Here is a 129,092-nt window from a genome sequence, read left to right as displayed (position 1 = left end):
ATCTGAAAAAAAAGTTTGAATATTGCACAAGGCATGGTATGGGAAGACGAAGAAGAAATCACATGCATTATGTTAAGAAAAAGTTTTTCAAGAGCGCATTTCAAAGACATTAAAAATAAGGGGGGGGTAGGACTTAATTCTTATTAAATTTGCTTTGTTTTATGTATTTATTTTATTTTTACTGTGCTTGCTGTAAAGCTCTTTGAAATGTCGTAGTTCACCAGCCAATCAGAATCAAGCATTCATATATGCTGTGGTATCATATAAACAACTGGAAACTATTAACTATAGTGGGCTGGGAGGTTTTTCCTATTCATATACATAAAAGAAGGAAAATATATAAACTTATGCTGACACATCTAAATCACAGCTTTTTAGACCAAACATCTATTCTTAGAAAAGAAAAAATGAATGGAAGTGTAACATTTTTAGTAGACAAAACAGTGAATGGGTTAAGGGTCATGGAACAATAACAATGGTGCTCACGCTAAAGGAAAAGTTTTGTGATGATGTCACAGATGATCAGAGCCTGGTTCAGACTCACTGATGATGACAGATGCTTGGATCATGCTCGAAAAATGTGCGTGTGAGAGCAAGTCCTTTTTGCAAGGCCGTAGTGAGACATGCAGTCATAGTAGACTGCTATGACTAAAACCAGCACGTCCGGGCATGTTGGCCTACATCATTCAAAATATTACAATAAGTAGCTGGACATTTCGGTCATTCACTTTTTTCGCAATTTCACTTTGCTCAACGGGAAATAATGTAGTTTAGCCAAACATAACAGTGGTAGGCCACAAAAGAGATTAGGTCAGTAAAGACTGTGAGTTATGAAATCCACCGCCTTGTGATTTGTTTTGGGATTCCCCTTTAATTACAGATCTAGGACTTTTTGGACTGTAATTTTAACCCTTCCTCCTGGCCCAGTGCCTGAGAAACACATCCTGGTGGGAATTATATGCTTTTACCTCCGTATAATATTTCCTTGTTCAAAAGAATAGAACCAAACATACACAAAAGAAAAAAAAAACATTTAACACAGTATCCTGGTCTAGTGACCAAAAATATAATACCTTGACCACATGATTTTTAATTAAAATATCATAACTTTATCTTCCAGTGAAACAACAGATTTCTCATGATGATGTAATCAACACATTAAAATCTGCTTCAATCCAGTAAACAAATGATGGACTCTTTTTTTGGCTCTTTTCACACACACACACACACACACACACACACGCACACGCACACACAGACACAGACACACACACACACACACACAGACACACACACACACACATTGGTATATATATATATATATATATATATATATATATATATATATATATATATATATATATATATATATATATATATATATTGCATAAGTTGGAAAAACTGAAAGAGGCAAAAAGAGTGGGGAGTTCATCAGTTGGTATCAGATTCAATGATCAGTTCATTAATAGAGGAAAGGATGTTGCTTCTGCTTGAGCATGCATTACTTCTAGGAATTTAAACACCTCGAAGAATCCACCCACTTGGTCTAAATGTGGCATGTCTTCTGGTGTAAATGCATCCCAAAATGAAACAATGAACTTCTGCCTACTGAGCATTAACAATCCACCTCCCCGCCCCAGCTCTATGACAAGGCTGCTGTGTCAAAAAATATGATGCATCTTCCGATGCTACAGAAGAATGGAAAAATGGTTCGCCTGGACAAAGAATTTCCTGTGGTGAGTAACATTTTTCCACACTTTTTTGGGGGGGAAGGGCACTAAGGTGTGTTCTCCATCCATTGACTTTCCACCTGTTGCATCGGAGAAGATGAGATCATCATCATGAGATCAACCAAATCCATTACTATTTTATCACAATTATCCATTATTGGACATGAACACATACTCATCAAATTAATCAATTCCAACTTTTCATCACTCCTACAATTACAACAAACAACATTACCAAAAAGAATCATATGATGCTATTTCAATTTTTCCTTTATCTTTGGAGTGTTACAAGCTCTTGGTGCATGAAGAAGATCTGTAAAGTTGCAAAGACTAAAGTCTCAAATCCAAAGAGATATCCTTTATAAAAGTCAAGCGTCAACCACATCCTCCTAAAACGCCTCATTCTAACACGCCCCCACATCTCTACGTCACGGTGTGGGAAGATTTGCATAACACCACCAAAATGTTCACGCAAAGAAAGAAGGCGTAACTTTTATTCTCACTATTGCCGCCACCACCAAGTTGTGGAGAAGCTGTGTGTTTCCTTGTGAAAGCAAAACTATTTTGTTTGGCCTTCCAAAAGAGGTCGATATCCACCTGGTCATGTCTAGAGCTGAGGAAATGTATCAACTTGGCGCTGTGGATCACCAGATTGGCTTTCACCGTGGACAAAGCGGAGTCCAGCTCGCTGCAACTAACTCTAGTCGGCATCCACTCACTCAAGCCCGCCGTGTGTGACTCTGTTTCGTTGTGAAAGTAAAACTACTTTGTTTGGCCTTCCAAAAGAGGACACAACTAGAAATCAGTGGTTAAGTTGTATTTACAACACTGTTCCAGAACATTTCGACCCAAATATTCAGATGTGTGCAACACATTGTATGGAGGGCTGTTTCCTGATCCTGGGAGAGAAGACTACAATGTCGGCTGTTATTGTTTATTGTCTGGTCGTGCTGGGAGACGGCATCACAGTATGGTGAGGGGCGTAACATTTCCGCCACACACTTGAGGCATTCGGTCAATCACAACGCACTGGATAGCTGGCCAATCACAGCACACCTTGCTTTTCTGACTGATGAGCTTTGTAAAAATTGACGCGTTTCAAAAAGGCAGGGCATAGAGGAGCAACAATAATGTACATTATGTGGAAAATAATGTGGTTTTTTTTACCTTAAACCAAATAAACACAAAATACACACCAAATACACAAAATAATGTTCTTTTTAACAACGTCATTTGACCCCTTTAACCCCGGGTTGAAGAGCGTTTCACACTATTAGTAAACAATATTAATATTTCCACTGCCTTCCAGATTATTATTATTTTTTTTATGTTGTGTGACGTTGACCGTGAGGATGCATCACAGCAAAGGAGCAAATGTTTTTAGTAACTGACGGTATTGTAGAACTGATCTATTCACAGTCAGCCATGATTCATTTATAGTGTATGGGAAAATGTAGAATAATCTGTAAAAATGTTAGAATGTTATGACTAGCTATATGTTTAGCATCAGTCACTTGAGCGGAAGCCTTGTACATGGACGTAGTGTCCGTGACGTCACCCGTAGTTTTCTGATGAGTGTTTTTGAAGTTCAAAGTGGGCGGAGCAGGCCATCACCATCTTCGCAGCGCATCACTCCCAGGTAATAGAAAATGGGCAAAAAGGCAGGAGCTGGTTGCTGAAGCCACGCCCACCTAGCTCAACGGCATAAGTTAAATGGATGAGTTATAAAAAAATTCACACCCCTCAGTTGTCATGAAGGGCAAAATTAGCTATATAGACCAAAATCATTTTTTAAATCAGGCTGTAAACGTTTTTTTCTCTGTAAAGTTGGGCATTTTAACATGGGGAGTCTATGGGATTGACTCCCTTTTGCAGCCAGCCTCTAGCAGCTAGCTGACAATTCCAGTTTAAGTCACTTCTGTGTTGGCTTCACGAGAGAGAGCGGGAGGTTGCCGCTTAGTTCGGACGGACGCGTTGTATAAACGGTTGTTTCGGCGTTTCAGGGGAAAATGTCAAATGGTGGCGGAAAACACATCATTTGGAGTAAAGAGACAGCTGAAATGTTACCTTTTTTAGCTTGAAAAGCCCATTCAAAAAAAAAAAAAACTTGTGTGCAGGTAGCTATTTGACACAAGATGAGCAATACTAGAGCCGTTATGTAAACAGGCGTGCTGCGTTCATCCGATCCGTGACACTGACATCACAAATAAAACTCTAAACCTCAGTTTATGAATATTCAAGATTAATTGTTAACTATGACAAGTATGAAACATGAAGCAAAATAATTCTGTTTACCTGGGGTTTAGAATGACCCAGCAGGGATAACTATTTCAAGTGTGAAAAGCCCTTGTGTACGCATAATCTATCACTGCATACTAAGAAGGATATACTAGACCACAAGATTCTAGGCTACTCTCACCACTTCCTGAAGAGGTACAGGATATGACCCCACACAGTGTTAACAGTCATTTCTCTTATCAAACAAGTCTCTCTTTTCCTTGCAGCCAAACAAAAAAAGAAGACATAAGAATAAGTGGGTGATGGAAAAAATGAAAGATGAATGAGGAAGGAATGCACATATACATTCAGGCATGAGGACACCGGTGCATGCTGGATGTCTGAGTGGAAATAACAGCGTGATGTGTCAGAGGAGGCCAAGTGAATGAATGTGGAGAAAATGCTCAGTGGGTAGACGTGGGTAGGGGGGCTTCAGATCTTCTAGATTAGTGTGTGAGTATATTATGTCTGTGTTCTGTCATGAATTGCAACTAATTTGTCAACAACAAAAAAAAAAAGTGTCTTATCTCAGCCCATCATCTCTGTGGCATTTCCCTTGGGCAAACTGTAATCTGATATGACTGTAGTCTTGTATGTATATATTGCATGTGTATGAAAGATAACCTGTCTAATAATGGAAACAAAGTAGTAAGTATCAGATTCGGAGATAAATAATAATAATAATAAAAAAAAACATCATCTCTTGGATATAGTGTCTTTTACATACGTTACCAGAGATGCTTAACATAAGGTTGTTTACGTGGCACAAAGACTATACCCTAAAATAGAAATCCAAAATTAGGAACATAAGGGTCTGGTGGCATCAAGTTGACAGAATTAACAAAAACTATTGAGTTCTTCAGAAAAAAACAGATATGTTAAGTGAGAGGGGGTGTGTAGGTCTACTTTTTTTTTTTTTCTGAATGTGAGTGACTCAGAGTTGTGTGTCATGGCCCATACTATAAAGGAGAACCCTTTCACTAGTCCAAATGTTAGTAGAGTGATAACACAAGACTGTACACTGTTTACTACTTGTGTTTTTGGGATTACCATGAAATGTAAGTACTTTTATCATTCTTTACATCAACTTTACAGCATAGGGATGGGTATGTGTTTTAGTGAGGGTCTATAGTGTGGGTGTTTTTGCTATCAGTGCATTTTGTTTGAAAAGTCTTTTCAGAGTAGGTACCAAAATAACCACTCAGTTTAGTAAAGAAGTTTGGTTTGTCAACCTCAATCTAATTCAATTGATGTTAGTGATGGGTACTGTGACATTTATATGACAAATGAAAAAAAATAAAGCATATTGGGTTTAACTCTTTTAAGGAAATGCTTTAAGTTATTTGAATTTATCATAACTATGATAGTCAGGATTGTAACCACCATGATACTTAACATTCAGATTAGTTCTCCACCGTTCCTTTGGTTCTCCAAGTCGTGATTATGTGGTGCATTCTTGAGAACAGGTCACATTAAGGTCAAGGGTCAAGGGTGTTTTCTCCTAATCAAGTCTTTGAAGATGTTTAACCTACTAAGACTCATGTCTGTAATTGTATTAAATATAATGTAATATAATTCAAGACAGTTTTATTATTGTTGACTAAAACTATTAAAAATTGTTTTGGGTAATTGAAATACAGATGAGATAAAATAAAATTAGATGAAAAATTTAATTAAAATTAGAAATGTTGCCTCAGAAACTAAAAAAAAAAAAAAAAACTTAAATTTAACTTAAAATTACTAAAGCTGAAATGGATATCAAAACTAAAATTAAAGTGAAAACCTGAAAAAAGGTAATTCAGATATTCAAATATATAGTAAAATATTATATACTGTAGATAATATTAAAATAATACTGATTCAAGGTCAAGATTTCAGGGTTTTGTAAAGCTGCTGCAGGATCAGATTTGTAACCTCAGTCTTTAAACATTCTTCCATTGCTTTTGCTTGATAACTTCCAATTTTAAAATATGCACACATATTGACTTAGGGCATCAGCAATGAGCTCATTTACTGAACACTTCAAAAGAATAAAGCTAATGCTTTTTTAAAAAATTGTGTTGACCGCAAAAAGATGCTATCAGTCTAAAAATCATTTTCCACAAGTTTAGACAGAGGATGTCTGCAAGTGAGTCAACAGCTGGTCGCAAGGCTAACTGAGTCAATGTTATCTTTGCATGCCTACAATGGTTTTGATGGTGATCACCAGCATGCCATTAAATCTGTAGGGGTTGCTCAAAATGGTTATCGTTGACATGAACAATTTCTCCTTATAAAAAGAATTTAAAGGATGCTAATTGCGTAAATAGCCATTAATTTCCTTTTAATGCTTATCAAACTGTTTAATCACACAGTTATCACATATCTGCTGCATGTATTTGAAGACCTTTAGTCATGACTCATTTGAGTTTGCTGTGGCTAAAGACTGGTGCAAACATCAAACGGGACAATTATTAATGGGTAAAAGAAAGAACTCCATTAGGCCTAATATATTAATTTTCACTGTAATTGTCATGAAATGTATTAAATGCTCCTAAAAAAAACAGGTTGACACTGAACATTTTAGAATATTTAATTAAAAATAAAAAAAACTTAGTTAGGTCTTAGTCTTAAGAAGATGATGCATGTCTCATTAAGTAAGTGTTCAGGGATACAGATTTCCTGAACAAAATCAGAACTGAAAATTCCTGAATTTTGCAATTCATTTCCACCAGTTTGACCAGTTTGGTGAGATTTTATGATCTTGTCTCATGAGTTCTGGCTTAAAAAGGGTGCATCAAACTTTAGGCATGTCACCATGCACAACAAACATTATATCCGGAAAAAATGCTGACTCACATCCGTTCATCCAAACAGCACCTCTCTTAATTTTGTGTATTCAATGTGAAATTGATCATAAACCCAGCAACTGTTACAAATGCATGTCATACATGCCTTGGAAACTCCTGTGGGATGAAATCCTTCTCTTCTCTAAATCATCCCATCCGGTGTAACCATTACAAACCAAGAGAAAGAACTCTCTGTTTAAATCCCTCTGCTTAGATACTGTTTAAATCCCTCTGCTTAGATACACGTTTTTATGGAGTAAAACAGCTGTCCGGGACACACACTAAAACACTTGTGACTCAGAGCAGCTGTTCCAATGACATTAATAAGAAATCCTGTTTTTTTTTTATGCTGACAGTGTCACCTGACTCCACCTTTCCCCTCATCGTCTTGATGACTTGCGTTGAGCTCATCACCTTGATCACAGCACGTCCCACTAATATACCACAAGGAAAAAAAGGTCTGCAGATGCTGTATCAAGACATGCGTACGCTGCTGAAATTAGTATCTCAAGAAAGGCATGGGGTAAATACCATTTCTTTACATAAATGCTTTTCTAATTCATTTTAGGAGTAAATGTCAGAATAACACATATTTACATTTTGCTCAATAAGCTTATTGTTTGTTCTATACAGAATGAGATGAAAGACTTTGAACAATCACTCACATCCCTGCCCTCCCTGAACTACAAAACAGAAGACCTGAAATCACTCGAGGTAGAACATCCACATTTTTTTTTCCTCATGAGATGATAGATAGATAGATAGATAGATAGATAGATAGATAGATAGATAGATAGATAGATAGATAGATAGATAGATAGATAGATAGATAGATAGATAGATAGATAGATAGATAGATAGATAGATTTTAAGAAGTGAATGTGCATTGTGTGTAACATCTGGCTTCGTCTGACCCACAGGTGAGCAGTACATTAGGACAGCTGTACTCTGGCCTTAAATCCTTCAAGTTCCATCTTGACTGGATCCAGCAAAAACAAGAAGAAATGGGGAGTGATTTTGTTAAGACAAAGAAACTTGCTCATCGCATCCAAGTCATCAGCCACATGGTGCTCATACAGGTAAGAACCATTCAACACACCTACAGGAGAAAATCAAACAATATTTAAATATCTTAAAAGCTGTCAGAATGGATGTAATAGATTTGTCAAAATCACGGGACACTGAAGACTGGAGTAATGGCTGCCATCACAGGAATAAATTAAGCATAAAGGAAACAATTTTGTACATTATATATATATATATATATATATATATATATATATATATATATATATATATATATACATATATATATATATATATATATATATATATATATATATATATATATATATATATATATATATATATATATATATATATATATATATATATATATATATATATATATATATATATATATATATATATATATATATATGAACAGGATTTTTAAAAGAAACACTCTACACAGATCTATGTATATATATATAATTTCGATATTTATATTAGCAATATATTAAAAAATTTTATCGGCTTAATAAATATGAACAAAAAAAAATTGCCAAATGGGTTGGAAGGGTCAGGGCAACAACAGATGGAAACGCATGGAATAAATAGATTATTTTAAAAACATGATGGTTGACAGATATCAAAAATTAAATTGAAGTGAAAACAGGTAAGAATTTGTTAAACTGAAATTTTCTAAACCTTCTTACAGATTGGGACGACACCATCTGAACTGGTCTACCCTTCCCTTTCACCTTTGAACACAGCTTGGAACTTGTACCAGGCCAATGTGGAGATCCTCGACAAACTGTATTACTTTTGCAACTGGTACATTAGAGCACTGGGAGTCCTGAAACACAGTCAACAGTGATCAACAACATCATACTACACCAGTAGCCCTCAGTTTATCTCCATGATGCCTGACTTGCCTTAATGTTGGACAGGATGGAATGAATGTTCCAGCCTTTGTAAGTCATTCTCCATTTTGACAGTGTTCTCCAGTTAATATTTCCTATGTATGTTGTTGTTGTTTTTATTTTATTAATAATTTATGTATTTAATATTTATTGAACAGTTCTTTGTTTACAATGAAGGATTTTTATACATAGAGTGAATGAGAAAAATAGCACTTTATGAAAATATTAAGTGTGCCATTTCAATAATGGAATTTGTATGCAAAAATCAGCTGCAGGCAGTTGCTAATAATGACCATTAGGTGTCGCTTAGAAACCTTTTACTGGGGTTATTAATGCGCTATATACTGTATAATTAAATGCAGTTTAGGACGGGCACTCTTTAATTTATTTATCTTTTTTTTTTTTAAGTTAGTAATTTCACCAGTATGTCCTGAATCAACAGTCTTGTTGAACAACATAACCATCTTCCATTCAAATTTTAAGGTTAAGGTTAGACTTTAGATACACTTGCCACTTAAACAGCATGGAAGTTAAAGCAACTGTATTAATGCAGGTTTTTTTTTTACCTTGAAATATCAGTTTCAGAATAATTCTGACAGTACACTTACACCACAAACCTCTGTTCTGCATGTATGTAATGGTGAGTGGGTACGAAATACCAGAGATTGTTTTAATATTGGGAGATGTGAGGGTCTGTAGTACTTACCATTTGAAAAAGCGTAACAGCTCTCGTGAGGCACCTCAGCCAGTCATACAATGGCCTCTGGTCTCCTTCACTACATACAGCCAATGCAGCAGCATTAGCATTAGCCGTTGTGCTTTTTTGGCTAAAGGTTGCAGACTTGCCTTCCAGTGAATGATGTGGATCCACGTCCTATTTGGCAAAATTACAATAAATGGAAGATAAATTTGGGCATTCAACACAAAACAAAGTCCAGAGTTTCATTAGGGCTACTGGATGCTATTGCTGCTGCACCATGGTTTTTTGTGAACATTGCAAAATGCAGTAGCTAGAAATGCACTCACTGCCTTCAGATTGTATTAATTCCCTGTGATTATGTGCTTATTCTAAATTAAAGGTGCCATCATATTTCAGAAATGCACTGAAAACAAGAAAAAGACACCTTACATTACTTGAAAAAAACTTTGACATTGTTCATGATGGATTCATCAGACTACATGTAGACAGAAAAAATAGATTTGCAAATGTATACAGTGCTTACAGTGGTGTTAATATCAGAGAATTATTTTGTAAAACCATTCAGGTGAAGGGAACATACACCTTAATTCCCTCTGATTTAGCTTTGCAAGCCCATTGAGAAGGATGTAGATGCTTCAGTTGTGTCCTGGATGTTGTTTATTTTTCATACTTTTTTATACATATCTATATATTTATTTTTTTTATTTATATTGTTCGACTATTTAATTGTTTTTGTCATTTTTCTTTCAATAAAATTATTTTACATCAAATGTTCACAGCTTTTTTTTTTTAACTTGTTGAACTGCGTCAGCAACAAGTGGACCTTTAATAAAACAATAATCCAACCATCATCACATCATTTCAAATGTTCTGTAAATAAACCGTTATATTTGGATTTTAATATTTGTTCCTTAAATAAACTTGTGTGTCTTATTTGTAGGTTTGTAAATCATTTTCCTGCCCCGACTGGCTGAGCATTTTCACAGACAGTTGCGCTTAACTAGATCCAGACAGTTAAAAATTGCCAGTAATAGTGTAATCAACCATGAATGTCAAAATCTTTGTCATGATGACTAATACAGAACGCTGCAGAATAGTGAATGGGATATGGATAAAAGATATGTCATATGACTGTGTGTGAGAGAGTTTAAAAAGTTGAAAAGTCAGGACTTGGCACGTCCTGCAGAAAGAGAGATCTGCAATATAAGCGTTTTGTGTACCACTCTCTCACAGCTGTTGGGTTTGTCATGCTCCCGGAGAAAGAATTCAAACATGCTGGCCAGCATCATAACACATTCGTCAGATCCATGATATAGAAAAACAGATAAAGGGCTATTGATTTCCATGATATGCTCATCAGTCAAAAAAACTGCAATTAAATCAGATATTCCAGTATTTGCTGTAAACGAGGGGGTTTTGGTTAATCACACTAAATTTAAATATTACATTGACAGCCCAAATAATACATACAAAAAGATAGAAGGTACAAAATGTGAGAGCATTAAATACATCAGAGAGAAGAACCGGAAAGAATGTGATGGGGGGGTTTTAGTGACAGTATAGTATAGTGACAAATTGTCTGTTATACAAGCTCTACAGAACATACTGTCAGCAATGACCGCCGTAACATTAAAAAGGAGGGGTAATTGCAGCGAGAGCGCATGTGAGTGAGCATACTGGAGAATTTGGTTAGACAGAGAGAGAGAGAGAGAGATAGTACAGAGAGACTATTGAACTGTATAAAGCAGAGGACAGATGCAGTAGCAATCAGGATATGTACTCAGAAGCAAAAGAAACTGTAACCTGTAAGTTGATTTATGACTGGTTGACCTGCTGTTGCCTGTTTGACCTGCAGCTTTCAGTGACTAGAGTTTATGGACAGACTGATCAATAGGGAACTGCACCTCTAAATTCCCTTTCAGCCTTCAAACAGCAATTATGACAGTAAGTATTTTAATTTCTTTAAAAATGTCTCTTCTATATGGATTGCACACAGATTTTAAAAGATTTTCATATAGCATGTAATGTGATTTAAAATAATACATTTGATCATGGAATATGGGCTGTGCTCCATTCCATGGAGCCTTAGGCTTATATGTACACTGCCGTTCAAAAGTTTGGTAAGATTATTCAATGTTTCAGAAAGAAGTCTCTTACTCTCACCAAATGATGTATATAGATGTATATAGAAGTGCTTAAAAGTTATAGAAGAGTTACATAGCACATACCTAAAAGTGTTTTTAGAGCATGCTATGTAATTCAGCGATTTACAACATTCACAACTAATCCTGAAGAACTTAGATGTGCTGCCCATTCCGCTGTTCTTGACAAGGGGTTAACCACACACAACTTCTGGTGAGCTGTCTGTCCTCACACAGCTGATGCCCAACAGGTGCACCTTATCCCTCTTATGCAACACTGTCCCCCATCATCCTGAACTGCTGCTTTACTAAAGAGTGTAACCTTTCTGCTTCTGGGACATTAAAACATACAGACTAAAAACCTAGAAACACTGAAACCGCATCCAGTTCAAATACAAATGATTACATTCGATCATGCTACATGAATAAATGTTGATCAGTTACCAATACTATTACTGAACAGAACACCTAATCCTATGAAGCTCAGCTGAATGGCACAGCTGTCTGGGGACAGTTAAGATGTGTTGACAGAATAGACAATCCTCAGAAGTGAGCCCCAAATCACCCTTTCGCTGTAGCAACCTTATAATAGTATGCAGTGACAGATCTCTGATCCAGCCAGATCCCGTTTACTTTCAACATGGCATTTTGTGGTATTTGACAGTTAGTGAAACCTTGTTGACATGCCGCAAAAAGGTAGAAAACAACAACAAAACTGTATGGGAACTATGCCATGGGTATCAAACAAGACCTTTTGCATGCTAATTAGTAAATAGCGATGCTCTAATTTAGCGTTTTTGAAACAAAGTGGAAAACAAGGCATGCAAATTCTCCCTCAAATTACATTAGGTGTTGAATGTTTGGCACATTCATCTGCAACCCTGACTAGTTTTGCTTCTTACAGACTGCCGCAAGACTTCTGGATGAGCTTTGTCACTTAACGGCTCAGTCTCTAGAATCACTGGAGCCTTTAGATCACTTCCAAGTTATTAAACTTCTTGGGGAGGGCTCATATGGAAAAGTCAAGTTAGCAGTGCACAAGAAGAGAGGTAAGTTTGTTGCTTTGTCTTTCTCTCATCTTATCCATGCTATCTCACATTTCTGGGACCTCTGCTAGATTACTGTATACTGGTTCTTCCTATCCCTTTGACAATATCTCCATTATTCCTCCAAATTTGCATGGAATCTAGGAACCCCAATGGCCCTTAAATTCTTTCTGCGAGACGACACATCTCTACTGTCATTTCTGAGGGAATATAACCTGTCTTTGGCTTTCTGCACCCACCCCTCACTTACCTCTGCTTTAGGCATCGCATTCTCCACTCCTACTCACTATGTCTTCGCCCAGCAACCTTGCCTCTATGGCGACCTCTATGATGTCATCGTTCCTGAGGTTGGTAAAAGTTTAACATCTGTTTCATGCCTCTTAATGATGACTGCTCTTGGAGGACCAATGTCCTCCAGAGTTTAGCTCCAGCCTGCCCCAATACACTTGCCTGGATGTTTCTACTAATGCTGAAGTTGGATCAGGTATGTTTAATTGGGACTGAAGCCAAACTCTGCAGTATTTGTGGCCCTCCAGGAGAATACCTGTTGGGGCAGGTTGGAGCTAAACTCCAGACACTCCAGGAGCAGGACTGGACACCCCTGGCCAAAGTGGTAAACTGGTGTTCTTCATTGCAGGTTGGTCTGGAAGAGAGTCGTGCCCAGGGAGTGGCTTCCCAGATCAGTGGTGCCCTCTCTCACCTCCATTCTCTTGGCTTTGTCCATCGTGATGTCAAACCAGAGAACATCTTCCTATGTGACCGTGAGTGTCGTTGGGTCAAGCTTGGTGATTTTGGTATGGTGAAGGCTGCAGGCACCAGGGTACCATGTGTGTGGTACTGCTCCCCTTACTGCACGCCTGAGGCTGAGATTGCAAGAAAAAATGAGGAGAGCCATTCGGGCCACTTGGGGGTGGACAACAATGGGAACAAGCAAAAAGGGGACTCTGGAAAGACTCAAAGGATTTTGGTGTCTGTGGATCCCAGTACAGATAGCTGGGCGTTAGGCATTCTAATCTACGCCATGCTCATGGGGAGCCTTCCATGGTCTGAGACCATTTCAGACAACCCAGCATATAAAAGATATCTACAATGGACCAATTGGGAAGGTTCAGCATCACAAGAGAAAGGGTCAGATCAGCCTGAAAACATCCACCAGGTGGCACCGCAGTTTGCTGCGTTCACCCCTATTGCAGCTCATCTTCTTAGGTCCTTGCTCCACCCACAGTCCAGGCTTCGTGGCAGGCCAGATGAGGTGGAAAAGTATCTGGGAGGAGCCTGGCTATTGGACAAGGATGTCAGTGGGTGATGCATCAAAGGAAGGACAGGACCGAGATTAGTAGGATGTCGTCATCTGGTCATTCACTCCATGGTGGGAACAATGGTTGTCACTTTTTAGAAGTAGTTCAAGATTAACAGGCAGTTTTTATCAAAAGCCTGCCGTTTAATATGCTACATAGAAGCATTATTAGTTGAGAGTTTGTTTTTCCAAATGACCACTATAGATCTCAGCTGTAAACACTAAGAGCCAGATTTACCAAACAGGGTAAGTTAGCATGAGAGTGTAATCCCATAAAAGTGCCGACATGAGTGGAAAGTTCTGCTGTTAATCTACTGACAATGTACACATTAAAGAACACAGACCCTGATAGATTTTTTCGAAAATTACCAATGCAATCTAGCGCAAATTAGCATCAGGTTTTTGGGCATTACATTATGGCACAAATACCAGTAAATTGACTAGCACCAACCTTAGTAAATCGTGTTGCGTGATTCATTTAAATACTCTCCTCATAAATTTTGCACCTAAATGGGAAACTACTACAAATGCAATAAGGTGTCCACACCTTTTCAGTGCTAATTTTTCACTGTGTGCTTTTAGTAAATCCTGACGGTAGTTTTTTAACACCAAAAGAGGGTTTGCCCTGGTCCAAGCTGTTAGTAAATCTGGCCCTAAAGCTTTTAGAATGCATCCGAAGATTTGTTAAGGGTTATATAACTGAAAAGGGGTACAAATTGTTTCTAAAAACTTTCTATCCTCCAAAAACTTCCATCCACAGTCCAGCAACTGCTAACTGCAAAACAATGTGCGTCCTACAAATATCAATGCTATACCATGGAATCCTTTCCAAAAGGTGCACGCGTCAGAGAAAGTTGTTGTTGTGAGAGGCAGTTAATGTTTTTAATAAAAGATTACGAGGGCACATTTATAATAAATGTTACAGTATTTTATTCTGGACCTCCCACATGCATAATGAAGCAGGATCCCATAGGGGTTTATGGTGGAACTGTAGGGAACTTGTGGTAGAAATTATAGAAATGTTAATGTCAAATTAATGAAAATAAAGGTTTAAAAATTTAAACCATACATGAATTATTAAACATCTATTTTCAGCAACATTTTGAACTGTATCTGTTTATATATATCTTTTATATTTGCTTAACGTCATAAAGATTGGAATGTTCACTCCTGTCTTAAAATCATATTTATGCTTTTAACAACCTACAGTATGCACATGAAATGTGATCTTCACGTGGAGAACTTGTGAGCGTAAAAGTAAGAAGCAGCACACCTCTCAAGTTTCAGCAGAAGACACATACAAACACTCAGACACTATGTGTCCCAGATTTAAAAATAACCCCCACACCATTAATAAAACTCTTTCAGCCATCATCACCTCTGTCAGATCCACACTTGAAATCGCATACACATGCATGGGCAAACACACACAGTCTTCACCGATCTTTAAGTGTCTCACACTTCTGCATTCAAACCTATCCCTTCATTCATCAACACTGTACACACACACAAAGTGTGAAGTTACATGTAACAGATAGGACATTGGCTTATGTTCAGACACCTTCAACTGATCCATGAAAACATAACATTGTAAATTCTGGAGTAAATATGACAACCATATTTGCAAAATACATAGAATTAAAATAATTTTGCATGAATTCAAGAAAATAACTTTTTTTTTTTTTTACAACTAGACTATCAAATAAGAAAAAAAATACACCGTAAATAGATGAAGATCTCCTGACTTTCCAAAATAAAAAATTGAAGACATTTAAAACTCCAAACAATTGCACCAGAAACTGAATGAATACACTCTAAACTGCTAAATTAAGACATCAAAAGACACTATAGTGCCAGATTTTGCCCTTTCAGTCTGAAGTTATTTAGTCACCTTGTTAAGAGATTAACAGCTGAAATAGCTCATTACATGAAGGGAGAAGATCCACGAAGATCATTTGACAGCCCTACTAACTATTCCAGCTGCTGTCCGTATGACCTTTCATTTGATATACTACATTAAAACACATTTATGTGCAATTATGCTAGTGTTAAAGTATGCTGCCATCTGGCATATGTTAATTTGTAAGTAAATGTGCATGTGAGAAATATCTGTCTAGGAATTGGATGAATTTATAGCACTGGAATGCCAGAAATACCAACTTTTTATTTCTTAAGTTTCTTCCTTAAATAAAATAAGCCTCCTGAAGGTGCTGCAACCCTCATGTTGTGGAAGGCGCTATGAAATTGCATGAGACAACTTTAACTTTAGAGGAAATATTTAAGCCAAATATTTAAGATTAGCCTAATTGCATATAAAAAATTTCCATTCGTTGGAATGGAACAATTTTCGTTCCATTTTAACAAATTACTAAATTTAAGGTGATGCATATTTTCATAAAAGAATCTCATACATTAATTAAATCATGAATGTTTCACAGCTAGCAATATTTAAACCATGTTCATACTTGTTAATTGATTAGATTTAATAGATTTATGGCAATTATATATAAACTGGAAGAAATACTCTTTGAAAACATGATTACATGATTATTGCAAGCACTTTATAATAAACCATGCCCCGATTAATTTTCAGTGCCTTATTAGAAATTATTTGAAAATCAATTTGCTTTCATGAAATTAACATTAGGTTTTGTTTTGTTTTTTTAAATACAAACCAGATGCCCAACACCCATACATGCTTACTTTCCTGCAGCATGCGAAAAGCAGTATGTGAAATGAGAAAAGGGATGAATTTAGAATAGCATACTTCTCTCACTAATTCTGCCATAAAAAAATACTGTATGGAAAAATAGTATGCTATTCTGAATTTAGCCAAACTCTTAATTATTGTAGCTAAAACAAGATCATTTACAGTGTGTCCGATTGGCTAGTTTAATGATTGGACCTTTAATTCTAAAGCACATTTTATTCACATTAGCAGAACTGGCAGATCAAATGTTTGTGTGAGAGAGAAAGATCAAGTCCACAATCTATCACTGAGACACATTGACAGGGTGGTGCCGAATAACACACGTGTGCACAAATTCACTCACACATTCAGACTTTTGAATGAGGACCGATTTAAACTCTCATCAACGAGTGAACAGCTGGTCCCCGAATTTGCTCCCGATATATTAGCCAAGAACATTTCCTCGCAACGTTTCCAAACAAATCTTAACACTGTATCCTAACCTGCTACTACCACAACTAGAGAAAGGACATTTTGTTCATTGCTTGGCTTCTATTTCAGCAGCATTGCACTGAAGCCCTGACCATTTAAAAAATCCCATTTATTCAAAATCTCACTTCACATGCAGTAAATAAACATCAAAAGAAATAGCTTCCCTAATGAAAATTATATGTTGTTCCAAAGTGAAATGATGAATAATGTACAGGCCACTCTTTTCCATAATCATGCAATGTATTTCAAGTGTTCTAAAGCCATATAATAGTTTTATATGAAAAAAACAGACAAATTTTTAGTCACTTACCTCAGTTTGGCTCAGTACATTAAATATTGTTATTTCCAACAAATAAAATTAATTGGACAAAAATTTCATCCAACCAACTAATCATCAGACTGGTGTATTATAATATAATGTATTTTTTTTTTACTTTATTTATTTTTAATTAATTACACCAATTTATGATAATCCATACTCACTCATTTCAAAAAGTCATTGGGTACAGCCATCTTTATCTGGTGAAGTTGAGAAAAACAAGGTATCTACTAACAAAGTGTCTTAGGTCTTGGTGCACTCATAAATTGTATATTTATGACAGTCAAGCACTGAAGCAGGATCCAACTGCATGGTTAAAATCTCAAAACTCATTAATAGATGTTCAAAGTTCAAAAGCAATCCAATTAATTATGTTAAATCCATATAACCCAGTGAAAGAGTCAAAGGTGCAGGCAAACATTTTTAAGAATGAATATCTAAGCCAAACAGAATGATGTGAACAAACTAGCTAGATCACAAAAATTTAGGGAACTACAAAGGGTATTAACAGGTTATTACTCACAACCGACAAGGAGCAGGTGTGCATGTATTATGAAAACTCTCAGCACTGGGGTAACAGAGACGTTTGGTGGCCGAACTGAGAAGTACAGGCTGTTACAGTGATGGTAGTTCTTGCGCAACCAATCAAAGCAGTTGAGCTCAGAAAAGTCAGCTAACAGGAAGATGTTATCTAGTTAAATTGTACATCATGATAACCATGTTGTCTGCCTACAATAAAATTAGCATTCAGTTATTACTGTAGGATATATAATAAAGAGTAAAATATTTAATCCATGACAGTGTAGTACTGTAATAACTCTAGTATTTTGGCAAAAAACGTTTAACATGACTTTTTATATTTTGTAAGGTGACAAAACAGCAGAAATACTTGCTGTACTTTGGAGTCCAGGGGCTTGATATCCTGTAATAGACAAATACTAATGCAAAACCTCCATAACAGTAATATAACAGTATTATTTAAAAATGATCACATTTGAGGCGATGCATGTTGTAGTTCTTTCGTATATTTTATTTTTGTTTAACACATAAATGACTGTCAAGTAAATGACAAAATGGATATGTAATGAATATCTAGATATAATCCCTTTATTTGAGGGACATAATTTTTCTAAATTATGGCCTTCAAGCAGTATTCTGTATATTTATACTGTACAGGTTTTATATATTCTTATGATATACAAGATGTTAAGCTCTTAACATATCTAAGCCTCATTCAAATTGTACACTTTCAATCCAAATCTCTGCCCTTTTTTTAAACACTCAAAACACACACATATGTTCATTCCTCCAAAACCTAGGACAAACATATACAGGTCATGACAACAAAATGGACACAACCAACACCTTGTGGACAAATGTAAAGATACTGAAACAATCTTCAAAACATTACCATAAAGTTTTACATATAACTCCCATGGGATGTTACTCTCTATTATACAATCTTTTTCATAATTTAAATTGGTTGATTTGTTTTATAAGACTAACAGAATTCCTAATAGCCTATTTCTCGCCTCCTTACTCTGCTAAGATTAGCAGCTTTACATACAGCTTGCCTCTAATTTTCCATACAATTATGCAGTATCTTTTAATTGCAGTAGTTTTGATGGAGGAATGGGAACAATAATGGAATTAAGGAGGATAAAACTTTTTCAGAACTGGACCCAGTTCCCAGAAGAGGGTTCTTGGCGTGATGCTGGAGGAGGAACAGTGCTGAAAGAAAGAAAGTAGTAGTAATATCTGAGTACAGAAACATATGCAATGGTCAAGAATCAAGGTCACTAATCATATTACCTTGCAGAGCTAGAGAAGTCACCCCACAGGTCAGAGCTTGGGTTTGTTTGAACCACTGTATTAGAGTTACTGCTGTCCAGTTCTAATAAACATTCTAAAAGTAGAAAAAGAAAGTGATGTCCATAAAAAAAAATATAGAAAAACAAAAGTACTAGGTTATTAAAAAATTTCTATAAATCATATCTGTAAAATTTAGTTGTGTCTGTCTTTATGTGCATTAGTGCAACCCACTTCATTTAGAGTGGGTTAACATATTAAAGGAATAGTTTAATATACCCACCCAAAAATGATTGTCGGAATGTCACGCACAGGCCATCCAAGATGTAGATGAGTTTGTTTCTTCATTGGAACAGATTTGAAATGAAGCATTGCATCACTTGCTTACAAATGGATCCTCTGCGGTGAATGGGTGCCATCAGAATAACTGACAAGCATGTTGGTAAGAAACAAAGCTATCATTAATGTGTCTCCAGTAAAAAAAAAAAAAAAAAAAAAAAAAATACTCCATTCCCTTGTTGTCCTCTCACATCAAAACTAGGACAGACTGGTTTGGACTTTTTTTTTTTTTAAAGGTGCTTGATCTATGTATATTTCTCTCTCCTGATTCAGACAAGACTGGTTTATCAGTAGGGAAAGCAATATTATGGATAGAGGAGTCATATTTTAACCTAGATAAAGTTTAATGGTTGGTTTTTTTCACTTTACAAGACATTAATTGGTGGACTGGAGTTGCGTTGATTACTTTTGGATTAATGTTATGTTTAAATCAAAATTTCTCAAAAACATACACATTTCACATGTAAAACTAAAAACCATCCATTTTTGAAAAACTATGTAATGCTGAACTTCTCCAAATCTGTTCCAATGAAAAAACTTAACTCCTCAACAAAATTATTAAGTAGCGTAAATGGGTAAACAATTCCTTTAATAAAAATACATGGTCAGAATTCATATTTTACATTTACAGAATTTATATATGTATATATATATATACCTAATCCACGGCATCAGAGGATGTTTTAGTTTATATTTAAGCAGTAATTAGGTCAAAAGATGTACCTGTTTGTGCTCCCCCTGATGGCTGTACTGTGTTGTGATTGGATGGAGGAGGAGGGGCTATCTTTCCTCCTGGAGGTGGAGGGAGGAACCCCAAGCCTCCTGAGCTCTGGGGGCGGGGCTTGTCCCTCTTTTTACCTTGCTAAATACAAAAAAAAAAACATTTCTCTAATCTAACACAAACTCATGTTTACTTATGATATGAGAGCATAAAAAAAATCACAGTATATTCTTCTGAAAATGTAGTGGTGCTAATCTATAAGGCCATAATCTGATTTTATTTTATTTTTTTTAATCTAATTCCAAAAGCAGTTATTAGCTGTTTTGCATTTTAGTTTAGTTTTACCCCGATATTCAGTGTGATGGTCTGTCCCTCTTTGAAGCCTAGATCCAGTTTGGGTCCTGAGTCTGCAGCCTGAGAACTTTTGATCTCATTCTCCTGTTTCACCCACTATTGAAAGATAGAAGGAAAGATTAAGAAAGAAAAATCCAAAACTGTACACAAAAAATAAAGGTTCTGTATTGGCACTGGTAGTTCCATGAAGAACCTTTAACATTCACAGAAACTTTCCATTCCACAAATTTCTTTATCCACCTTTTCCCTGAATTCCTTAAGTTTATTACTGTTCTTGTGACAGCCAACAACAGCACAGCTTAACCCTGTGCACATTTTTATATTTGGTTAAACTGAAAAAGTTTCAATTTAATTAATTCAGTCCATCTTTTCCCCCCATTTTAACATGGATTTCTATGGAGACCGGAACAAGACGGCATCCAAATAGAAGTTAGAATCCATCATGGCGGCGCTCTTCGGTTACTCAGTGGATGAAGAGGTATCATATCGATCACAAGTGCAGTATGGAGTACCTCAAGGCTCAGTACTAGGGCAATTACTCTTAAGCTTTACATGTTACCCTTGGGAGATATCATCAGGAAACACGGTGTTAGCTTTCACTGTTATGCTGATGATACTGAGCTCTATATTTCTTCGCGGCCCGGCGAAACATACCAAACTGAAAAACTAACAGAATGCATAGTTGATATAAAAAACTGGATAACGAGTAATTTCTTACTGCTAAATTCTGAAAAAACAGAGGTATTAATTATAGGACCTAAAAGCTCTGCATGTAATAACCTAAAACGCTGTCTAAGACTTGATGGCTGCTCTGTCAATTCTTCGTCATCAGTTAGGAACCTAGGTGTGCTATTTGATAGCAATCTTTCCTTAAAGCCACGTTTCTAGCATTTGTAAAACTGCATTTTTCCATCTCAAAAATTTATCTAAATTACTGCCTATGCTCTTAATGTCAAATGCAGAAATGTTAATCCATGCATTTTTGACCATGAGGTTAGATTATTGTAATGCTTTATTGGGTGGTTGTTCTGCACGCTTAGTAAACAAGCTCCAGTTAGTCCAAAATGCAGCAGCTAGAGTTCTTACTTGAACCAGGAAGTATGACCATATTAGCCTGGTTCTGTCAACAATGCACTGGCTCCCTATTAAACATTATATAGATTTTAAAATCTTGCTTATTACTTATAAAGCCCTGAATGGTTTAGCACCTCAGTATTTGAACGAGCTTGTTACATTATAATCCTCCACATCCGCTGCGTTCTCAAAACTCAGGCAATTTGATAATACCTAGAATATCAAAATCAACTGCGGGCGGCAGATCCTTTTCCTATTTAGCGCCTAAACTCTGGAATAACTTACCTAACATTGTTTGGGGGGAAGACACTCTTGCAGTTTAAATCTAGATTAAAGACCCATCTCTTTAACCTGGCTTACACATAACACACTAATACACTTCTAATATCCAAATCCGTTAAAGGATTTTTAGGCTGCATTAATTAGGTAAACTGGAACCGGGAACACTTCCCATAACACCTGATGTACTTGCTACATCATTAGAAGAATCGCATCTACGCTAATATTAGTCTATTTCTCTCTTATTCCAAGGTCACCGTAGCCACCAGATCCAGTCTGTATCCAGGTCAGATGGTCACTGCAGTCACACGGATCCAGTGCGTATCCTGCCCAGATGGTGGATCAGCACCTGGAAAAGACCTCTACAGCCCTGAAAGACAGCGGAGACCAGGACAACTAGAGCCCCAGAGACAGATTCCCTGTAAAGACCTTGTCTCGGACGACCACCGGAAACAATCTGCACAATCTGACTTTGATGCAGCCTGGAATTGACCTGCTGGTTTCATCTGGTCAGAGGAGAACTCGCCCCCCGACTGAGCCTGGTTTCTCCCAAGGTTTTTTTTCTCCATTCAGTCACCGATGGAGTTTTGGTTCCTTGCCGCTGTCGCCTCTGGCTTGCTTAGTTGGGGACACTTCATTTACAGTGATATTGTTGGCTTGATTGCAAATTATTGCACAGATACTATTTAAACTAAACTGAGATGATGACATCACTGAATTCAATGATGAACTGCCTTTAACTGTCATTTTGCATTATTGACACACTGTTTTCCTAATTAATGTTGTACAGTTGCTTTGACACAATCTTTTTTGTTTAAAGAGCTATATAAATAAAGGTGACTTGACTCAGAAAAAAGGTGGATAGTGGAAAAATGTTTTTGAGATTTTTCAAATGTTCTTCAGAATAAAAAAAAAATTCTTTTAAGAACTGTTCACTGAAAGGTTCTTTGGGGAACCAAAAATGGTTCTTCTATGGCATCACTGCAAAAAAACAACAACTTTTGGAACCTTTTTTTAAAGAGTGTACATACTAACACTGTGTATTATGCCCCAAAGAAACTAAAGACATCCATCTGCATCCAAGATGTCACTACAAATACAAAAGCATTTCCAGTCATAAACATTCACATGATTTTTGATGGAAACTTACTTGAAATGATCCTGCAGTGCTACATTGAAGTCAAAAGAATCACCTCTGTCTCCAAACCCAACGCCAATGAATGCACTCCGACCTAAAATACAGGCAGCAAGGATAATGCACGTGTAAACCGTAATATAGAAGTGAAGTATAACTTATTTGCCAGACATTCCATTATGACAGGGCATGCAAAATAAGTCCAGTTTAAAGATGATACACTAACCACTGTCATCCTGTATTCGGAGAACAAAATAGCGGCTGGAATCGCCGACTGTCTCCACTGCAATGCCAGGAAATTCCGTTACCGGCGCTTGAGCAAACAGCTCACCTGAGGACAATGATTTTAAAAAAAGGACAACTAAGAGCTTCTTTTGCTGCTCAAATGTCTTTGAGAGTCATCCAATCAAACATTTGGATCATTTTGGTTTTGTTTGTTTGGATCAATATGCAGATTTCTAACCTGAGATTTTGTCCTCCAATTTGATATAAGCCACCTTCCCCTTTGCTGTTATGCGCATACGGCCTGTCCAGTCAGGAGTGTCTAACTTCCAGTCAGCCGCCCTGCCATTATCACAGCAGAAATGTAATTTCAAGTCCATCAAATTAAGTGTTATTGTTTTTTTGTTTTTTCTATGGAAAGATTTTTTGTATGAGCTTAACAACAAAAATAAGACATTATTTTCTGGTGTAGTCAAACATTCGGATACATCACAGCAATGAGTAAAAAAAAGTAATTGTCACAAAAATAATACTGAATATGAATATTCACCCTACTGGTTTTCTAAACGCATGTTATTGATTTCTGGTCAATGACTGGTCAAAATGACCAGAAGACAGAGGCATTTAAAACATTTCCACAATTTATGGCAAATCCAGCAGTTTCATTGCAATTTTCATAACTATTACAAGCCTTTAAGCTCCTCATGAAGGAATACAACTGGGATTTCTCCTCTAAAATGTGTGCCAGTGAATTATCACATTCTCTGTGGGCAAGAGTTTTTAGGACTAATTATACACTATATAAACTGGACCACATATACGACCCTGAAAACACACATCTCACATCAACACAATAACATATTATATATAAACAGAATAATGCAAATGAGAGATGCTCTATGCACTTCAATTGCATGAAAATGGCATGAAATAATTCCTAAATGTAATAAAAACTTTAATTTGCTTATTCTAGACCACTTCCTAGTAAAGGTTGAGTCGTAAGCTCGTAGTCAAACACGCCAAGCATCTGACATCACAAGATGTTTTTCTTTCTGTCAGCAGAACTGTATGATAAACCAATGACAATACGCTGTCTCTGCGCCACAACAATGCGCATAATAATAAAAATGCTATAATTGCATTATTTATCATCAAATATCGTTCGTAATAGCAGTATAGTGCTGATACAACCTATATAAATTGGTATTCCAATATTATTTACAGAACAGACACCTGCCAAGGGCTCAGGCCCGCACAATCTTTAATTCACCTGTATCCGCGGTTCGACGCACGCGGCGGGATGCGGTAAACATTGACATCTGGTTTCACGCACAGAATAGACTCGTATTCCACTTCGGACGCCATCTTGAACTGATTTCAGTGGATGTGAGTAATATTTCTGTCTTCATCCAATTTGTTATTGTGGGCCAGCCGCTTCCACGGGCACTGGAGCGTCAGTGACGTCAGCGATGCCTCAGGCGCGAGCTTGAGAATCACGCATCACGCGTCATCAGATCTGTGGGTGTATGGATCGACTCATTGTTATGGAAACCGGGCTCAGTGCATTCGCAACCATGATTGTGGGATTAGCGGATTTGTCCAGAGAAGGTCTTTTTTATAGGGGAGATGAGAGGCTCTATGACTTATTATTGGAGAAAGCTTAACGGCTGACTTGGATCACTTGCGCCGTAATAACCAATCACATTACAGCCTTGCCGTCATTGAATTTCATTCAGAGTTGTGCGACGCTCAATCGCAGTTTACAGATACCATAGGACTGAATGGGAAGTGCCGTAAAATGTATCCCACCTGTCGCAAAAAAGTCAGCGACTTCTCTAATAAAAAAAACATTTTTTCGTGGTAAACTCAAAAAATAGTTCAATCCATAAGTATTGTTTAGTGTAAAACATGTTGTAGATTAGCAGATAGCTGTCGATTCATTAAATGATAAGCCGTTTTATCTAAAAAGCTGTTTATTCTACGCAGTGAAGCCACTCCTCTATTGACATCCATTAAAAAAAACGGCCTCTGGTCTCCTTTCCCACGTACTGGCAGACCGGAAGCGTTAACTTTAGAGCCGTTACTCTTTTTCGGCTAATGGTTGCAGGCTTGCCTTGTAGTGGCTTTGATTTGTCATCGCCTGTTCGTGTCCGGTCCACTTGGATTTTCAATAGACCCAGTAGATAAAAGATTTGACGAACGCTTTAAATTTATAATTTATATATATTTGATTATTGTATATTATTTCTTTGCTAAGGGCTTTAATGCAAATAATAATAATAATAATAATAAATCAGGCAGGTTTTTCAACGTAAACCACAAAGCCACGCCCACTCATAAATATTCACTAACCAGCGAACCATTGCAAACCGTCACTCCCATCTCATGAATATTCAGGCCTGCGTTCGTTTTTTGACAGGTAGCCGTAAACGGAAGCGGAAATTTCCGCTAGACTCTGGAAAAGCCTTTCTTCTTCTCTCCCGTTCATTCTCCCGAAAAGGTTGGTATATTAAAATATATAAATATATATATATATTTGTATCCATCTGTCAGAAAATTTGTCCTCGAACTGACGTAAGAAGCGATGCTCTGTGTAAACCTTTAGGCGCAATGTATAAGCATGCATTATTATTCTCCTGTTTTTAAGGCGATGGCTCTTCGTTCACCAAACCAAAATCAGCTTTTGCAGGTGTCAGATTACAGTCAGGGCACGATCAGACTTGTATGATGCGACATTATCGCAGTTTATTGTATATGACAGCGCACTAGTGCTGTATTTTCGTGTCTGTTTTAGTGATTGTCATCATATGATGCTTTCAAGCACACATTACCTGATAGGTGTTTGGTTTCTGCAGCATTGGTAAGATGTCTATCTGCCCTACTGCTAAATCAATCATTCAGCATTTGGATCACAGAGCATTTGGCAAATATTAACAGCGCAGGCTGGATTTTCTTCTAAAAATAGCATAAAGTCAAGCATTATTTTGATGGCAGGATGATGCTGTTTGAAAAGTTGTTGGCTGTTGATGTTGCTGTTTCAAAAGTATGCCAGAGAGTAGCATATAAATAATATATATAGAATCAGAATCAAAAAGAGCTTTATTGCTTGTATTTGTTTGCACATACAAGGAATTTGTTTGGTGACAGAAGCTTCCAGTACACAGAGACAATAATAACAACACTCAGAAAAAAAAAAAATGTAATAAAATAATAAAAATATACAAAATTGTATGCACAGGTGTGCTATCTAGATTAGAATAGAGTAGGATGTAGGGTAGTATCAAATAAATATAAGTGGTATTGCACATATATATTTCTACAAATGGTCATTTTTGGGTGAACTTTTTCTTTAAAACAGCAGCTAGTTACAGAGTTTGTCCTTGTGTTTATGATTTATAGGCCATAAAGTCCACATAGGGAAAAGCTCATGGACTGAAGTCACTGTTAGCAATTTGAGCAATTCAGTCAACAACCATTCCTGCATCCTTTATTTATCAGGTAAGTGGAGCAAAAAAATAAAAGAAATAAATGACATTGCATATCCTTTTAAAAAATTTTCTTGTGGGTTTCATTAATAACATATCCATAATAGCAGATGTATATCATAAGTTCTGATCAGGGTTATTATAGTTAACTAAAAGTAAAAATAAAAAAAAAAAAAAAAAAGTAAATAAATATTTGCAGGAAAAAAAAAATTATATATTTATATATATATATATATATATATATATATATATATATATATATATATATATATATCATTTAAATATAAATAAAAATAAAAAATATTCAATTCAATCAACTTGCAAATAAAACACAAAACATTTTCATTTAGCTTAACTTGATAGACTAAAATAACTAAAACTGAAATAAAATATTATATTAAAGATACAAATGACAAAATCATACCACAAAATTGCTAAAAATGTAACTAAAATTCAAATAAAAACGGATAATCTTAAAAAAAAAACTAATTCAAAATATTAAAATATATAAATATAGCATAATTATCCTGAAATAAGACTGCTCTGACATACCTTCTATTATAAACTGATTAATACCAGAAACAATAATGCTGGATCCCATATTATAAAGGCTCTGTTTCCTAATTATCAAAGATATCAAACAATGATTCTGATATGTGATATCAAAGAAGCAGTTTTTAGGATCATGTTTGTCATAGAATATAATGTGCAAGTTTTAAAAAATTTCTTTCTTGAAAAGGTCTAGGACAAAACGGCTATCATGACTCACTCAATGCTGCGACGACAACTGAAAAATCTTGTTCAGAACTTCTCTGAGGCAGAGGTCAAGGTGAGTTTCACTTGCCTTTTATTCTCAGTCTTTTACCATCTCTCTTAAGTCGACCCTGTTCAAGTTTCAAGGTGAGACTACTGCATTACTTTTGTCCCTTATCTTTATGAGATTGAATGAGTCATATACTGCCTATTGTGCTTTTAAAACTAGTATAAAACAGTATTGCCGTGTTTGTTGTGTAGGTTCGAGAAGCGACTTCTAATGACCCCTGGGGGCCATCGAGCTCCCAGATGGCTGACATCTCAGATCTAACCTACAATGTGGTGGCCTGTAACGAGATTTTGGGCATGCTCTGGAAGCGTCTCAATGATGACAAGAACTGGAGGCACGTGTACAAGGTGAGTGAAGGAGAGAACTGAAGAGAACAGTCATCAGGTTTAAGGAACTAGATTCTTTGCTTGCTTGCCTGCTCAGACTGATTGAATATTTATAGCAAGTGATCGTTTATGTGACTCTGTTGCGCAGCTGATCATGTTACGTGATCAGTGGCTGGCTTTTTCCTGTCAGCAGGACCAGTGTTGCTGCCATTGCAGTGTTTGATTATGTGCAGGCAGGATTTTTTATTCAGCTTCACTGCCAATATGTTTATTCCTCTGTTGTGTACTTATGGCTTTTGTTGTATTATTGAGAGAGAAAGATGTCGAAAGAGAGATTGAGTTGCACTTTATATTTAGCCTTGTTTGCTAGTGAAACATCCCATAGAATTACTTGGTCCAAAACAGAGCTGAAACAACTAATCGATTTAATCGATTAAAATCGATTATTAAAATAGTTGTCAACTAATTTAGTAATCGATTCGTTGCTAAATAATTTTTATATGCTGTAAGCGGCTCATTTCGTGCATATTTTAAATCTGCGGTGACCAAAGTGTGGCAGTAATGAGCCACCGGAGGTTTTACTCAGCCAGTACAGCAGGAGAAGTAGCGAATAGCCAATAGCTGGGCTCGTTTTATGTCACGTGCTTCCCGCACAGCGTCTCTCTGTCTGCAGCATTCAGCGTGATGGGTGAGGCAGGCGGCAGTGAAGTAAGCTCGAGTAAGAAAAAGAAAAAAGCGGAAGATAAAACTAATCGAACGAAGTCATCCAAAGTGTGGGAGCACTTTACTTTGAGCCTTCAAAAAAAGAAGAGTAACCTGTTTTCTGCGGCAGGAAACATATCCTCTAAAAAGAGAGCAAGCCTAAGCCCTGAACATTTGGACATGTTGACCTTTTTGCACTGCAATGCAAAGTTTTTCTCAAATAATGAGTGAATAGTGTTCTGCCTCATTTCCCACAGGTAGTCGAATTCCTGTCAGTTCAGGCATAAGCTGTTTATCGCTTTATTACATTTTTGAATTTTGCACTGTTATAGGGACCACTACATATTTAAATCCGATGAAAATCACAGTGTGCAAAGACTTTTATTTGTGCAGATTCTGCAGTACAATGTTGTTTGCACATGTTTAGTCGTAAAAGCTGATAACATTGCTTTTTAACAATTAACATTTAAAGCTTTGTCGTTTACCAGTTCATAATTCTGTCTTGCAGCCTAATTATGACTGAATGAGAGAGGTTAATGTTTAAATGTATTTGAAATTAACTTTTTTCTAAGTATTCACTGCTCTTTTTCACACAGCAGGTTTTTTTGTGTGTCCAATTTTTTTTTCCTGACAACCTTCTGATGGATTTTACTTTAAATTTTATTTTAAAATGTGAGTTCCATTCAGGTTTCATGCCATTGGCACTTTATTGGAAGGATTGTTTACAATTTCACAGCAGAAGCTATAAAGCTGTTTCCCAGGTATAAGCTGTGTGTTTACAGGAAAAAAATAATAAAATGCAATTTACTGCAATTTTAATTCTGTTTTATTCTTATTCTTTGTGATAATATGTTCTGAAAGATTCCTTAATAAGCTTTGTTCGGGATGTTAAACTACTTTAGGAGCCCTAAGGAATGCCATGGTGAAAACATTATTTGAAATCTCCTTGTGAAATTTGCTAGAGTATGTATGGGTCAGTGTTTTGATTGCAGAAGAGTTCGACAAAGGATAACTAACACATAATAAAACACAACTCCAGGTATGTTTTTGATGAGGATATGACAATGCAAAATGGTTAAAATCTCTAAAAAAGTCTATGTTGAATGATAAAGACCCTTTGTTAATAATTTACTTGGGGAAAAAATGGGCAAAACTAAAATATAAGTACATAAACCGATTCATCGATTAATCGTAAAAATAATCGACCGATTAATCGATTATCAAAATAATCGTTAGTTGCAGCCCTAGTCCAAAACACCCTAGTAACACCTTTTAATATGTATTATTGTCATTATTAGTAGTAGTAGTAGTAGTATTTAAAACAACAATAATAATAAAACACAATTTAAACTATATAAGTGGTAAAATAGTATTACCATGCCAGTAAGATTTACATTAAATTGTTCAAAAGTCACAGTGAAGACTTAAAAATGTATAATGAAATAAATTCTGTTCTCTAAAACTTTCTATTTAAATGTATCTTGAGCAGCAAATCGTCATATTACAATGATTTCTGAAGAATAATCTGACACTGAAGAATGGCTGCTGAATGTTCAGCTTTGCCATCACAGGAATACATGACATTTTAAAATATATATATAAAAAAAAAAGTGTAGTAATTTTTCACACTATTAGTTTTTGATCAGCCTTGTTCAGCATAAGAGGTTTCCCTCAAAAACATTTAAAAAAATCTTACTGACCCCAAACTTGTAAGTATTAAGGATTGTTAAAACACCTGACAGATCATGTTTTCTCTTTTCTTCTTCTACAGGCTTTAACCCTTCTTGAATATCTGTTGAAAACGGGGTCTGAGCGCATCCCTCAGCAGAGTGCGGAGAACATTCACATTTTCAAAGCACTTACAGAATACCGCTTCACAGACAAGGATGGAAAGGACCAGGTACTGCAAAATATTTTTTTTTACACCCTTTACATTAATAATAGAGGAGAAAGGTCTGAAAGCTTGTCTCTAATGGATTTACCCTTTGTAGGGGGTGAATGTGAGAGAAAAGGCTAAGATAGTGTTGGTGCTGATTGAGGATGAGGAAAAGCGGAAAGAGGAGAGAGATTTTGCTATGAAGACAAAAGACAAGCTGACAAAGGCTCCTAGTGGTAAGACTAACCACGAACCAAGAGCAATACAGAAAACAGGCATGGAGCATTTGTTCACAACTGAATTCTTGTTGCACATCTGATGTCTTGCATAAAAAAGCTTCAGAAAGTTCGCATCAGATTAAAATTAATTTCAGTATATGTTGTACATATTTTGCATGTTAAATATAATTAAAGAGACAGTGCACCCTAAAATTAAAATTCTTTCATGATTTCCTCAAGTTTGTCAAGGTTGTCAAGACTGTTCCATATAATGTGAGTGGGTAGAAAGTTGGAAACCTCCAAAAAGGACATAAGAAGCACCAAGAAAGTGGCACACACAAATTGTTGCCAGAACACATAAACAAGTTAAATGTACTATATTAAAGGGTTACTCCATCCCAAAATGAAAATTTTTGTCATTATTCACTTTCCCCCATGTCGTTCCTAACCCGTAAAAGCTTAGTTCGTCTTCGGAACACAGTTTAAGATATTTTGGATGAAAATCGTGAGGCTTGAGACTGTCCCATAAGACTGCCAAATAAATAACAGTGTCAAGGCTCAGGAAAGTATTGCCAAAATGATGCTACGCTGATTCGGAGAGACACAGAGGAGAGGAATTGTTGAATAAAGTCATTATTTTTGTTTTTCTTCATGTACAAAAAGTATTCCCATCGCTTCATAACGTTACGGTTGAATCACTGATGGCAGATGGACTATTCTGACGATGCTTTTCATACTTTCCTGGACCTTGACACTGTTATTTATTTGGCAGTCTATGGGACAGTCTCAAGCCTCACGATTTTCATCCAAAATATCTTAAATTGTGTTCCGAAGACGAACTAAGCTTTTACGGGTTAGGAATGACATGGGGGCAAGTGAATAATGACAAAATTTTCATTTTGGGATGGAGTATCCCTTTAACCACTCACTTCTGTTGTATTTCTTTTTGAACCTTCTAATTTAAAAAGTCTGTAGCCTTGTTGTAGTGTTTTGGTCTCCTTATTTGTTTTACACGCATTCACATTTGTAACATAGAAATTTTAAATATATACACTGCCATTCAAAAAAATTTGGTCAAAGTTTTTTTTGACAAAGTCTCTTATGCTCTTATTATTTGATTAAAACTAATATTATTAAATCATAGCAAAATTTAAAATGTGTTTTCTATTTGAATATATTTTAAAATGTAATTTATTAAACAAAACAAAAAAGTGACGTGGCCAAGTATGATGTTTGGAATACTCAGAATACCCCACAAATATATATATATTATTTTTTTTTTTTTTTTTTTTTTTAATTATTTTGTAACATCAAAAATGTCTTTTATTGTTTTAAAAATATATATTTTTTTCATCATATTTAATTTCACACCACAAACTTTTGAATGGTAGTGTTTTTTTTGTTTGTTTTTTTTTTGCTCTTTTTTTTTATTTATGATTTAATTTTTTTCTCTCATATTTTATCTCAGCGTCATCCGCTACAGGACCAGATAAAGAAAAAGCAGAGATCCCGCCATATACAGGGCTTCCCTCCCTGGACAACATCCCATCGGTGGCTGACCTGACCGCCGCTATGGCCAAGAAGAAGGAGGAGCAGAAACGTCTGGAGGCCGAGAGGAAAGAGGCAGAGAGACGGGTGAGAGAGATGGAAACTTTATTAGAGAAATGCTGAGTATGAACACATTATCTCACTATTAACTATTATCAGACTGTCCAAGCTGATATAATGGAAATTTGTGGATTCAGGCTAAAGAGTGTGACACAGAGCCAGATCTTTGGGAAAAAGCAGCGACAGCAGCACCTTCATCCAACTCGGACCCCTGGGGAGCCCCATCTGATGCATCCAACGAATCCGCCCCTGCTACCAACGACCCTTGGGGGCCACCGTCTGATGATTCAAAGGAATCCAGTCTAGCTACCAATGATCCTTGGGGTGAATCTGCTGATGGGACGAACGGATCTGCACCTGCATCCAGTGATCCATGGGGAGGAGCTGCCAGTGCCAATAATGATTCTTCACCTGCTTCCAGTGATCCCTGGGGAGGATCTACGAATGTAGAGAAAAGTTCTCCACCTGCTGCGAATGACCCATGGGGCGACTCTGCTGGATTTTCAGAGGATAAAGCCCTGTCAGCAAACGATCCCTGGGGGGTTTCAGCTGAAATGGCGAAAGACTCTGATGCAGCAGTGTCAGATCCTTGGGGGGCACCTGCGGATAGTATACAGAATTCAGCACCTGCATCCTCTGACCCCTGGGGGGCGCCGTTAGAAGCACCATCAGCTACATCTGATCCATTTGGTGATGGTTCAAAAGCAGATGATGACCCTTGGGGCACAACAGGTAAGAGAGTGACTGCACTGAAGAACCAGAGAGGTACAACACACCTCAGTGTCCACTAATAATGAGTTTTTTATTGTCTGACTGAGAATTACTTCAAAATTTACTGAACTTTAACAACCGTGCTAAAGTTTGGGGTCAGTAAGATTTTTTTATATATATAAATTTATACTTTTATTCAGCAAGAATACATTAAATTGGACAAAATTGTTACAAAATATTTATTTCAAATTAATGCTGTTCTTTTGATCTTTTTTATTTATCAAAGAATCTACAAAAATATTAAGAAGTACAGCTGTTTTTAACATTTGATAATGTAATTCTTGAGAACTAAATCAGCATATTAGAATGATTTCTGAAGGATCATGTGAGACTGAAGATTGGAGTAATGGCTACTGAAAATTCAGCTTTGCCATCACAGGAATAAATTATTTTTTTAAATACACTAAAATCAATTACAGATATTTTGAATTGTAGTAATATTTCACAATATTACATTTTTTACACTATTTTTAATTTAAAAAAATAATAATAATAATGCAGCCTCGGTGAGCATAAGAGACTTCTTTTAAAAACATTATAAAATCTTACAGACCACAAACTTTTGAATGGCAGTGTAAATGTAGATTACAACATGAATTAAACAGTATTTTGAGAAGGCATTGTTGTATGTCAAAAAAAATAATTCTAAAAAAATATATATTCATTGTATTACTTACTGCCAGCATCTTCACCCCCAACTGCGACTGACCCCTGGGGTACCCCATCAGCCCCAACTGATGACCTTTTCGGTGATGGAGGCAGACCAGATCCTTGGGGTAGTTCCTCTGAGAATGGTACTTTTGGAACAGGTTTGTTTTTCTTAAATCTTACTTTTCATGTTTTCATGTCAGTTTTGAAGTAAAATCTCAAGCTCCCATCTAATCTACTTGCTGAGATTTCACAAAGTCTGCCATGTTCAAGTAGTTGAATCTATTGAAGAGGTTGTTTGAGACACATATAAACAAGATATCTTGCTGTTTAAAATTCCTCTTTGAGTTCTATCCCATTTCAGATTTTACATCACTAAATATCTAGCACTAAAAATAAAGAACAAACTGTTGTTGTGATTAACTTTCATCGCATTTTATTCTTAACATTTTGTTCTTTACAGCAGTTATTTTAAAATAAAAATCTTTTGTAACATTATAAATGTCTTTACTGTCACTTTTAATGAATTTATTGCATCCTTGCTGAATAAAAGTGTTCTGTTATTAGAAATTTTTTTACTGACTCCAAAACTAACAAGGTAATGTATAATATAAAATAAAGCAAGGCTCATTTAAATGCCTTTCTCTTGTTTCAGTAGCACAAGGTCATTAAGATTTTTGCCTTACATTTTTTTTATTTTTTTTTTATCAATAGGTGACACTGCTGATGAGACTAAAAAGCCAGCGTCCTTCCTCGGAGAAGGTGCTTCATTGGTGGACTTGGACTCTCTTATGTCAGTCAAGCCCAAACCTAAACAGCCCCCTCTCAACGCCATCCCCACCCAAAAAGCCCCGGGTAAGGAGGGCTGAGAGAGAAAGAGAGAGACATTGACAATAAGAGCAATTGAGAAAGAGAGAGAAAGAGAGAGAGAGACATTGTATAGTAGCTGTATATTTTTTGAGTGTTTGTGACGCAGTATTTTTCAAGCCCAGAGTTCATATAGTCATGTGGAACATAACCTGTACGTAGTTGATGTAGATCCCATTTCAACCTTCTTTATCCCTGCTTCTATATGCTATCCGCTTCCTTTCTCTCTCCCTCCCTCCCTCCCTCCCCGTCACCCATCATCTCTTTTTGTTTGCACTTTCAACTCTTAACTTTCCCAGGTTTTTTGTCAGCTGCAGGCATGACCAGGCCATTGGGCGGCAGCATATCCAATGCAGCCGGTTCTACAGCACAGCCTTCAAACCCAAATTATTTTAGTTTTAACTCCATGACCCCCGGTTCAAATGGCCTGTCCCTAAACCCAGCCTTCGGGGTTCCTGTCACCCATATGGCATCTCCAACCCAGAATACAAGCCATTCAGCTTTGACTATGTCCAACATGGGCTTTTCCATGGCTAGCCCTAGAATGGTACAACCCAGCACTGCAGGTACTCTCACTGGTGAGTTGTGTCCTTTGTCCCTCACAGGAACAGTTACCTCACAATCTCCAGTTCTTCAGCAACCTCCATTGGTTTGGGGCACTGGGGCTGCTGGAAATGGAAATACAATTTTTTGAGTTCTCCGACCAGCATCCATTCATCCCTAGCCTTCTCCTTTCCCCTCCCCCTTCATCAATCTTAGGTGATTATGCGTGTATAAATGTGTGCAAATATTTAAATACTAATGAGCAACTGTATACCGTAAGTATATAAAACAATATACTTTCTGTTTTGGGGAAAAAAGACATGCATACTCCATTCTTTCAAACATTATGGACTGAGAGATTGAAGCAGGAATTTTGTATGTTTTCTCATTGATGTTTTAGAATCCATAAAGAGTGTTATAAAGTTTTAGGACTCTGTCATATCTACTGGAATAGTCTCTCAGTGAGCAGATTTTTGATATACAGCGCCATTCAAAAGATTGGGGTCAGTCATTTTTTAATGCATTTAATTGATCAAGTGACAGTAAAGACTTACACTGACACAAAAGATTCTGTTTTAAATAAATATTAATGTATTAATAATAAGTAATAATATTAAGTATTCCATTCCATTTAAAATAACGCTGTTCTTTTGAACTTCCTATTCATCAAAGAATCCGGGGGAAAACTGTTTTCAACATTGATTATGATAAATGTTAATATTTCTTATTCCCTTAATGTCATATAAGAAATATTTATCAATAAATGCAGCCTTGGTGAGCATAAGAGACTTCTTTCAAAATGTCATTAAAAAAATCTTACTGACCCCAAACAAATCTTTGAATAGTATATTCCCAAACCTACCCAAAAATTCCCAAAATAACCAAGGAAGGTACCAAGTAAGAGACTTAGACATAGACCCATTGAGTTATTTTTTTGTTTGTTTGTTTGTTTGTTTGTTTTTTTCATCACTGTCAAAGGTTTTCTTAAGCATCATTCTGTATAACACATAGAATTATGCATATGCATATGGCTTGTAGTCACTTATGATGAGAGACATTCCAGTCATAAACATTTTAATGCATTAGTTGGTTATGTCATATGAAGAGGTATGGGTTGTACCAAAAATTTGAGGGTTCTAATACTTGACCACATCACTTTTTAAAACATTTATTGATTTATTGTTGTTTGTTGGAGTATGTTGTTTAGCTTGGAATGGATCTGTTCTCTGGTCAATATCAAAACAAATCTGCTGAAGGCAGCAAGTGACGATCATGCACAATGTTTGTTGGGAATTGTTTATTGCAGTAAATTAACAATATGAGAGGACTAATGAAGAGAAGGATAAAACTTGTTCTTTCTGTATAAAATGGTTTATTAAGATGTATATTCATCAGACATTTATTTTTATTAGTGGAGTATTTATTTATTTACTTATTTATTTATTTATTTCAGACTGTTGTTTTGATCCTGATTCTGTCAGAATTATACTGTTATTCTGTCAATGAAGAAGGTATTGGAAGATAAGCAAAAGCATCATAATTTATTGAAATTTAAAAATGTGAAAAATGTGTGAAGAAAGCATACTTTACCATATTGACTTCAATTATAGGTACAGTTTTATTTTTTATTATGGATATATTTATTTATTTATTTAACCAGCTATGGTAAACCTGTGGTGTTACCCGTGAAAGTGCACAATTTAAGAATAAAGTGACAAAATCATTAAAAAGTATATCCTTCAATCTAGTGACTTTATTATTTATGTTATAGCAGGTTCCAGTTTCAATATAATATTTATATTTAATTATCAGACATTTTTATTCAAAGTGGCTTAAAAAAATAGGAAAAGCTTTACAGTGTTTGTTCAAGAGCATGTCGATTATCCACAGAAAATATTTCGGAAAATAATTTAGCAATTGCTAAATTATTCCGAGCAAATTCTCGCAGGCACACTGCATTAGTGTGATGTCATTTATTATTGGCACTGAACCTGCAACAACTGGGTTAACAGCACATATTAATTTAACCATTAGGCTACTATATACCTTAACTCATGAAAAAGAAAGCATTTCTAGATTGTATTTAATTTTCTTAGTATTGGATGCTGACCAGGACATTACTATGTACTCTGTAAAGCTCCAAAGATTATAGAATGGACCAAATGTATGTGCTTAGGAGAACTTGACACTGTGTAAGTCTAAAGAGAACCATTTTATTCAACAGCCTCACATGGAGGAGATGAATGTAACCTGGTTGTAGGCGAAGGGAGAGAGAGATTTAAATGGAAGAATGGAAAGAGGCAGAATCGAAGGAACAGATGGACTTGGGCGGATTAAGTGAAATCTGGGTGGGGTTGTCATAAACATTCACTCGAGGTTGAGAATGAATAAAAGAAAATACACAGTAAGAGAGAGTGGGGTTATAAAAGTGAAACAGAGGTGAAGTGTCTTTACGGCTGGAGGTGGGTTGCATTTCTTTTTTCTGTCTATGTAATATTTTTTGATAATGCATAAAATACTTTTTTAGAAAATGTAATACCAATTTGACAGTTTTTGGCCGTGTGTATTTTGCCTTTACTTTTTAAAAATTAAAAAAAAAAAAACATAGAAGTGCCATATATGCACCACATATATCTCTGCAAATACAGTGAAGCAACGCTATTTTTTCCTCATGTGATCATACTTATTTAAACATAGAGCTGTGTGGAGTGTTTCTTTTAAAAATTTTGTTCATATATATATATATATATACACATATACAATGTTGACATGTATAATGTTGTAATAATGTGAATGATAAATTGATATTTAATTGATATTTAAATTATTATTGCATATTTAGATCTGACACAAAGATCAAAATTTAAACCTACTTCATAATACTTGATCTGTCTTGATAATATGGTTTTTTGCTTAGGTGTCTGGGGGGCTCTGGACAGACCAGGAGAGACAGATGTACCTTTCTGCCAAAGATTAACAGAGATCATGAAGGATTACAAAAAAATAGATGTTGGTGATTAAGACATGGAATAAGTACAAACCTCCCCGAAAATTTTAATCTCTCCAAGAAAGAGACCAGGTGAGAGATGGGCAAAATAAAAAAAAAGAACAAGGTTGTTCTTGATAGACTGCATGTCTTAAGACCAATTTCATCTCTGTGCTGAACATGCATACAAAGAACATACATCTGAGAGACACCTCTGAATATTCAGCATGAACATTTGTGATGGTCAGCCTCATCTCCATTGACTTTGAGGATGTATTTGCCACATTTGTTGGTCGTAGACCAAGGAAACATGTTTAACACCTTCTGAGCCATTTCTGCATTTCACCAACTAAATTTTTATATGGAAACCTAAGGTATCGGCAAGTGTGTTTTCACATGCTCACATCTGTCTAATTCCTTTAAATCCTCTGCTCATCGTCTCACTTCCACTGGCCTTTAATTCTGCCTTTGCATCTTCAATTTCCATTTGTTTCTGCTCATTTAAACTCCTCCCATCTGACTTTTGCCATTTTGACATTGGCCTGTTGCTTCAATCAATGCTTAGTAATCTTACTTTCCCCTACACAACTGCCCACATATCACTGTTCCATTTCCCTTGCCCCATCTTTACTTAAATTCTAACTTTACTTCCATCTGTAAGTGGATATGCACATAAAGCTTCTTTCTTTGTACCTGAATGTTGTCTTTTCTTTGTTACTTTCAGTATCAGGTCCTGTCTGTATCATTCCACCATGTTGGAGCATTTGTCCCGCAGGAATCGGTCGTTGCTGTCTCTCTCGCTGACCTCTCTGGCCCTAGCGCTCTCTGTTTTGGCCTTCTGTACCTCATACTGGTGTGAAGGCACACACAAAGTGGTCAAACCTCTCTGTCTGTCACCTGTCAAAATGAAGAACTGCGGAAAGAACAACAGCCAGCCTTATACAACTGGTAAGGAGTCTTAAAAATAAAGATTACATAAGGAGAGATTCACAGCAAAACCATAGAACCATCATTTTTGGGTCCCCAAAGAACCTTTCTGTGAACAGTTTTTAAATTAAACATTTTTTCTTAGTGTTATTAATATGTTAATTATCTACAGAATTGTTTCCACTATAAAGAATCTTTTGTACAATGGAAAGTGTCCATGGAAGCATAGACCCCAATAAAAAACATTTCTTTTTAAGAATGTACAATAAAACAATTTCAACCCAACTTCAAATGTAACTGTTGCATTACATTTTTAAGGAAAATAAAAATTGGGGATTCAATGCTCTTTTCTTTACAGAAATGATTGTGAAAAGTTCAAATGCATGTGCTTAGCCAACAATTGGAAAATATTCCAAAAATTGGAATATTTAATTTGTTCATAAAATACTACAGGCAACACCCATAATGTGCCTTTTGAACAAACAGTCATCTACACTAATTTAGTTGTAAACAGCATGTGTTTGGTTCACAAAAAAGAACTGACTTATCAGAGCCTTTTGTTTGGGAATGGCACTTAACCTGTTCGATTCACTAAAAAGAATCGGCTCATTCATTCATGAATCAAACTACTCTGGCTGCATGTTTTTGATTCACTAAAAGAACTGGTTCACAAGATTCATTCGCTTTAGAATCCAAATGGACAGTGTTCGTTCATTATTAAGATTGTTGAATCAATAAAGTTTTTCAGGGTATTTAAGTACGACATTGCACTTGCAAGAACCTGTAACCAAACCGAACGTCATTCTATTCTGATATTTCTTTCAATGAAATTGGCTGTAAATAAGCTCCCAAGCCAATTAATTGCATAACATGCTTGACCAACATCTGGTAAGATGTGTGAAGAGTGCAGTCTGTTTACAGATACAGATGTGTTCTTTCGTGAAACTACTCATAACCACAGTAAAAGCCGCCATAATCTCCTGAAAATAAGCTACTGCACTTCCAAACTGTAAAGATCTGAGATTTACAGGTCAGTACTTGCTGTGCTGTAATTTCCAGGTCAAATCTCTACAAGATCATTTTAACCCCTCTTACACTGAGGGAGATTATCACTAAATCGGAAAGTTATGAAGGATTCAAAATGAAAGGTTTTGATTCAGATTAGGTTAACACATTCAGTCAGTCTCTTTTTATTTGTCATTTTTTTTTCATCCAGTTCTCCACTCAATACTTTCCACAGAAGTCCCAACAGCAGACCCCAAGAAACCGGACTCCAATGTGACAATGTCCCCAAAGCAGAAGGAGGAACTGGCCCGTATGAGAGCCGAAAATCTGGCAAATGCAGTTCACTACATCTGGGAGACGGGTGAAGACAAATACATGCTGCGCTACTTTCACACTGGCTTCTGGTTGTCCTGTGAGAAACACAATGACGGTGCTGGTGAGGGCAAATGCTTCAGTATAATTCTTTCTGAAATCTGTAAGCTTTTAATGATGATGTTAAGTGATATATTAAGCTACAAATCATCAAAATTCACTTTTATTGGCAGAGTTATTTTGCAGCTGTTTGGCTGGAGACTTCCAGTGTTCTTTATATAATTTTCTAATTCAATTCGGTTCCAAAGAAAATGAGTAAAACACAGTTAACACAACTACTGTCATATGGCCAACTGTCAAAGCTGTTCTTGATACTAATGTCCTGATTCAGTCTCTGTGAACATCTGTTGTGGCCTTTCTTAACTCTTATTTAACTGCCATGGGGTCACCCCAGTTCTCAGCATCTGCTACAACAAGATAGTCTTACACAACTCAGAGGACATGACTGCAAGTTTCTTAAGTTACATAATGCACATCCCTATTTTTAAAGATAGATAGATAGATAGATAGATAGATAGATAGATAGATAGATAGATAGATAGATAGATAGATAGATAGATAGATTCACTAAGAAACAGTTGGCAGACTGTGCTTATTCTTCACAGGTGAGAAATGTCGGAGCTTCATCGAACTGACCCCTGGAGAAACACAAGGTGAGATGTTTGTGACCTATACATAGAGAAACTGGCATGAAATAGCTAATTTCTGATTCTGTTTCATATAATGTAGGAGTTCTGTGGCTCTCAGTGATATCAGAGTTTGCATACATCAGCCTCCTGGCGATGGGTTTTCTTCTGATGTGGGTGGAATTGCTGCTCTTGTGTCTGAATAAGGACATGTATGCGCTCAAGATCAATGCTTTTGCTGCCATCTGCACTGTGCTGTCTGGTGAGTTTCTGAGAGCTTTGGGAAAATATATATATAATATTCTTAATCAGTATGTAACACAGACAAACAGGGAGAACAATATTTTGTCTGCATTTCAGGTATGATGGGAATGGTGGCACATATGATGTATACAACAGTATTCCAGATGACTGTCAGCATTGGGCCCAAAGACTGGAGACCTCAGACGTGGGACTACGGCTGGTCATTTGCGTGAGTCTCCGTCTTTCTCTAATTCATCTTTTTATTCTACCTTTCTTCTTCTCTACCCAACTCTGATTTAGTGGCTTTATTTTCTTTTTTCTAATACATAACTGCAAAATACTATAGGGTCCAAAAGTCTAGGACGACATTGAAATTCATTGGGATTCATTATATTATTACATAAATAGAAAATTTAGGATAAATTTTAAAATAAAGAACCTTTCATAACTTTCATAATGTAGCTGAAAATTCAGCTTTCCCATCATAGAAATAAATTACATTTTAAAATACAATTGAAATCAGTTATTGTAAATTGTAGTAGTATTTTTACAATATTACAGTTTTTACTGTATTTTTGATCAAATTAATGCAGCTTAGGTGAGAACAAGAGACTTTTTTCAAAAACATTATCAAATCTTACCAACCCCAGATTTATGAATGGTAGTGTCAGGTGATGCAAGCTGAAACTTGTTGAAATTTGTGTTCCTTTCACAGCATGGCATGGATCTCCTTCAGTTGTTGCATGGCAGCAGCTGTATTCACCCTGAACTCTTACACCAAAACTCTGATTGAGATGAAGCACCGTGCCCGGATCCGTCTGGAGGAGGCCCGTGCTGCCAGCCACGCGCCTCCCTATGATGAGGTCATCACAACCGGCGGTGGGAGCCTCTACTCCGTCAGCCGACTGGTTCAGCAATGCCAGAAGGGTGCGTTAATCGACACCACATGGAGCTGCAGGGAGGAAGTGTCTAGTGGGGGTATGGTGGGGGCAAAAAGTCCTCATGGACTGGTACTGGTGGGGGGGTGCGGGAGAGAGGGATGCGAGGACTGTGAAAGAGAAATAAATGAGGTGGAAGATGCATTAGAGAGGGAAGAGAATGATGAAATGTGTTGAGAAGAATGCCTGCATGAAGTCCTTCATCATTAGCCGCATCAGTGACCATGTTTACATGCATATCATTTTCTCATTTTGATCCATATTTTAGTTAGGCCTCCAAAAAAGACATTTACATGCTCCGCAGCTGTTGAAATGTTCCTGTATTCATGAAATCAGCATACTAGATATGATCTTGGCCTTTATTCTGAGTAATTTTGGATTTTAGTTTTATCATTAAAGGGGTTATCGGATTCTACATGCACTTTTACAAGTTGTTTGAATTGAAATGTGTGTTGGCAGTGTGTGTACACAACCACCCTACAATGATAAAAATCCAACCAGTGTTTTTTTTTTTTTTTTTTAATCTACTAAAATCTTTACCCCTTTTTCAAATCGAGCCGACAGACATCACACAGACAGGCCCCTCCCATGATAGTTTGATTGACAGTAGTCTTTAACACAGACTGGACTGGTGTCTTACCTTAGACCCGCCCTGAGTGAGCTGTCATCAGTCCGCCATTGTTTCACCGCCGGAGCAGATGTAGACAAGAATGTCTCCTAAGCGATTGAGGTGTTTTATTGTTGGATGTAATAATGAACATAGCAGTTGTCATTTACTCCTGACATCTGAGCCACTGAAGACGCAGTGGATTACATTTGTTTCTGGAGGGAATGCGCCCCGATCTACCTAAATGTGTCTATGTTCGCGTGAATCTTTTGTGATCCAGCTTCACCTACAGAAAAATTTAGTATAAGGTTCTTTTAATGAATCTTTACAAATCTCCTTTCCTGATAATATGCTAATTAGCAAGTTTCACGATGAATGCGGCTAAAGTAAACAGTCTCTCTGAAAGCAACTCGGAAGAGAGGGGCGGGGTCAGCAGAGCTCATTAACATTTAAAGGAAAATGCTACAAAACGGCTTGCTCTGAAAAGAGCTGTTTTTGACAGGGTAAAAAAAAACTACCATTGAGAAATTTTAACCAAAATATGTTACAGACTTTTCATTAAGACCCTAAAGAATCATATAAACTTGTGGAAAATGGGCATCCGATGACCCCTTTAAATGTCAATCATGTCCTACACGCACCTGTGTGTCAATTTCGAAATGTAGGTCCTGATGTTTCTTTTACTGTTTGTACAATAATAGTAAAAAAAAAGAATGTCCTCTTTGCTTCAAAAATGTTTGTGTTCAAATATCAATTTAGATTTAGAGTTTTAGCTCCAGGAATTCTCAGAGTAGTTGCACTTTCAATTTAGTTGGGATCACGTCTGGCTCTCTAGTTTGTGTCAATCTATACAATCATTTTTGGTTTTTCAGTAATATCACCAAGCACAATATATCATATAATCTGAATATACAACAAGAAGGAGTGATGGACAGATTACAAAAAAAAAACAGGAATTCTAGCAGCCTTAGACAGATGCTTTCAAAAGCTGGACAGAAGATTATGTGAATAATCTCCACAATAAGAGACCGAGATCAAGTGAGAGATAGAGAGAATGAGAAACGGTAAATCAAAATCACAAACAAAGGACAAGAGAGAAGAGAATATTTTTTGCATGTTTTTAAGACAATGTCAGGTTATGGCATACATATTCAAGTTATGTTAAAAGTACACACAAAATTGCATTTGTTATTTTTAAAATATTCCAATCAATCAATAACCAACCAATAATAGTCTGTCTGGAGGAAAAAGTAAAAAATGTCATCTTTACATGACTATACTGTAATATAGTGCAAAAGTAAACCATGAAAAGCTTGTTTGGATTAGCATACAATGAAATGACACCATCTTAATGTGAGAGAATAATAAAACAGTTTCAAATCGACACTAAACAATGGCAAACATCAACTGAACATAAACCTACAAACTGCCGTCCAAAAAAAGACTATTAGAAGGTATGTGATTAAACAAAGTGCCATGCATACAAACCTCTAATTTAACAAATGCATGACAGAAATCAAACATACACATAACCTAGAAATTACAGTCAAATGGAACAGAATACAATATTGCAACTATTTTTAAAAAATGGCATCTATTGCTTAAAGCAACTGTATGTAGTTTTGTATATATTTTTTTGACTTTGGAGCCACATTGGACAGCTGTTCACGTGCATTCGTTGCTGCCGTAAAGCAATCCGCCCTATTGGCGGAATTTTGTACCCACTCACTGAACTTACACACACCCAAACCAGGCATTTGGAGTGAATTTGGGAAACAAACAGAAGACTTTTTTTCTTATTAGAAGTGAGTGTGGTGCCATATTAGTCTTTGATACTAATATTTCAGGGAAAATAAAACCTTACATACAGTTGCTTTAATAAAAAGATAGGCCCATGTGAAACTAGCAGAATACAATGGCGAAACACAAATCAAGGATGGCAAATCTTTAATTAACACATTTAATATACAACAAATGCACATGAAGTCAAGCATGACAAAACTGCTGTTTGCATGAACATGATCACGGTGTGTCATTTGTGGTCGTACTGAATGAGCCTTAGCGCAGCATCGTTTGACTGAATGGCTTCAATGAACTCTCCCTCTGCGACTCGTTCTGCGTGTGTGAGAGATAATTTACTTTGTAAATGTTTTCTTTGTATGCTAATATCGATTAACAATGGACCACCTTAAAGGGAAAGTTCACCTTCGGTGCTGGTCCCCATTGACTTGCATAGTGTCTTTTTTTTGGGGGGGGGGGGGGGGGGGGGGTTCATACTATGGAAGTCAATGGGGGCCAGCAACTTAAGGTGAACTATCCTTTTTAACTTGGTTTTCTTACCATTGTCCTTTTTTTCAAAGATGGCCCAGAGTTTCTGTGCTCTCTTCTCTGGCGTGCTCTCATCACTGGGAAGATTTGCCTGCTTCTCTTTTGGTATGAGATTGAAAATTGCCTGATGGGAAATGAGAGAGAACTGGATCAAATAACAAATTTATTGGCTTGAATGAACTCACCAAATTTCAGTGAATAATGAAATAAAATTTAAATCACTGCAGATTTAATGGCAATTTATCATATTTGAATTACTGTGGCCAAAATACATAATCTCTATGTATCACACTTGTGTCTTTGTTCATGGGTCAAGTAATAAATTTTACCCTAGTAGACTGATATTTATGTTTTTTTTTTTTGTTTGTTTTTTGTTTTTTTATGGGTCTCAACATGTTGCATGTTAAGGTGTAGGTTAAGGTGTTTTATTATTATTATTATTATTATTATTTTGAATGTTTCAGTTAAGTCAGAGTTCAGCTGACGCCATATTTGTTGTACTGTATTACATGCTTGTGCTTTATTTTTTATTTTATTTTTATTTTTTTGATGTTGTTGACCATTCCATGGACCCTCCTTTGGATAACATCTCATGACGCACAAACCTATTTTCAAATCTGTTATTTTGTCCTGTAATCCATGCTTACCTCAGTTTTAATGGATTGTGTTCAAGCTATGTGCTAAATTTATTTCTCCTTTCTTTCCTTCAGCTCCCTATCTGTTTGGCCTCAGTGCTATATATGTCTTACTCATTCTTTAGAGCTTAGCTTGCTTTGGTAATTTGTTTTTATGCTGATTCAGCTCAAACTAATATAACTGAAGTTTCCTAACAATAGACCAATTAGAATTAAATGAAATGGTGCCAGCCATGCCAAATCTACCTTAAGAGCTTTAGAACGATAAAGAGTACAGCCATGTCTGGAGTGCTCTTCTAACCCAAAACATACATAACAAGGTGAAAAGTATAATAAATTAATGAATAAAACTTAAAGACATTCAATTAAATAAAAAATAGCAATTTAATGAGTTTCTGTTTTTATAACATAGCTATGCCTATGATATAGGACTTATCACACAAACAAGATTCCTTTTTTTCCCGAATATCTGCACGGTCGCAAATGTACAATGAACAACAATTTACAGAGTATATTTCAGACACAAAATTCCATTTTGCTCCATCAGAAAGAAAACAGAACAAACAGCAGAACCGCTGCGTCTCTGAATAACAGTGTTTTGTTCCTCAGCGAACAAGCAAATGATTCAGTCAGGCAATTAGTACAATCGAATTGGTTGAGTCAACTCACTCATTAAGACAGTCGCTTGCTGCCACCTACTGGCGGTTGTAATTTCATATTTAAAAAGTAGCTTATTTAATTTTTGGAATCATTTCTACATTAAAATGTTATATTTAAACTTAACATTTATGCACAATCCATCTATGAATTTTGTTGATAGTGATTTCATTTGATTGTTAATAGCCAGCATGTCTATTTATTCCACTGAATTTATTGATTAAATAAGAACCTGACATAAGAGGACACATAAGATATGCCAATAACATTTATAATAATAATAATAAGCCAACATCTGTTTTTTTTCTCACAAAGTTATTTCAACTCTCAACTGAGAGAACACATCCTTATTATATTATAATGAATATTTAATATTACATTTAAACTTTGACTATAGCCACGTTGCATATTAATTGTACTATTTATGAACCTCAAAGCATATGTTTGTGTATTTTGTGTTACTCCATAATGATGTTCTATTTGAGAGCAATTGTAGTGTAGGTATAGGGCCCAAACATAACCTCAAGCCCAAGGGCCCCGGCCACCCTAAGTCCTGCCCTGAATAGAACATTATCATGCGTTGATGTGGACGCTATAAAGTTATCATCATAATTAATTTTATTGTATTCGTCCTTGGTGTGAGCGGACCATTCGTTATTTTTGGAGCTTGACAACCTCAATTGTTTTTTATTGTATATGCAGTACAGTGTGAAGATTGCCTTTCTTGAAAGAAAGTCATGTTTGGAACGACATGAAGGTGAGTAAATTACAAAAAAAAAATTATATATATATATTTTGTTGTGATCTATCAATTCTTACTCCTATAAACCAGTCAAAATAGGTATTTGACACATCTGTGAATGCTGCGAAAAATGTATTTTATACGATTCATTTTATGTCATGGCGGAGCTACTACAGTTTCAAAAGAATCTTGCTGTGCAAATTAAAGTTTACAGATAATTATCTGAATGAAAAAAATAATACAGCACTCACGTACCACAACCATAACTCAGAACACGTTAAGTATTTACAACAGTTATGTTATAATCCAAAAGACAGCCCTGGTTTGATGTAATATTACACTGTAGTTTATATTTGAATTAAACTTTGCTGTTTCCATATGATATAAGGTATATAATTTATACTGTTGATTAATATGTACTATCTCTGTCCAACACTCTACACTACTCCCTGGGAAATTGATAGGCCATTTCTGAGAAGAAAGCTTAAGAGTTGACATGTCACTGAATCCCCCTGTGCCCGTGGTCTTAAATCCTGATTGCACATTGAAGTGCTTATCTCTCTCACAGTACCCACCACCCAATCCTTCTGCCTCCCTCCGCAATGAGACCTTATAGAGTTCAAGCTTAAAGATGATGTCACTCTATGCTTCTAATCACTGTTCTTAGGTCAGCTTTTATGTTAAATGCTCTTTATGTTTTAAGTGTCACTGTCAAATCGAGTCTGAGACACATTCAGATAGCCATGATCCCGTATGACTTATGGGGTGTCCCACCACCAGGAAAACTTAAGTTGCATTCACATTGCCACAAGTTTACAGGCAACTGTTCATTGTCAATAGTGTAGCAGTGACCAACTGGAACACGAGCGAGATCTGTGTGGGAAACTTTTTAGGCCATACTCAAAGTGTTAATAATTGTTCTAATTCTGTGGCAAAGTCCACTACACAACAACACAAAGAAACAATAATGTGGGAAAAACTTTAAGAGCGTTTTTTTCCAAATGATGAACGATAAAAAAAAAACATTGACAGGCAATCAGAATCTGCTGTTTAAAAAACTGGAGCTTGAAACTCCTTGTTTTGCAGATTCAGAAAAGGCTGAAATTTTTTCTGACAAAACATTGCCAAGCAGCTTTACTTGTAAACATAATAAATAAGAAATATTGAGTTGAAATACTATTATATGTGAAGAATTCTGCAATTGAATCAACATTGACTCAACCGATTCATTTGGGACAGATGGGGGAGTGTTCAAAAAACCTGTTTGAAATCATGAATTATGCCATGTTTGGTGATGCTAGTAGCACAGAAATGAGGTGCTTCTAGCTAACAAAATATATCAAGTAAATAAAAAGCATAATATATTTTCATAGTACATTTTATGGTTGATATGTTAAATCTGTTGAATGGTGGTTTGTCCAGGAGAATGGAGAATGGCTCCTTCGGCAGCTGTTTGTGTACAATTTATGTGAAATCGAATCATTTTCTTACCTGGCTGAGTTCAGTCACTTCAGGTTTTGTGACGTAACCATTCTTGTCCACATCAAACAGTGAGAAGGCCCACTCCAGCTTCAAGGTCGACTTGCCCGAGGAGGTCATGTGAAGTGCAACAATGTACTCTTTAAAGTCTAATGTACCATCATCATTGGTGTCAAATGACCGAAAAACGTGTTGGGCATAAGCCTTAGCATCACTCTCGGGGAAGAATTTAGCATAGATCTCCTCAAACTGTTGTAGTGTGATGCGACCTGTAGGACACTGCTTCTGGAAGTTCTCATACCACTGGGTGATGTCAGATTCAGAGAACCTGGTAGTCAGCTTGAGGTCATCCAGGATCTCTCTGGGAATCCCTCCACTGTGTGCATTTCCCATGACTTTCCTTTGAGTGACAGAAAAATAGAAGATAGAAGAAACTGATGTACTTAATAAGGATCGATGTTAGTCACTCAAGGTCTCCAGTCAAAAATGGGAAGCAAGCAAGTAAAGACAAAAAAAAAAAAAAAGAAGTGAATCTCACACACAAGAGTGTGGGTCATATTCCACCCCAAAAATGAGTTTTAAATACAGTTGTTAAAATACACCCACAATACCAAACATTTTAATGTTCCCGAAATATGGCATATAGTGTCTCATATATTTTCTGTCATTTATTATTATTATTTGTGTGAGAATGAACCACTGACAGTCAATAGACAGTTTCCTATCATTTTTAATATCTTGACCTAGTCATGTTTATTGTACTTAATATAAAGTTTTTCAAATTGGCTTATAGTTGCTCTCTATGTGACTTGTGACATAAAAATACTTCTCTTTAGAAAGAATATATATATGTGTGTGTGTGTGTGTGTGTGTGTGTGTGTGTGTGTGTGTGTGTGTGTGTATAAACTGTAACTACTAATTACGTTTGACTTTTCTGTGAATAGCTTATATTATGCCAAGTATTATTAACATTTTCAAGTTAAAAATGTCATGGCTATGCCTTTTAAGTCATTAAATTATGAAGTGTCCAAATAAACTGCAGTAAACAACAGTTTAGTCTGTTTTTGCCCAACCAATATTACAGATTTCATTTCATAAAGGTTTATTCCGAGGCAGTTAATGTTGACACAATTAATAAAATGAGTAATAAATAATAATAATAATAATACAAATTTAATAAATAAATGAATAAACTCAGAAGTATGTAAAGCTGTATTGAGTAAAGCCACTGACTGGGATGCATTTATAAATATCTAATGTAGTGTGTTTTAATGTAATGATTAATATAGATGCAAACCAGCAAAGAATATGCAAGATCTAATTAAAATCACTAGACTCATTAGTAGTTGTGTTCTAGAGAGAAATCAAAAATCTTTGATTTAAATATCTGTATGATTAGAAAACAATGTGCTTACCTGTGGATGTGGACTAAGGACGAAGAATCAAGGGGCAAGTTATCAAGGTAGAGTGTGGAAGAGTAATGAGTCAGTGCTGAAGGAGACGGCTACCTCTCCATAATAGGTTAAGTCAATTAAACAAGATTGCACAAGGCTCAGCCAGAAAAAAGATTTACATTTCATGTTTTGCACAGTTGGTTATTGTGTCCTGTTGTGTTATGTTTTTTTTTAAACCAACATATATTCTAAAACCACATAATAATTGTAGTCATATTTTTGGTTTCAGGTAAACAGCTCTGAAAAAATGACTCAAATAAAGTACACACTCCTGAATGAGCTGAAACATTTGATACAGCCAACAGTTTACCACAATACCAGATTTTTACATTTTGATTTTTTTTTTAAGTAAAATAATAAAACGATGACAGTTTTTGTAGGCTGTTATTTGTGGTATTGGTTGTTTTATTTAAACAACATTATGGCAAAGACTTTTGTCTTTAAATACAAAATGTAGTTCCAGAAAAACAGTTATGCTCTCAAGGGGTGCACTGATCTCAACAATCAGTGTCTAGACAGAGGGATTTCCATTAAGGTCTTCAAAAATCCCATTAAACTAAGTGGTAATGGTCTTCTCCTCATGGTGTGCTGTGCAGATTTACATATTAATATATTGTAGTGACTTTTGAAATAAAAACAGTTAACTTTGCAGTAGTTGAAAAAAAAAAACTTGAAACTTGAAATTATCTGGGACATGACATCATCAGAATTATTTTAAAAAAAATAGAGGTTCAATTAGAATATTGAATATCTGCTCACTGGAACACACCCTCTTTTTTATTATTTATTGAAGTTTTATTGTGTTTTTGTAAGGTTGATATGGGCAAGTATACCATCATTGTGACCTTGACCAAGGCTCTTAACCTTTAGGGGGGATTGTACTAGTAATAAGTGTGTGTGTGTGTTGGGGGGGGGGGGGTCACAGGGTTTTAAAAACCTTCTGTTTGACTGTTGACTGTCCTTACGTTTCATTTGTATCCTTCACTAACATTAAATCTTGTTTTACCTTTCCACCTTTTTAAGCATTGGATTTTCTCTGGGTCATAAATACATCCTGATAGTCTTCTGATCAGCTTACTGTCCCTAGTCTACCTTGTCTTGCCCACGATAATGTCTTCATACCAGACAATCCCTCCATCTATGAGAGAGAGAGCACACAGAAAAAAACATGGTTGGAAAGAGTGAAAGAACAAGGAGGGAAAGAACCAGAACATGTGACATGAAAAGAAAGCCAAGCAAGTATTAAGCTACCATATCTGCTTAACCTATATAAAAAAAGAAAATTCCTGAAAATCCCAGATTTCTGTGTTTTTATATACTTTATAAAATATCACAAATTTAATAACAAAATATCTAACATTTAAATAGTTAAATGTCATGTAGCAGTGACAAACTGTTGGCTTAGTTCATCATCTTTCCAAAAACAAAAAAGAAAAATGTTTGCTTAATCATTTTTTTCTTACAACAACTTTTAAATTAGGCATTAATAAACTTTTTTTTTTTTTTTGTCAAATTGATAGAAAAATTCCATCAAAATAGCTGAATCCCTCTTAAATGTCTTTCGTGTGAAATACTAAAGTCTAAAACTAACACCATTTTTTAAATGATTTTATTATTATTGTGCAAGCCATTTTCATGAGCTCATATTAATTTAGAGGCATCATGGAATATTTTTACCCCTATTTGTCACCATATAGAAATATAGAAATAAAGAATAGCAAGCATGATTTCCTTCCAAAGCATGCAGTAAGGTTCTCCACTAAGGTGCCTCAAAAATGGGCGTAACTTTTTCCACATTGTACTTTTCTCAAATCAAGTGCCAATCATCATCACGCACTCCAGTCTATACCACACAGAATATGCCACTTTTAGACTGCATGTGCTAATAAGTCCCAATCCAGTTAGACGGCTTAAAACAAGAAAAGCCCTCAGGGATAAAGTGTAAAATGGGAAAAGACCCTAGAGCTAAATAAAGCCCTGTTTTTTTTAAAGTCTTAGACTAACTGTAAGCTTCTTTTTTGTTTACTGGAGACACTTTTAGAAGAGGCAGAGAAGAAAGTTGATCTGCTTAGAAAATCTGCTAAGCTTTTTTCTTGCTAATTAGTGTTTTAATTTCACAACTGACATACCCCTGTAGTAAATAATAATGTAAAGGAAAAGTAAATTTTTTTTAATTATTAAAAAACAAACAAACAAACTTTTAATAAGTGAAAAATGTCGTTTTCAGTCATGTAAAAATGTGACCGCTAGAAACTCTCGCCAGAACATGAAAGGTTCAAGTTTGTCTCCATCTAGAGATCTTATGAAGTACTGCAAATATTGTTCTCTGATGGATCACAATCTTATTAGTATGCCACTTCAACATTTTCATTTAATATAAAACAATACTGACAATTTGCTAATTATCAGTCAAGATCATATACATTTTGTGGACATGTTCAATGAAAAAAAAAGATAACTAAAACACACTTTACAGAAAATAAAACACTGCTCTTGGCCATAAATTGCCAAAAACAACAGTAAATAAAAATACATGGTAAAAATACATTGCGCTACATTACAGTAGAATTGTAACAATTTGTTTAGTTCTTAATTACTTGTTACAGTAAAGAAACAAACTACAATAGCAGTATTATAATAAATCTAATCTTTATATTAAAAAAGTACAACTGAGTTATTCAAATATCTGTTGCAGTCTGTTTCCAGGCAGTTTACCTAAGCAAGGTGTAAGGTCAGAATACTTCTTTTAACAATATTTTATTTAATTGAACAATTTTAACAACAATTTTTTTTTCCTTTAAATCTCCATATTTAATCAGTGAGGCACAACAATTAGGCACTTTTTTAAATACAAAAAATAAAAATTAGAAATAAAACAGCACCACCTTCAAAAAGTAAGGGCTCTCTGTGGACACGATGCGTATATATTTTCTTGCTGAGGCTGCGGGCCAAGTGATCCACGGCATTGCCGATTCCCCTCAGATCCTTCTGTGTTGGCATACCCTCAATGTTTCCGCTGTACCACATGACCCAACCGCCAAGAGATATCAATACCATGAGAACCCCAGTGGACACAAGAAGGTCCCCGAAATCTCTCCCCTTCATTTCCAGTGGCACAAAGAGCCCCAGAAACAGGGCCGTAAAGCCAAAAATGTCAAAAATAACAGCAAAGCCCAGGGCCACTTTGCAGTGTTTCAAACCAGCACACGCCATGTTAACTGTTGGGGACAAACAGACAGTGAAATATTTTTTATAGCATCAATTAATGCATTCATGAACAGTGCATGATATATATTAACAGTGCATTAACAATTATATGTTTTACATATATATATATATATATATATATATATATATATATACACCTAAAGGATTATTAGGAACACATGTTCAATTTCTCATTAATGCAATTATCGTAATCAACCAATCACATGGCAGTTGCTTCAATGCATTTAGGCGTGTGGTCCTGGTCAAGACAATCTCCTGAACTCCAAACTGAATGTCAGAATGGGAAAGAAAGGTGATTTAAGCAATTTTGAGCGTGGCATGGTTGTTGGTGCCAGACGGGCCGGTCTGAGTATTTCACAATCTGCTCAGTTACTGGGATTTTCACGCACAACCATTTCTAGGGTTTACAAAGTATGGTGTTAAAAGGGAAAAACATCCAGTATGTGGCAGTCCTGTGGGCGAAAATGACTTGTTGATGATAGAGGTCAGAGGAGAATGGGCCGACTGATTCAAGCTGATAGAAGAGCACTTTGACTGAAATAACCACTCGTTACAATCGAGGTATGCAGCAAAGCATTTGTGAAGCCACAACACGCACAACCTTGAGGCGGATGGGCTACAACAGCAGAAGACTCCACCAGTACCACTCATCTCCACTACAAATAGGAAAAAGAGGCTTCAATTTGCACAAGCTCACCAAAATTGGACAGTTGAAGACTGGAAAAATGTTGCCTGGTCTGTAGGTCTTGATTTCTGTTGAGACATTCAGATGGTAGAGTCAGAATTTGGCGTAAACAGAATGAGAACATGGATCCATCATGTCTTGTTACCACTGTGCAGGCTGCTGGTGGTGGTGTTGTAATGGTGTGGGGAATGTTTTCTTGGCACACTTTAGGCCCCTTAGTGCCAATTGGGCATCGTTTAAATGCCACGGCCTACCTGAGTATTGTTTCTGACCATGTCCATCCCTTTATGACCACCATGTACCCATCCTCTGATGGCTATTTCCAGCGGGATAATGCACCACATCACAAAGCTCGAATCATTTCAAATTGGTTTCTTGAACATGACGATGAGTTCACTTTACTCAAATGGCCCCCACAGTCACCAGATCTCAACCCAATAGAGCATCTTTGGGATGTGGTGGAACGGGAGCTTCGTGCCCTGGATGTGCATCCCACAAATCTCCATCAACTGCAAGATGCTATCCTATCAATACGGGCCAACATTTCTAAAGAATGCTTTCAGCACCTTGTTGAATCAATGTCACGTAGAATTAAGGCAGTTCTGAAGGCGAAAGGGGGTCAAACACAGTATAAGTATGGTGTTCCTAATAATCCTTTAGGTGAGTGTATATATATATATATATATATATATATATATATATAACAATTATATTAGTAGTATTAAGTAGTATTAAAATACATATCAATATGCAAATAATGCAAATGCAAATAATAAAAGGTTGACACACTGAAAAAAAATGAAGCCAAATGCAAAACGGTTTAAATTTTTACAAAACAATTTTGTTTCTCTGGAGAGGGGGGCCAGTGTCCCCATGTCAACAAGCTTGGTCCCCCCTCTGGCTATAGCTCTGGCTCCCCTAAATTTGGAAATGTGTCACATAAAATAACTTTGGGTGCAATGTGCAGTTTGCCCTGTGGGTGGAAAAAAAGTAAAACATCAGCTGCTAAATTAAAATCTCACTGACTGGCGCAGAGCCAGAAGAGACAGACACGTTTTTTAATTATTTCTTTTTTGTTTGTTTTTTACAGCGTTGCGCATAATAACCAATCACACACAGTTGTGTTGAGCTTATGAATGCAATGCCCAATCAGAGGCGTTCAGATGAGTCATTACTGAAACACCGGTGTTTTGTTCAGTGAGCACTCGCTGACTGGTTTCTGCTCTCTGGCGAATTTTATCACCAGAAACAACAAAGTGCAGATGTGCGTACAAATGTTAGTAAGATATTCATTTCACAATGTAAACAGCTTTAGTGATTTTAATGGGAGTTTTTGAGAGTTCTTTTACTCTGGCTAGACTTAAAGGGTTACTCCACCCCGAAATGAAAATGTTCTTATTAATCACTTACCTCCATGTCGTTCCAAACCCGTAATAGCTTTGTTCATCTTCAGAGCACAATTTAAGATATTTTGGATGAAAAGTATGAAAGACATTGTCAGAGTAGTTCATCTGCCATCAGTGGTTCAACTGTAATGTTATGAAGCGATGAGAATACTTTTTGTACACGAAGAAAACAACAATGACTTTATTCAACCATTTGTCTCCTCTGTGTCTCTTTGCATCACCGTAGCGGCATTTTGGAGAATATCCGCTGAACGCAAACTGTGTATGCTCTTCTGTGTCAGCCACGACACAAGGACATGTTTTCTACGTGTATTTATGCACTTTTATTTGAAAGAAAACAGCGCATCCGTGCAGTGCGGCTAACACAGAAGAACGTACGCTGCTTGCGTTCATCTGATATTCCTCAAAATATCACTACAGTGATGCGGAGAGACACAGAGGAGACAAATTGTTGAATAAAGTCGTAATTTTTTTTTCCCGTGTACAAAAAGTATTCTCGTCGCTTCATAACGTTACGGTTGAATCACTGATGGCAGATGGACTATTCTGATGATGCTTTTCACACTTTTCTGGACCTTGACAGTGTAATTTACTTGGCAGTCTATGGGACAGTCACATGCCTCCCGGTTTTCATCCAAAATATCTTAAATTGTGTTCCGAAGGCGAACGAAGCTTTTACAGGTTTGGAACGACATGGGATTAAGTGATTAATGACAAAATTTTCATTTTAGGGCGGAGTATCCCTTTAAGTCAGTGATAAATGTTTTTTTGTTTGTTTTCTTTGATAATGTAAATGTTCTTTCCTGTCTTTCTGTACCATGAAAGTGTTATAATTAGTAACTTACAATGTTTTTTATTAAATTTATATTAAATACAAAATCAGTCGTATTAAAACTGTTTTATGGCATGACACCCATATCTGGTACTTAAGTAAAAAGATGGGTTTTTATGCCTTCCCTCCCCTTCACTCATGCCACCACATAATAATGAGTGCATGACTCCCCTGACACTACAATACAGAATGATTTGTCAGAAAAATGAAGCATATTGAAACATTCATTTGAGTTTAAATTGTTATAGCTTACTTATAGAGTTTGCAGTGATAGCATATATGACACGGTGAAAATTGACTGAATGAATAATACTGAATACTATCTCTAATAGTAAGAATCTTCAGCTTGGTTCAGGTCAAGGTATTTATTTGCATAGCATCCATAATACAAAGCAGCTTCTATTAAGTTCTGTTACCTCTATAATGGCTTAATTCTTTACACTGAGCAGCTTTACCGGCAATATGATGATATAACAAATGATCCACTGTTTGAGATCTAGCTGATCTTTCTATCCTTTCTAAATAGCCATGTTTTTGCTACTTTAACCAAAGTGTTTTAGTAGTTAACGTTAGCCTAAATCAAACCTACTGTAGTGAAGGAGATTGAATAATGAATATTTACAGCCTCTCAGACAAACCACAGAGCGATTTTTATTCATTTATTTAAAGAGATTTACATATTATTCCGTTTTATTCTAAGAGTATGTAAGATGGTTTTCAATATATATATATATACACATATTAATAGTAAAAGGTCGGTTTTTTCTGTGGTGATTTGCGTGTGTTTACACTGTGTGCTCCTCACAAAATTAACACAAGCACAGAGGACGCAGGGGTTCGTCGATAAAAGATACATTATTCAATAAACTGACCTTTATTCTCGGTATCTTCACGAATATGAAATATTTCATTGTTTTTCAGGTGTTGTTGTCAGGTATGAACTAAACCCGTCTGAAACTGTTTCCGGACCCACCCAGACATGTTGATATTTGACACCACCGGAATGTGGGCCTTTCTAACAAGTTACCATGGTAACCAGTAATTAAACAAAATGGAACACTGACGTCTTACACTGTTTGATTGAGATTCCATTTTAATGTATTATGAAATTACAGCAAGTGTAACAATAATTGGGGGAACTACATTTAACATTGTAATATATCTGCAACTTCTGAATTACTGTACACCAATCTCTTGTGTCATACTTTAAGTGATCTATTGGTGGAGACAAATTTCCTTTATCATATTTTCTTCTCTTTTTTTGTATCTTTTATCATAACTGAATTTGCAAGATTACCAATGAGTCAAAGTAAATTAAATCTTGAAAACAATCAAGCATTAAAAAGCCATTGCTGTCTGAATCGTATAACTTACTGAATTAATTCAAATTCTACCGTGTTAGCTTAAATTATAAAGGTTACAATTAAGTGTGCTACGTTGTCCAAAAAACATTCTAATAAAAAAAATAGTGACATAAAAATAACCTACGTAAAATTAAATTTTTTTAATTAAATAAACTAAACGAAAACATGAATATGATTTCTAAATGACCCGGATAATCTTGTTCTTCAGACTGTCGTTCAGTCAGTCAATCCCTTTGATGCAGCGATCAACACAACGCGGAACAACAAACAAGAGCCAATCAACATGCGGGCACTCCAATCCCATTTAGGTTTAGCAAACGACATCCTTCAAGTTGCATTCGTAAGTCCACAAGTTTATGAGCCCTCATATATGCATGCAGTAAGTGTGTCATGCAGTTTAGTAGAACTACTTGATGCGAATTGATATGTCCAAAGCTAATTTAAATATACTTGCACGCTTTCCTTATTAACAGAAATGTATGAAACAATCATCCGTTGCCCTGTCTGACAGCGGAGACACAGGCTAATTAACTAATGTTTAATTAACTACTTGTTAATGTTAATGACTAATTAACTACTTAGTCGACCTGGGTTGTTATTAATTGCATCACGCCCTGCTCTGTGTCATGCATTTGCTCCTTTTCAAAGTTTTGTATCGGTTTAGTTTAGTTTGCAGTTGGATTCGTGGTTTTGAGAGAACTTATGTTTGGTTGTAGATTTGTGAATGTCAGCCAGATCGATGTCACCGAAATCATGATGACTGATGCACAGAGAAGCACGAGGAGCTGCAGAGGTCAGACTTTCTTCATTTAAAAAAGTCTTTAAACTGGATTAAATCTTATTTGGAAAATCTAGTTTGAATTCATTTAAGGCGATTTCGGGATAAAATGGAATTAGCAGGTTGCCAGATTTGCATTTTGACACAATATTTTAAAAACTCTCTCAAAAAAAAGAAAAGGTTTGCAGATATTTGTAATGACACACCAGCACCAGGCTTTTATTGCTCATATAGAGTTCACACTCAGGGGTGAGCATGATTTCACCAAGTACATGTTCCTGGATCAACATCTTTGTTGATCCCAGAACAACATTACAATCAACCAATCAGAATTGAGGGATCGTTTTCAAGAAATGTCAGTGTTAGGCTTACAATCAGGGTTTGATTAGATTTTTCTAAACCCTTGTTATTGACCTATCACCTGCCTAGCTTGTATCATATTTGAACATCACATCATTTTTTTTTTTTAACAATGGATATTGATCATTTCATCTAAGTTATAACATTTACTTCCATAAAGATAAATGTACCACAACCTGAAATTGGGCATTGTCAAAAATTATACTAATACTGTAGGCCTCTTTCTTGCTAAAGTATGAATTATCAGTCAGAGGTCAGAAGGCATGTAGTAGACTGTGTACAAGAGGTTTTTCCACAAAGTTTTGATCATTTAGAAGCCTTAGAATTTAAGTTTAAGGTGGTCTGCCAGCTTGGACCAGCAAATAGCCACTTTGGACCTTAAAACCAGCTACTATCCAACTGATTAATAAGGCCAGATTTGTCTCGCTCCTGGTTACAGGTTTGAAGAATGAAGATGGGTATGAAGTTTCCATTCCCTTTGAGGATAATAGCCTGGATGAGTCTGGTTTCTATAATCAAAATGACCACACCTTCGATGGTATTTACTTCAGCCACGTTGTAACATGTTTATCATGATTGAGATCTACACTGTAGTATGTTTCAATGCTTCTGCAGAGTCAGACTCGGGTCAGATTCCTCCTTGCAGTCCATACCTTCTGATTACCAGCCTCCGAGCACAACTGCAGATTTCTCTGGAAAAAAACTCCTGGCTCCAAAAACGCATCGAAGATCTGGAGGAGGAGAGGGACTTCCTGCGCTGCCAACTTGACAGATTCATTTTCACCACCAAGAATCAGGAGAGCAATGGCATGATTGGAAAAGGTAGCTTTAGATTGTACTTGTGCAATGTAGTGTCTTGTAATGTAATAATCTAATTTTATAAAGTGTTGTCTTTTATTTAATTTGAAACAGAAGCAGAAGCTGAGCCTCAGCCCACCACTCAGAAGCAGCCCACCAATCTGAAGCCACCCCCCCGAAAGACATCCATTCCTTCTCCATCACCCATGATGACACGCTCTGGAAAAACCCCTGCATGCAGCCAGAAGCGCAACAGAAAAAACAGCTAATTAGCTTTTATTTTAAAATCAGACCCACCAAACTCACAATTTTTAAATAAGATTTTATTTTTAGATTGAAAATCAGTTGCACCAATCTCACTAATGCTAACTGCTTTTGTCTAGGGTATTATTTTTATATTTTTGAAATAATATTGTAGTTTAAGATTTTAAAATAAGATTTTATTTTTAGATTGTCATTTTAATTTTAATGTTTTAATAATTTTGTTGTATGTGTTTTTGTTATTTTCATAATTTAAAAAAGTGTGTGTGTGTGTGTGTATAATCTCAAATATTTAGTTTAGTTAGTTTGGTTTTGGTTATTTTAGTGCTTTAACTTGAACTAAGAAATGTCACCATGGCAACTACCTGCAAATTTTTAAATATTTATTTCAGTTAATATTTATTTTATTTAAAGTAATGAAAATTTGTATTTTTATGGTTTTAGCTTTAGTTTAGTCAACACTAATAACCCTGTAAGAAAAACTGATCAGCAAAGATACATTTGTTTTAAATTAAAGTGTTTTTTGTAATTTTTTTTTTTTTTTTTTTTTGAAGACTATGTGGATCACCTCAGATCAAGAAGAGGAGGAGGTGATTGAGGAGGAAGAGTATATAGCGGAGGAAGACTATGTGGAAGAGGAGCAGGTTGTTACAGATGATGATGGCGATGAGACGGAGAGTAATAGCTCACGTAAGTGTCGTTCAGGCAGGCAGAATAGCCAGACGAGGGTGAAAAGACGACGTGTTTTCCGTATTGCACGAAGCATGGAAAGACAAAGAGGTGAGAATTTTTTTTTTTTTTTTCAGTTTCTATATATTTCAGAGCAACTTCATATTTCATAAATATTTAATAACTGCAATTTTGCTTGTAGTTAAAGATCCTGCAGGTGTTCTGCTTCGCTACAATAAGATCCTTGTGACCTATCAGAAGTTGAAAAGCATGTCAAGAGCATTCCAGGTCCACGGGGTTGACCGAAACACCGTCGCCTCCACCACTCCTATCGCTGAAATGCTTTTGGTTGCTCCTGAGAAGGTATCTGAAGTTGGTGAGTTTGATTCCTCCAAGGAAAAGCTTCTGGATTATGCAAGACGCTGCTATAAAGCTCTTGACGAGGATGCTCACGCTAAGGTGCAGGCCTTGAAGAAGAACAACCTCTTGCTGCCCATTTCTTACAGGTTCAGACACTAAGTTTCCACAAATCTATTCATTTTTGGGACTTTTTTTTTTCCTTTTCTTATTTTTTTTTTATTTATTTTTTCCTACCTCCAATTCCAGATCTACACATTTGGAGTGAAAAACTGTTCAAATCCCAACACTGTGCCAACTCTGTTAATAATGATAATTCTTCATACAGTGTGTGTAGATTCCAAGAATGGCATGTTGACCAAACATTTGAACAAATACTGTACAGTTTTGAAAGTTAAAGAGAAAACATTTATTTGGGTAAATTTAATAAAGGGAGAAGAGCAATTGTGAGATAAATAGTAAGTCACTGTGTATGAAGAGTTGCCTGTCCTTATTTTGTGTATATGCTTAAGTTTCTTAAGGTAAAGTTTGGAAACTCACTCCTTCGATATAAGGGACTTTGTCTTGTTTGTGTTCATATGTTGGGGATCATGCAAGACACCACTTTTCTTTAGTATCCTGACTCTTGTCATCACATTTGGAAGATATATGTCAGGCTAAAGATTATTGAATAAAAATAAAGATCACAGCTTGCTACCATCTAAAAAGAAAGGAAATTGTCTTCGCAAAATCATCTTCAGAGTTTCTAAACTTCTTTCTAAATTTGCTATCAAATAATAAAGGAGCAACTTGTTCTTTGATTAGTGGCCTTGGCTTTAACAAGCTGCAATTATTTCCATGCACAACCTAGTGAGAAAAACCCAAAGAGCAGCAGTTGCTGGGTTCATCTGTTTATCATTGAAATCACTTGGTTTGAAGTGTATTGCTGTCTTATTAAATGACTGTGGCACACCAATGTGGTGTTATACTGATAAATTGTATTAGACTTCACAATTGAGCATAAAAACAAAATAAAAAATACAAGCCTTTCCTTATTTGTAATATGGGACACCTTAAGCACTTTTTTGTTTTTGTGATTGACAAGAAGGAAAATAAATATGTATATAATTCAAAATGTTTGAAATTGGAAACATTATTTACATTTGTGCAATTTTGTACAGTTTTGGTAAAAGTCCTACTCAGGAGGTTACAAAGTAAATATATATATATTATTTATGAGACAATGTTGTTCAACATGTTCCTTAGTAGTTTATGGTTTGCCTGTATAAGAATAAAGATATTACTAAAACAGTGTTTATACATTGCAAAGTCAGTTTAAAGGCTTAAATGACATTTTTGTTATTGTGATCATGTGTTACTTTTCCTATTATGACTGTTAATTTCAAAACTGTACCCTGCTATTATTAAACATATCTTCAACACAGTATAGAAGAGCATTAAGTCATTTTTAACATGAACTCCACTATAATTTGTTTTAAATAGGAACTCTCACGTCTGATCAAAGATAATCAAAACTTAAATGACTCTTCCCTCCGGGCCTGTAGGGGACGCACGGCGCCAAAGCTCTTATTCAGAGTGTCCTTTGGTTTTGTGAAGAAACGATCGACGCATCCGCCAACGCGGAGTAAGTGGTTTCTGGTTAGCCTCTTTGGCCGAGACGGGCTAGATTTCAGCGCAATCAATAGTGACAAAGAACAGCATTTGACTATCAGGGGATATATCTAAAAAGCAGTTAATTACATGTAAGCGATTTAGCCATCTAATTTAGCGACGCGTACCTTTTATTTATTCGCACCGTGCACTGGTTGGAGTTAGCATTAGCAGCTAACAATCCTCTGAGGAAAAGCGTTTATTTTCCACCGCGCGAATTTACGTTTGTCGGAAACCATAAACTGGTATTACATTTCAAAACATCTATATTTTCGTAATCCGCCCCTTTAAATTCCGTGCGACTGAGAAAGCTTTCCATACTTGAAAGTGCGTGTTAACTGAAATTTCTGCTTCAGATCAAAACACCAGGATGTCCGATTTTGATGAATTTGAGAGACAGCTTTCTGAAAACAAACAAGGTAAGTATAAATGTGCACTACTGACACCAATGGAACCGTAATCGCTTGCATCACATCGTCGTAACAAAAAAATGGTGTCTGTTGTCAGTAAAAATAGCCACATATCGATTGACGGTATATTGACGGCGATGAAACTCATTCAGCACGTTAAGTATACTGGTTGTTTATGCTTAATCTATAAATAAAAGAGATCTAGAAAGCTGTAAATATGCATAAACATTTGATAATTGGCAATTGTTGATATTTACTGACTGGATGCTTATTTAATTTTAGATTAATTAATTAATTAATTTTAGGTGTTTAGATAAAGGTGTCAACAAAAGCTCAATTTACTTATAATAAGGCATATATTGTTATAATGTTCTGTAGTCACAATTAATTCTTTAAAAACACACCTCTACAATAAGTGCTGAGAGAGTTTTATGTTTGACTTTTTTTGTGATAACGGTCTTAGAAATTACATTTAAAGCTTTGACTTTTGTCTTACATGATCAGCTTGTAACTATAGACAGTGTATTGTTGTCAGATTTGACTTGACTTTACCTCTCTCATTCTCTTCTGCGCAGGTGACAGTCTAAACGGTCATGGTGGGTATCCCATAATGAGGTGTAGAAAAGCATGTGTAACCTGTCTCCTTCCTTTCCATCTAATCTTCCTTTTTTCCTCTAGACACTCAGTGTGACAACTGCATAATATTGTGCCAGATTTCTTTATTTTCTTTAAATCTGCAGCTGGAATGGGTTTTTTCTTCTTTTTCCTATTTATTTCCTTACTCCTGTTTGTTTCAGCAATCTGCATCTTTTTCTCATGTTTTTGCATGCTCATGTTTTTTATGTCTTCATTCGGTCTTAGAGCGGGACAAAGAGAACCGGCACCGGCGACGCAGCCCATCACGCAGCCGCAGTCGAGAGAGGAAAAGGAGAAGCAAAGAGAGGAGGAGCAGGGAACGCCGCAGTGACAGCAAAGACCACCGCCATAGACGCAGGTGAGAGTAGTTGTCATCACTGTAAAAGGATCTCCAGCACAGAGTAAGAGCTTTAGGCCGGTTGATGTAAATGCATATTTAAACATCTGACTTTCTGCAGGTTGTTGAAGCCTTGCCAGCCGAATAAATTTTTTATTGTTGAGCCCTGTTGTAATAAATGCTGTAATTGCAATAATGATCACTTCACGCCTTTAAAGTAAAACTGAAGTAGTGCACAGTAATCAAGAATAAAGCAAGTTATCCTAATCCTACTCTTAAACCTCATCCGGTTGTCTTATATATATATACGTGGTTTAAGCTACTGCAAAGTAGCTACATGTCAAACCCTGTTCTTAAATGTCATTTCAGTGATCATACTCAGAACCAACCCCAAGACAATGTCAGGTAATATTGCAGATGAGCTGACCCAGTTATTATTATAATTATTATATTTTTTTACATCTTGCAAATCCAAGTGTTGAGATTTTGAAGGCATTTGTCAGATGAGTCAGTACTCATTTCTGTCTTAAAGGAATAGTTCACCCAAAATGAATATTTGCACAAATAAATTTCCCCACCCTCAGGACATGTTGAACAAGATGTATATGAGTTTGTTTCATTATTGTGTATATATATTGCAGCATTACTTGCTCACCAGTGGATCCTCTGCTGTGAATGGGTGCCGTCAGAATAAGAGTCCAAACAGCTGATAAAAACATCACAATAATCCAGAAGTAATCCACATGACTCCATTCCATTAATTAACATAATGTGAAGTGAAAAGCGATGCTTCAGGCTCAAATATGAGTACATAATCCATAATATTGCTTTTTTCCAGTGAAATGGATCAGGAGAGAAATATGCACAGATCAAGCACTGTTAATAAGCGAAAACAGTCCAAAACAAATATGTTGGTGGATTTTGTTGTCGGTAATGGAGTTGTGTGGATTACTCGTGAATTGTTATTAGGTTTTTATCAGCTGTTTGAACTCTCATTCTGACGGCACCCATTTACTGCAAAGGATCCATTGGTGAGCAAGTGATGTGATGCTAAATTTCCCAAAATCTGTTCAGATAAAGAAACAAACTCATCTATACCTTGACTGTCCTGAGGGGGAGTAAATTTAAGCTAATTTTAATTTTTGGGTGAACTGTTCTTTTAAAAGCCTTCTCTATGTGCGGTATTATTATGTTTTAATCAGTGCTAATTGTAACTATTGTCGTTTATGATTATGAAGTTTTTTTTTTTTTTTAATTTCTCTGATTTTCACTAGGATTTTAAGGGATAGTATAAAATATAATATAATGTCCTAGCTCTGTCAGATACAAATTTGTAATCATCATATTCTTGAAAATTTAATATAGCAGTTAGATGCAAATGAATTAACTTTAGTTCTTTTCTTTTTCTCTCTGCCTTTCTGATAATCAGCCGTTCTCCTCACCGGGAGAAAAAGAAGATTAAAATCAAGAAGTACTGGGATGTACCACCTCCTGGCTTTGAGCATATTACACCCATGCAGTACAAGGCAATGCAAGGTGAGGAACACGGCATAAAACACTACCTTGTATCCACTCATTTTATTCACTAAGTAGAGGTGTGTTATACCGGTTGAAACAATCCACAGAAATGTGTAGAAAGTTTTATTGCTGTATGAATTTGACACTCATATCAACCACTCCTGTCACTAAGTATTATCTCTTCTCCCCCTTGCTTTCTGTTTATTTTATTTATGTATTTTGGTTCAGGTCTTTACAAACAACTCTTGGTAATAACAATATCATTTATTTTCTGTTGTTAATGCAGTTATTTTCTCTCTCTCCCTCAGCTGCTGGTCAGATCCCAGCTACTGCTTTGCTGCCCACCATGACGCCAGAAGGCCTGGCAGTAACGCCGACCCCAGTACCAGTAGTGGGCAGTCAGATGACTCGCCAGGCTCGCAGACTTTACGTTGGCAACATCCCATTTGGCATCACAGAGGTGTTAAATGAACATTATTCACATACTAGATTTACTCTGCAGGGCTTTGGAGAACAGATCCACATAGAGAACACTTGCACAATTAGAAGTATTATGTATTTTACATTGAGAATACACTTGCCATCATCTAAAGCTCATTTGAATGTAATATTTAAAAACACTAATAATTTATTGACATCATTAAATGTACTGTTTAGAAAATCTAATTTAATCTAATGTGGTCTAAAAAAATTTCTTATTATTTTAGACAAACCATAAAAAGTATACACTTTAATCGGTGCATCCCTTATAACATTATGAATGTCCTTGCATTATATAACAAACTCAAAACTTTTTCCATAGCTTACTTAACACTCTTCTTCATCAGGAATCTATGATGGACTTCTTCAATGCCCAGATGAGACTTGGTGGTCTGACTCAGGCCCCAGGAAACCCTATCCTCGCTGTCCAGATTAACCAGGATAAGAACTTTGCTTTCCTTGAGGTGGGAAATGCCTGTATACACTGACAGAGGCTTATATTTCTAATGAATAGGTAAGCTGGTTTCCTTACAATTTTCCTCCTGTCAACTCTTCAGTTCCGATCAGTGGATGAGACCACCCAGGCCATGGCATTCGATGGCATCATCTTCCAGGGGCAGAGTTTAAAGATTCGCCGGCCACATGACTATCAGCCGTTACCTGGCATGAGTGAGAACCCCAGCGTATATGTCCCGGGTACACAGATTTTACATTTCCCTCTTTAATCCGAGATCTCAGATCACAACAAACATGACGTTTTCCTTTGATTATAAATGGCTTCAGCATACATTTGTATTACGTTCTCATTTCCAGGTGAATGGATTTTATTTAAACTTGGCCCTAAGAAAATTAGCCTGTTACCATACTGTTATTTCTCTTCTCATCATTTCAACACGTTTTAGTCTTTAGTCTTTCGGTCTATTATTCTCTTCCTTTTCTTCTGCCAGTCAGTTGTCTGTTAACGACTGTTCTCCATCTGCTCCACAGGTGTGGTGTCCACTGTTGTACCAGACACTATTCACAAGCTTTTCATTGGTGGTTTGCCAAACTATCTCAATGACGACCAGGTTGGTTACAAATGGTTGCTGGTAGAAAGTCTATATAACACACACATTATATCAAAGCATATTTTAGATCATTTTATCAAGACTTTTTTAGATAAAAGAGCTTAATGTACCATGAAAACTCAAAAAAAAACCTCAAAAAAAAAAATCAAGATTATTAAAAAATAAGCTAAAACAGCTTAGGCATCAGGAAATTTCTTATTTTAATTCACCCCCTCAGCAGCTGTATTTTTCTTTGGAAAGCCAAGATTCCTATGGTTTTGGAAAACCTGGTTATGTGAAGTAGCCTGATTTTTATAATGTAATTTGTAGACCATGGTGATTAATCAAATAATAAAACGCCACGGGCATTTTTATAATGAATATACATTTTTCTTGAGTAAATTTTTTTTTAAGTTTAAATTTAATTTTTTTAAATCCTTACTCTTAATTCTTGTCCAGTAAATCATGAACAACTGGAAAAGTCATGGGGCCTTCAAATTTTGTTGTGGACAATGTGGGGCCTTGGGGTCAAAAAGGTTGAGAATCACTGAACTAAACTGCACAAAATAATGAGTAAGTTATATTGAAATAATGAGCTAGTTGGATAGATTGCATCATTCCTAAACACCATAAGAACTAACAGTAATATGTGGCAAAGTTTGCCAAGCTTTGTGCTTGTCTTGGGTTTGTGTAGCTCTTCACGCTCTGCATGTCCTTTGAAGGATCCCCTCATGAAAATGAGCACCAAGGGTTAATTTTTTAAAAGGTCCCTCATTTTATTTTTAACAGTTTGTTTGGCACATTTCAGCACAGATTGTTTTATGACAACAAGGTCATGCATGTGTAATTGACACAAAAGCAAACTCACAGCAGAATATGGTCATGGAAACTTTTGTCCTGCTTTTATTAAGTGTGATGTAGCAGTTTGAATTTGTTTTATGTCCTCAGGTTAAAGAGTTGTTAACCTCTTTTGGACCTCTCAAAGCCTTCAATTTGGTTAAGGACACTGCTACCGGCCTCTCAAAGGGCTATGCTTTCTGTGAATATGTGGATGTTAACATCAATGATCAAGTGAGTTGGCATGGCTAGATTTTCCACGGTATCCATGGATTTTAACATCCTTTTGCCCACTTTAACAAAGTTTGTCTGTTGATGTTAATATTTTTTTCCAGGCTATTGCAGGACTGAATGGTATGCAGTTAGCAGATAAGAAGCTGCTGGTTCAGAGGGCAAGTGTAGGAGCCAAGAATGCCACAATGGTGAGCGTGGAATTCAACTTAAAATAGTTTGTTTTAAAACACGCATTCAAAATGGTACTCCTGCTCAAAAGTTTGTGGTCAGTAAGATGTTTTTGTTTTTGAAAATCTCTTCTGAATAGTTTTAATTTCCTTAAAAAAAAAAATACAACAAAAAAAAACTTACTGACCTAAACCATTTGACCAGTCGAACGGTAGTGTATATATTCTTGTTCTCATCTGTAAAAGTCTTTAATCAAAGTCTAAGTGGCACTTCCTAGGAAAAACCTTAAAGGGTTAGTTCACCCAAAAATGAAAATTCTGTCATTAATTACTCACCCTCATGTCGTTCCAAACCTGTAAGACCTCCATTCGTCTTCGGAACACAAATTAAGATATTTTTAATGCGTTCTGGGAGCTTTCTGACCCTCCCATAGACACCAATGTAATTAACACGACCAACATCCAGAAACGTAGCAAGGAGATATGAAAAGTAATCCATGTGAATCTCAGAATGCATCAAAAATATCTTAATTTGTGTTCTGAAGATGAACAGAGGTCTTACGGTTTTGGAATGACATGAGGGTGAGTAATTAATGACAGAATTTTCATTTTGGGGTGAACTATCCCTTTAATGCAAAAACTCATTATTTTAAATGGTATAAATAGTTTCTCAAGCCGTCTGTCTTTTTTTCCCCTCACTAACCCTTTGTAGACAAGTATAAATGAGACTCCAGTCACATTGCAAGTGCCGGGGATGATGACGAACCCCATGGGGCAGATGGGCGGTATTCCAACCGAGGTCCTGTGCCTGATGAACATGGTGGCTCCAGAGGAGCTCTTGGATGATGAGGAGTATGAGGAGATAGTGGAGGACGTAAGGGATGAATGCTCCAAATACGGCCAGGTCAAGAGCATAGAGATTCCCCGGCCTGTCGATGGCCTTGAGGTCCCTGGAACTGGCAAGGTAAGCTTTACCAAACCAGCTCAAGTGATGGATGGGGTCCCTCGGCTTGGGGACAAACCCTACCGTTCTTCAGTCCTTATGTAGCTGCTGATTAAAGCACTTCGACTTCGAACCCTCCAGCAATGAACATCTGGTAGCACTACACTAATATACACAAACCAGCTCACAATCTGTTTTTTTTTTTTCCAGATCTTTGTGGAGTTCACGACTGTTTTCGACTCCCAGAAAGCCATGCAGGCCTTAACGGGAAGAAAGTTCGCCAACAGGGTGGTGGTGACCAAGTACTGCGATCCAGATGCTTACCACCGCCGAGACTTCTGGTAGAGGAAGAGAGCAAGAAAAATAGGATGGAGTAGCAGCTTTGCGATAACTCATAAAAAGAGAGAGAAATTGAGGCAGATATAATGAAAGGGGGAACATTTTTTTTTCTACTCTTTAAAAAAGCCAAAAGGTGAATGTTCTTTTTTGTTTTGAGATGATTTGTGAGCAATTATGGGAGGGCTTTTGCTTTCGTTTGTATTTTAAGAACATTAGCTGGAGATATTCTGTTATACTGATTATGCTTAATCTGTTAATAAAATTAATTACTATTTTTTAATTGTATACTGAAACAAATGATGTAAAATTGTGACCATCAGAGAAGATGAAAGAACTATTGATACTCAACTAAATGTGGAGAAATGTTCATATTAGACAGGTAATTCAAAGATGTCATCTTTCAGTCCCTTACCTCGTTTTTATCTCTTTTTATTTCTCATTTGTATCCCACTGTGACAGATCTTTCTTGAAAGTCATTCATCTTCTCTGTTGGCCAGCTCACCACGTCTCCCTCCCATTTTGTAACTTTTTGCAGTTCATATCTCTAGGTATTAGACTGTCCCAGTTTTTGTCTGGTTTTGTTCTTAAACTTGGTCTCTTCCATACATATCACCAGCCCATTTGACGGTGATGACATTTGTCCAGTGTGGCACCTTTTCTGTATGTGTGATGTGTTTTTTTTCTTCTTCTCAGTATAATAGGCCACTTTGATAATAAAACTCTTGGAAGTATGATCAGTTGTGAATCTGTCTGGTTGTCATTGATTTGCGAGACACCGCATGCTACTCTGTTAAGAAACAATATGTAGCATTTTTTTACTTTATTTTTGGCAGGTTACATAATTTTTTTTTTTACACAGTACAGCACTATCAGACTTATATATTTGCTGATTTATTAAAATAGTACGATGACCATTTAGTGACTGCTAATACCTGAAGTCAGAAGATTGAATAATACACTCACATGCCACAAGTGTCTATAATCAATGACAGACTGTTCGATTGTTTCCCATATAAGGACTATTTAGTCTTCCCTTTTCCAAAGCCACTGAAGTTGATTTGGTTGTGAAGGTCATAATTGCTTCATCATACTCTAACTTTTAGCTTATTTTATAGGAGATCAGATTGAACTGGGATTTATTGAGATGCTGTGAAGGGACTGTGTTGAACTGAAGTTAATCATCTTTTTCCCTCTCTTTCTCTATGTAAAGTTAAAGGGTTTGTTACTGTCGTGCAGCAACATGCTGCAAACACTTTTTTTTACTAGTGTGTTCTGATTTAAGCAAGTTGTGTTGTTGCGTTTAAATCTACTCTAATCATGTTTATTGTGGTTTCAACATCAAGGAGTGTAAACAAGTGTGTTTGGTAGAAAACTGATTGGGCCTATTGTGTGTTTTTATGGCAGCTCAGGCAGTTTTGTTCATAGTGTGTTACTGTAATATGTCTGTTTCTGTCTCATTCTCTCCGTTCATTGCAAGTTTGGTATGATTTTCTTATTATGCGAACAGTAGTAAAATGCTTTTACAACAATCAACAGTCTTTTAACTTTTTTTTTTTTTTTGAGCATTTAAAAAGCACAAATCAGCATCCTATCTGAGAATGTTGTTTATTTTTCCAAATGTTTTCAAAATCTAGTGATAACAGCAGAGCATACAGGTGCATCTCAATAAATTAGAATGTCATGGAAAAGTTCATTTATTTCAGTAATTCAACTCAAATTGTGAAACTCGTGTATTAAATAAATTCAATGCACACAGACTGAAGTAGTTTAAGTCTTTGGTTCTTTTAATTGTGATGAATTTGGCTTACATTTAACAAAAACCCACCAATTCACTATCTCATCAAATTAGAATATGGCGACTAAAGCATGTTAACAGAAAGTTGAGTGGAAGGAAAAAGTGTGGAAGAAAAAGAACCGCAGCCTAATGAGGATTGTCAAGCAAAATCGATTCAAGAATATGAGTGAACTTCACAAGGAATGGACTGAGGCTGGGGTCAAGGCATCAAGAGCCACCACACACAGACGTGTCAAGGAATTTGGCTACAGTTGTCGTATTCCTCTTGTTAAGACACTCCTGAACCACAGACAACGTCAGAGGCGTCTTACCTGGGCTAAGAAGAAAAACTGGACTGTTGCCCAGTGGTCCAAAGTCCTTTTTTCAGATGAGAGCAAGTTTTGTATTTCATTTGGAAACCAAGGTCCTAGAGTCTGGAGGAAGGGTGGAAAAGCTCATAGCCCAAGTTGCTTGAAGTCCAGTGTTAAGTTTCCACAGTCTGTGATGATTTGGGATGCAATGTCATCTGCTGGTGTTGGTCCATTGTGTTTTTTGAAAACCAAAGTCACTGCACCCGTTTACCAAGAAATTTCGGAGGACTTCATGCTTCCTTCTGTTGACCAGCTTTTTGAAGATGCTGATTTCATTTTCCAGCAGGATTTGGCACCTGCCCACACTGCCAAAAGCACTAAAAGTTGGTTAAATGACCATGGTGTTGGTGTGCTTGACTGGCCAGCAAACTCACCAGATCTGAACCCTATAGAGAATCTATGGGATATTGTCAAGAGGAAAATGAGAAACAAGAGACCAAAAAATGTCTAAGATGTCTACTGTCAAAGAAACCTGGGCTTCCATACCACCTCAGCAGTGCCACAAACTGATCACCTCCATGCCACGCTGAATTGAGGCAGTAATTAAAGCAAAAGGAGCCCCTACCAAGTATTGAGTACGTGTACAGTAAATTAACATACTTTCCAGAAGGCCAACAATTCACTAAAAATCTTTTTTTTTAATTTTTTATTGGTCTTATGAAGTATACTAATTTGTTGAGATAGAGAATTGGTGGGTTTTTGTTAAATATGACCCAAAATCATCACAGTTAAAAGAACCAAAGTCTTAAACTACTTCAGTCTGTGTGCATTTAATTTACTTAATACACAAGTTTCACAATTTGAGTTGAATTACTGAAATAAATGAACTTTTCCACGACATTCTAATTTATTGAGATGCACCTGTAAATCATCGGCAAATCAAAGTGTGCTGGATTGTCCATATAAATTTCTCTTAAAGGGTTTTATTGGTTTGTTTCATTTCATCCCTCAAAAATACTCAAGTACTTGAAGAGAAGTGTTTAGTGTTATTTATATACTATTATAGTATTTATTAATAGTTTGCATTGGCTTAGTATTTTTTTCATCTAAATTTTAATAATTGTCTTTTTCCCTCCAGTTTTAGTCATTTAAATACTTCAAAATGATTTCAGTTTAACATTTCTAATATTTTGTCTTTTTCATCTGATATTTATGTTTTCCTTTAGCTTTATTTAAATGACAAAAAAGAATAATAATAAAACAAAATAAAAAAAAGATTTGTTTTAGTTACTTTTGACGATTTGAAAAATGTCAAAGTATTTGGTTCGTATAATATCTATGCCACTCTTTGCTGTTTATAAACTAACATTACGTAAAGACTATTTAGGTTAATTTTGCATGTTGTGTTACTAACTGACAGTTAAGAGAAGGTGGTTACTACTCAACATCTTATGTATTAATCAGCTGGACTTAATTTAAAATTAAAGGTAAATAATTTTGGAATGATCTTTTTGACTAAATATTCCTGCATTCATTAAAGCGGATCTAATATAGTGGAGTTTACATTTTATTCACTTTTGTGCACTATAGTAGATGCATAAAACTAAAACAGTCATTTAAGTTCATCTTTGCAGTTATGACTGATACATTTGAATAACTGCGCACTTACACATGTTGGTCTAAATGATGAAGGCTTATGTTTAGAACTTTTTGTCCCAGGTTTTTTCCTTCAAATTCCCAAATCCCATCCGTTTCCCAAGCAATCTGGTTGACCAGCATAACTGCATTGATGGACAGATGGTGAGCAGCATCTTAGATTCTAAAACTTGCAAAACACTGTGAAACAGTGCTTTGAAACTACGCTTTGTTTTGTTAGAGACTTAACACATCCGAACAAAATAGTAATCACTAAGCCATATAGTAAGTCGGAAAATTTCAATACACCCCGGTACACCTTTAACCTTTCCATATACACCAACCATCACTCGCTATGCACGGAAGCTGTCAAGCACTGCGAGTAGATTGACAGCTTCTCTTATCCAATGAGAGAAAAGCACTGATGGCTGTTGCCCAATGGCGTCTCAGTGGGCGGGGCCACAAACCTCCAGCGCACCAGCGGAGGAGGTGTTCCTGGCGGCCATCTTTGACGCAAGAAGTGATTGTTTAGCGAATAGAAATAATAGGAAATAAAAATATAGCGTGAAAAGTTGGGTAATTGTGGTGGAACTGAAGGGGATATTAAGAGGGAGAGTGAAACTCAGGAAAATCAGGTAAAACATCCTCGCCGCGTGGGAGCGTCACTCCAATTACGTGCTGCTTTTTTTTCTTTTCCTTTCCAATTTGTATCCCAGCCAAAAAAGCTCGAGCCGGTCGGGTCGCGTTCACTACAGGCTCGAGCGCTGCTTGCTGGAACTAAGCTTTCTAACTCCTCTGAAGTGTTAATATTATCGCATCAGTGTCTCAGCATGTAGAAAAAGGGGTGCATGCAAATTAAGTTGGGTAGGAGAATATAAAAGAAGCCACATGCATGGAAAGACAGTGACAGTCTCTGGTTTCATATTCCTGAAATATTATTTAGTAGAACCCAGCTTGCTCTAAATGAGATTTTATCACCAGGACTGTGAGATCTGTTTTTTTTTTAGGTTTACTCTAAACTCGCGAACTGCCAGCTGTTGTGTTTGCACGCGCTACATTGTTGCGAGAACTCGAATGGATGCGCGCGACTGTGTGTCAGAGAATTTTGATTGACATGCTGCTGTCATCCTGACTGTTTAAATTTTATATGATGATCAGGACAGGACTTTGGTGAATTAATAGCGATTTTTTATGCACTGTTAGCGTTCTGCTTTAGTCACACATGTACTAACTAGTCATTATTGAAGTGCATGGATGCGTGAAATCGTGTCTTCGTTGTGAGAATGAGGCTGATGCATCTTGCTCAGTTGTGTGTGGACTGTGTAGTCACAAATCTGTCTGATAAAATAGTTGATATTTGCTGTTTCATTATTTAATTTGACAACGTTGTCTAATTTGATATACCTTTCAAATGTGTATTTGCATTGCATGTTTTCACTGACCAGGAGCAGGTTAAGTCAAAAGGCCATTATGTTGGTGTTTTTTCAACAACTAAAAACATCTCTATATGCACTGTAACTAGTCTTAGCTTTTAAAAGTGCAGTACCAGAGAAATTTGTGTGTGATAATCCTTTAAAAGGGCCTGAAGGGGCTATTTAATCATTTATAAATGCAGGCTTCAAAGTATGTTTCTTGCTGTCATGTGCCTTTACATCAAGAGCTTGTTTATTTACTGAAGAAACATAGACTCCAGGTCTTACAATCTCTGCATTATAATTGGTCTTCAATTTATAGGAATAGTTCATCCAAAAAAAAAAAAAAAAAATTGTACTCACTATCAGGTCATCCAGGAAGTAGATGAGTTTGTTTCTTCATTGGAACAGATTTGGGGAAATTTAGCATTACATCACTTGCTCACCAATGGATCCTCTGCAGTGAATGGGTGCCGTCAGAATGATAGTCCAATATAATATAAAATATGAGTCCTCTATCCATAATATTCCTTTCTTCAATGAAAAGTCATCTTGTCTGAAGCAGGAGATAAACCCGATCAAGCACCGTTTATAAGCAAAAAGAGTTTAAAGCAGTTCTGAACAAATATGTCAGTTGATTTTGATGTGAGAGGTAGACAGAAGATGGACTTTTTCATTGTAAGCATCATTATGGAATGAGGAATTTCGTTCAGAAGCGACGGTTTAAAGTTAAAACGCCTCTATGATGGATTTGTTTCTTACAAACTTGCAGCTTCACACTTCACTAAAGAAAGACTTAATTAATGGACTGGAGTTGTGTGGATTATTGTGATGTTTTTATCAGCTGTTTGGACTCTCATTCTGACGGCACCCATTTAATGCAGAGGATCTATTGGTGAACAAATGATGTAATGCTAAATTTCTCCAAATCTGTTCTGATGAAGAAACCAATTCATCTACATCTTGAATGGCCCGAGGGAAAGTAACTTTTCAGCATTCTAACATGAATTATCCCTTTAACAAGCAATTCTTGTGAACTTGCTACTTGCGTTGAGCAACACTCTTGAACCTTCTGAATCTAATAAATATGGATAACATGTCTGCATCAATTCAAGTCTCAACTATGTGGGATGTGCAAAGGATAGATTAATACAGTAGCTAAATTTAGACTGAGATAGCACATCTTTATGTTTCACACTGGTGTGCTTGTGTGCATCCCAACAAGTAATTTAAGCGTACAAATACATTTGACTAGACATCCCTGTCTGCACATGATTGGTATTTGATGCTGATAAACATACATTTTTACTATATTTATTTACTTGATACATGTGCAATGGGATGATCTAACCTCAGTGATTTAGATATGGTTTATAATGGAGATGTTTAGAAGACATTATGCCCAGCTCTTCTGTATAATAAGGACTTATCCAATGTAGATAACCAGAACTGGCAAATTGCCCGTTGTGTTGGAGTTATTTTCATTCAAATTAGTAACGTGTAGCACATTTTCATTGAATGCTTTTTGGATGATGTAGGTGAAAAGGTGGAGTGCGTAATTTATTCAGTGTTAAAATAGTTTATCTTATTCCAGTTTAATATAAGGAAACAACTCTGTAATTGTAAGCTGTTTTAGATGACTTCAAAAACTCTGGCTCTGTAGCGCTTTGAAATTGCTGACATAATGTAAGTATTTTATCTCAACCAATGCCATGGAGATTTTGTTTTTCTGTGTTTTCTTTACAGAGGTTTCCACACTATTATTTCATTTATTTATTTTACTATTATTATGTTTTTTTTTCAGAAAGCACTGCCAGTAAATGGCAGATAAAAACAAAATTAGCTTTATTGGCATGTAGAATAAGTATGGGAGAGCGGGGAGAGTTGAGCCAATTATTATTAAGTGAGCACATGACAGTAATATGTGCAATATTTTAGGATGTGGTTGATGTTTGGGAATAATCACTTTGGATTTAAAATGCACTGCTTTCAAAATATGACTTTCCAAAAAAAAGGAAAAATTTCCCCACAGGCTCAAATCACCCCGTTCACCCCTATAGTCTTCACTGAAGCTTATTGACAGTGCACCACTGAGTTCAGTTTTACAGCTAGTCTGAGAATTACCAAGTGAAAATAGAGTATTTTATGCATTTTTATATTCACGACAAACCTGTCCAGCCCATCCCTATAGCAATCACAAGAGTTGTTTTGTGAACTTGCAATGACGTCACCTTGTCATTATAATAATTATGCTAATAGTTCAGGGGGAAAAACATGTAATCATAAAATAGACCATCAGTCTGAGAGGCATGTGTTTTTGGACATATTGCATTGAAGCACATTATAATGGTAGTCTTGTTTCCTGTGATTTGTAAGGGACTCTGCAAGTTGATTTCATACAAGCACAACAATGGTGCTCAATCTCTCTCCAATCTTTTTCAGTAGAAGAAGGCATGAAGCAAACATCATAGTCAAGGAGACATGGCTGATAAAAGAAAACTTCAAGGTATATGATAACGGGCATTTTTTCTGGGCCATATCTGTTTATCTCAATGCCGCTTGATTTGAGGAGAATGCTACATGAGTAGCTTAAATTATTTAGCATTATCTGCTGTATCAAAGCACATGTGCATGTGGCCTGGTCTCACCTCATCCCATCATGTACCTAAACTTTGCTTCTCTCTCCTCAGGTGAAATAGACAGATGTTTGAAAAAAGTTGCAGAAGGGGTAGAGCAGTTTGAGGACATTTGGAAAAAGGTAACAAACTACTGCTTCAGCTATTTGTGTAAAGCTCAATCTTACTTTTTTTTTTTCAAGAATAATATTCTACAATGTGTCATGTCACATAAGCAAATCCAAAAGGAAAAAATGCTGAAAAATGAGAGTATGATAGTTATCACAAAAATATTAAGCAGCACAACTGATTTCTTAATAATAACTTAATAATATTTTACTGTTTTTACTCTGTCAAATAAATGCAGCCTTGGTAAGCATAAGAGATTTCCTTTAGAAACATTAAACTCCAACCCCAAACGTCTGAACAGTAATGTGAAATATATAAACATTTTGTCAAATAGCAAATATAGAATAATAATGCTATGCTTGCATTAAAAGCGCATCCATGGGGCCACCTTTAAACAACTGCAGAGTGGCAAAGCAAACAGCTAAATCACACAGCAAAGCAGATTTGCAAACTAATACACACCCACCACAACTGCTCAGCCTTTACAATAAACCACAAGTTCCTCTCCAATGATGAGCAAATGTAATCAATGAAGAAAATATAAGAAGTTTTTGAATATGAACTTCATTTTAAGAAAGTCTGCTTAATTTTTTTTTTTTTTGCAGCTTTTTCATGTATTTTTGATCTGCTGCTTAGGGACGTGATTGCATGTGTCTTTGTCTTGTGGTATATGTGGGCAGTAGTTCCATGTGTGTTCCGAGACACAGACTTGGACCTCTGGTCTGATTTAAAAAAATGTAAGACTTGATGTCTTTTCACCATTTATAGAAATGTAAAATCCACGGTCTTCAACACTGTAGTCGGGTAGACGAGGGGAATTTCCAATATATGATTTTTTGTTTTTTTTTTGCAATAAGCTGTTCATTAAATACAGTAAAATCTGTGTTATTGTAGAAATATTATTGCAATTTAAAATAACTGTTATCTGTTTTAATAAACTATAAAATGTAATTTATTCCTGTGATGGCAAAGCTGAATTTTCAGCAGCCATTAATCAAGTGATGATATGCTGATTTGGTGCTTAAGAAACATTTCTTATGAAAACAGTTGTGCTGCTTAATATTTCTGTGGATACTGTGATACATTTTCTCCAGGATTCTTTGATGAGTAGAAAGTAAAAAAAAAAAAAAAAAAAAAAAAACAGCATTTTTTTGAATAGAAATAACAATGAAAAAGCCTTTACTTTCACTTTTGATGCACCAGTTTAATGCATCCATGCTTAATAAAAGTATTATTTTCTTTTCAAAAAAAATCTTTCTGACCTCAGATTTGAGCAGTAGTTCTGAACGGTGAAGTATTTTGAAAAATAAACAAAATTTGACAAATAACATTTTATATGTGCTATATATTTGACCATGTTGCCCATGAATTATGTTATATTTTTTTCAGCTCTATAATGCAGCCAATGCCAACCAAAAAGAGAAATATGAATCTGACCTCAAGAAAGAGATAAAAAAATTACAGGTGAGAATTTTCTATTGATCATGAACTGAATCATGGGCATAGCTTGTGGGGTGGGGTGGTGGGTTTCAGAGGGGCCTTACTAATTCCTCCCAGTCTTATCTGCGTAATAACTTATGACCCAACAAATCTGCATTTTGGCGGATAATAGCTTGTAGTATTTACTGCATTCCTGTTGCATGGTGTGAATGGATAACGTACAACAACTGCAGATAAATCTGGACCCAACCAAAATAAAGTCAGATGAAGATACCAATATTGATGCCGTGCTTGATGACTCCAGAACCAAACAGACTCATAAATGTGATCCGCAGGACGCTCCGTTTTAGTGGCTTGTTCTACATTTATGTCAGGAAGTGGTCTATTTACATCCAGATGTTATTTGATTTACAGAAAACAAAACTAAGACATAGATTTTATAATATAAACTGCTTAATCAGCCGTTTTCAGTAATATTTACTTTGTTATGAAGTCTTAGTGTGCCTGCTTATTATGCATTGAATTTGAATCATGTCCAGCAAATATCCGTTTTAAAGCAGTGGGTGAGAAATTCACTCCTTGATTTGTTAAATAAAAGCCTACTTTGATATTCTGTTGACAAAAATGTTTATAGTTAATTATTTTAAACGTGTTAATTGCTAGAGCAGCAAAAATAGACAGCGCAAGTATTTCACGTGCAGTGTTTCTGGTTGCCATGACAGCCTCACGTGCTTGCTGCTGCTTAGTGTGAATTTGTTGTTTACTATAGAAAAACTAAAATGTATTTTAAAGTGTGACTGACCAAATTGATTGGCTTGGTTTGCCTCCCCCCACCAAGCTCAAACGTCAAGCTACGCCTATGAACTGAATGCAATTTTGGCTATAGGTGAATCAATTTTTAATAAATTGGCCTTTTCACTGCTTAAGGTGTCTTTGTCTTTAATGGTAACTTTGAGGAAAAGCGCTACCAACGCTTGTCCACTGTGCTTGGCTACACAGGATGAGTCGGGCATGCTTGATTTCAGGCGTCCAGCTCAATTTTCTTTCATTCTTTGTATCTACATGCTCTTTCTGTTTCTGTCTGCATTGGTTCTGCAGCGTCTCCGTGACCAGATTAAGACATGGGTCGCCTCCAGTGAGATTAAAGACAAAAGACAGCTAGTAGAGAATCGCAAACTCATTGAGACGGTGAGTAGATGTCTGTTTTAATTTAACAAAAATACCTGATACTAATATATAATGCTGGATGTAATATGCTTTGAACATCTTAAATAATTTATTTAGATGAAGTATATTAGTAATGCTTTCAGTAAGGTGAGACCTTTGAGATGTGGGGATATATCTTTAGGGATATATGCATAAGTCACTGTAAGATTAAGATAATGTAATCCAGAAATAAATAATACATCTAAATAAAAATGCATGATGCATTTTTTTTTTTTCACAGCAAATGGAGCGGTTTAAGATTGTGGAACGGGAGACCAAAACGAAAGCGTACTCTAAAGAAGGACTCGGCCTCGCTCAGAAAGTCGATCCTGCACAGAAAGAGAAAGAAGAGGTCGGCCAGTGGCTAACGGTAAGAACGGCATTGTGAAGCACTCGGGTTAAAGTCAATGTGAATTGTTCTTAATCCATTTGCCGTCCATAATTCGGAAAAAGTAGGATCGGGCTTGGTTTTATCCATTTTTTTTTCTTTGGACTTACACACACTGATAAATCATTCACAATAAGACAAGACATATGCATTAAAGGGTTACTCCACCCCAAAATGAAAATTTTGTCATTAATCACTTACCCCCATGTCGTTCCAAACCCGTAAAGGCTTTGTTCGACTTCGAAACACAATTTAAGATATTTTGGATGAAAACCGGGAGGCCTGTGTCGGAATACTCCATCTACCATCAGTGGTTCAACCGTAACATTATGAAAGCGATGAAAATACTTTTTGCAAGCGAAGAAAACAAAAATAAGGATATGGAGAGACACAGAGGAGACTGTTGACAAAGGAATTGTTGAATAAAGTCATTATTTTTGTTTTCTTCGCTTACAAAAAGTATTCTCGTCGCATAACATTATGGTTGAACCACTGATGGCAGATGGAGTATTCTGACGATGTCTTTCATACTTTTCTGGACCTTGACAGTATAACTTGGCAGTCTATGGGACAGTCACAGGCCTCCCGGTTTTCATCCAAAATATCTTAAATTGTGTTCCGAAGACGAACTAAGCTTTTACGGATTTGAAACGACATGGGGGTAAGTGATTAATGATAAAATTTTCATTTTGGGGTGGAGTATCCCTTTAAGAAATTAAATAGGATTTGTTTTGATTTCATGTCGACTTGACAGAAATTCCTGCCATTCTAGGAAGAAGTTGCATCTTGATTCAATATGATAAAACATTAGGCTCATTTTAGGTACCAAATGCCTTGTTTTTAATGTAGATGATGATAGTAGGCGGCTGCTGTCAGGGGAAGAGTGAAAAAAGAGCAGCTGAACTCCCACTTCTTATAGTGGTCCATGAATCTAAGCAAAAGCAAATATCGTGATCACATTCTTTTTAAATTGGAAGCAATTGACATTGCTTTTACATGAAGATTGATATCCTGAACAAGTAATCCAGTGTATTTGTTATTTAATTATGTTACAATCTGCATCTTTTCAGTCCATTTCTAGTTTAATAAGACATTATTTCAGCAATATGTTAAAAGTAAGTTCTGAACTATAACACAAAAATTTGGTGAATATGACTTGAAATAGAACCCGTTGCAAAATCTGTGTGAGGAAATCAGCCTCAAGTGAAATTCCAGATTGCATGGATTTCTATTGAAATGACACTTTTTTGACCCGTGAAAATTTGTCGGTCAGTAAGAAATGTGGCCATATCAAGTCATTTTCCATCATTCTTTTAGTTTGCACAATCTATGAAAAGCAGCTGCAGCGCCTGATTCAGCATGATGTTACTGAAAGCTTTCTGGAATGTATTTGGCAAAAGACATGCTCATCTTAACTGTTGCTTTGTTTGCATCATTTACTAATGTCACCTACTTCTGCTTTGTACCTTGGTTCCCCTAGAACACGATAGACACGTTAAACATGCAAGTGGACCAGTTTGAGAGCGAGGTTGAATCACTTTCTGTCCAGTCCAAGAAGAAGAAAGGAGACAAAGAGGTCAGTTACATTTACTCCATTATTCATTCTCATTCTTTTCATCTTTTTTTAACTGTTTTATGTGGGATAGTCTAGCCTAATAGTTAAAGATCTGGGCTGGAAACTAAGAGGTTGCTTCAAAACCAGCATTTGGTAATTCATGGATGAGTCCTTTTGTCCCCTCAAATAAGGCACGTATGTGGTGATTGGCCCTTAGCTAAAAAAAAGTATTAACTAAGTGACAGATTAATTGGTGATTATTGATGCTAAGAATCAGAATCAAGTTTATTGCCAAGTATGTATACATGTACGAGGAATTTGTCTTAGTAAATTTGTGCTTGACAAAGACAACAGAAAAAACAAGAATAGATAATAAAACAATAAGATAAACAATTTTAAAATAAGACAAGTAAAAGATAAACAATAAGAGCGAGACAAAAAATAGGAAGATAAAAATCTAAAACAAAATAAACATTACCTCTGCATTTGTGCAGAATATGTAAAGTGGGCCAGATGTGCAGCGAGGAGCCAGTGTAAAAGCTTACAGTCGGGGTTTTGAGAGAAGAAAAAAAAAATATATATATATATATATATTACATATTACATAATATTGTCATTTTAATTCTTTAATTTAAGAAAGTCATAATAGGAATTGCAAAAAAATTTGATGGTAATACTGTGGTACTTAATGATATTCATATTCATGTACCATAGTATTTACCATGTACTTTATTATTTTAGTATTTACCACAGAATATTATGGAATTACCCTGGTGCATATAAAAAAATAAAATAAAAAAACAGTATTAAAGTAGTATTGAACATTGGAAAGACATTGTCAGCAGTTTCACTCGTTCTGTTAAAATGATACCGCATTCACATTGGTAGGTCTAGAATGATATTTTTCTCATGCTGTGCCATCAGAAGCAGGATCGGATCGAGGAACTGAAACGAATGATCGAGAGGCACCGGTATCACATCCGCATGCTGGAAACCATCCTTAGAATGCTGGACAATGACTCAGTACAGGTGGATTCCATCCGCAAGATTAAAGATGACGTCGAGTACTATCTTGATTCCTCTCAGGATCCTGACTTTGAGGAGAATGAGTTTCTCTATGATGACATTGAATTAGAGGATATACGTAAGTATTTGGTGTGCATGTCAGAGTTCTACTGTGTTTTGTTTTCAATCGTAACAGGTTTTTTTTGGCCTTTATTTCTTCTTGTAGCCCAACCACTAGTTGGCACATCTCCGTCAGGTCAAACAGAGGACGAGATCTTCCAGCACTCTAGTTCCACACCGACCTCCACAACGTCTTCATCTCCCATACCTCCCTCTCCGGCTACTTGCACTACGGTGAGCATCTCCTCCTCACTGACAGACCCAAAGTTAATCCACAGTATCACAGCTTGGGATGCACAGCATGCAAGTATAAAAATGAAAATCCGTTTTTCATACTAATCATTATAACCTTGTGATGCCTAAATTCACTTGTAGCATTTAAAACTTTATTCATTTTAAAATGGATAATTATTAATTGTGCTAAAATATATTATTTCTGTTTTGTTTAATTAATTTTTTAGTTATTGTTTAGCTAATGTTTAAAAACAAATAATTTGATAATACTGTCAATTTTTTTTTTTTTGCGCAAATATAAAAATTTAAAAATTGATTTTTCACACTGATCATTATAACGTGATGTTTAAATTCATTTGTAGCATTTAAAACTTTATTCATTTCAAAATAATAAATTATTAACTGTGATAAAATCTATATTATATTGTAACAAGATAAATGTATTAATTTCATTTCTAGTGTGTTTTTATGTAGCGGTTATCGTCTGTAACATGAAAATAATTATCAGAACTTCAAATTATTATTGACAGCCTAAATTTTTAAATATTTGTGCATCCCTAGTCAGAGCCACATATCTGACTTCTCAAACCTGCTTACCGGCAGAATAATTTGTCCAAAAGATGTTTGTGGCACGTTGTCATGAATATGTATCTTGAATCTCATCATATTTCTTGAAAATAAAGCACATTAGATAAATGGGACTCTGATTTGTTCATGGAAAGCAACATTTTTTCTGAAAACACTTTTTAGAAATTGCTTATTTTTGGATGCATTATTTTCATTGCGAATGCCGTAGATGTGGTTGGATATGAATATAGTTAAAAAGCAATTCAGTAATTTGTATTGGTTGGCTTTTATTTTATGTCATGTTCTCTTCATTTCTGCTAATGAGAATTCGGAAGATGATAAGAAAAGAGGTCGTTCAACAGACAGTGAAATCAGCCAGGTGAGAAAAGCAACCACAGATCAGTTATATTATGATACTTTTGGGCTGACACTGAGCTCACAAATCCTATTGTTTTGTTGCAGTCACCTATCAAGAATGGAACTCCATCTTCATCTCTATCCTCCTCTTCCTCATTGTCATCATCATCCTCTGGAGTCTCTTCAAACTCTTTGATCGCCATGGCGACTGTCGCCAGCAGCATAAGCTCGGCATCAGGGAGCAACAGCCTCTTAGGTAACATGGGCAGCTCCCTCCAGTACTCTGGCAGCTATAGTTCAGCAACCCAGCAACAAACACAGCAATCCCAACAGCAGCATCAGCCCAAAAACTCAGTCTCCTCCCTCTCCACCACCAACTCGGCCTCCTCCAACAACAGTACCTTACTCCCAACACCCACCTCTACGTCGCCGCCCAACACCAGCACACCGGGCCCCTTGACACCCAGCTCACAGAGCCAACCTCCACTGGGAACGAGTCTTTCCTCCAATCTAGGCCTTGGGAAGGGGACATCAGTGACTAGTGGCACAAACCAGATGCCCGGGCTGGTCCTTTCAGGGATGCCGGCATCCTTGAACAGCATGACTGGGTTTTTGAGCGGATCCAACCCGGCGCCTTATGCACAAGCGGCTGCCACAGGTTGCATGGGCAGCGGGCTGTCAGCGTCGATTGGAATGAATATTAGCAGTACAAACTCCAGTGGAGTCGTATCCTCAGTGGGGACTAACGGAAGTCTAGGCTCCACAAGCCTCTTGGGCTCAGGGCCTGGTGTTTTGGGTCTTGGGTCCACACAGTCCGCTGTGGAGCCTTTACCTTTGGTGGCTCCCAGCTCTGTGGGAGGCACACTGACCTCAGGGAGCAATGTGGGAGTTATCGGAAGCAACGGAGGAACTTCTGGGACAGGAAACGCAGTGGGAAGTGCCCTACCAAGGCCACCTAGTGGGCCGAAACAAAATGGTGGTACAAGTGAGTGCAGAATAACTGTCTAATCAGAAAAAAAAAGTGGTTTCTGCAGGTCTTAAAAAGTATTAATTTGCTCTTACACAAATAAAATCATTTAAAAAGGGCTTAAATCTATGCAGAAATCCTAAAATTCATAGTCATGCCATTTAAATGTTGCATGCATTGCAAAAAATGAATATATTGCTATATAAGATTTTTTTGCCTTGTTTTCCAGTACAAATATATAACATCCTTAAATCAAGATACATTTACTTCAGGGAACCGGCTTGACTGACGAAATGCGCGTGACAATCGCATGCGATATATCGCCCAGACCTATTAGAGAGCATATTGAGTTTTAATTTATTCCTTACATTTACTTTACTTAAAAAGGCCTTTAAAATGTCTAAAATTTATCTTCATAAAGCCTGCAGAAACCTTGAATAAGTTTGTTCTAAAACAACATTATAAGAAGTAGGGGTGTGCAAAAGATTTCTTCTATGAATAATATCGTAATTGTTGTAAACGATATGTGATTTAACATTATCGATCCCAAAAACCAAACAAAAACACACCCAGAGAATGTACGCATACACTACATGATACTGCGCCAGCACATTTAGAGTTCACTCTTTCACTGCTTGATTTAGTCTATTAAAATACATTTAGAATTCCCCCAAAATTCAAGATAAGGGGGCAAAAATGCCCCCATGTGACTTTTATATGCCTTTTATATTTATATCATCTGATATAGTTAATATCACACAGAGTGATAGTGTGACGTTCTGATGTAGTTAATATCACACAGAAGAGTGACGTTCAATAAACAAAAAGTTAATGTTAAGTGACTTATATTTTAGACACAGAAATTCTTATTTTTGCTGCATTTCAACAATGAAAATATTTCCAAACAAAACCACAACAAAAGTGTTTTGCTCCTCTGAGCAACACAGGACAGTGTTTCATTACTGAATCAATCAGCCGTTTGAACAAATCGGTTGAATGAATGACTCGGTGACTCACTCATGCAGTGATTTGCCTCCACCTACTGGTGATTTTGGTTTATATTTAAAGTATATTTTCCGTTTTTTCCACTAAATCATTTCAAATATCAGTATTCAATGTTTTTTTTTTTTAAACAGCAAAACATTAAAGGTCCACTGAAGTGCCTTGAAACGCAGCATTATTCTATGCGTGACGTAATTTCAACTGTAACAGGAAGACAGGGCAGGACCTATCAAGCAAGCAGCCCTGCCTCCTTTTTAAATGGCCAATAGCGTTTTGTTTATATTACAGCTTGGGCCAGAGCCTTTGAGCTCGGCAAAGCCACATTTGACAGCGTATAACAGCCACAGTCTAATAGATTACCCTTTTAGATTCACTATGAATCTGTTACTAAAGCAAAACAGTTATTATGATGATGCTGAGATGGTGCAGTTTAAAAAGTGTTATCTCTTCTACTCATCAGTGCTAATTGTCTAACCATTTCTCCTCCTAATCTCATCCATATCGCTATAAAATATAGCATTCTGTGTATATTTTGTGGTCTGCGCTGATTCACTTACATGATCCGATCCACGCTATCATGTCTGGAGTGGACATTTAAGACTGTAAGTTTTGAATCTTGTAAATGAAAATGTTGTCATTGTTTTGGAGCACACTAGCTTATAGATAACCTTGATGCTAACATATTCATACTAAAAGCCAGAAAAATTCAGTTTGATTTCATAGGGCCTTGAATTATGCATTTGTAAATGCAGGTCAAATGCATTTGTGTCCTGCATTAAACATTCTGTGTGAATGCATCTAAATACCACTTCAGATGTAGATTCTGTGCCACCTCTGCATTTAAGATACAAAATATGGTCTAATTATCGTTATCGGCAAAATTCCAAAAAAAAAAAAATCGAGATATAATTTTTTTTGTCATTATCACACACCCCTAATAATAAGACAATGAATTTTTTTTAAAAAAAGTAAACACACTGTTCACATTTTTACTTCAATTTCCCTGCCTTTTCCAGGTTATAGTGCTGTGGTAGCAGACAGCACATCAGACTCCGCCCTCAACAGTACCAGCCAATCCTCATCCTTAAATTCCTCAACAAATCACCTGTGAGTACTGCTCACTTACAACACCTTAGCAACCACTAAGCAACACCCTGGTAACCACCTACAACAACCTAGCATTGTGAAAAGTTTTCGTGAGATTTTAAAGACAATTAAAGGGATAGTTCACCCAAAAATGAAAATTCTGTCATGAATTACTAACCCTTTTGTCTTTCCAAATCCATAAGACCTTCATTCATCTTTGGAACACAAAGTAAGATATATTTGATGAAATCCGTGAGCTTTCTGACCCTGCATAGACAGCAATGCAACTGAAACGTTTTATGGCCCAGAAAGGTAGAAAGGACATTGTTAAAATAGTCCATTTGACATCAGTGGTTCAACCGTAATGTTATAAAGCCACAAGAATACTTTTTGTGCACAAAGAAAACAAAAATAATGACCTTATTCAATGATTTCTTTTCTTCAGGGTCAGTCTCCGCCGGCATTCACAAGAGTACCACGGCACATATGTGAGCATTCCTCTGCTTGTAAACCAGGCGCAGCAGATGCGTGTTCTACATCAGAACGCCGGCTCCTACGTCAGCAGCAACACACGCATGTGTCGTGGTACTCTCGTGAATGGCGGATATCCCTAACTATCCCTTTAATATTCACTACTGGTAATATTGTTGATTAAACTGTGTTGCCACTACTGGATGAGAACCAATTTTGAACTGAATTGATCTAGATAATGATACTGTTGCCTTCTGTACAGCTGTTTATAGCTGAAATGAAGTTGTTTAATAACTGATGAATGTAATTTGTTTCATAATTGAATTTTATAACATTAACACTTATTTTTCTGTTTATTGTGATGCTTGAAATGATCTGTATTGTATAAAGTACTTTCCTGAAAAAAAAAAACCCATCTGAATTGCAAATTTATGTTATTCCTCATTAAAATGATTTTCGAAATGTTCTTCTCCCTCCTGTCAAAACAGTAATGACAGTGGGTCCAGCCTTCTGGGATTGATGACACTGCCACCCAGCTCGCCTTCACCGTCATATAGTGAGAGTAAAGCAGGCAGTTGCAACCTGATGAATGGCCCACACTCATACACACAGGCTGCCGACACCATCAAGGTCAGTCACGCGATGTTTGCACATACGCACTCAGCACATTGTGTGTCATTACATCACACTACACCTGTTTGATGAGTGAGTGCACATCTGAAGAAAAAGTCTACATTGCTGTTGCCTGAGAGTGCCCTGAAAATTGGCCAAACTGAGATAAGATGGAAACAGGAAGAGAAATGAACACCAAGTTTTTTTGTAATTATTGCACACCAAGTCAACACCACATGAAATTTAGATATAATAAATGTGCTGAAAAGACATTGACAGCCTGGGCTGTTAGTTGTGTAAAGACAAAAATTTGGGGATTTTGAAAAAAAAAAAAAATTATTACTAATACTTTTTTCATATTTATCAAATGTGACATTACAGGAATAAATTACAATTTGTAATATATTAAAATAGTTAAAATGGTTATTTAAATTGTAATAATATTTCATAATATTACTATTTTTATTTTTGATCAAAGAAATGCAGCTTTGGTGAGCATAGTTCACTTCATTATGTAATCTTTTTCATAAATATATCACATTTATAATACATATCATAAATTAATCACATTTATAATTCATACTGAAAATTGCATTCATCACTCTCTAAAACCCTAAAGTTTGTGATTAATAACTAATTGTATTAAATTAAATGTGTTTATATATATATATATATGTATGTATGTATGTATGTATGTATGTATATGGTACTGTTTTAAGAACATGCTAGAGCACCAGAGTCAACTTATAATTTATCTTTGTTTCTGAATGTTGTTTTTTTTTTTCACTCTCTGCAGCCTCAGGAGCCTCCGAGCTCTTTAAAGTCGATGGCAGAGAGGGTTGCTCAGGGCTCAGGGTTAGAAGGGGAGCTGTCTGCACTACATATCTCAAGTGGTAAGTATCAACAAGTTCTCATTACTTTCAGCTTATCTTGCACTGTTCTCTGTTGTTGGCTGCATTCTTTCTTTCATCCTCTTCTAGATATATTTCCCAGCTCCACAGCCCCTTCAGGCACTCCTGCAGCTCCCCAGTCTGCTCTGTCGGAGGTGAGCATCCCCCCATCATTGGGTGTGTGTCCACTGGGCCCCGTCCCCGTCTCCAAAGAGCAACTCTACCAGCAAGCCATGCAGGAGTCCGCCTGGACGCACATGCCTCACCCGTCCGACTCTGAGAGGATCAGGTGAGCACACACACAAACACAATTGTTCTTGTTCACTTGTTGTTCATGTTCACTGATTCTGACACATGCCTCCAAGTCTGGGATATTCCTGGAAACTTGCTCTCTGACCATGTTTTGTATTAATTTGTTTTCATTTTTTTTTTTAAATCTGTTTTATTTTAAAGTATCTAATGCAATGATATGTTTGGGGGCATTGCAGAATGAGGTGTATTTGAATTGTTTCTGTGCACCTTTTCAGAATGAAAAATATTTGACACTTAAAAAAGCCACATTACTCAAAATTAAGTACATTTTATAATAATAATAATAATAATATTTTATTTAAAAGTTCATTTGATAATATTCTTGCACAAACATTTCATAATATTGTCTTTCACAAAACTGGTACTAGAATGAATAAATGAGTGACTGAATGAATGAAGTTAAAAAATCATTTTTAAAAATCAATAAAAATGTATAAACTTTGAATATAAAAAATATAATAATATATAAATTATATAATGTATATTATATATACATATAATGTAAATATAAAAAATATTATAAAATATTATATCAATGGCTGTGATTTAATTAGAGTGATTTAATTATTTAAAAAGAGGTACATTTAATTGGTTTACATATTATTTTATTAATTTGATTTACCAAAATGTACCTGTTAGTCCATTTACTTTTTTTTAAATTTATTATTTTATGTATATTTTTATTTGCATGTTTTTTTTATGTATGTGTTTGTTTTTAGAGGTATGTTGAATGCGAAAATTTTATGAATTAATTGATTATTAATTAAATAATACTAATAAATAAATTAAATATTTTTAATAGCTTAATTTTGAATCATATATTAAATTCACACAAAATGACTATCTCATCCTATCCTATTCCAGTTTATCTGGGTTGTTTGACTTGTTTTGATTGTATTCTCATCAATCATGTTTTAATTGTGTACTCTCTTTTGGACATACAGGCAGTACCTGATGAGGAACCCCTGCCCAACACTGCCTTTTCACCACCAGGTGCCACCTTCTCACTCTGACACTGTGGAGTTCTACCAGAGACTGTCTACAGAGACCCTCTTCTTCATCTTTTACTACTTAGAGGTGTGTGTGTGTGTGTGTGTGTGTGTGTGTGTATTCATAGTTAACGCCCCCAGTGAAGCCCCAGTAATTGCGAACAGTTTGTTTTGTCCTTCAGTAAGCACATATGGCTTGCATTTGATTGATAGATAGTGGTCCTATTGATCTCTGAGTGCGATTTCAGGATTATGGTCCGATTACAGCCCCTTTTTATTAGTGTATTTCTGTTGAGTGACAGATTGTTCTTTTACACCCCCTAGGGTACAAAAGCACAATATCTAGCAGCCAAGGCCTTGAAAAAACAGTCATGGAGGCCACACCAAGTACATGATGTGGTTCCAGAGACACGAGGAGCCCAAGACCATCACTGATGAGTTTGAGCAAGTGAGTCACAATATAACAAAGGCTGTTGCTTGGAATTCTATCCTGTCTACTTATTTTTATTATTTTTTTTGTAATCATATTTTGGCCAAGAAAAGCTTAATATGCCTGACCACAATATGTCGAGTGTCCCACTACAGTTCATTTTGTTTTTATGAAATTAACTACTTTTATTCACAAGGGATGCATTTAATTGAGGAAAAGTGACAGTCAAGACTTTTGCATTGTTAAAAAAATGAATTTTTTATTCATCAAAGAATTCTAAAAAAAAAAAATGTATCATGGTTTCCAAATATTAAGCAGCACAATTGTTTTCAAACTTGATATATTTCTGCAGGATAATGTGACACTGAATATTGGAGTAATTGATGCTGAAAAATAATTTTTGCTATTATTATAAATTGCAATAATATTTCACAATATTACTATTTTTACTATATTTTTTGATCAAATAAATGCAGCCTTGGTGAGCAAGCAAAGAGACTTAAAAACATAAACAGTAGTGTGTATGTGAATAAAACTTGAAAAGTAACTTAATTTTGTTGAACATTTCATTATTTCTGTCTTTCTACAGGGGACATATATTTACTTTGACTATGAGAAATGGGGCCAGAGGAAAAAGGAAGGATTTACATTTGAGTACAGGTACCTTGAAGACCGGGACCTCCAGTGACGGATGGTCAACTAGAACGGAGGACTACTGTCGACATTCCGGACACATGTACACTCTCTTTCATTCATCAGGGAGGAGACCCAGATGCATGTGCGAGGCTGTTTTATGTCTCGCTGATGCATAATGCATCTGGAGCCCCTCCCACTCTTTACAATCCTCCCCCCAGCCGCTCCCTTTGCGACTCTGCCCTCTAATTCAATCAGACTTAACGCCAGTAAATCACCCCTTTCTGGAGCATTTTTGCACCACAGAAGTTGAATTGGTCAAATAAAGCATTCAGCCTGTCAGGAGGATGACAAATACAAATCAGTGTGGATGAGTTATTAAGCCATGACTAAAAAACTGAAGTTCTGCTACAATAATGATAACGTAAAGCCAACTAGTCCGAATTCTGTGAGCTACAGTGGTGTTATTCAGAAAATTATTTAAGTAAACATAAGCAATTAAATTTTTATGCACAACAGTTTTCTTACATATACCTGTCCACCAAAGCTGTAACATCTGCTGTTTTCTCTTATGAAGCTTGTTTTTTCTGATCGAAGCACAGGTCTTAATTAATACAGATAAGCTTGCAAGTAAATATTCTGAACTCTAATATTGATATTCATAATTGTGCCATCACTGTGAGTCTCTTTTACCAGTTCAAGCACACTATTTTTTGTTCACAGACAACAAACAGGAGACCAAGTACACATCATTCAGTTTTGCGACTCTTATCAAATGAAAAGAGTTTTTTTAGACTCAGAAAGGGAATTCAGGAATATGTTCATATATTAGGGTACGTGTGCATCTCCAGCTGAAATTCTTTGTGAATTTTTGAAAGTGACAGGTTTCGAGAGCCTCAGTAGACTTGCATGTCTTACAGATTTCACTAAAACTTCACAGTTTCATTTTAAAGTGGCACTCATAAATTTACAGGATTTTATTCCCCGTATTTGTTTGTGCTGTATAGATTAACAACCACAGAAATAATTTTAATGAGAAGAAAATACTGTAGAGGTGAATGTAATCAGTCATTTGGAGATTTCTTTACAATTTAGCAAGAATGGGGCGTTAAATACCCAACCTTACGAGGTGCCCATGCACACAACCTTGTTTTTATCTTAACCTTTATCTCTCCAGAAGAGCGTGTGGAAGAGAGCAGAAATGTGAATTATATATATATATTTTTTTCCTAACTGGAAAAGTGTTGTACAGAACATTTGTTCTCCTTCTGTTGACACCCCCCACCCCCTCCATTTAAATGGCATGGAAAGTTACACTTGCAAAGTGAACTGGAGTAAAAAAAAAAAAAAAAAAACAGTAAATAAAGCAAAGAAAGTAAAGACTGTAAAATATAAATAAAATAACTACTTTTCAAAAAGAGAGTGTCTGGGTTTTCATCATCGCTGAGCATCTGTTTTGAATTGCATTGTTCTCATGAGACTGTCTCCAGTAACTTAATTTGTTTACTGCCTTGTGAAGAAATTGATTATCATTTTAATTTAGTCCCATTATAATTCAGTTAGTTCCAGTCCTCGAGTGCTGTTCCAAGAGTGTTAATATACAGTACAACAGCACTGGGGCTTTTCACTGTTTGTATCCTTCAGCTTGAATTTCTTTGCAGGGTGGAAAGAGGGCGAAGGCTGGTTTTGAAAGTCAGAGCATCTGTGTTTTCTCTTGGTTCATGTTGCTTATGGTTTCTCGCTAGTGAGAAAATTTAGCTGAAGCAGCAACGCTTGAGAGTGCAAAGGAGAAATCTCTCACTCCACATTACATAAGCTGTTCTAGACTGGCTTCCGGTCTGTGCATTTGTTAGTGAGCGACGCTTAAGTCTCTGGCTTATTAAGAAAAAGGGTAAGTTGGTTAAATGTAGAAATCACTTGCATTGCTGGTTAAATACAAAACAAACTTGTATTCAGTGATCTGTGTATTAGTATAAAAAGTCTGGTGTCAGAATTTTTTTTTTTTTTAATTTTTAATTAAAATTTTTATTCTGCAAGGATGCAATAAATTACTGTCACTTTTCATCAAAGATATTTATTATGTTATTATTGTTTTTATTTTATTTGAGGAATGCCAAAAAATACCACAATTTCCAGTTAAGTAGCATAACCATGTTTAAAATGTATAAGTCAGTAACACTTTACAATAAGGTTCATTATTTAACATTAGTTAACATGAACTAAGCATTAACAATACTTCTACAGCATTTATTAATCATAGCTAATGTTAATTTCAACATTTACTAATGCATTTTTAAAATCAAAAGTTGTGTTTGTTAACATTAGTTAATGCACTGTGAATTAACAAACTAACAATGATGGCTGTATTTTCATTAAAATGAACAAAGATTAATAAATACTGAAATAAATGTATTGTCCATTGTTGGTTCACGTTAGTTAATACATCAACTAACATTAACTAATGGAACAGTTGCAACAGTTTAAAGTGTTACCGAAATGTCTTTTAAGACATATTAGAATGATTTCTGAAGTTTCACGTGATGCTGAAGACTGAGTAATTGCTACTGAAAATCAAGCTTTGCCATCACAGGAGACCTTGCGGTAGCATCCAAATTCTTTAGGCTTTGTGCTGCTTTATGCACCATCCTTGAACTTTTCCCACACCTGAACCTGTTTTTCACATTTTTCAACTGTTCACGCATGTGTGAGTGTGTGATTCCATGTTTTTGTGTCTGATTATTTTTGTGTGTGGCTCTGTGACGCATTTGGTTTGGGCCAGCAGCTGCAGGAGTGTTTGAGTCATCTGGCTGTGTGTGAGAGCGCGTTTGTGTGCGTTTACATGTGTGTGCGAAGGCTATGAGCACTTCTGGCAGGTTCACTACCATGAAGCTCCCACAGTGACAAGACTAACCCCACCATTGCCTCCAGCAACACAGGGAGTCATGTCATGCCCCAAATACAAACATTCGCTCTCACGTCACTGCAGATCGGAATGCTCATAGCCCAATGTCCTAAAGTGTGTTGCCTTCAGACTGCAGTATGTTAATTGAGAACAATGCTGTCTCCTCCAGAAAGCCTCCTTAACCGTCTTGCCTTTTCCACGATGTGAGATAACCAATGCCAGCTTCTGAAGACTTTACATGCATGCAGCCTGGCATCTCTGCTGTTAGAACTACTAGTGAGAGAGTTAATACGTTCACTTTAGGCCAAGTGGTTTTACAATCACAATCAACATTCAGTTATTTTAATTACTTAGGAGGACCTTTTTGCAGGTCATTTAAATAGTCTTTTGTGGGGGATTTTTTTTTTTTTTCAAGAAGTTTCTCAGTTAATATGGTAAAACAGAAAAAAAAAATCTAATAAAGCATCAGGTGTAATTATGATACAATAATTAGTAAGAAAAATGGTTTTAAATATATATCATGTCAGATTGCTGTCACCGCTTGACATGTTTACTAGCTAGATGCAGTGCTTTTTTATTGTCTAACTTTGTCTGAAGAATAGCTTGATAGTTTAATTGTAATAATAATAATAATTACTAATTAGTAATAATAATAGTAATAAAAATAATACATTATATAATATATTTTTAATATAATAATAATGACAACAAAAATATTTTTAAAAGATATAAAAGATAGTTTATTATATCGAATATAATTTTCATCGCCCACCCCAATTATCATGTTTTTTTAATTTTTAAAATTTATTCTACTAGTTTTTTTAATTCTCATTTTCATTAAAATAATTTTCATTAATGCAATAGGGTAATTTTTGTCATTTCATTTTTCCAAAGACAAATACTAGAATTAAATACATTCTAATTTAAATATGGTGTGACGCATGATCTGCAATGACTTTTGTGCTTCAGTGAAGCACTTTGCAAATCCATCCACGGCAGGGCCGAATAACCCCATACGGGAGTCGAGAATGGTGACTTTTTCTGCATCTTGGGTCTCCTTCAAATCCAGTCAAAGGTGAGGCTCAAGCACCACCAAGCTGTCCATGGCCCTGCTGATTACCTGCACAATCGACTTAGTAGCGCACAGAGCCAGGTTGGTTGCTGTGCGCAGCTCCTTAAAAGCATCATTAATAGGGCCAGATGTCGGCAGCTATAGCTTTGTGGGCAGCGTGCCAACATACAGTGCTGTTGCGCTACGGGCGTCCCGAGTTCGAGTCCCGACTCGAGGACCTTTCCTGATCCTGTCCCCCTGTCTCTCTCCCACTTTGCTTCCTATCAGCTATGATCTGTCCTACTGTAACAAGGGCGAAAATGCCAAAACATAGGGCTAGACTCATCCAATTCATGGAGGAGTTTGGCTTTAAACACTTGAAGCACCACCATAGTGTGAAGCTCTGAGCCAGCTTGGCCAGTCACTTAAAGCCTGCACACTAGAGCCACAATGGGCCTGCTGGGCCTGGATGGGTGCACAGCCTTAGCTGTTAGTCAATGGAGGTGAGGGTGGCAGAATTAGAAGAGTGGATGTGTGCCATGTAAGGGACACACCACGCCTTGGTAAGTTCATCGTAAACTCGTAAAAAGGGCACTGGTCTCTGGCGGGAGGTTCGTTGACGACGGCCCAGTGAGCATCGATCGTCTAAGCTGCTGCGAGCAGGCTCTTCCAGAACCAACCATTCTAAGCCAAGATTCTCCACATCCTTGGTGAAGATGCAAATCAGTTCGCTATCTGCGCTGGCCCATGATAACTCATTGGGGAGAAGGGTGCCAGGATCCTCTCAAGGGCATGCCCAATCCTCCGAATCTAAAGCTGTCAGTGATATAGTGTGACAGCATTCTCCTCTGATCCTCACATGAAAAAGACACTGGCAGACCAAAGTGCTGTGGGGAGAGTGAAGCACGCGGGACCTGTGCCGGAGTGAGATCACTCGAACCCGGTTGCTCAGCCCTGTGACTCCCCTTTTTTTTCCTCTGAGGCAGCTGGAAGGGGAGAAACGGGAGAGCACAAAGGGTGGGGACACCCTAATTGAAGAAGGCGATCAGTGAACGAAGAAGGGCGAGACTCATGCTCTCGCAGTGAGAGCAGTCCGTCTCAGTGAGCACAGCCTCAGCTTGGCATTTGCAACAACGCAGAGGAAATTTGCTCTAAAAAATGTGCTCTTTGTGATTGCTGGATAGCCGCAGGGGAGAAGGTGCTGAAGTAAAGCGTCTTCCCGCTGCCACAGCTCTTTGATGGCGAGTAGTAGGCTTTGAGAGTCCAGCGAGGAGATGATCTTCACACTGAAGGAGAAAAATTCTGACAAATGGAGTTCTGAGCTTACTTATATAGCGGTCGGTTCCACCACTTCTATAGGGCAGGGGCTCCAACTGAATAAAAAACGAACTAAAAGACAAAAAAAACAAGCATAGCAAAAAGAACATACACCATAATCCCCATAAGTGTCCCTGACGCAACGGGAGAAACCATTTGATATAGTGAACCATGGCTACTACACTTTTACTATAATAAAACCATGGTTACTTTTCGTAAGGGCTGATAGATTTCATGAGATTCAGCTAAAAAAGTGACATCAATCCAGATCCATTATTGTCAAGGGATGCTGCGGTTACCCACAGCAACCAATGGCACAACACTTGTTATATACATTTCTATCGCGCAAATGGAAGAGCTAAACTCTATTAGCTGAACTCATCCTGTTATTAATTTCTCTCAGACACAAAATAAGTTAAAATCTAGGCCGTGTTAAGGAGTTTTATTAATTCTCGCGCGCTACAATCTCGTGAGCACTTGCCAGTCTGAGCACGAGCGTCAGTTGATTTTCCCTAAAAACCCAGCGCGCGCAGAAAACACGTTCTCGGCCAATAACGCGTGCCAGCGATTGGCAGATCATTTCCAACATTTAGCAAGTGAAACCACGTGCAAGCATCTGTTCGCTCCAATCAATTGATGTAAACTGAACGAAGCGGACCTTTGTGGGAGCAATTGTGTTTCCGTGGCGCGGAGGTAGATCTCTTAGTGAGTGTGGAGCCCATTGAATTTGTGTTGAAAGCGGAATAATACGGTCATATAAATAGTAGGGAAACGGATATTATCGGGCGCGTCTAATTAATCAGGCGTTTAATGCTTATTTGGCAACATACGGATTAGACTGTGCTTAGTCAATAGCGTTTTATATGAAAAAGAAGCTATTTTTACCTGGATGCACGGAGTATTATGCGTTTTCTTTTCTCATTGGACTGTAAAATACGCATGGTTGATATTTTGCAAATATTTGGACGTCCACGTATTCCTTTCATCTTTTTATGACTTGTGACTCAATGAAAACTATATTTTGAAACTGACATTTTTTTTTTGTAGACCACCGAGTGGAGATGTTATTCGCCTTCAAATTAGATACTTTCCCATTGCCAATGCCACAAAACTGCGTCTTTTTCTACGAACCAAGAGCTGTAAAGAAACGCAAGACCCCATCTCTGTGAATACTGCGCGTGCTGCATCATCTCATTCAATTTGCTGTCAGCCAAGAGAGGGGCAACAATAACTTTGAACGGTTATTCTGTCACATTTCCTTCAGTCTCCGCATCATTTTCCACAGATTCAAAGCGGGCAGCTGTTGCAACACACGCATACACACGCAGGTAAGACGTGCCTTCATTTTGTTCCCATCTGATGCGGCTACTGCTGCAACGTGCGCGAGGATGGCATACACATCGCGCGCTCATTATAGCCTTTGCTTTTCGGTTTTTGCTTTATTGCTGTATGTGAAGATATTTATTATGAGCTAAATAGGGAATATTCATAACGAACATGAGATCTGGAAATGGATACATGTAATGGGGATTGGTGTCGCACAGCGTGTGTCGTCCGCCACTGGAATTTTAATTTCCTCCCTAAGATCTGCCATGATGCTGCTGTGTGTAGTGTTTGCTTGTGGGAGGGGGGTTAGGATTTCTATACTGAGTAATGTCTAAATGAAAACCTAAAACTGCAAATAGGTGTCCTAAAAAGGTAAGTTTAGGGGGTGGGGGCTGAAAATATAATTATGTCAGTGTAACAACAAAAGAAGTCAATGGAAAGTCCTCACCGTGATGGAAAAACAAGCATGTTTGTTTGTTAACGGCTTGTGTTACTTCTAAGCATCCAAATGTTGCAAAATGCATATAATTAAGCAAATCCTTAAATTTTTTTGCGTATCAAATGACAGATGTCTTTGTTCATTTATTTTGTTTGTGTCTATCTGTGAATGACAACACAAAGCTTTTTTTGTACTAGGACTTGTTGCTAACTAACAGACTTTTAAAATCCTAAGCTACTTTCATTTAGTCTACCAAGGCCTACTGTCCTCTTTCTGCCCTTCATACCTCCTTCCCCATTTCGGTGTGTGCTCGCTCGTAAAATGGTAATGGGATGCATATTGGCTTGACATCTGTCATCTGCACCTGTTTGTGGATGGGACAGATGCCTCCCATCGTCCTGAGTCAGAGAAACAGGGCTGATGGTGATGATGATGAGGAGGGGAATGGAGAGGAAGAGGTGGCTGAGTGGAGATGTGTATTGTGCTCGCTTATAGGAAGAAGTATGTAGGATATTTACCGCAAAGGGAGGATGAAACAAGCAAACTAAGCGAGGTGATCCATCTGCTCATCTCAATGTCACATCCTTCTCTATCTCACTCACTGCAGCAGAGCTATTCTAAGAGAACACATTCGACCCACGCTCTAACAAACAGATAGAGAAAAATAAAGAGTGTATGAGAGAGAAGGAAGGATGAGAGCCTGTAGTGTGGCAGGCCCTCTTTGGAGAGTTAGTGTGCATGTGTGTCAGAGGAGGATGTGCAGATGCTGTAGCGCACATCTGTGAGGCAGCCCGTGCTTCCAGGACTCTGTCTCCTCACTTCACATCATTAGCCACACAAGGCGTTGCCGATGGCAACTCCGTAAAAGAGGCGACTCGGTGAGCGTAAAGCACGCTGTAAAATGAAAGGGCATAAGACGCACTTGGTTGCTGCATAGAGGTTGTTGAAAGGTGCGTAGCCTTGCTCTTTTTTTCTCATCCCTTGTTCCTTAAGGGTCCTTGGTCCCAAAGACCCGTCCTCCCCCATCCCTGCATCCTTACTGTCTTCTCTCCTCCTCTCAATAGGGTCTCTCTCTGCCCTGCCAACCCCCCACTCAGCACACATCTGTGGCTGTGTCACCCCAGTGAACGTGATTTCACCAAGTACAACATGTTCCTGGATCAACATTTTTGTTGATCCTGGAACAACGTTCCAATCAACCAATCAGAATCGAGGAATAAGTTTTCAAGAAATGTCAGTTTTAGTCTTACAATCAGGGTTAGATGCTTCTACACCCTTGTTATTTACTTATCATTTCCCTCTGATTTTAGGAATAAATTCTGGGTAGGGGATTGGGTTAGGCCTATATTTTTGAACAGTAATGTTGATCCAGGAACATGTCTTACTTGGGAAAATCGCGGCGACCATGTCGCCCCCTGCTTCCTATCTCCCTTCATCCACAGCTGCACCACTTTGAATGTATTAAGCCTTAAGTATGTTCCCACAAGCCTTTTTAGTTGCACTTACACTGTTTTGTACTGCTTTTTTGTGCCCGGTGCTGTCATTGGGGGTTTAAGATTCACTGTATTGCATCAGCTATGCTAACATATGCATGTTATTCACTGCTGTAACGTGTGACTCAGTATGTGAGAAAGCTGAGGTCGCACTACTATATGCAGGAAATATGGTGTACATATTGCATACACTTTGCACATTGTTGATCGTGGAGGATGATGTGATTCAGAGCCATATTATTTTGGATGACTTTGATTTTGTTGTAAAGAAACAACATACAAATATAATCGAATCTGAATGCACAAATTTGACATTATTGTTTAAATAGTTTTAAATAGATTATTGATTGTCGTAATTGCTTTGTTGAATTTGTACATATATGTCAGAATAATAACCAAAAGAGTGAGTAATTTTATATCACTGTTATGGTATATATATGTATATATATATGTGTGAGAGAGAGAGAGAGAGAGAGATAATGTATATATATATATATATATATATATATATATATAATTGCCCAGTACAGTTATTTTAAATGAGAAATATAAGAAAAATTGTTTATATACTGTATAATACTGTAAAACTATTACTACTGACTTTAAATTTTTAGAGGATGAGTTGCATTTAAAGCACGATTAATGCACTTTGTGACATAGATTGGCACTTGTAAACAATGCATTGCTGTGTGTTGTGCCCAAGACTCCTTAATAACAAGATCTTTTTCATTTTTCATTCTACTTCCACATTACTCCAAGTTTCTGATGGACAAATGAGCTCATTGCAGATTAGTTGTTTGATTCATTCTTAACTTTCTTTTGTTTTTCAGTGAAAATCTAAGACTAACAAAGGAAAACAGAAGCCAAGAAAAAGAGCCATCAGCCTGGATGAAAATGACTGGAGTCCTGGCCAGGAATACAAGTCGTCTTCTTTTCTAAAGCAGATGAACTATCACTGTTTTTGTGAGCCAGGGGCTTTTTGAAAGGATGTTGATTTGCACAGATTGAAGATTTTCTCTTTGACTTTTTGCTACCAAAACCAGTGCCAAACACTAACCGTGCCAACCAGAAGCAAGAAATTATTTCACTAGTATTTTTGCATTTTTGTTGATCCATTTAAGCCATTGAAACTCAATTTACACCAACATTAGTTCACAATTTTTACCTTATCTTCCCTATTAGTCTTTTTAACTATAATAGCATGTAATGGTTCCCAAGGTGGAAAGTTTATATGTCCATCACTTAGTTTAAGTAAAAAACAACAAGCAGCTTTTGATCCCCAAAATAGGGAGAACAGTGCATTATTGGTTAAACATGCTTTATGTAAGAGTGGCCGATACAAATGCATTAACCTGAAAGAGTTTGGCTCCTGATCGATTGCTCGATGGATGGATGGATGGGCTTATGGATGGCTGGCACAAGCCTCATTAAACTTTCCAAATTGAGCTGCTGCTAATTCTGTTGATTAGTCGTCTGTTCCTCTCACAAAGGCCCGTTTAAATCTTCCTCTCCATCAGATCTCTTTAGTCATCCATCTTGTTTACTTCTCCCTCAAAAGTCTCTGAAGGGTTTAGATACTGAAGCCATACATCTCATAGCCATACTAACGTCAAGATCCCTGCCATCATTGCGAGGATTCAGCTTGGTCATTCTGAAAGATCAGGTGCATGGGTATTTTCAATAATATCTTTAGAGGTGTGCATGTTTAACATTGGTCCAGGTTTGACGTTCCGTGATCTGCCATATTCACCAGCGAGCCATTGACGCGTTTACTGTCTTGACAGTGGGACGACGTTTAAAGTTGTCACACTACTTGAAAAGAGGCTTTTTAATAGTTAGGATAGATCTTTGGTGTGACTGCTTGACGATATCCACGTGTTCCACATTGACGGATGAATCCTGACTTCATGCCTGTTCAGTGGGCTCAACCATGCTGTCCTGCCAGAACTGGGCCCAAGCCCCCATTTGTTTTATTCTGTTGGGCTGAGCTAAATCCAGAGCAGAGACACTCACGCAAGAGGGTCCAACACACATAGACCCTCAAACTTCAACCTTCCATTTTCTCTCTTCCTTTCCTGAACACTTCTTCCTTTCTGGCCTGACTTGTGTCATCAAACCAGAAACTAATATTTACATGCTGCTTGTTACACTTCGTGAGTGCCCTAACCGACATACACTCTTCTAAAGCCTTCGTAATGAGCCTTTGTCCCGTGGTGCCGCCTTTAGAGAAAAGATCAGCTCTTTCCCATTTCTGAACACTTGCTCATTCATTGCTTCGTCTTACCTTTATCTCTAGCCTCAATGACTTCCTTCTGAAACTCGAAAAGATGAAGTACTTAGTATTTTTCTTGAGAACTGACACTGTTAGCCTGATTATGTGGTCTGCACAACAGAACCTCAGTGACCTTGAAAGGTATTCTTGTTAGTCTCACAAGACATTCTCATTGCAAAACTGAGATTTGTTTACAAGACAACATCAGTTCTTGGAGCTGAAGATGACAGTTGTTTACAAGTCAATGGAATAGCTGAGTACTACTAACTGTTTCTTTCTATACGGTTGTTTAGTGAGTTGACAACTGAAGTGCCAACCAGAATAGAGAACATTTGGTGAGACATAGTTTACACTCGAACAGAAATGTTTACATTTTGCCCATAAGGTGAACTCAGATTGAGTCTTGAATGAATTGTTAGTGCCATAGATCAGTTCAGTTACACAGACTTAAACAAAGCACCTTTAAGAAGAAGCTGCACCCATGACTTCGACTTTCTGACACTTTAAAAGGTTTACATTGTTAAAATATACATTTTGTTTACACGACTAAATTGCTTGCAACAAAAGTCAAGAGTCAAATATTTGTTCCTTTTGTTTCTCATCTGAGCCATTTTCATATATTTAAAGCTGTTGTTTTATAGAAATTGTTCATTGAGAAGATTCCAAATTTTTAATTTTGTGCCAAATCAAAATTTTCAAAAATTCCAGCTCTCACACATTAAGCATAAAACGTGTATATAGATTTACCTCATTCTTGTTAATAATTTCCTCAGAAATATGTTTACACCCTAACTGAGTCTCATACTTTTTTCTTTAACCCAGACTCCCGCACTTGGATGTGCATTTTGCATATTAAATAATTTGCATACTAGTGTATGCACACGTGAAAGAGAGATTAACTTGTCTACATGTCTTATATATTGCCACACTGACTTGCAACTTTTGATAGACATCAGCTTTTTGTAGAAGTCTTTTGTACTAAGGCTTCACATTTTTTTTTTCATCTTTGATAAATTAAAGCCCCTTGTATCAAGATGCCACCCGCTGCCATCTTGCTTTTCTTCCTGTTTGGAACTGTGGTCTACACAGTGACTATTACCTCGGAACGCTCCTCCGTGAATGGGGGCCCGGTGCTGCTTCTGTTGCGAGGACGCAGCCGCAAGTTCCCTCAGCCCGATGTGCAGGGCAAGGAGGCCGCTGCCATGGCAGCAGAGCCCGAGGCAGCCGAGATCCCTCCGAGACCCCTTCCACAGATTATGCTACCCCGCAACGTGACGGCCGATGCCCTGAAGCCCCCGCTGGGTGCCGCACAGGTCGCCCCTCCTCCTCGGCGACTGGTGGACGTGGACGTGTGTCAGGGCTACTACGATGTGATGGGACAGTTTGACAACACTTTCAACTGCACCAAGGGCACCTACATCTACTGCTGTGGCACCTGCCATTATCGCTTCTGCTGCGAGCACCAGCGCAGCCGTCTAGACCAAGACTCCTGCACTAATTACCGCTCACCTGTTTGGGCCATTACGGCGGGACCCATCACCGAGCCTCCCATCCGACACGACCCAGATTTCGACCCACTGCAGCAACAGAGCAACAACACGGCTTACGTCATTGGGGGAGTCATCTCTTTTACCATGGTTGTGGCCATTGGGGTTAAAGTGGCCTTCCATAAACTGTCTCGACGACCGAGGAACAGAGACATCAACATGCCTAGGTGAGTGAAAGGCCCATTATGGCCGGGCTCATGATGTGGAAGGAGACAATGCTGTACACATCTGAGTCTGCATCAGTGACTGCCATCTGAAGAGATCTGTAGTGATTTTGATGTCAGATTCTTTCAGCTTTCGCCTTTTGATTCCGTCATGCACTCATCCTTCATTTTTACTGTTTATATCGCTCTCTTCAGAGCGCTGGTGGACATTCTGCGTCACCAGTCCAGTCCAGTTCAGCAAGGAGAGAGGAACAACAGCACGGTCCTCACAACCGCCACCTCCAGCGAGGGCACGCTGGGGCGGACATCGAAAAACTTCTATGCTCCCATCCTCCAGAACAAAGACAACCGGAGTAAGTCTATCTCACCCACTCATAAGAGTTTTAGAACGAATAAAAAGCTCATTTGTATGCAAAGGGCATAATGGATGTAATCACAATGTGTATAAATTTGTATGAATCACATATAAGTAGAAAGGGGGTTTGAATTGTAGAAACAACAGTGCAGAAATTAAGTCTGGAGGCATAATTTAGTCGACAGATCGACAGTGTGAGTGTATGAGGTAATGTAGAACACAGGATGTGTCAGAAATGAGTCAGATTAATTCTGTTTCAGAAGCAAATGCTGCTATTTAACCACATGAAACTAGAGCAGCAAGTAAAGGAGGAGGTGTTGTCCACCTTTAAAGCTAAAGCGTTATTGACTTAACATCTAAAATAGAAATCCTCAAAGTATAAAGCTCGGGGGCAACTTTCAGGAAGTGAGGAGTAATCAGCAGCCAGTGAATAAAATAGACAAATCTCGTAGTAATGCTAGTTGTTTATCAGCTGGTTTTGAGGAATGCAGAAACCAACAATTACACACATGTCTTAGACTGGTTAAATAAGTGATGTTTTAAAAGATGGTTTTCATTTTCCCAAACAGTGTAATTAAAGTGAATTTAAACTTAAATGTTATTTGAAAAACACATTCACACTACATGTTCAAAAGTTTGAGGTATGTAAGATTTTTAAATCTTTTTAAAATAACTCTCTTATGCTCACCAAGGCAGCATTTTTGATCATTTTGATTTTGATACTTTTGATCAAAAGTACAGTTAAAACAGTAATATTATGCAATGTTATTAAAACGTAAAATAACTTTTTCCAATATAATACATTTTAAAATAAAACTTACCCATTACTCCAGTCTTTAGTGTCACATGATCCTTTAGACATATTATTTTCAATGTTGCTTAATATTTTAAAACCATGATGCAATGTTTCAGGATTCTTTGAAAATGAGTTCAAAGAACAGCAATAGAAATATTTTGTAACATTATAAATGTCTTTAATGTCACTTTTTAGCAATTTCTTTAATCTTTGCTTAAAAGTTTTAAATTACTTCATATGCAAGGGAAAAAAAATCACTATAATTAATCTCAAGGATGTGGACAAATGTTTAAAACTGGGGAGACAAAAGGTAAAATTTGATTAAGCTCTCATTAAAAAAATATATTAAAAGAATAATATTATGAGGATGCACCCCTCATTGTTTGTGGTATTTAGTCCTGATTTCACAGTTGGTGTTCTTTTTAGGATTGAGTCCATTTTGTCTTGAATTGTCTGTTTTCACTCTCAAGTTTTCAATGTTTGTTTGCAATTGCTAAATGAAACCCATGCTTTTTAAATGTGCTGCAGGCAGTCTGTCCAATAAGTGATGAGAGTCTTTTAGTGGCACCAATAAGTTGTGAGAATATAAAAAAATATATATATACATGACTGCACTGCAAGCGATGTGGTACAGCATGACAAAACTGCATCACTGACATACGTGCTTGCAGTCTAGACTGCTTCATTCGTTATAACTGGAGTGTTATTTTTGCATTGTGTTTTTCACTTGCAGTACTGATACATATTTGGCAAATTCTCAAAAAAAAAGAAAAAAGTGGTGCAGGCCACTGAAAACCTTGTTTCTAAGTTGAGATATTAAACATGCAAAGAGGCCTCGCATATATTTTTTGAACTGGGAGTGGATCAGTATTCACTCTGCTCTCTTGCAGCTGGGAAACACAGTTTTGGCCAGACTGGGTCCAGTCCTAAACACACAGCTACTATCGGTAAGCCAAGGAGCTTAGGCAGAGTGTGCAAATGTGTCACTTGTGTGAGAGTGCTAGTAAGAAAGCTTCAGATTTGTCTGTGTGTATTTGTCACTGCCTTTGCTTTGGCTTGGTCTTGTTGGTTCGAGTGTGTTTGCTCGTGACCTCCCACTCTGTCGCTACCCTGAGCTATTTTCTTGTTGTTTGTCCTGCACCCAGCGCTGTTTGCACCAGTCACCAAAGCTTCAGTAAATGTGCTGGCATGCATAGTAGCAGAATGCCAAAATCATGAAGAAAAAAGCTACTTTTCTTCATGTTTATGTATGTTTTATATTCAATTATGTTTATCTTATATGATAAAAAGAAAGCATATGAATATGAAATTTAACCAATAGATTGGGAGAAAAAATCCTGATGTTCTGGATTGCACCTTCTGTTTTCACAGTGGCAAAATGAAAAATTATCTATCTATCTATCTATCTATCTATCTATCTATCTATCTATCTATCTATCTATCTATCTATCTATCTATCTATCTATCTATCTATCGATCTATCTATCTATCTATCAATCTATCAATCTATCAATCAATCTATCATTCTGTCTAACTATCTATATCAACAAACAATCAATCTATCTATCTATCTATCTATCTATCTATCTATCTATCTATCTATCGTTCTATCATTCTCTCTTTCTATCTATCTATTGTTCTATCATTCTATCTCGTTCTATCTATCATTCTATCATTCTATATCGTTCTATCATTCTATCTATCATTCTGTCTCTTTCTATCTATTCTATCATTCTATCTATCATTCTGTCTCTATCTATCGTTCTATCATTCTATCATTCTGTCTCCTACCTATCGTTCTATCTATATATCATTCTATCATTCTATCTATCTATTGTTCTATCTATCATTCTATCTATATATCGTTCTATAATTCTATCAGTTGTTCTATCATTCTATCTATCCATTGTTCTAACATTGTATCTTTCATTCTGTCTCTTTCTTTCTATCTATCTATTGTTCTATCATTCTATCTATCTATCGTTCTATCATTCTATCATTCTGTCTCTTTCTATCTATTGTTCTATAATTCTATCATTCTATCTATCGTTCTAACATTCTATATCGTTCTATCATTCTATCTATCATTCTGTCTCTATCTATCGTTCTATCGTTCTAACAATCTATCTATCGTTCTATCATTCTGTCTCTTTCTATCTATTGTTCTATAATTCTATCTATCGTTCTATCTATCGTTCTAACATTCTATATCGTTCTATCATTCTATCTATCATTCTGTCTCTATCTATCGTTCTATCTATCATTCTAACAATCTATCTATCGTTCTATCATTCTGTCTCCTATCTATCGTTCTATCTATCTATCTATATATCATTCTATCATTCTATTTATCATTCTGTCTCTTTATATCTGTCGCTCTATCATTCTGTCTCTTTCTATCTATCTATTGTTCTATCATTCTATCTTGTTCTATCTATCATTCTATCTATCTATCGTTCTATCATTCTATCTATCATTCTGTCTCTATCTATCGTTCTATCTATCATTCTATCTATCGTTCTATCATTCTGTCTCCTATCTATCGTTCTATCTATATATCATTCTATCTATCATTCTGTCACTTTCTATCTATCGTTTTATCATTCTGTCTATCGTTCTATCTATTGTTATATGTTCTATCATTGTATCATTCTATGATCTGATCTATGATCTGCCAATCCTTAAGACCCTTTACATTTTTTTCAAGTTGAAATGTTTAATTTCTTTACATGCTACCTCAATTCCAATTCATACTAAAAATTGAATTTAAAATGCATTGTCATTTCAGTTTCTAAATATTCACAAGCCAGATAGAGATTATTTCTTAATAATCATTTTGTCTGTTATTTTTTTAATTAATTTTCCTTTTATTATTTTGCTTTTGGGAGGGTGGGTGGTGGAAAGAAATTTGTAAAGCCAATATATATATATATATATTATATGCTATATTAGGTATGATATTTACATACAATATTATGTAACATATATGTGAGAATCATAACAGTTTTATTCTGAAGTAATATTAAAAGCCTTTAACTTCATGAGACACAATAACACAAATTGCTTGCCATGGTGAATTTGGGCTGGTGGGCTGAATTGGACTGCTAACTCCAAGGTACCTAAGTTATAAATCTCAGCAAGATGATCTATGAACTGAGAGTTGCTGAGATCCCCTGTGACCACTGTGCTCTTGACTACATTTAATCTGCAGTGCTTAACCCAAGGTTGCTCCGGGGGGACTCTCCCTGTTGTACATGCAGTGAAAATTACTTATACAAGTGTCTGTGGAACAAATTACTACATGAATAAGGATATTACCATTACATAAGGATATATTAAATTTAGTGGAACAACGAAGACAATATTGTAGTCACATATCTCTACACAAATACTCCAGCTCCATTGTATTCTAGGTAATTATTAGACATCTGCCTTTGTCATTTAGAGACTTGGGATACAGCTTCAGTGTTCCAGTCACCCACATTTAATCAGACATGTATTCTACATTCGACCCAGATAGATATTCTTTGAACACATCAGTTGTTGGTGTTTGTCTTATTGTCTTTTGTTCTTCTCTCTCAGAGCGAGTTCCACGCATGAACAACTCCCAGATGGTCTCCACAGGAACACTGCTGTCCAGCAAGCACAATAATTCTGGCTTTCACCCTTCATTCTCTCACTCTTTCCACAACCTTGCCCAGCTACCTCCATCATACGAGACCGTCATGAAACCAGAGCTCAACCGTTACAGTTCCCTCAAGAGACTAGGTGAGTGTACGTCTGAAAAAGAGTGTGTAATTTCAGAACTGTTACTACTCAGAGGGTCTTTGTGAGGGAGTGTAGCATGGGGTCAACTGCTGCTGTTTAAGGAAGGATGTCCTGTGGCATTGTAGATTTTTTACATGTATAATTTCATCAGCATGATTGGGGATAAATATTTCATTTTGATCATATTCATATTCAATCAATGCTTGAAAACTATAATTGAAAGAATTTGGGAATTACTACAACAAAAAGGTGACTTGCGGTCAAAATGTTTTTTTTAAAAAGGGTTGAGATTAACCTCTATTATACCTAGCATTACCTTACATTTCATATCCGGATACTCTCTGTATATTTTAGCCAGATTACATTTTACACCTTCAACTCCAGTGTGACTGCATGGTGTGATCTCACTTTACAACACAAAATGCAAATCTCCACATACATAATACAAGAGAGGTTATATAAAACTGAAATTATATCAATTAAATCTGAATTTAAATTAATTTTGTGAACATTGATGGATAATTCAGAATTCTTTCCTCATTTCATGCTTTTCCTTTCTTTATGAGCCCTGTAGTTTGTTTAAATAATATTGATAAATAATCAGACTAAAGAGAATGCATTTTTATAGCCTCTAGTTCAAAATGAATTCATAAATATATACTTGTTCTTTGTTATTACAGTTTTTCTCAGTCACTTTGGTGCATTTCTCAGATCAGAAATGAAATTCTCAAAACTACTTGTTCAACCTCCACATCATCTAGTCATTTATACACATCATAAAACCAGTTTCATATTCTTTTGAACAAGTTGCGATTGCTTTTGTACATTCATGCAATTGATTATGCACATTTATCTGCAGTTTCCTATATTATCAATTGCTAATGTCATGTTGCGCAAAATCGATTATATAGTTTTCTGTGCAATAGTCTTACCCCCCAAAACATCTATTCTTTAGTTCATCGTATAAGTCATTAAATGCAAAATGGTTCATCTAGTTGTCATAAACTGCCAAGCACATTTTTTTTTTTTTTTACACATTATTATTAGACTTTTTGTAAATTTGGCATGAATTAGCAAGTGAATCTTGACTAATGAAGAGAATGTAGATCAACCAATGATAAACCATTTCTCTGAAATAGCTCAAAGCTTCATCTCATGAATCTTCAATTGGAAAGCATATACGGTACTGTATAGACAGAGGACAACACAAGAGTTACAGATTCTGACAGTGGACTTATTTTCATCTTTGTGGCCATATTTCTTTTTCCTTTTCTATATCACAATGACATCGTAAATGTTTTTTTTTGGTCAGACCACTAGTAAAAGGGTAACTAGGAATTTTATCCAGTCTCTTTCAATCAATATCCCACATACAGTAATGTGTAAATTTGTACTTTTGAAATGGATATATGGCATACATAAGCATATGGCATACTGTTCAATACAGTAACTGTCATCCAAAATGTTGCCACAGTTTACATCAGAATATCCCTCCAGAGTACACTGTTATATTGACAACATGACTAAGAAATTTGACTGACTTATCCGTACATAATGACACAAGGACATTTCATTCTAATGGCACTGACATGTTCATTGACACAGATATTTATTTATAAGAGATTAACTAAGGATTTTTAGCAAGAGACTGGCTTTTGCAGGTAATCCATGGTGTTTTGCTATTTGTACGAGTTGTTTTGAGAAATGCACTTACTGTTTTGCAAATGTCAAGGATGATTTAAGAAATGTACCAAAGCGACTGTAAAACATTAAGATATTGATGTTAACATACTTTGTTCATTTTAAAATATATGCATTATTTACATTAAATATTAAGTATTGAAATATAAAAAAGTAGTACAAAAATACAAGTAAATTAACATTAACCACCATGAATAAATGCTGTAAAAGTAATTTTCATTGTTTGTTCATAAGGCCTAATGCATGATCTGTTTACGAACTGAACCTAATTGTGTGGTTACCAAAAAAATCTGCACAACGCAGTGTTTGTTTTTTTCCGATTATTTTTACCATTGCATATTACTTGCATAGCTGAATGCAGAAAACACATTTGCATGTTACACCTTCATTAAATGTGATTTACATCTGTCCCAGATCAGAGGTTCAATCACATTGCATCGTTTACAGTTTTTCTGTTGCTTTGGTGCATCTACATTACAATGAATATCTTTGCAATGTTGAATTGGAGTCAAGTGAACCATCTCACAACCTCATTTATGTGGATGAGGCTGGCTTCAATCTGACCAAAAGCAGAAGGCGTGGTTGAAATGTCATTGGCCACAGAGCTACTGTTGATTTACAAGGCCAACAGGGAGGAAATATCCATTGTCAGAATTTGTAACTCTTGTGTTGTCCTCTGTCTATATATGACTATGCTTCTCAATTGAAGGTTCATTAGATGCACCTTTGAGCTATTTTAGATAACTGGTTTATCATTAGCTGATCTACATTCTATTCATTAGTGAAAGTCAAGATTCACCTGCACAATTCATGGCAAATTTACAAAAAGTCTAATAGAAATGTATAGATAATATGCTTATATTATGATAATATGATAATATGAGATCAACCATTTTGCATTTAATGACTTATACAATGAACTAAAGACTAGATGTTTTGGGGGGTAAGACTATTGCACAGAGAAGTATTTAATACACTTTGTGCAACATGATATTAGCAACTGATAATGTAGGAAACCACAGATAAATGTACATTATCAATTGCATGAATGTACCAAAGCAATCGCAACTTGTTCAAAAGAATGAGAAACTGCTTTTTTTGATGTGCACAAGTGACTAGATGATGTGGAGGTTGAACAAGTAGTTTTGAGAATTTCATTTCTGATCTGAGAAATGCACCAAAGCAACTGAGAAAAACTGTAAATGTGGTCAAGTGCAATCTGATCACCAAAATGCTTGTTAATGACAGGTGTAATGGGCAAAAATTATGAAAGAAACTAATTTTCATATTTCCTAACTACAGAGAAAAACTTGGATGAATATTCTGGATATTACAACTCCAGGCGAAGGCCAGACAATGCACCACCCAGCTTCCACTCCTCCCAGCACCACCTGCCCTGGGGTGGTGACTTCACACTGGGTGCCCGAGGTACCCTCCCGCTAAACACTTCCCGCACGCGCATCCACATGCCCAGTTCCACTTCCACCCCCAATCCCTACCCATTACCCCAGACGCAGTACAACCCCACATTTGAGACGATGAGTAAACCGCCTCGCCGGGTGATGTCCCAAGACCAGCTTCTGGCGCTGGGGGAGGGGAACACTCTCTCACGCCTCTCCAAGAACCAGCAGCATCAGTATTACAAACCCATGACCACCAGCAAGAGCTCCAACACCCAGACTTTGCGCAAGTCCCACGAACGCCTCCTAGTGTCTCCGGACCGCCTGGAGGAGCGAATGATGGGTGATTACGGCGGGATGGTGCCCACCATGTCCCGTCTCACCCACCACCAGAAAGCGCAATCCCAGCAGAACGTGTGTGTGACGCCCTCGCTTGACCGCCATCACATGATCAAAATGAATTCGCACCCTACCTCCGGCCGCGAGCAAGACCACACAGTTGCCACCATGTCCTCCGGTCACGGGGCCGGGACTTTGGGATGGGGGGAGGTCCATGGCTCTGGGGGAGGACCCGGAGCGATGGCGCACAGCGCTCGACGGATGGCCTTCGCCACGAAACGCCAGAACACCATCGAACAGCTGCATTTCCTCCCCGGAGGAGGTGGGGGAGGGGGCGTAGGCGGTGGAAGTCAGGCGCTGAGGACGGGGAGCAAGAACGAAGTAACCGTGTGAGTGCAAAAAGAAAGATAGTAAGGAGATGATGGATAGATGAGGTGTGATTGCGCAAGCCGAAGGGAGGGAAGTGTAAAAAAGGCTGAAGACAGAAACAAAGAATGGAAAGGAGGAAGGACATAAGAAAGTGGTCACAAATTAGGCCCATATGAAGGGAATACACAATTTATTGCTATTGAGAGAAAGAGGGATGTAAAAACTATAACATAAGTGATTCTGTAAATCCCTAAATTGCCAAATTCTCAATAAATAGAAATGTGAAGAAGGGCCCAGGTCTCCTCTGACCTGTGAGTAGCAAATAGAGTTTCCATGGCATGGCTATTCAGACATGATCTGAGGAGATACCAAAAGGAAAAGATTCATTATTAGAATAGGCCAAGTTTTATCTAGTTAGTACAGCTGATGTAAAAAAATTGTTTTAGGCGTTAATTAGTTTTTTCCTGAATCCAATGATACAGTTGACCTTGCCTCCAAATTTTTGGTTTCACTCAACGCAAAGTCATTCTCAAAGAGGTGTGTCACATTCATCACTTAAATAAAGGGAGATATACAATGAGATATACTGGATGAAACTTGACAAGTGTCCAGTAGTACACTGAATTATCTCACGGAAAACAATGATTTGACCAGTCTCAAATCATATCTGACTTGACTTGGCAGTGACTTGGGGAGTATTGTGCACATTAAGCAGTTTGCCATCAAGTGAAGAAAATACTGGTAATTCATCAGAGAGAAGAACTCGAGGACTTGAAAAATGTCACTCGTTTTGTGACCTGACTCTTTAGTCTGCACTGTTAATATAAATCCAAATGCCATCAGCCATATTAGAGCTTATTCATATGGAGTATAATGGAGGAAAACATTTTAATTGGGAGACGGGTGTTATATTGATGATCAGAAATTTTTAGCCTCTTATACTGAGACTGTGAATCAAAGCTGACAAGAATACTTGTGTGTTTGATTTTTTTTTTTTTTTTTTCATTGTGAATAACATTTTGGCTGTTCAAAAGGCTGTCATATTGATGGGTAAATCAGGTCTGGACTAAAAATGCTTGAGGAGACAGACATTTGGAAATTTAATTCAGCCATTGAAATCTGATAGAAGTCATGCCTCTTTCTTGCATGTTTGACCAATCAGAGAACAGCTTTGTATGACTTCCTGTTATTTATAGGCATTAAGAGGTGAGATTTAATCATGGGCATGCAGTAATGTCAAATAAGACAGCATACTCTTCACACTTAATTTGCAACCCGAGCTGTTGTTTTAAGGGGTTTAAGGGGAAAGGGTTTGGTTATACAATGGACAATTTAATCCAAGGGCTATTCTGAAACTACATGTGTGTCTGTGCTTCCATGTTCTGACGGCTTTTTATCTTTTCCCGTGACACGGCTGTGTGCCAATGAGTGTACAAAACAGTAAAACGGAACAAAATCTGCAAAGCTACTTCAAACACTCTGTCACACTAAGATGCATTATTATCTACACGATGAGTTAGAATTTAGGATAAAAAGATGTCTTGTTTATCTATATTATATTCAAGAAAAAATGTCTTTTTTGTTAGTAATTTCTGTGTTTTTCAGCTGTCTCCACATCAAGTGGACACTGTTGTGGTGGAATGTCTGAGAACGACCTTGCTGAGCAAGATTATTGGGCCATTATATAGTATTTTAGATCACTCCGCAATGTTTAAGCTTTTATTAACTTTAACTGAATTTAAATACGTTACAAAAAGGTTAAAAAAAAATCAATTAAATCCCAAATGTTCAAATATGTACACATGCCAATTTATGTGCATATATATATATATATATATATATATATATATATATATATATATATATATATATATATATATATATATATATATATATATAGTCATAAATATTAATTATATTCTTAATTATAAATATTGTTTTGTTTATTTTCTCTGTGACTTTAGAAATATTTTTTATTCTTGTTTTCTGTTTATATTTGAGTTTCCAGTGGATTCTAACCTTTGTAACTTGACAAAAAAAAGCAGATGCAATCATAGTGAAAAGACAAAACGCATGAAGATGTCAAAGCCAGTGCTGATGATGTAATATCGCTGACTTCTGATGTCAAGGTGTGTATGTGTCCAGTTTGTGTGTCTGTATTTGTGTGCTTGTGTGTATTTCAGTGTCTATTTTGGAATGCTTTATCTCGCATTTTATCTGACTTTTGCTTTGTGTGAAGTCAGAGAATGTGCATTTCAGAAAACCCAAAATATAATTTAATTTTTTAAGTGAGTGTCTCTTTGAAAAAAAAATAAATAAATAAATAAGAATAAAAAAAAAAACATTTTCCATTGCTGCATTCACCAAAGTTACGGAAAACAAAATGAAAAAGACTCCTTTTTTTTCTTTTTATATAAATATGTTTTTTTTTGCCATGAGATACATAAACCTTGTTGTAAATTTTCTGGGGGAAAATGCCAAAATGCCATGCATAAAATATTTACTGCAAAAACTTTCATTATTATTATTATTATTATTTTTAAATAAAATTCTCAATCATTAAGAAAGACATTTCCTGGAGATTGATGTGTACTTGTGTATTTTTTTCCCCTCATGAATTATTAAACATGTTGGTTGGTTTAACATGTTATGTTTTTGAGATGTTAAAATCATAATATATTATTGTGCTGAGTATTTTGATCTTGTATTAGATTAATTGTTTGTTACACTGTTAAACAGATGCAACTCAGCTACTTTTGACAGCTATAATGACTTGGGGTCAGTTTGGATTAGAATTTGGGGATGGATGTTAATGAAATAGAGAGAGAGAACTATGTAATGGAGGATGTCTCAAGGGTCAAAATTGGTTCTGCAGATTTGCATACCATCAATCTCAGCTTCTCATTCACATGCATTCATTCATGTTTTTCATTTTCTTTATATTAAGTGGTCTAAAATTTTGTTTAAACTTAACTTTTTTTATTTAGTTAGTTTTCCATTATTATGTAAATTCTAATTTTATTTGACATCAAATCCTTTTTTTCTGCAGTATAAATTTCGGTTTTATTGTATTTATTAATCTAAACAAGGCCGTTTCAGGTTCTTAAATGGTTCCTGAGGGAGACGGACGAGGCATCACCGGCATTCGCCATTTTGAGGGGCAGGGTGGGCGAGGACCTTATGTTCGGTTGGGGTGGGGGGAGGGACGGCGGCATGTTGGTAAAATGGCTTCAGAGAGGTGCTGTGCCCTGCATCCTTTCCAAAATATATGTGTTGCCTAAAAATGCTGCGCGCATTCTCTCTCTCTGATTACTACTTCTCTCTAATTACTCTGGCTCGCATATGTGCGTAACAGCTGTTCCGACTGGCTATTTTGCATCAGCTAACGGGCAGCGCGAGAGAGATGAAATGTGTTGTTTTTGAGTCTCGCGCAGGCAGCTCGTGCAATGTGTGCTTTGAAAATGTGTTACTACGTCACACAACACTGGAACATTTAGAACGCGCCACGCGCCATTTGTTTTTGTTTTTTGGCGCTTTTAGACACTGGTTTACTAACCCGTAACATTTACGAGACTACGAATTCCGTAAAATACAAAGTTCTGACCATGCCACGTCCCTGTCATCCAAGTTCACCAAACTCAAATACATTACAGCACGAACCCATGAATGAAAAAGCCTTTCTTTGACCCCACTTTATCACAAACTGATTCCAGTGCGCTAAGCAGGACAATGTCGGACGTTTTAACGTGTAACACCACCCGGAACTTGTATCACTGCCCGGAAACGACCACTGTGAGGCGAACAGAAGTACCCGAAGGAAGACGGGGGCACTAAAAATTGACACGGGGCGGAAAATATTTGACCGACCATAATCCGCATAAAAAAATAAGCGGAAACCGGCCTGGAAGGGCAGTTTCGGTCGAAATCTTAGTGCGAGAACGTCATCGCGCGAGGTTGAGCGTTAGCGAGCGCAGCCAGCGGAAATTGGGGTTTGTTTAACGGATCGAAAGCGATGGAGAGGCCTGCGAGAGTGTTTTTCCACGGGATGAGGAAAAATGACCTGCTAACCTGAAATCGGAAACCGCCTTTGTGCACATCTACGCTTTCGGCGCCCTTTTTAGCATTATTATTTTCTCGCATTGCTCTTCAAGAGGACTTTCTCCGTTCACGAGCAGGTGGGATACCAAAGCTTTTGAATGCATTCTGTTGCAATCTAAAAGGGTACGACGTCTTTATTTAGCTAGCTAAGAGGCTAGCAGAGTGAAGTGGGCTTTATAGCCGGAATTCATCTGATGGGATGTCTGCACTCACAGCCACTTTCTTGTTTATGTTTGTGTTTTTCTGTCATGTTGTTCCTCTACGCAAGGCGAAGCATGCGGACGTTCGAACTTAATTAGTGCATGATGATAACGACAAGTTGTTTGCAATTTTAACAGGTCTGATTTTGCTCTAATTTGTTATTTTGAAACTTTTTGCTGTGCCATAGAGGGATGTGATTGAAAAAGGGAATTCGGCTCTTCCCCTCTCCCTTACCCCCTCCAACCATCCCGAAGAACAATCAGCGCTTTTCTTTCAACCTGCAACGGATTTGGTAAGTTTAATTTCAGCTATTTAATTAAATTTAATTGTAGTTGCGTGTTTTTTGTCATTTGTCTGTTGTGTTGACATTGTGCCGTCATTTGATTTTCTTTGCTGAGCCCTTGATTTTTAAGGTTTTTTTTTTTTTTTTCTTCAGTGAATTGCTAATTATTGATTATTTTTCCATGCATGTTCTCGTATTAGAGTCACCTGTGTTTTGGTTGCATTTCAGTTACTTTTGTTATAAAGACTTGACAGATGTAAGGATTTGATTTAGTCATATTTAAAGACTTTTAAACACCAGATTGTATTGGAATGTGTGGATGAATGTCTTAACTGTTTTAGTTGGTGTATTATTTTTTATTTTATCTGTCTGTCTTTGAATTTATATTTATATGTAATTTTAAAATATATTTATTCAAGGTGAAGACAATGTAAATCGATTCACTTTTGTTTCTTTAATACATAAATTGCTATACAAGTGTGAATTTGGGTACTTTTTGTGTACGTTGAGAAACAACCAGCTGTATTTTTAAGTAGTTTCAGCTCAGTTACTTTTGTTTTGACTGATAGAAAGATTTGATTTGTGCAGATATTGTGCATTTGATATTGACAGATTTAAGGACTTGTAACGACCAGTTTGTATTGGAATGTGTGGATAAACTGTTTTGGCTGGTGTGGTTTTGCCTCAGTATTTATTTATCTACCTGTCCGTCTTTAAAAAAATCTATTCAAGGTAAATTCAGGAAAATTGGGTCATTTACATTGAGTAAATCAAACAGTGGTCATTTAAATAGTTTAAGCTCAGTTACTTTTGACAAATATAATGTCTGTCAAAATCAAGTCCTTATTAGAATTTCTAAGGACCCTTTTGTTTAGAATGTGTGAATGTGGACAGTTTATTTATTAATGAAGATACATATTTGCTTAGTTCTTAATTAAGTTATGTATATTATGAAGTATGCTTAATATTATGAAGTAGCTTAGAATAAATTTAGCTTGTCATAACAAAACTTGCATATCTATCAGTGTGATGCACAGGTCATCTCAGACCTGGATGCACCTGATAACTTCACAATGATTTTAACCTGGTAACATGTTATTTGGCTTAGCCTTCAGACGTCACGTATTATGGTTTAGTTAATCTGTCAGTATTACTATACTGTAGTGTTGTTGTAATAATACGTTTTCAGTAGTTGTTACTAGTGAAATTTCATGTTATGTAATACCAATATTGATACCACAGCAAAAAAGAATATGCTATTGCTTGCTATATTGTATGCTATATGCTAACATAATTATTAAAACTGAATTTACATTGAGTAAAACAACCAGTGGTATTTTAAATAGTTGCAGCACCTTTCCTTTTGAAAGCTTTAAGGGCTTCTAAGGACTAATTTAGGTTTGAATGTCTGTGTTTTAGCTGGTGTGTTAATTGGTCTATTTATCTATCTGCTTCATCATTACAGTTTAAAATTATTATCTATTTTAATGTATTGTAAAAAGGAATTTATTCCTGTGATTGTAAAGCAGAATTTTCAGTAGCCATTACTCCAGTTTTCATGATTCTTCAGAAATCATTCTAATATGCTGTTTTGGTTTTCAAGAAATGTTTATTATCAATGGTGAAAACAGTTGGAATTTTTTTTCTTTTGGTGGAAATTGGTGCATTTTTTTCAAGATTCTTTGAAAAGGAATTTCAAAGGAATTTATTTACTTGCAAAAATTTAAAATTTATGCTTTCTGTTTGGATTGAGTGAAACGCAAAATAAATAGATACATAAAAACAGCTGAAGCTCAGTTACTTTACATTCCTTACAGGAATGTATGAATGAATGAATGTGGACAGTTTTTATTAATGAAGGTGCGTTTTATTTGCTTGGTTCTTATTTTATCACAACAAATTAGAATATGGTGACATGCCAATCAGCTAATCAACTCAAAACACCTGGAAAGGTTTCCAGAGCCTTCAAAATGGTCTCTCAGTTTGGTTTACTAGGCTACACAATCATGGGGAAGACTGCTGATCTGACAGTTGTCCAGAAGACAGTCATTGACACCCTTCACAAGGAGGGTAAGCCACAAACATTAATTGCCAAAGAAGCTGGCTGTTCACAGAGTGCTGTATCCAAGCATGTTAACAGAAAGTTGAGTGGAAGGAAAAAGTGTGGAAGAAAAAGATGCACAACCAACCGAGAAAACCGCAGCCTTATGAGGATTGTCAAGCAAAATCGATTCAAGAATTTGAGTGAACTTCACAAGGAATGGACTGAGGCTGGGGTCAAGGCATCAAGAGCCACCACACACAGACGTGTCAAGGAATTTGGCTACAGTTGTTGTATTCCTCTTGTTAAGCCACTCCTGAACCACAAACAACGTCAGAGGTGTCTTACCTGGGAGAAGGAGAAGAAGAACTGGACTGTTGCCCAGTGGTCCAAAGTTCTTTTTTCAGATGAGAGCAAGTTTTGTATTTCATTTGGAAACCAAGGTCCTAGAGTCTGGAGGAAGGGTGAGAAGCTCATAGCCAAAGTTGCTTGAAGTCCAGTGTTAAGTTTCCACAGTCTGTGATGATTTGGGATGCAATGTCATCTGCTGGTGTTGGTCCATTGTGTTTTTTTTTTAAAAACAAAAATCACTGCACCCGTTTACCAAGAAATTTCGGAGGACTTCATGCTTCCTTCTGCTGACCAGCTTTTTGAAGATGCTGATTTCATTTTCCAGCAGGATTTGGCACCTGCCCACACTGCCAAAAGCACCAAAAGTTGGTTAAATGGCCATGGTGTTGGTGTGCTTGACTGGCCAGCAAACTCACCAGATCTGAACCCCATAGAGAACCTATGGGGCATTGTCAAGAGGAAAATGAGAAACAAGAGACCAAAAAATGCAGATGAGCTGAAGGCCACTGTCAAAGAAACCTGGGCTTCCATACTACCTCAGCAGTGCCACAAACTGATCACCTCCATGCCATGCCGAATTGAGGCAGTAATTAAAGCAAAAGGAGCCCCTACCAAGTATTGAGTACATATATAGTAAATTAACATACTTTCCAGAAGGCCAACAATTTACTAAAAATCTTTTTTTTTTTTTTTAATGGGTGAAGTAGACTAATTTGTTGAGATGAATTGGAGGGTTTTTGTTAAATTTGAGCCAAAATCATCACAATTAAAAGAACCAAAGACTTAAACTACTTCAGTCTGTGTGCATTGAATTTAATACATGAGTTTCACAATTTGAGTTAAATTACTGCAATAAATGAACTTTTCCATGGCATTCTAATTTATTGAGATGCACCTGTATGTTATACATGAATAATGTTTGCATGTTATAACACTATTTGGCAACATAGATTAGATGGAGTTATTGGCCTCATTCTAAATCTAAAAATGATTTTAAAAATGTCTCTTAGATGTGAGGTGTTTATGGTTGGTTTTCTGTCAATACTTTTTTATTGGTAACAATATTGAACTATTGAAAAATTACATGCTCCCTTATGTAAGTAGTTATTAAAGGGTTACTCCATTCCAAAATTAAAATTTTGTCATTAATCACTTACTCCCATGTCGTTCCAAACCCGTAAAAGCTTGGTTCATCTTCAGAGCACAATTTAAGATATTTTGGATGAAAACAGGGAGGCTTGAGACTGTCCCATAGACTGCCAAATAAATAACAGTGTCAAGGTCCAGTAAAAGTATGAAAAGCATCGTCAGAATAGTCAATCTGCCGTCAGTGATTCAACCGTAACATTATGAAGCGATGAGAATACTTTTTGTACCTGAAGAAAACAAAAATAACAACTTTATTCAGCAATTCCTATCCTCTGTGTCTCTCCAAATCAGCGTAGCACCATTTTGGCAATTCTGAGCTTTCAAACCAAAGCGTAAATACACATAAAAAATGTATCATTGTGGCGCAACTGACACTGGAGAGTGTAAGCTGCCTGCATACAGCTCAGAATTGCCAAAATGGCGGTACGCTGATTTGAAGAGACACAGAGGAGAGGAATTGCTGAATAAAGTTGTTATTTTTTTTTCTTTGTGTACAAAAAGTATTCTCGTCGCTTCATAACATTACAGTTGAATCACTGATGGCAGATGGACTATTCTAACGATGCTTTTACTTTCCTGGACCTTGACACTGTTATTTATTTGGCAGTCTATGGGACAGTCTCAAGCCTCCCTGTTTTCATCCAAATTATCTTAAGTTGTGCTCCGAAGTTGAATGAAGCTTTTACGGGTTTGGAACGACATGGGGGTAAGTGATTAATGACAACATTTTCATTTTGGGATGGAGTATCCCTTTAAAGCTAAATATTAATGTACATATTTAAAAATTAAATTGAACTTCTGTAAGTTTTTTTCCGAGTAATTAATTTTGGTATTATTGTAGTACCAAAGTAATAGAACTTCTGATTTTTTTTTTTTTTTTTTTTTTTTTTTTACAGTATAACTGCTCATGCTTCTTTTGCTAAAAATCTTATTATGATTGTTTTATGTCTGTGTTATCTTATGATGCATGTCTTTTATCTGTCTTTAAGATTTTTTTTGTGGTAGAAAGTGATTTATTTGTTTTGTGAATAGTGTAAGAAAGTTATGTTTTGCATTGCTTTCAGTCATTGCTTCTCATCTCTTATTTGTGCCAATCTTTTGATATTGTTTTGTAATATTTATCCTTTGATTAAAAACCTTCTTACTATTTTTGATCTCTCTTTTCTTTAAATCAGGACTGACAGGGCTCTGCCCACAGCAGAGAGGAGGAAGAACTACTTGGTCATACCACTCTGCTTTGTTTGTGGTCTTCCAGCTGAGGTGCTATAGACAGAGGTTGGATACACCCGGTGGACTATCTGACCTTTCACCTTTTCACTCCAGCTTGGAACAATTGAAAAAAAAGTTGCTCACCAGAATTTTCTCTTTAAATGAAGACATTACTGAGGAAATCAAAAAGTGGGACCATTTCATTCAGAAGTTGTCAAAGGAATACACCAATATCAAGAAAGAAAGACATTCCCTCGTTGCTTCAGTTTTAAATGGCTTTCAACACTAACTTATTTGCTTTGTAGTGTTAAACATATTTTGTGAAAATTTTCATATGGTATTTGTACATGTATTAGTAAATTAATACATGGTATTAGCACATTAGGACATGTTTTTACCGTTTTAACTTTAGATATAGTAATATTGAAAGACTAATGCAGACCTGTGTTTATTGCATGATATCGTAAACCAACTTTCACCCTTTTTTTATATTTATAGATTATTTAATCCAAGACTTCCAGAGTTTTATCACATGTAGTGGCCCAATACTATAGCCAAAACTCTGTTTGTTTGGGATGGACAGTCACATCATTAGACAAATTACTCCCACACAGGCATTTTTTTTTAACTGGAACTGCTAGCAGATTTCTTTAAAGCTTTATATTGATTATTAGTGGCCCTAGTGACAGTTTTTTTTTTTCTGCACATCTTTTAGGTTAGATTATATTGTCCACTTTACTGCAAGTGAACAGGGAAAAAAAAATCCTAGGAACACCCCTCAACAGTGAGAGGGAGATGTTTCAGTTTGGAAAGTACCCCATGGACATTTTAGAAATGCTCAGTGGACATCAGGCTCACCAGTTCAAAGGACTGGGGCTGGAAAGACAACTGCAGCACCAACAACAGGTCCAACTTCAGCACCAGCAGCAGCTTCAACAGCAGCAGCAGCAACAAAGTGAGGCATCTGGTGGCCTCCTGTCTGGGCTTAGTCTTGGTTCCCTTCAAGGATCTAGAAGTAATGCATTTGCGGATTCTTCATCCTTATTTGCCAAAATGAGTGCACCCCCTCCACCTCTTCCACAACAAACTCAATCCTCATCCTCACAAAGCACACGTAAATCAAGCAAGATGAGCAGCAGCAGTGGGAGTGGCAGTTCTGCCTCTGGCTATCCACAGTTCTTACGCACATTTCACCCTGCTGAGGCTGCGCTAGCGCAGGAGCAGCTTCACTCAGGAATGGGGCGTTTTGATTTTGCAGGAGGAAGTACTGGAGGAGGCTCTGGGGTAATTGGAGGAGTTGTAACATCAGCACCACCACCACCACCCTTGCACCCTGGCCTGTCTGTTCCTCAGCAATCTCCTGGGCCATCCTCATCATCACCCTCCCCTTCGAGTTCAACCACCACTTCTAATAATCCCCCCAGCAGTAGCAGCTCAGTGGCTGGATTAGTCGGAGCCCAGTCTGATGCAAGAAGTTTGCACCAGCAGTTCAGTTGCATGCTCGCTGCAAACCAATACCTGTTTTCTGGAGTGCCCACAAATGCCAGTTTAGAACAGTTTCTAGTTCAGCAGGGTCCACATAATCATCTCGGTCTTGCAGATTCAAATACAGGTCTTGCTCCTCCTCCAGCCCTCCATCCTTCCCACACCCATGGCCATCCAACTCCCCAGCCCCAACAACAGCAGCAGCAGCTGCCACCTCATGCGTTGTCCCACCCTCACAGCCATGCGCATCCACACCACCCTCTACACCCTGCCCCCCAACCTTCACCTCTTGGTGGTTTTGATTTCCAAGGTATTCCTGTTCTTTCGTCTAATCAACTGGCTTCCTTAATGCAACAAGAAGCAGGCTTGCCTTTGCCACTCCCACTCCATCTCTCCTTACAAAAAGATGATGGGAAAGGAGATAGCGGATCTGGGGCTGGAGGAAGTGGAGGTAGTGGCAGCAGGAGAAAGAAAGCCATGGCTGGCTACCTGCCCCAGAGGAAGTCAGAGAATAACAGTAGCAGCAGTACAAGCAGTGCTAACTGCCATGCCAGCTCTGGGGCACATGGTCATGATGGGTCCTCTGGTCTTGTGGGAGGAGGTGGAGGGGTTGGTATGAGGGGTCTTGGTGGTGACCCCTCCTCCATCCTCTCTTCGTCAACACCATCCTCCTCTTCTTCAACTGTCTCCTCCTCTTCTTCCTCTGCCCCATCTTCAAATTCTGCTTCTGTGCTAGTATCAAATATCTCTCAAAACCCCAAGCCCGAAAATCAGCAATCAATGACTCCCAATATCACACAGCCAGAACAAGACCCTCTCTTTCATTGTGGAGAGTGTGGCAAGTCTTTTACCCACCTCACAAGCCTTCGCCGACACATACGCTGCCATGAAGAAGATGGTGGTGGTCCCAACAGCAGCACAAACACAAACCCAAATCATCAGCATCAGTCAGATCTTCCTCACTCAACACAAGATGGAATTTCACAAAATGCCCACCATCAGCATGAGAATACAGACCCCATGTCTTCCACTTGCTCAAGTCCAGATAAGTCATACTGTTGCAATGAATGTGGAAAGGGGTTCAAGAAGAGAGGACACCTCCTTCAGCATGGTGTTATCCACTCTGGAGCTCGACCATATGCCTGCTCTGTCTGTGAGCGTTCATTCAACCGCAGAGAATCTCTCACTCGACATGAGAAAATTCATGAAGAGAAGCCCTACCGCTGCCCTGCTTGTGGCCGCTGCTTTAGAGAGAGCACTTCTTTGCTTAACCATGCTGCATCAGGTAACTGTGGCAAGCCAGGGAGGAGATCTAGAAGCAGTGATGGTAGCTCAATAAGTTCAGTAGAGGGCAAGGTTGAAAGTGATTTTCCAGGTGGTCAAATGGATGACACAAAAGAATTGGTATTTTGCAAAAATGAGGATGGCACAGCAGGGATGTCTTGTGACAGTCTGTATTCACAGGGAAGAAGTGTTAATCAAAATCCTGTGTGCAAAACTGAAGAGAAGTATAATCCTGAGTATTCGAGAGATCCTTACCAAACGTCCTACAGAGTTGATGACTATCGTCGTCAACAGGGCAACCCATCATCCTACTCTGGAGACAACTGTAGCAACAGCATGTCAAGTTCTGCCCTTAGGAAAGCTCCTTTAGCCCCAACACTTCATCCACACCCTCAAAATCAACAGCACCATCACCAACCGCAGTCTCATCTGCCTCTCTCCTCACTTTTGGATGACTCTGAAGATGAAGTCACTAGTAGTGCCATGTCTGCCATTGCTGCAGCTGCTGCCGCCTCTGTCTTGCCTGCTGAGATGAACAATACTGGGGGACGAGAGGAACGGAGAGACATTATCGGAGGTCTGTTAGGAGGGCTTGGGTTCGGATCTATGGGTGCCTCTTCATCTACATCTGCAGGAAATGGTGGGAATGATGAATGCCTGAATGGTTCAATGATACCCTTATCTCACCCCACCCAACAGCAGCAACCTAACTCACAGAATGCCAACAATCCTAATGCCAAACCCAAGCGGCCACGGAAGCCCAGACAGAAAAGAGAGCCGAGACCTGGTGGGGCTCCAGGAGAAGGAGTGAAACGTCGGAGAAGCAATGGCGCTGCTGGAGATGGTTCTGAAAGGCCTTATTTATGCACTGTTTGTGGTCGGGGCTTTAGCAGACGTGAGACATTACGTCGACACGAACGTGTACATACAGGGGAAAAGCCATTTCATTGCGACATCTGTGGTAAAGACTTCCGGGAGCCATTTCACCTTACCAAACATCAGACTGTTCACTCGGGGGAGAAGAACTACAAATGCACCCTCTGTGGAAAAGATTTTGGATATGCACAGAGTCTGAAAAGGCATGAAAAACTGCATCTACGGGGAGATTTCAAGCCGAGGCGGAGTAAAACCAAATCTGCTGCAAATCAAGGGGCACCCACTAATCAAGATCAACCCGATCAAACCAATCAAACCAACCCTGGCGCTTACTACTATTCTCAGGATAAAGTTCAAGGATCTAATGCTAGCACAAGCAACCAACCCCCTCCTAAACTATATACATGTGAGATTTGCTGGAAATCTTTCCGCCATCATTTCCACTTGACTGCCCATCACCAAGCCATTCATGAACATGGAGGGGAGAAACTTTTTTCGTGTGAAGTGTGTGGTAAGGCATTTTCTTACTCCAACAGCCTGACCAGACATAGATTATCTCAACATGGTTTGACTCGTACTGGGCCTACAACACAACCAACAGGAAGTGAATCTATTGGAACTGCCCCATCTGTCTCCGAAAGTGAGGCTGCAACCAATGCACTCCTTCATATAACACCTGAAAGTGGCAGTCATGGAGTACAACAGCCCCATTCAACCATCGCTCTCACACAGCATCCTCAGCCTGCTGGTTATTCTCCACTCTTCTACACTCCAGAATCAGGACATCACAGTTCAAATGTGACTTCACACCCCCAACATCTGCACTACTCGAACCCCACTATGGCTCCCCTCCAGCTTCAACAACCAATCAGCGGGAAGCAGCTAATTTATTCAGGGGTTCCAAGTAACACTGTTCATTCCACTCCACCTCATATCCACATTTCACCACCCCAGCACTCTCAACATCACCAGCAACAGCACCCTTTTTCGATGCAGTCTCAACATCTACAGCAAAGCCCTCAGGCCCAGGGAGATGCTACCCAGAGGAAGAAAAAAAAAAAAAAGAAAAAATATAAACTGTCTAGTAGCATGCAGTTGATGAGTGGATTCAGTGCTTACGAAATTGCCAGGAGGCATATGTATTTAAAACGAAAGAAGTGCAGGCTTCAGCAGCAGCAAAAGAGAAAGAAGTGGATAGCTCAGCTGAAATGGGCCAAGTTTACTGGAGGAGGGCTTGGTTTAAATGTAGGTGGAGGCACATGGCGTGTGGGGCGGTTAAGATTTAAAGGCCTACAGTCTCTTATTGTTCCCTTAAAATCATATACTTGCCCTATCTGTCCCTTTACCACTTTTTCAAGCCGCATAACTCTTTCAGTGCACCGTGTAACCAGGCATCCGCCAAGAAAACATGGCCGCCAGACTCGCCTGTGCTGCATAGTCTGTGGAAAACGTTCTCGAAGGCTACTGACAGCTCTCCGTCATCGGGCCCACCACCTGTCTCAAGGGGCATTCTCTTGCTCTCGATGTCCCTCTCGATTCTGGAATGGCACCCTCCTGCAGCGCCACAAATTTGCTTGTCGGCGTGTCAGTAGAGGAATCAGAATGTCAATAAAGGGGACTAATGTTCAGAAGGCAGAGGACCAGACTGAAAGATCAACAGTTGTGACAGGTTACAGGCACTAAGTAAATTGCCATCTAAGATAGTAGAAGGCCTATAAAAACTGATGTTTTCAAGGCAAGGATCACGTGCAAGTAGGCATAGAGGATTTTGGTGGAAATTGCCACACATTCAACTCCTTAAAAGTGGTCAGACTATAACCAAAGGAGTGCCTCGTGAAAATAAAAGACTCAGTTCACATGAAAACAAGCCTGTACCTAAAGAACCATCCATTATAGACATGGATCTCTAACACGGTTTCTCCAAAGGGGAAGAATATTCTAGATTATGGAACTGTTTTTTTTTGGTAGCACCTTTGTTGTAATGGTAGCTTCTCTATCCTCTAAAAATGCATTCATTATGTATTTTCGTAACTTTATTTGTGCTGCAATGATGGATGCATACCAGTGAAAGTGAACTAATTTGAACAGTAACAATCTATTCTCTAAACTAGTTTCCCCTCAATATTCAGAGCTTAACGGTATAGCCTTTGTTTACTCTCAATTATACGTAGCTTTTTTGTTCATTGTGGTGTTGTTTTGTTTCCCCCCAACTTTTGCTGTCTTCATGTTAAAATGCAAATGTTTGACCTGGAACTGAAAGTTACTGGTTTTGGGAAGAGAATCAAGTACATAGTGTGTGTATTCCCTATGAACAACTTCAATTATGACACTCCATGTTGAATTTAACAGTGTCTCAAAGAGGACTCGCTGCAGTCAAACTGTCAAAACGTGCAAAATATTCTGCAGAGCTGATGCGGAGGGGACAGAATGGTGTTCCTAATGCCATGTTCCTGTGTTTAATGTCATCTGTTTTTTAAGAAATATGTAAAGAAACCTTTGCAGGTGTTTCTATGGCAAGTGTTAATGTCTTTGGTTGTGAGATTGGCTAGCGGGAGTGAGGAATAGCCAGTCTGTACTGTACAATTATTATAATATATTAATAAATAATAGTTTTATTACTTCTTTATTATTCAAAGTATACACTTTATTTTTTTTTTTTTTATCATTTTTACTATTTTAGGGGTGGGTGGGTTTGTGGCAGGGTCTGTCATTGTAAGATGTGGGAAAATATATGTATCGGTGTGATTTTTGTTCCCTGCCCCTTTGATCTGTTTAACCCAAACCACAGTTTAGCCCAGCTTTCCCAACACTATTGTATTCATTCTCAATACTTTACTTAGCTCTACTGTCCCAATGTTTTCCTCTCAGTAAACTAAATACAAAATATAAATACTAAACAGCTGTTTTCTTTTTCTGAGTCAACAGTAATGTTGAGTTTCTCAGAAAGCAAATAAAAAGATAGAAAATGTATAGTATTTGTTTCGAGTGTTTTGTACTGAATTTTTATGAGAAGCAGAGTGTTGCCTCTTCGTGATGGTAAGCAGATTGGGTAAATTGGTTTTTGATGGCATGTAAGTTAAATGATTTATAAACATCAAATGAGAGGATATGACCAGGTGTTATGCACCTGGTACCATGGTGCTGGATGTGGCTGTTTA

At 36.9% G+C, this 129,092-nt stretch overlaps 10 protein-coding genes and 1 pseudogene across 25 annotated transcripts; 8 read left to right on the top strand and 3 right to left on the bottom strand.

Annotated features, from left to right (window-relative positions):
• The first annotated feature begins 4,992 nt into the window (after window positions 1-4,992).
• Window positions 4,993-10,393, top strand: il11b (interleukin 11b). Its single transcript, XM_042776482.1, has 5 exons — window positions 4,993-5,065; window positions 7,192-7,358; window positions 7,469-7,549; window positions 7,756-7,914; window positions 8,556-10,393. The coding sequence occupies exons 1-5, from the start codon at window positions 5,059-5,061 to the stop codon at window positions 8,712-8,714; spliced, it is 573 nt and encodes a 190-aa protein (XP_042632416.1). The 5' UTR covers window positions 4,993-5,058; the 3' UTR covers window positions 8,715-10,393.
• Window positions 10,394-11,117: 724 nt separating this feature from the next.
• On the top strand, window positions 11,118-15,111 carry LOC109112362 (serine/threonine-protein kinase SBK1-like). 2 transcript variants are annotated; one of them, XM_042776481.1, is made up of 4 exons: window positions 11,118-11,404; window positions 12,506-12,650; window positions 12,909-12,994; window positions 13,285-15,111. In XM_042776481.1, the coding sequence occupies exons 1-4, from the start codon at window positions 11,399-11,401 to the stop codon at window positions 13,951-13,953; spliced, it is 906 nt and encodes a 301-aa protein (XP_042632415.1). In that variant the 5' UTR covers window positions 11,118-11,398; the 3' UTR covers window positions 13,954-15,111. The 2 variants fall into 2 exon arrangements, with proteins under 2 accessions (XP_042632415.1, XP_042632414.1); XM_042776480.1 differs by having other exon boundaries at window positions 11,121-11,404; window positions 12,792-12,994.
• A 3,338-nt stretch (window positions 15,112-18,449) lies between these two features.
• LOC109112367 (adaptin ear-binding coat-associated protein 1-like) lies at window positions 18,450-24,870 on the bottom strand. The gene is made up of 8 exons (XM_042776479.1): window positions 24,648-24,870; window positions 23,619-23,719; window positions 23,382-23,486; window positions 23,172-23,252; window positions 20,659-20,765; window positions 20,316-20,454; window positions 19,257-19,350; window positions 18,450-19,175 (listed from the first exon to the last, which is right to left on the bottom strand). Exons 1-8 carry the CDS (start codon window positions 24,740-24,742, stop codon window positions 19,115-19,117), a joined length of 783 nt encoding a protein of 260 aa, XP_042632413.1. The 5' UTR covers window positions 24,743-24,870; the 3' UTR covers window positions 18,450-19,114.
• Window positions 24,871-25,757: 887 nt separating this feature from the next.
• On the top strand, window positions 25,758-39,081 carry LOC109111893 (epsin-1-like). Of its 4 annotated transcripts, XR_006162626.1 has the most exons (14): window positions 25,758-25,877; window positions 26,777-26,875; window positions 27,602-27,691; window positions 27,877-28,032; window positions 30,485-30,613; window positions 30,705-30,825; window positions 32,276-32,442; window positions 32,553-33,147; window positions 33,870-33,995; window positions 34,549-34,689; window positions 35,001-35,279; window positions 37,469-37,706; window positions 38,162-38,604; window positions 38,955-39,081. XR_006162626.1 is itself a non-coding variant. In XM_042776478.1 (12 exons), the coding sequence occupies exons 3-12, from the start codon at window positions 27,623-27,625 to the stop codon at window positions 38,263-38,265; spliced, it is 1,887 nt and encodes a 628-aa protein (XP_042632412.1). In that variant the 5' UTR covers window positions 25,758-25,877; window positions 26,777-26,875; window positions 27,602-27,622; the 3' UTR covers window positions 38,266-38,859. The 4 variants fall into 4 exon arrangements, 2 of the variants coding, with proteins under 2 accessions (XP_042632412.1, XP_042632410.1); XR_006162627.1 differs by lacking the exon at window positions 37,469-37,706 and having other exon boundaries at window positions 38,162-38,323; XM_042776478.1 differs by lacking the exons at window positions 37,469-37,706; window positions 38,955-39,081 and having other exon boundaries at window positions 38,162-38,859.
• Window positions 39,082-44,083: 5,002 nt separating this feature from the next.
• LOC109111896 (visinin-like) lies at window positions 44,084-50,410 on the bottom strand. 2 transcript variants are annotated; one of them, XM_042776475.1, is made up of 4 exons: window positions 50,205-50,410; window positions 48,802-49,263; window positions 45,289-45,400; window positions 44,084-45,063 (listed from the first exon to the last, which is right to left on the bottom strand). In XM_042776475.1, the coding sequence occupies exons 2-4, from the start codon at window positions 49,180-49,182 to the stop codon at window positions 44,981-44,983; spliced, it is 576 nt and encodes a 191-aa protein (XP_042632409.1). In that variant the 5' UTR covers window positions 49,183-49,263; window positions 50,205-50,410; the 3' UTR covers window positions 44,084-44,980. The 2 variants fall into 2 exon arrangements, with proteins under 2 accessions (XP_042632409.1, XP_042632408.1); XM_042776474.1 differs by having other exon boundaries at window positions 48,802-49,189.
• A 26-nt stretch (window positions 50,411-50,436) lies between these two features.
• On the bottom strand, window positions 50,437-64,790 carry tmem238a (transmembrane protein 238a). 2 transcript variants are annotated; one of them, XM_042776472.1, is made up of 3 exons: window positions 64,670-64,790; window positions 53,129-53,461; window positions 50,437-51,381 (listed from the first exon to the last, which is right to left on the bottom strand). In XM_042776472.1, exons 1-3 carry the CDS (start codon window positions 64,770-64,772, stop codon window positions 51,332-51,334), a joined length of 486 nt encoding a protein of 161 aa, XP_042632406.1. In that variant the 5' UTR covers window positions 64,773-64,790; the 3' UTR covers window positions 50,437-51,331. The 2 variants fall into 2 exon arrangements, with proteins under 2 accessions (XP_042632406.1, XP_042632407.1); XM_042776473.1 differs by lacking the exon at window positions 64,670-64,790 and adding an exon at window positions 57,267-57,416.
• Window positions 58,366-62,404, top strand: LOC109112363 (coiled-coil domain-containing protein 106-like). 4 transcript variants are annotated; one of them, XM_042776470.1, is made up of 7 exons: window positions 58,367-58,551; window positions 59,336-59,434; window positions 59,512-59,718; window positions 59,809-59,958; window positions 60,529-60,735; window positions 60,827-61,130; window positions 61,231-62,404. In XM_042776470.1, exons 1-7 carry the CDS (start codon window positions 58,461-58,463, stop codon window positions 61,247-61,249), a joined length of 1,077 nt encoding a protein of 358 aa, XP_042632404.1. In that variant the 5' UTR covers window positions 58,367-58,460; the 3' UTR covers window positions 61,250-62,404. The 4 variants fall into 4 exon arrangements, with proteins under 4 accessions (XP_042632405.1, XP_042632404.1, XP_042632402.1 ...); XM_042776468.1 differs by having other exon boundaries at window positions 59,803-59,958; XM_042776471.1 differs by lacking the exon at window positions 59,336-59,434 and having other exon boundaries at window positions 58,366-58,551; window positions 59,803-59,958.
• LOC109111897 (splicing factor U2AF 65 kDa subunit-like) lies at window positions 62,535-70,323 on the top strand. 6 transcript variants are annotated; one of them, XM_042776462.1, is made up of 14 exons: window positions 62,535-62,605; window positions 62,988-63,050; window positions 63,617-63,637; window positions 63,903-64,035; window positions 64,384-64,419; window positions 65,444-65,550; window positions 65,841-65,992; window positions 66,360-66,476; window positions 66,570-66,708; window positions 67,000-67,079; window positions 68,007-68,129; window positions 68,231-68,317; window positions 69,009-69,260; window positions 69,450-70,323. In XM_042776462.1, the coding sequence occupies exons 2-14, from the start codon at window positions 63,002-63,004 to the stop codon at window positions 69,582-69,584; spliced, it is 1,431 nt and encodes a 476-aa protein (XP_042632396.1). In that variant the 5' UTR covers window positions 62,535-62,605; window positions 62,988-63,001; the 3' UTR covers window positions 69,585-70,323. The 6 variants fall into 6 exon arrangements, with proteins under 6 accessions (XP_042632396.1, XP_042632401.1, XP_042632397.1 ...); XM_042776463.1 differs by having other exon boundaries at window positions 62,568-62,876; XM_042776465.1 differs by lacking the exon at window positions 63,617-63,637 and having other exon boundaries at window positions 62,568-62,876.
• Window positions 70,324-73,761: 3,438 nt separating this feature from the next.
• LOC109112364 lies at window positions 73,762-93,136 on the top strand (annotated as a pseudogene).
• A 4,433-nt stretch (window positions 93,137-97,569) lies between these two features.
• LOC109074865 (protein shisa-6-like) lies at window positions 97,570-114,778 on the top strand. Of its 2 annotated transcripts, XM_042776460.1 has the most exons (6): window positions 97,570-98,316; window positions 101,077-104,232; window positions 104,425-104,582; window positions 106,271-106,327; window positions 108,963-109,148; window positions 112,152-114,778. In XM_042776460.1, the coding sequence occupies exons 2-6, from the start codon at window positions 103,553-103,555 to the stop codon at window positions 112,979-112,981; spliced, it is 1,911 nt and encodes a 636-aa protein (XP_042632394.1). In that variant the 5' UTR covers window positions 97,570-98,316; window positions 101,077-103,552; the 3' UTR covers window positions 112,982-114,778. The 2 variants fall into 2 exon arrangements, with proteins under 2 accessions (XP_042632394.1, XP_042632395.1); XM_042776461.1 differs by lacking the exon at window positions 106,271-106,327.
• A 1,418-nt stretch (window positions 114,779-116,196) lies between these two features.
• Window positions 116,197-128,534, top strand: LOC122148808. The gene is made up of 3 exons (XM_042776458.1): window positions 116,197-117,132; window positions 117,444-117,548; window positions 122,256-128,534. The coding sequence occupies exon 3, from the start codon at window positions 123,085-123,087 to the stop codon at window positions 127,615-127,617; it is 4,533 nt and encodes a 1,510-aa protein (XP_042632392.1). The 5' UTR covers window positions 116,197-117,132; window positions 117,444-117,548; window positions 122,256-123,084; the 3' UTR covers window positions 127,618-128,534.
• The last annotated feature ends 558 nt before the right edge of the window (window positions 128,535-129,092 follow it).

The sequence above is a fragment of the Cyprinus carpio genome, chromosome A19 (genome assembly GCF_018340385.1).
Source record: "Cyprinus carpio isolate SPL01 chromosome A19, ASM1834038v1, whole genome shotgun sequence".
NCBI classification, from domain to species: domain Eukaryota; kingdom Metazoa; phylum Chordata; class Actinopteri; order Cypriniformes; family Cyprinidae; genus Cyprinus; species Cyprinus carpio.
Note: the sequence above shows the minus strand (reverse complement) of the source record. Positions and strands in the feature narration are given on the sequence as shown.

Coding starts and splice junctions, on each gene's coding strand:
- LOC109074865 (XM_042776460.1), top strand. CDS start 103,553: ATGCCACCCGCTGCCATCTTGCTTTTCTTCCTGTTTGGAACTGTGGTC. Junction 104,233..104,424: donor AGAGACATCAACATGCCTAG/GTGAGTGAAAGG, acceptor CGCTCTCTTCAG/AGCGCTGGTGGACATTCTGC. Junction 109,149..112,151: donor CAGTTCCCTCAAGAGACTAG/GTGAGTGTACGT, acceptor TCCTAACTACAG/AGAAAAACTTGGATGAATAT.
- LOC109112367 (XM_042776479.1), bottom strand. CDS start 24,742: ATGGCGTCCGAAGTGGAATACGAGTCTATTCTGTGCGTGAAACCAGAT. Junction 23,720..24,647: donor GCGTCGAACCGCGGATACAG/GTGAATTAAAGA, acceptor TGATAATGGCAG/GGCGGCTGACTGGAAGTTAG. Junction 20,766..23,171: donor AGCACTGCAGGATCATTTCA/AGTAAGTTTCCA, acceptor CTATCTTTCAAT/AGTGGGTGAAACAGGAGAAT.
- LOC109111897 (XM_042776462.1), top strand. CDS start 63,002: ATGTCCGATTTTGATGAATTTGAGAGACAGCTTTCTGAAAACAAACAA. Junction 65,551..65,840: donor GCAGTACAAGGCAATGCAAG/GTGAGGAACACG, acceptor TCTCTCCCTCAG/CTGCTGGTCAGATCCCAGCT. Junction 69,261..69,449: donor AGGTCCCTGGAACTGGCAAG/GTAAGCTTTACC, acceptor TTTTTTTTCCAG/ATCTTTGTGGAGTTCACGAC.
- tmem238a (XM_042776472.1), bottom strand. CDS start 64,772: ATGGAATGGAGTCATGTGGATTACTTCTGGATTATTGTGATGTTTTTA. Junction 53,462..64,669: donor TCACAGCAGAGGATCCACTG/GTGAGCAAGTAA, acceptor TGTCCCCAACAG/TTAACATGGCGTGTGCTGGT. Junction 51,382..53,128: donor AGAGCCCTTACTTTTTGAAG/GTGGTGCTGTTT, acceptor TCTCTCTCATAG/ATGGAGGGATTGTCTGGTAT.
- il11b (XM_042776482.1), top strand. Junction 7,550..7,755: donor AAGACCTGAAATCACTCGAG/GTAGAACATCCA, acceptor TCTGACCCACAG/GTGAGCAGTACATTAGGACA. Junction 7,915..8,555: donor GCCACATGGTGCTCATACAG/GTAAGAACCATT, acceptor ACCTTCTTACAG/ATTGGGACGACACCATCTGA.
- LOC109111896 (XM_042776475.1), bottom strand. CDS start 49,182: ATGGGAAATGCACACAGTGGAGGGATTCCCAGAGAGATCCTGGATGAC. Junction 45,401..48,801: donor AAGTGACTGAACTCAGCCAG/GTAAGAAAATGA, acceptor ATTTCCCATCAG/GCAATTTTCAATCTCATACC. Junction 45,064..45,288: donor CTTTGAAAAAAAGGACAATG/GTAAGAAAACCA, acceptor TCACACACGCAG/AACGAGTCGCAGAGGGAGAG.
- LOC109112362 (XM_042776480.1), top strand. Junction 12,651..12,791: donor AGCAGTGCACAAGAAGAGAG/GTAAGTTTGTTG, acceptor CATGGAATCTAG/GAACCCCAATGGCCCTTAAA. Junction 12,995..13,284: donor ATGATGTCATCGTTCCTGAG/GTTGGTAAAAGT, acceptor TCTTCATTGCAG/GTTGGTCTGGAAGAGAGTCG.
- LOC109111893 (XM_042776476.1), top strand. CDS start 27,623: ATGACTCACTCAATGCTGCGACGACAACTGAAAAATCTTGTTCAGAAC. Junction 30,614..30,704: donor ACAAGGATGGAAAGGACCAG/GTACTGCAAAAT, acceptor TACCCTTTGTAG/GGGGTGAATGTGAGAGAAAA. Junction 34,690..35,000: donor CCCCACCCAAAAAGCCCCGG/GTAAGGAGGGCT, acceptor TAACTTTCCCAG/GTTTTTTGTCAGCTGCAGGC.
- LOC109112363 (XM_042776468.1), top strand. CDS start 58,461: ATGTTTGGTTGTAGATTTGTGAATGTCAGCCAGATCGATGTCACCGAA. Junction 59,959..60,528: donor GAAGCGCAACAGAAAAAACA/GCTAATTAGCTT, acceptor GGATCACCTCAG/ATCAAGAAGAGGAGGAGGTG. Junction 60,736..60,826: donor AAGCATGGAAAGACAAAGAG/GTGAGAATTTTT, acceptor TTTTGCTTGTAG/TTAAAGATCCTGCAGGTGTT.
- LOC122148808 (XM_042776458.1), top strand. CDS start 123,085: ATGTTTCAGTTTGGAAAGTACCCCATGGACATTTTAGAAATGCTCAGT.